This window comes from Pristiophorus japonicus, chromosome 5 (genome assembly GCF_044704955.1).
Source record: "Pristiophorus japonicus isolate sPriJap1 chromosome 5, sPriJap1.hap1, whole genome shotgun sequence".
Taxonomy (NCBI): domain Eukaryota; kingdom Metazoa; phylum Chordata; class Chondrichthyes; family Pristiophoridae; genus Pristiophorus; species Pristiophorus japonicus.
The window spans coordinates 135,967,091-136,111,269 of record NC_091981.1 but is presented as its reverse complement, the minus strand read 5'-3'; the positions used below and the strand labels follow the sequence as shown (position 1 = coordinate 136,111,269).

At 46.4% G+C, this 144,179-nt stretch overlaps 1 protein-coding gene across 6 annotated transcripts; it reads right to left on the bottom strand.

Annotated features, from left to right (window-relative positions):
* Positions 1-62,495: 62,495 nt before the first annotated feature.
* LOC139263894 (transmembrane protein 196) lies at positions 62,496-131,519 on the bottom strand. Of its 6 annotated transcripts, none has more exons than XM_070879963.1 (5): positions 131,191-131,519; positions 128,972-129,028; positions 126,925-127,179; positions 116,825-116,899; positions 62,496-63,044 (listed from the first exon to the last, which is right to left on the bottom strand). In XM_070879963.1, exons 1-5 carry the CDS (start codon positions 131,350-131,352, stop codon positions 62,982-62,984), a joined length of 612 nt encoding a protein of 203 aa, XP_070736064.1. In that variant the 5' UTR covers positions 131,353-131,519; the 3' UTR covers positions 62,496-62,981. The 6 variants fall into 6 exon arrangements, 5 of the variants coding, with proteins under 5 accessions (XP_070736064.1, XP_070736065.1, XP_070736061.1 ...); XR_011593243.1 differs by lacking the exons at positions 62,496-63,044; positions 116,825-116,899 and adding exons at positions 122,779-122,833; positions 123,000-123,160; XM_070879964.1 differs by lacking the exon at positions 116,825-116,899.
* Between the last annotated feature and the right edge of the window lie 12,660 nt (positions 131,520-144,179).

Genomic DNA, 144,179 nt, shown 5'->3' with positions numbered 1-144,179 from the left:
GCGTATCGGTGGACACCGCGTGCTCCATCTCCAAGGACACCCTGGACCGGATGTAAGAGCGGAAGAGAGGCAGGCAGTCAGGTTGAACGACCCCCTCGACCGCCCGCTGCCTGGACCGGCTGATGGCACCCTTGGCCGTGCCCAGGAGCAGTCCTACGAGGAGGCCTTCGGACCTACCCGCTCCCCTCCGCACAGGGTGCCCAAAGATCAGGAGAGTGGGACTGAAGTGCAGCCAGAATTTCAGGAGCAGCCCCTTCAAATAGTGGAACAGGGGCTGCAACCTCGTGCATTCAATAAAAACATGGAACACGGACTCCTCCAGACCGCAGAAATTGCAGGCGGCCTGGGAGTCCGTGAACCGGCTTAAAAATTTGTTGCACGGCACTGCTCCGTGCACCACCCTCCAGGCCAAGTCCCCGATGAATAGTGGGAGGACCCCTGCGTAGAGTGCCCTCCATCGGGGACCCCCGCCTCCTCCGGACGGCAAGATGGTACGCCATGGCGTGTCCGGACGGCCGGCGAGGATGGCAAAGTTGAGGGTGTGCAGGAGCAGCCCGTACAGGAAACCCCTCCGCGCGGAACTGAAAGGCACGGAGGGGATTTCCCCGAGGCGGCTCAAGTTGTGAGGCGCCGGCCCCCGAGGGAGGTTCCGGGGTTTGGCGCCGATGAGGAATTCCGTCCGGACGGGGGTCAGTTCGGACGGGATCTCCCTACGTGCTTGAGCCTCCTCGATGCACCTAACGGAGTCAGGGCCCAGAGCTGTTTTTAGCGACTCGATGGCATCGGCCGCGTGGCGGACGTTGGCAGAATTTAGGCGCCGCGCCAGCGTGTCTGGCGCCATCCAGCCCGCTCCTCCGCCATCGAGCAGGTCCCTGACCCTGGTCACCTCACCAGCCACAGCCCTCTCTTCCGACCGCCACATAAAGCCTCGGCCGTGGAGGTACGGATTCCCGAGCAGCGGTTCCTGCAGGACGGCCGCCACTCCAGCCGGCGGAGAGCTGCGCTTGGTGGAGACTTTGTTCCAGACCCTGATGAGTTCCCTGTAAAAGACAGGCAGCTCCCGGAGGGCGGTCCTGGCACCCCCCAAGTTCACAAACAGGAGCTGCGTGTCATAATTGAGGTCGAGCTGCTGGCGGAAGAAATACCTCGCCAGAGCACACCACCTAGGAGGGGGCTCGACGTAAAGGTATCTCTGCAGGGTCTGAAGACGGAAAGTCGCGAGTTGGGCGCTGACGCACACCAACGACTGACCGCCCTCCTCAAGCGGGAGACTCAAGACCGCAGCAGAGACCCAGTGCTTCCTGTTGTTCCAGAAGAAGTCCACCAGCTTCTTCTGTATCTTGGCGACAAACGCAGGGGGAGGGGTCAAAGTGACCAGCCGGTACCACAACATTGCGGCCACCAGCTGGTTTATGACTAGCGCTCGACCCCTGTAGGACAGCACTCGGAGCAGTCCTGTCCAGCGCCCTAGGCGAGCGGCGACCTTGGCCTCCAGCTCCTGCCAGTTCGCCGGCCAGGCTCCCTCGTCGGGGCTAAGGTAGACTCCCAGATAGAGGAGATGGGTCGTGCTCCAGGCAAAAGGCCTGAGCTCCTCCGGCAGGGAGTCCACCCGCCACTGACCCACCAGGAGTCCGGAACATTTCTCCCAGTTGATCCTGGCGGAGGACGCGGCCGAGTAAATCTCCTGGCACTCACGCATCCTCCGCAGGTCAGCGGGATCCTCTATCGCGAGGAGCACGTCATCGGCGTAAGCCGAGAGGACGACCTCCACGCCCGGCCCTTGCAGAGCCAGTCCCGTCAACCTCGTCCGCAAGAGGCGCAGGAAAGGCTCCACGCAAACGGCGTATAACTGGCCGGACATGGGGCATCCCTGGCGCACCCCTCTCCTAAAGCGAAGGGGCGCCGTCAAGGACCCGTTAACCTTAATCAGACACTCCGCGGCGGCGTACAAAAGTCGGATCCGGGCGACGAAATGCGTCCCGAACCCGAAAGCGCGCAGAGTTCCGAGCAGATAGTCGTGATCCACCCTGTCGAACGCCTTCTCTTGGTCGAGGGATAGGAAGGCGACCGACAGACCAGCCTCCTGGGAACAATGGATGAGGTCCCGGACCAGATGGATGTTATCGTGGATTGTCCGGCCCGGGACCGTGTATGACTGGTCGGGGTGGATCATGTGGTCCAGCACGGCACCAAGGCGAGCAGACATCGCCCTGGCGAAGATTTTGTAGTCCGTGCTGAGGAGGGAGACCGGGCGCCAGTTCTTAAGGAGGCGGAGATCGCCCTTCTTAGGCAGCAGGACGATGACTGCCCTGCGCCAAGAGAGGGGCATCTCCCCGGTCGCCAGACTTTCCCCCAGGACCCGCGCGTAGTCGCCCCCCAGGACGTCCCAGAACGCCCTGTGGAACTCCACGGTCAGCCCGTCCAGCCCCGGGGATTTTCCCCTCGAGAGCCGGGCGAGGGCACCGGTCAGCTCCGCCAGGCTTAGCGGAGCTTCCAGATTTTCGGCGCCCTCCGGGCCGACCTTCGGCAGGTCCTCCCACAAAACTCTACGCGCTTCCTCGCTGGACGGATCCGGAGAGAACAGAGCCCCGTAATATTCACGGACCCTGTTGTTGACGCCCTCCGGATCCGAGACGAGAGAGCCGTCGTCGGCCAGCAGCGTCAAGAGCTGCTTACGGACACTCTGCCTTTTTTCCAGCGAGTAGAAGAAGGGGGAGCCGCGGTCCAGATCCCGCAGGAACCGGATCCGCGACCTCACGAACGCGCCTCGGGACCCAACGAGCTGCAGGTCCTTCAGCGCGGCCTTCTTCGCGTCGTACACCGTCCGCAGGGCCGGGTCCTGGACGACTTGACCGAGACGGGCTTCCAGGTCGAGCACCTCTTTTTCTAGGCGCCCGACTCTGGCCGCCCGCCTCTTGGTCGACCCCCTCGCGTACTCTTGACAGAAGACGCGGACGTGAGCCTTGCCCACGTCCCACCATAGCCTCAAGGAGGGGAAGCCCCCCTGCTTCCTTCTCCAGTCGGACCAGAATCGACGGAACGAGTCCTGGAACCGCACGTCCTCCAGCAGCCGGTTGTTAAAGTGCCAGTACGCGGACCCCGTCCTCGCGCGGAGCGAAGCGAGCTCCGCCCACACCAGGTGGTGGTCCGAACACGGCACCGGCCGCATGGAGGCCGCCGGGACGCAGGAAACGTACGCCCGAGACACGTAAAGGCGGTCGACTCTAGACCATCCAACTCCAGGCCTCACCCAAGTAAAGGCGCTGGAGTCGGGGTGGAGATTTCGCCAGACGTCCACCAAGTCGAAGGACCCGACCAGGTCCCTCAACTTCTCCATCGCCGTCATGCACTGCGGGGCACCGGAGCGGTCCCTCGCCTCGAGGGTGCAGTTAAAATCCCCCCCGAGGACAATGCAGTCGCCGACGTCGACGGAGCCAAGAAGAGCGGACACCTCTTCAAAGAAGCGCGTCTGCTGCGGGCCGGGATGAGGGGCGTACACGTTCACGAGATGGAGCGGCACGTCCCCCAGGCGAACCGTAACGTGCAGCAAGCGGCCTGGCACGGGCTCCTCGACCCCCAAGATCTCCGGCTGAAAATGCGGGCCCAGCAAGATGGCCACCCCACTAGAAATGGCGGTGAGGTGGCTCATGCGGACCTCTCCTTGCCATTCCAGGAGCCACGTGGCTTCGTCTCCCGGAACGGTGTGGGTTTCTTGCAGGAAGCACACCGCATATTTCCCCTCCCGCAGGAGCGAAAAATTGTCAAATCTACGGCGTGCCCCTCTGCCGCCGTTGATGTTGAGGCTGGCTATGGTTATCTTCATGGCAAAAGCATAGTGCAACCTCTACCTTAACCTATTGTGGGGGAGGGAGCGGAGTCTTTTGTTGAACTCCGCTCCCTCCGCAGCCCAGCGAGGAGTCCCTCGAGCTCGCGCAGCTCAAGATGCTGCTCCTTTGTCAAGGGCCCGCCCGCGGCCAAGGTTTTAACGGCGGCGCGGACGGACCCCTTGATCAGCTCCGGCTCGGACCATTTTTCCAGGGCCAGTCGGGCTTGGTCGCGGCGACCCCGGCTCTGGGCCAAAAAGTCCCGGAGTTCCTTTGCAGGAATGAGGAGGGCCTCAGCGGCGGCCGCGAGCAGATCCACCGCCTCACTGGCGGTGGTCCCTAGGTCTTCACCCGCGTCCCCCACCGAGTCCCCGTCCTCCTCCGGGAGGTGGCCGCCAGCAGCCGGCCCATCGACCGCACAAGGTACGGCAAATGAACCGGCCGCTCCAACCGGCCCTGGCACTGCCCCGATCCCACCCCCAGGATCGTCGGCAGAGGAGTCCCCACTGGGCTCTTTTAAAAATGGTGCTGGGTCGGGAAATGACAGCGGAAGGGGTTCCCCCTCCGCCCCAGGAACCGGAGAACAAGGAGAGACCCGGCCATAGGAGATCCCCAGGCTCCCCAAGTGCTCCAGCTCCAAAGTAAGAGGCGAGGGTGGGTGTTCCTCCCCCTCCCCGCTGCCACCCCCCGGCCCAGCATCTACAGTTTCATTAAAAACAGTAAATTGTGTTTCTGCCGGGTCGAGCGTCTCCCGGGGGAAGTTGGGTATTGGCTGGGCGGGCTCAGGTTCGGCCTTTTCGGCCCCGCCCGCCTCAGTCCCCGGGACGCCCGGCCCGGCGGCTACGCATTCCTCCGTGGTCCCCACGCCCCCCACGACAGGCAGATCTTCCACTCCATCCCCAGGAGGCAGCGGCTGGGCAGCCTCGACTACCTCACCTTCCCCGGGGACAGACTCTTCGCGCCTGCAGCGCAATTTGGGAGCGCTGGTGGGGGACGCGGGACACGCGGCGGGCACCGACTCCTCCGCGGAGGGATGTTGTTCCCCCTCCGCCTCATCGGAGCCGCGCCTCCTTTTGTTCCTGGGGGTGCGCGGAGGCAGGGAGACCCCCATGTCTGCCGAGGCCTCCCGCTCCGCCCCCCCCTTTTCCTTTCCTTTCCCGCGCCTGGGCCCCTCTGTGGTGCTTTTCAAGGGCCCGGGCACGGGCTCGGGGCAGCACGCGCTCGCCGGTGACTGGGTTGGGCTGAGCGCGGTGGTCAAATTGTCTGGCGCACCGAGGGGACCCGCCTCTGGATGTTTTGTCTTCTTCCGCGCCTTCCTTCCGGCCGGACGCTCTCCCTCCCCCCCGCCGGAGGCCCTGAAAACAAAGGTCTCCGACGATGCCCGCGCACCCATGGCTCCCGGCACGCGGACGCAGCTAGGGGGAGGGGTGGCGGCGGCGCCAGCCTTGGCCGCCTTCGGTGGTTTGGCGGCCTTGGAGGCGGGGCAGTTCTTGCGAACGTGCCCCACCTCCTTGCAGGCATGGCACCGCACGCCGTCCGACGTCCAGAAGACGCGGTAGGCAGTCCCCTCGTGCACCACATTAAAAGATCCCTCCGTCGTCTCCTCCCGCGCCAGCCGGACAAAGAGCTGGCGGCGGAAGGAGAACACGTGGCGCAGGCTGTTCTCCCTGAGGCCGAGCGGTATGGGGTTGATCCCTGACCTTACCTCCCCCAGTTGTTGTAGGTGAGGGAGGAGGAGCTCAGCGGAAACAAAGGGCGGGACGTTTGAAATGATGACCCTCTGCGCGGTGGCCTCGAGAGGGTCCACCGGCAGGAACGTCCCGCCCACCGTGAGCCCCTTTTCAAGGGCCAGGGACACCGCCCGCTCCGACCCCAGGAAGAACACGGCCTTCCCAGACATCTTGGAGGCTGCGACAATGGCCGAGGGGCCGACTACCCCAGCCATCGCCCGCACGCACTCCTCAATGCTCATTGTGGGGTGAGTGTAGCTCTTGACCCCGTGTTTCCTGGTTATAAGTCTGAATGGTGGCAGGGCAGCGGGTGGCGCAGGAGGTGCCGTGGAAGCGGTTGCCACCTGCGCATACGTCTTCGCTGGCCCTGCCACCGGCGTGGATGGGGTCGCCATCACGGGGTCCCTTTAAGGGCTACACCCACCCCAAAGTCACAGGCCTTAATGGTCTTTAATGGCCTCGTATATTTAACTGAGCAGAGGAGCCCTTAACGAGGCCCCTCTCCCCTCGTTGGCAATTGGGGAGAGGCCTTGCTCCCTCTGCTCAGTTGTCTTAATTGGGTTTTTTTTTGTAAATTTGGAAGGAAGAGGCCTCAGAGAGAGAGGGGAGAAACAGAGTAGCAGAGAAAGAGAGAGGGGGGTGGGAAGGGAGAGAGGGGGTTGGGAAGGGGGGGGGTTGGGAAGGGGGTGGGGGGGACTGCGAGGGCAGGTCTCCCCTCGCAGCTGTGGGTGGGTGCACTCCCCAGATGGCAAAACACAAAAGTCTTTGGGGTGGTCTTCAGGTGGGGGGAGAAGATGTCTTCACCTGGGGTAGCTGGAGCCACCAGGCACTCCTAACGATCTTTAATTGGGTGATTGAGAAAAACAACAATCTTCAGCCTGGTAGCTCCAGCTATCCCAGGCTAGGCAAATGTGGGGGGTGGGGGGGGTTCCAATTGTGGGGGGGGCCGAGTTGTAAGCACGGCCCCCACGCACACTACCACACACACACACACACCCCCCGCGATGTTCCGGCCCTCAGTGGTCTTCTTTCCTCCCCCCACCGATACAACAAAATCTGTTTGGGGAAATGCACCCACACCCACCTGTAGAATGTTGGGTCTCCCTCCTTCCACACTGGATGTTGTTGTGGTTTTTCCCCCTCTCTCCAACTCCTTGCAGAATGGTAAAAAGATGTTTAAAGTTTTCTGTTCTCCTCCTCTCCCTCTGGGTAAAAGTTGATGGTGAAGCCCCTTCCCTCCTTCTCCTCCTGGGCTGGTCTCAGGGCTCTCCAGGCAGGAGCTCAAGTTGCTAGCTCCTTCTCTCACTGCTCACAGCTCCAACTGAGCAGGACACGCCTCTACTGCTCTACGATTGGTTCCTTGTGCATGAATCCCAAAAAGTTAGTTTGCAGGTGCAGCAGGTAATCAGGAAGGCGAATGGAATGTTGGCCTTCATTGCGAGAGGGATGGAGTACAAAAGCAGGGAGGTCCTTCTGCAACTGTATAGGGTATAGGTGAGGCCCCACCTGGAGTACTGCGTGCAGTTTTGGTCACCTTTCTTAAGGAAGGATATACTAGCTTTGGAGGGGGTACAGAGACAATTCACTAGGCTGATTCCGGAGATGAGGGGGTTACCTTATGATGATAGATTGAGTAGACTGGGTCTTTACTCGTTGAAGTTCAGAAGGATGAGGGGTGATCTTATAGAAACATTTAAAATAATGAAAGGGATAGACAAGATAGAGGCAGAGAGGTTGTTTCCACTGGTCGGGGAGACTAGAACTAGGGGGCACAGCCTCAAAATACGGGGGAGCCAATTTAAAACCGAGTTGAGAAGGAATTTCTTCTCCCAGAGGGTTGTGAATCTGTGGAATTCTCTGCCCAAGGAAGCAGTTGAGGCTAGCTCATTGAATGTATTCAAGTCACAGATAGATAGATTTTTAACCAAAAGGGGAATTAAGGGTTACAGGGAGAGGGCGGGTAAGTGGAGCTGAGTCCACGGTCAGATCAGCTATGGTCTTGTTGAATGGCGGAGCAGGCTCGAGGGGTTGGAGGCCTGCTCCTGTTCCTAATTCTTATGTTCTTATGTTCTTATGTACCTTTCTTTAAGTTCAGTCTCTGAATTAACTGTGTCACTCTCCACCTTAATGAATAATTCAACCATATTATGGTCACTCTTCCCCAAGGGGCCTCGCACAACAAAATTGCTAATTAATCCTCTCTCATTAAACAACACCCAGTCTAGGATGGCCAGCTCTCTAGTTGGTTCCTTGACATATTGGTCTATAAAACCATCCCTTATACACTCCAGGAAATCCTCCTCCACCATATTGCTGCCAGTTTGTTTTGCCCAATCTATAGGTAGATTAAAGTCATCCATGATAACTGCTGTACTGTACCTTTATTGTACACATCCCTAATTTCCTGTTTGATGCCATCCCCAACCTCACTTTGGTGGTCTGTACAAAACTCCTTCTAGCGTTTTCTGCCATTTGGTGTTCTGCAGCTCTACCCATAAAGATTCCACCTCATTCACGCTAATGTCCTTCCTTACTATTGCGTTAATCTCCTCTTTAACCAGCAACATTACCCAACCTCCTTTTCCTTTCAGTCTATCTTTCCTGAATATTGAATACCCCTGGATGTTGAGTTCCAAGCCTTGGTCACCATGGAGCCATGTCTCCTTAATCCCAATTATATCATATCCCTTAACAGCTATCTGCGCAATTGATTATTCCACCTTATTACAAATGCTCCTCGCATTGAGACACAGAGACTTCAGGCTTGTTTTTTTAACACTCTTTGTCCTTTTAAAAATTATGCTGTAATGTGGCCTTTTTTTGATTTTTGCCTTTGATTTTTCTGCCCTCCATTCTACTTTTCTCCTTTATACCTTTTGCTTCTGATCCCAATTTACTTACCCTCTGTCCCCCTACATAGGACCACTTGAACGAATACTTTGGTTCTGCCTTCACGAAGAAAGACACAAATAACCTTCCGGAAATACTAGGGGACCGAGGTTCTAGCGAGAAGGAGGAACTGAAGGAAATCCTTATTAGTCAGGAAATTGTGTTAGGGAAATTGATGGGATTGAAGGCCGATAAATCCCCAGGGCCTGATAGTCTGCACCCCACAGTATTAAGGAAGTGGCCCGAGAAATAGTGGATGCATTGGTGATCATTTTCCAACAGTCTATCGACTTTGGATTAGTTCCTATGGACTGGTGGGTAGCTAATGTAACACCACTTTTTAAAAAAGGAGGGAGAGAGAAAACGGGTAATTATAGACCGGTTAGCCTGACATCGGTAGTAGGGAAAATGTTGGAATCAATTATTAAAGATGAAATAGCAGTGCATTTGGAAAGCAGTGGCAGGATCGGTCCAAGTCAGCATGGATTTATGAAAGGGAAATCATGCTTGACAAATCTAGAATTTTTTGAGGTTGTAACTAGTAGAGTGGATAAGGGAGAACCAGTGGATGTGGTGTATTTGGACTTTCAAAAGGCTTTTGACAAGGTCCCACACAAAGATTAGTGAGCAAAATTAAAGCACATGCTATTGGGGGTAATGTATTGATATGGATAGAGAACTGATTGGCAGACAGGAAACAGAGAGTCGGGATAAACGGGTCCTTTTCAGAATGGCAGGCAGTAACTAGTGGGGTGCTGCAGGGCTCAGTGCTGGGACCTCAGCTATTTACAATATACATCATTGATTTAAACAAAGGAATTGAGTGTAATATCTCCAAGTTTGCAGATGACACTAAACTGTGTGGTGGTGTGAGCTGTGAGGATGATGCTAAGAAGCTGCAGCGTGACTTGGACAGGTTAGGTGAGTGGGCAAATGCATGGCAGATGCAGCAAATTTGTGGATAAACGTGAGGTTATCCACTTTGGTGGTAAAAACATGAAGGCAGAATATTATCTGAATGGTGACAGATTAGCAAAAGGGGAGGTGCAACGAGACCTGGGTGTCATGATACATCAGTCATTGAAAGTTGGCATGCAGGTACAGCAGGTGGTGAAGAAGGCCACTGGTATGTTGGCCTTCTTAGCTAGGGGATTTGAGTATAGGAGCAGGGAGGTCTTACTGCAATTGTACAGGGCCTTGGTGAGGCCTCACCTGGAATATTGTGTTCAGTTTTGGTCTCCTAATATGAGGAAGGAAGTTCTTGCTATTGAGGGAGTGCAGTGAAGGTTGACCAGACTGATTCCCGGGACGGCAGGACTGACATATGAGGAGATACTGGATCAACTGGGCCTGTATTCACTGGAGTTTAGAAGAATGAGAGGGGATCTCATAGAAACATATAAAATTCTGATGGGACTGGACAGGTTAGATGCAGGAAGAATGTTCCCGATGTTGGAGAAGTCCAGAACCAGGTGTCACAGTATAAGGATAAGGGTTAAGCCATTTAGGACCAAGATGTGGATAAACTTCTTCACAGAGAGTTGTTAACCTGTGGAATTCCCTACCGCAAAGAGTTGTTGATGCCAGTTCATTAGATATATTCAAAAGGGAGTTAGATATGGCCCTTACGGCTAAGGGGATCAAGCGGTATGGAGAGAAAGCAGGAAAGGGGTACTGAGATGGATGATCAGCCATGATCTTATTGAATGGTGGTGCAGGCTCGAAGGGCTGAATGGCCTACGCCTGCATCTATTTTATATGTTTCTATGTTTCTATGTTTCTATGTTTCCCATCCTCCTGCCCTATTAGTTTAAATCCTCCCCAGCAGCATAGCAAACAGTCCCCCTAGGACATCAGTTCCAGTCCTGCCCAGGTGCAGACCTTCCGATTTGTACTGGTCCCACCTCCCCCAGAACCGGTTCCAATGTCCCAGGAATTTGAATCCCTCCATCTTGGACCATTCCTCAAGCCATATATTCATCCTAACTATCCTGTTATTTCTACATGAGCACAGCAGTCTGCGCGATCCCCGGCCTGCGAGCACCATCGGAGTAGGCCGGGGAACGGAAGGAGCAGCGTGGTGGCATACCACTCCAGGGAGCAGCACATGCTGGAGCAGGGGAGCAACGGCAATGAAAAGGGACATCATCAATTTCCAGGTCGGTGATTGGAGCGTGGGCAGGTACTGAAGGAGCAGCGAGGTCAGGGCGAAGGTGCGGCGAGAGATTGTAGAGGGACATGATCGGGGCCCAGGAGAGGCGTGAGTTTGGGGCCCAGAAGAGGTGAGGGCCCAAGGGCAGCATGGGCCAGCCCACACTGTGATATGTATGTGCACTAGGTCCGTGCAGCAGAGCTGGTCTCCAGTTGTCTTGGTCAATCCTTGCTACTGGACCAAGACCTAGCTCTGTCAAGCCCGTGTGGTGACTGGTGTGCAACGGTCACCACACGTTAAAAAAATCCAAGCACAGGCATCTTCCACCCTTAAAGATTTAGTTCGGACCTGGAATTTTATGTCCATCATTGAATCACCTGTGAACTTTTTGACGGGAAGCAAGTCATCCTCGATTCGTGGGACTGCCTATGATGATGATGATGGTGTACAGATATCATCGACACCTGCCCGAAACTGGGAACCGCAATCCCAATTATGCCTTGTTCCTTTTGCATCATGTAACCTAATGGTTCTGCTGCCAATGTGTACAACAATGGGGATAGGGGACAACCCTGTCTCACTGATCTCTGTATTGGAAAATACTTGGATAAAAAAAACCATTACATTTAACACAGCTAAAAGTGTTTGAATAAAAAATCCTTATCCACTCATTGAAATTTTTCCCAAAACCAAATGCTTCCAACACCATCACTAAAAACTCATGAAAGACTCTATCAAAATCTCTAAAAATTCTTCATAAAATTCTGCACTTAGTCCATGGGTCCCTGGGCTCCCCCCGTACCCCCCGCCGCCCCCCCCACCCCCGACCTTCATTCCACTTATTGCTTCTTTTATTTCCGCTAATCCTATTTCTTTGTCACACATGCTTCTCTTATCCTCCTTTAAACCCTCTTCAATAGAAGCACTAACCTTTTCCATTGCCAATTTGGAAATATCTTCTTTTGTATATAACTCTTGATAAAAGCTACTCGCCGCCTCCATAACCTCCCCACTTTCATTAATAATCTTTTCCCCAACCTTCAACTCTCCAATTAATGATAACCTTTGTCGCAACTTCTCTTGCTCTAGAAAATATTGAGTGCATCTTTCTCCCTCCAATTCATCTTTAGCCTTTGTGTGGAGAATGGCCCCCTTGCATTTTTCAGCTTGTAATAATTCCTACTTTTCGTTTAAAACCTTCCACTTCGTCTGAGCTCCCTTATTCCCTCCGTCAACTGCTTTACAGATATCTGTAAACCTTCTGTTTATATTCTCTTCTTGATGCTGGTTAGCTATTGCTCTTTCTTTCTCATAATGTACCGAAAAAACTTTTACCTCATATTTGAATTTGTCCCACCAAACTCTTTTTTCTTTCAAGAATAACGGTTCGTTCCAAGCATTCTTTATTATATTTAAAATCACTTTTTTAAAAGCAATTTCTTTCAGGTACTGATGTTTAAAATCCACACCCCTGGACCAATCTTAACTCTGCTGATCCTAATTTTAAGAACCCAAGCCGAGTGGTCACTAAAAAATACTTTTTTATAATAAGTCTCTATCACCTCAGAACTTAACCCTTCCCACATTAACACAAAATCTATTCGGCTCTGTTTTAAAACATCACTCACACAACTTCTTCTGGAGAACTCCCTTTATATGGGGTTCCGATCCCTCCATAAGTCTCTCAAATTTAAAATTGCCATCATTTTTACAATCATCTCTCTGGAGTTATCATCATAAAGGTCATCTGGGCTGAAATGTCCATCCGAGATAAAAATTCATTGAAATCCCCCACTCTACAAGGGTTTTCCGCCTCTGCCACTTCTGTGAATAACCACTGAAAAAACTCCCGACACTTGCAATGGTTATTCGGTGTATAGATATTAAAGAGATCACAATTCAATTCATCCATTTGTACCTTGAGCTGTAGCAAGATCCCCTCGGTGTCCTTGTCCACCAATGTAACGTTCTCTTTTATAGACGAACTCACTAAAACAGCCACCCCTCTACAGTTATTATTTGCGCAACTTGCAAACACTTCTCCCTTCCAAACCTTCCGAACGCTTTCTAGGATATCCTCATCCCAAAAGGGTTCTTGCAGACACAACAGGTCAGTGCCTTTAAAACATTGCAACAACTGCTGCAATTTCTTCACCCCCCTCAGTCTGTTCACATTAATCAAGACCAATGTAATCATTGCTCCTAATAAAAGAAGTGTGCCTGATAATCCCCCCATCATCATTTAATCTCTGGCCCTTCCCTCCTCTCATGCTTCTTCCCAACTTTTTGGGCAGCTGTGGCTTTCTCCTGCAGCCTCCGGCTCTTTTTCACCTCCTGCTTGAACTTTCCCTGCAGTTTCAGCCTCTTCTTTACATTAAATTTAGGCCGCGGAACTGCCTCTTCTCCCTCCTTCTGCCCCTCACTAACCATTCTCTTTCCACATGGTGCCCCCCCCACCTCCCAATTCCATGTCTAAATCCTCCTCTGACTCCTCACTCTCGAACTCTTCTATAATCCCTGTTCCCTGTCAGATGCAGAATCTCTGTTCGAGAGTTCTCCTGCTAACATGGTTTCTGCAACAGTGCCACTCCCTTCGGCTTCACCTCCACCACTGACCCTTGCTCCCCGTTTCTTCTCTCTCTGGGACAATAGCGCATCTCCACCCATCTTGCTCCCTTTTGGCGTCTTTGTTTCCCCGCTCCCGTCTTGCTGGCCCTTTAAGGCTCTTGCACCCTCTCCTGGTCTTGCCCCCTCCTGCTCCCCAAGGTGTTCAACTCCCCGTCTCTTTTTGGAGTACTTACACTTACCCCGCACCCCGCACCACGGACATCTGAAGGCGAGACATATTATTGCTCGACTCTGTCACTGATCCATGATGTCCTCCGCTGACTTTGTCCTTTTTCACCATACTTGGTGTGTTTTCCACCATCCCCATCTTAGTTTCTGCTCTGCAATTTTCTCCCTCTTCTTGCGTTCTTTCCTCATTCTGTTCGTCTGCTGTGTCCTCCGCCTGCTCCGCTCTTCTGGCCACTCCACTCACACATCATGCTCCTTCTCCCATCTCCCCGTCGCTCAAGGAACTTCCTTCTGCCTCACACTCACAGTGGGTGGGGCCTTTACGACAAACCGCACAGCTCTCTGCCGTGCAGTTCCGAGCGATGTGTCCAGACTTGCCACAGTTATAACAATACAGGTCTGGACAGCTTCTTACTAAATGGCCGTGTCCAAGACAGTAATAGCAAACCTTCACCTGGTTATCATGCAGAACCCGGAAGTACTGCACTCCTTCCATTGTCTCGAATTTCATGCTGTAGGGTAATGACTTCACCCCCTCTGGGAACCACACTGTTACATAAGGGGTTCTATCGGCTACCCATGTTTCAGGATAGTATCTCCTCTTTATTACTGAGCAAAGTTTAATGTTCCACGACTCCAACTTTTTTATCAGTACAACGTCCTCAACATAAATCGGCAGGTTTAAGAATAAAACTACAAACTCTTCAGAATACAGCAAACATACATGCAAGTACTCCTCACCAACCTTCAGGCTCAGTAAAAGTCTTTCCACCTCCTCTCGGCCACTGACCGTCACTTCGAATCCAACATTGGGCTTTGGTCGGTAAGCAAAGCAACTTCTCTCACCACAGTCCTCATGTACTGCCTGGATGATATCTCAAGCTCGCATCTCCTTATGCAGGCAGTGAACCACCACCATGTTTTCTTTTCCAAACCTCCTGGAGTCCTGGCCCAAATCTTTTGGCCTTTTATTCTCCCTTCTCAAGACATTCTCTCCCCTGGTTAAATTCACAGTGGGAGCATTGACCTCTGAGGGGCCCGGCACTCCAGCCTTCTCAGCAGTCATCTGGCTGATGTTTGTGAGCCAAAAAGGCACTAAAATTTGAAGAAAGACCAACCCAAAAACCCACCACCAACTTTTTACAAATTCACTTCAACTCCTGCAGTAATCAGCAGCACCTGCTCACTAGCCCCTCCCACTTAGAGAATGCTACCCACTGAGCCACAGCTGACAAAGCGGACACATAGGACCAGGAGTTGGCCATTAACCCCTTGAGATCATGGCCATTCAATGAGATCATGGCTGATCTGCGGCCTAACTCCATATACCCGTCTTTGCTCCATATCCTTTAATACCTTTGGTTAACAAAAAGCTATCAATCTCCGATTTAAAATTAACAATTGACCCATGTAGAAGTGTTTCCTAATTTCACCCTTGAAAGCACTGGCTCTAATTTTTAGGCTATGTAATATCTTGGAAACTGCGATCAAATCACCCCTTAATCTTTTAAATTCCAGGGAATATAACCCTAGTTTGTGTAATTTCTCCTCGTAATTTAACCTTCAGATTCCAGGTATCATTCTAGTAAATCTACGCTGCACTCCCTCCAAGGCCAATATATCCCTCCGAAGGTGTTATGCGCAGAACTGCTCACAGTACTCCAGGTGTGGTCTAAACAGGGCTTTGTATAGCTGTAGCATAACTTCTACCCCCTTACATTCTCATCCTCTAGATATAAAGGCCAGCATTCCCTTAGCCTTTTTGCTTAGTTTCTGTACCTGTTCATGACATTTTAATGATCTATATATATGGACCTCTAAGCGTTTTTGGACCTCCACTGCTTCTAGCTTTTCACCATTTAGAAAGTGTTTTGATCCATCCTTTTTAGATCCAAAACTGATAACCTCATATTTGCCTATATTGAAATCCATTTGCTGCAGTTTTGCCCATTCACTTAATCTATTAATATCTCTTTTATGCTTCCATCTACACTTCTTATAATCTTTGTGTCATCGGCAGACTTGAATATGTGGCTCTCTATCCTGTCATCTAAGTCATTAATAAATACAGTGAATAGTTGAGGCACAGATCCTTGTGGTATGCCACGAGTCACAACCTGCCAATTAGAGTAACTGCCCATTATCCCTACTCTCTGTCTCCTGCCGTTCAGCCAATTTCCTAACCAGTTCAATACTTTGCCCTCAATTTCATGTACTTCAACTTTAGCCAGCAGTCTCTTATGAGGAACTTTATCGAATGCCTTTGGGAATCCATGTAAGTAACATCCATAAGCATTCTCCTGCCCATTACTTTAGTCATCACTTCAAAAATTCGTCAGGCATGACCTAACCTTTACAAATCCATGCTGGCTCTCTCTGATCTGCTGAAAATATTCTAGATGTTCAGTCACTCAATTTATAATCTGTTAGAGAGGCTTTTAAAATCAGAACCCAGACACCAAAAAAGCAGTCAGATACAGAAGTGCTGCAGGAATGTTGAAACAGCCAAGAGCCTAAAGAAAGGCTACGTGGGTTTGCTCCAAGAGCGGAGGACAGATCGCAGAGAGGTTATTCCAATTAAGATGGCCCACTGAAGTGGATAGTGACACTTGTTCTTCATTTTTGTAACATTTTGTGAACATAAATTGTGCCAATTAAATTAAGTGACACTGATCATGGCTGTTTACTCTGTAAATGTTACCTTCCTGTGGAATAAAGCAGTTTACAAATTGAATCAAACTTTGCCTCATTTATGGTTAATTGGGTCGTCCTTCAGAGAGATTGAATGAGTACTAATGCATAAGACACAGATCTGATGCCGGGAGAGCAATGAAGTGGGAATGTATTGATTTATCAAAAAGAGATAATTGGATGCAATTATATGAGCTGCAGTAGGCAGCCAATCGAGCCTGCTCCGCCATTCAATTAGATCATGGCTGATCTGCACCTCAACTCCATTTACCCGCCTATGTTCTATATTCCTTCATATCCTTAACTAACAAAAATTTACCAATTTAATTCTTGAAAATTTCACTTGACCGAGCAATCACAGCCTTTTGGGAGATCGAGTTCTAGATTTCCACTACGCTAGAGTAGATTTTGACTTTGACTGATAGTGTAAAATGGGTGATACTGAATTGGAAGCTCGTTTCATATCTCCCAATTTTTATTTCCAGCGATTTCATAAGATTTTATGGGAGTTGTAGCTGCATTTTTATTTGTCGTATGACACTAAGTTGGGTGGCAGTGTGAGCTGCGAGGAGGATGCTATGAGGCTGCAGAGTGACTTGGATAGGATAGGTGAGTGGGCAAATGCATGGCAGATGAAGTATAATGTGGATAAATGTGAGGTTATCCACTTTGGTGGTAAAAACAGAGAGACAGACTATTATCTGAATGGTGACAGATTAGGAAAAGGGGAGGTGCAACGAGACTTGGGTGTCATGGTACATCAGTCACTGAAGGTTGGCATGCAGGTCCAGCAGGCGGTTAAGAAAGCAAATGGCATGTTGGCCTTCATAGCGAGGGGATTTGAGTACAGGGGCAGGGAGGTGTTACTACAGTTGTACAGGGCCTTGGTGAGGTCACACCATGAATATTGTGTACAGTTTTGGTCTCCTAATCTGAGGAAGGACATTCTTGCTATTGAGGGAGTGCAGCGAAGGTTCACCAAACTGATTTCCGGGATGGCGGGACTGACATATTGTTATGTAATGATGTGTGTATCGTCCCAGTACCTTAAATGTAATGTAAGTACTATGCCACACCACAGAGGGCGCTGCGGTGGGAAACCCTGGTAGTACCTGTAACAAGGGCTATATAAGGCTGACCACCACACCTGGGAGGCACTCTGGAGCTGAACAATAAAGGACGAAGGTCACAGCAGTTAGACTTACACCGGACCGTGTGGAGTCAGTGATTGTGTGCTACATACACCACATTGGCAACGATGAAGCGGACGAACTCCACACAACCATGGCTACTCTGGGCTCGCTAAAGGATTTTACCGTGGGCAATGATTGGGAGGCCTTTACGGAAAGGCTCGAGTACTACTTCACAGCAAACAACCTGACGGAGGACACGGACGCAATGAGAGAGAAGCGTAAGGCGATATTGTTCTCCAGTTGTGGAGATGAGGTTTACTGTCTCGTCAGGGATTTGCTGGCACCCGGGAGCGCCAGGGACAAGTCATACGAGGAGCTGACTGAACTCATTCGTGACCAGTTGAAACCGAAGGAGAGCATCCTCACGGCCAGATACAAATTTTACCATCACTGCAGACCCGAGGGCCAGGATATCACCAAATATGCTGCGGACCTCAGGAGACTCGCGGCGCCGTGTGATTTTGGGGCACACCTTGACGAGGCTTTGCGGGACGTTTTCGTTATGGGGATTGGCCACGAGGGCCTCCTTCACAAGCTGCTGGCCACGGAACCCACAGTCACTCTGACAAAGGCCATCACCATCTGCCGGGCACATATGACTTCGACTTGCAGCACCAAGCAAATAATCCACACAGTCTCGAACCCGGAAGGCACTGTCCACAGGATAGTGCCCACCACAGACAAAACTGCAGAACGTGGCTCGGGATCCTGGAACTCAGAGTCCGCTGAGGGGGGTCAATCAAGCAGCACCATGCTGGCGCTGTGGAGGAAGCCATGGGGCTCACCAGTGCAGGTTTGCAGAGTATACATGCAATACCTGCCACGTTAAAGGCCACCTTCAGCGTATGTGTAAAAGAAATCGGACTCACCGTGTGGCTGGGGAGATGGGGGATGATCCACTGTTCAGCGAGGAGCAGGTAGAAGAAGATGAGGTGCTTGGACTATATACGTGCACCGACGATTCGCCCCCAGTGATAAGTGAAGTAAAAATCAACGGAGTCCCAGTGAGTATGGAAGTGGACACGGGCTCGTGTCCATCGTTGATGAGTCGGAGAACTTTTGATAAACTGTGGACTAACCCAACTGCACGACCCAAGCTGGTCCCGGTCACGGCGAAGCTGCGTACCTACACCAGGGAACTGATACCTGTTCTCGGCAGAGCGATGGTGCAGGTATCCCACAGGGACGAGACGCACGCTTTACCTTTGTGGGTCGTTGCAGGCAATGGGCCGACACTCCTCGGCCGGACGTGGATGGGGAAGGTCCGTGGGAGCTGGGAAGACTTCATTCCTCCACAGGCTGCTGCTCCCCGGGGTGCTGCCGTGCCCCGGGTCCCCAGAGAGCAGCGCCGACCGAGCTGGAGCTGCAGCTTCAACCCACCCACAGGCAAGTCCCAGGCCCGGACCGCACACAGAGACCCTGCAGCCTTAATCCCCACAGGCAAGTCCCAGGCCCGAATCTCACACAGAGACCCTGTAGCCCCAGCCCCCACAGGCAAGCAGCCCTGCACAGAGGGGCCTAGTGGGGGTGGGGTTGAGCCGGCGGGGCGCTGCGGGCGGGGTGCTGAGGGATCCAGGGGCCGGCGGTACGGAAGGGCCCCGCAGAGGAAGAGGCCGTTGGGCGGGCCCCGCCGAGGAGCTGGTAGCGTCGGGCGGCGGCAAGAGCTGGAGGTCGGCGGCCATGGCAGCCGCAGGGGAGGCCGCTACGGAGGCCGCGGGGGATGTGGCAAGTGCGGCCGCTGGAGAGGCCACGGCGGCCGCAGGGGAGGCGGCAAGTCAGGTGGCAGCGGAGGGGAGCGGAGGCTGTGACGGCGGAGGGCATTCGGAGCAGTGGAGAAGAAGATGGCGGCGGCATCGTGTCGGAGCTGCAGAGCATCAAAGATGGCGGCGCCCAAGGAGAAGCCTCGTGGAATCCTCCTGCATTAAAGATGGTGCCTTAAAGAGGAAATGCACCCGGGAGTCTTAAAAGGGCCTTACAAAGAGGTGGTCCCCACAAAGGACTTCTGTTTGGCAGAGCGAGTCTAAAATGAGCTATGGTAATGTGAGATAGTGAATTTATAATAAGAATTACTTTTTTTATGCTGAATGGCCACTGTATTTGTGTAAAATAATGGATGAAGCACAATTAATGATAACGGCTAACAAGGAAATCAAGATTCCGCTACCAGTCAATAACCAGTTAATGTACCAGATAATATGTACCATACTAACGCACTGTCTATGCCCACCTGCCTTCCGTTGGACAAGTGTGATGTTATGTAATGATGTGTGTATCGTTGTCCTGCGTCCAGGTGGGGGGGGGGGAAGGTGATGTTATGTAATGATGTGTGTATCGTCCCAGTACCTTAAATGTAATGTAAGTACTATGCCACACCACAGAGGGCGCTGCGGTGGGAAACCCTGGTAGTACTTGTAATAAGGGCTACATAAGGCTGACCACCACACCTGGGAGGCACTCTGGAGCTGAACAATAAAGGACGAAGGTCACAGCAGTTAGACTTATACCGGACCGTGTGGAGTCAGTGATTTGTGTGCTACATGCACCACACATATCAAGAAAGACTGGATCAACTGGGCTTGTATTCACTGGAGTTCAGAAGAATGAGAGGGGATCTCAGAGAAACGTTTAAAATTCTGACGGGTTTAGACAAGTCAGATGCAGGAAGAATGTTCCCAATGTTGGGGAAGTCCAGAACCAGGGGTCACAGTCTAAGGATAAGGAGTATGCCATTTAGGACTGAGATGAGGAGAAACTTCTTCACCCAGAGAGTGGTGAACCTGTGGAATTCTCTACCACAGAAAGTTGTTGAGGCCAATTCACTAAATATATTCAAAAAGGAGCTAGATGTAGTCCTTACTACGAGGGGGATCAAGGGGTATGGTGAGAAAGCAGGAATGGGGTACTAAAGTTGTATTTTCAGCCATGAACTCATTGAATGGCGGTGCAAGCTCGAAGGGCCGAATGGCCTACTCCTGCACCTATTTTCTATGTTTCTACCCATCACTGATCTAACTGTTTCAAAATAGTAATCACATAGAAGCAGGCTCACAATTAACATTTTGAGCACATGTTTGAGTGCCTTACCTACCTTTGCAAGTTAGTTATGACTGGACAGCAGTGTCTCTTAATTTTTCACAATTAACTGTATCGAAGTATTCAAATATGGTCTTGTCTTACACTGCCATCTAGAGTCCATGGTCTGTATAGTACCAAGTCGCACAGAAATAGGAAGCAGCTTTTGAACCCTGAGATTTAGTTGGAAAAAATAATAATATAATTTGGCTATTATTGAACTTTCCACCTTTTTTTATCTCTGATCCTGCTCTCTCCCTCCTCCTGTGTTAGTGTCTGCAGTCCTCACTTCACCCACCCACTAGCCTCTCGTTCTCCTCACTAACACAATGCCTGTGATGTTCTATTTCTATGTACTGATGTCTCTATACTTCCTTTATCCTTTATACTTCTGATGTCCCCAATGATTTTAAGCTGCTCCAAATGTGACTCAAACAATCCCTTTGCCTGATTTTGCGAGGTTTTCCTCCAACCTGATGTGAACTTGAGGGGTTCCCACCCCATTTCATTTGTCTCTATAAAACTGTGTTCTATCATTCTTACAGCAAGAAAGAGAATTAGGAAATGCTCAGGGCCTGTGCAAAACTTTGCTTATAAGATACATGTAATTAATTGTATTAATTCTTTTACATTAAACATTTATTTGCAAAATTAAGTACAATCAAATTAAATCAATTAAGACAAATAGTATTTAATATTCTCAATGCACTTTTGTGCATGCCTTCAGATTAAGCATTAACTAAAAGCAAATCATTTTTATTTCAAGCCCAACTTTTTCCTTTTTGTAGATACAGATACTACAGTGATATCTTTGTTCACACATGTTGAAGTCTGATAAAAAAATCTAATTTTGGTTAACGTCAATTTTAAATTATCTCATTAGAGCTATCATAATATTCTCTTAAGATTAAACCATCGGATTTTGCTGGGCCGACGATGGCGTATGCCGTCGTAAGTCTTGTATAAAGCCCCACAAGTTCCGGTTTGCTTATGCACTGCGCATGCACAAAAACCCAGAACTTACCTTGACCTTGACAACCTTGCCAGACCTACGACACCGACCCAAAAAGCACTTTCGCTGGCATAAAATTGGGCTATTTGCTCAACTACTACCAACAAAAAGCCCACAAAACCCTTATGCATGGTAAAAGCAGGCATAGGGTTTGCTTTCACCAGCATAAGGGTTAATATAAGTGTTAAATTAAAAATTATAGCATTAAAAATCATGCACAAACACTTAAAATTTTGGCCCAGATTTATGACCCCAAGTTTCCACACGATAAAAAACGGGCGCCCCTCTGAGCTGGGCGCCCGTTATTCGCGCCGAAAACGGCACCGGAAAAAAAATGCGCGATTCTGGAGCGCCCTGCAGCTCCATGTCTGCTTGGCGTGGCGCCCAGGGGGGCGGAGCCTACCACTCGCACCGATTCAGAAAGTTGAGGCAGCCGTTTCCCGACGGCCTCCCCCGCCCTGCCATCGGGAAATGGCTGCTGAACTTGTGAGGCTTCCTGCAGCCTTCTCACTGTCTCCTTCCCCCCCCGCCCGCCGTCTGGAACGGCTTCCTCCCCCCCCCCCGCTGCGTTCGGTCGGTCGGTCGGTCGGTCGGGCCCGCACTCCCTCCTCGCCCCCCCCCGCCCGCCGTCGGGAACGGCTTCCTCTTCCCCCCCCCGCGGGAACGAACGGCTGCCTCCTCCCCCCCCCCCCCCCCGCAGGAACGAACGGCTGCCTCAACTTGTGAGGCTTCCTGCAGCATTCTCCCTGGCTGAAGCACTTTCACACAGGTAGGAAGATGGTTTATTTAATCTTTTCTTTGCTTATAAATGTTTATTCAGGTTGGATTTATTTGTATAAGTATAACTAAGGATTTATTAGAGAATTTAATGACTTCCCCTCCCCCCTCCCCCCCCCCACCTCGTTCTGGACGCCTAATTTGTAACCTGCGCCTGATTTTTTAATGTGTAGACAAGGTTTTTTCAGTTCGACAAAAATCTTCACTTGCTCCATTCTAAGTTAGTTTGGAATACGTTTTCACTGTGGAAACTTTCAAATCAGGCGTCAGTGGCCGGACACGCCCTCTTTTGAAGAAAAAATTCTGTTCCAAAGTGAAACTGTTCTAACTGACTAGAACTGCAGAAAAAAAAAATGTGGAGAATTGCGATTTCTAAGATAGTCCGTTCTCCACCAGTTGCTCCTAAAAATCAGGTGCAAATCATGTGGAAACTTGGGCCCAAAATGTTTATAATTATTTTTCAAAAGTTGTAATTTTTATTGTAAATTCTTCATTAAAGGGATTTTTAATTAAATTTGAAAATGGGAACATTAATTTTTATTGCAGTTGTGTGAATCATTTAATTATTTGGGGATTGTTTTCATGCTTATGGGGATTCCCTTCTTAAATGGAATCCCCATAAGCATATGAGAAATCCTCCTTGGGGGACTGGGTCCATGCAATCCTAGGGACAGATCCGAACCACCTGCATCCCTGGGATCCATGGGCCTTTATACAGGCGTATGCATAATTTTTCTTCAGTAATATGGAGTTGATAATTTCATGGCCTACTGATAATTTTATGTTTTACTTCAGTGGTATCATGCTTCTAGTACAATATTATAGAACTACAGTGCTACTTGTATTTTTATCTCTGTTCTCAGTTTACTTATTGTAATGTTGAAAACCAATTTAGATGTAGTCTAGAATTTCTGCGAGGTTCTTCCACCAAAGTTATTGTTGTGTATGCATGCCTGTTTTCTGTGTGATGTCTGTAACACTGTTATGCCACATTGAATGTACCCTTATACTGTACACACCCTACTGGTACACCAGAGGATGCTGCTGCTGGAGACCGAGGGGTTGCCTGCACACAGCAGGTAACCCAGTATAAAAGGGAACTCACAGCTTGTTGTCGTCACTCAGGAGCTGCAAATAAAGGACTACAGGTCTGCACAGTTTAAGTATCTGTGGTGTCATTACTAAAGGTGCCTATATACACTACAACTGGTGACAGGAATACGAGGTCACGAACTACACGCTCAACATGGCCAACCTCAGCAACTTTCAGTAATTTACGGAGGGGGAAGATTGGGACGCTTTTGTGGAAAGATTGGAACACGTCTTTATCACCAACGACCTGGACGGGGACACACCGGCTACACTACCGAACAAACGCAGGGCCATCTTGCTTAGCAGTTGTGGACCCACCATCTACGGTCTCGTCAGGGACTTACTAGCCCCGGAGAAGACAACCACCAAGAGCTATGAGCAACTTGTAACAATCATACAGGAACAACTAAAACCGAAAGAAAGCATCCTGACAGCCAGGCACCGGTTCTACACTTACCAGTGACCTGAGGGCCAAGAAATTGCCAAGTATGCTGCACACTTAAGAAGACTGGCTGCACCGTGTACTTTTGTGACCACCTTAATGAAGCACTAAGGGACATGTTTGTCATCGGAATCGGCCACGAAGGCCTCCTACACAAATTGCTCTCGGCTGACATCACGGTCACCCTGAAGAAAGCAATTCAAGTGAGCCAGGCCTACATGGTTTCGGCCAGCGACTCCAGGCGAATACTGATCCAGGATTCTAAACCGGCGAGCGCAGTGCACCGCATGGATACTTCTAAAGGCAGAAATGCTGCCCTGAGTCCCGCAACACTGAGTCCGCCACATGGGGCAAACCGGATGGCCCCGTGCTGGCGCTGTGGAGGAAACCACAGAGCCCACCAGTGCCACTACAAAGAAGAGGCATGCAAAGGCTGCAAAGAGAAAGGGCACCTTCAGAGAATGAGCAGAAAAGGCTGTACTCATTGTGTCTCTGATGAGTTGGCTGATCACCGGGGCTCCGACAGAGATGAAGATGAAGCTGCTCAAACCCTGGAAGAAGAGTATTGAATCTTTACCTGCTCCATCGGAAGTTCTCCGTGGATGATGGAAGTGGACATCGATGGGGTCTCAGTCTCCATGGAGAGCGACACGGGGCGAGCCAGTCTGTGATGAGCCAAAGGACCTTTGAAAAAATTTGGATGAATCCTGTCACTCGATCAAAACTGTCTCCTGTCCAGACAAAGCAGCTCACCTATACCAAAGGTAAAATCCAAATTGTTGGCAGTGTAGATGTCCAGGTTTCTCAGGGCGGCGTGTTGAACAAACTCCCCCTGTGGATTGTAGCCGGCGGCAGTCCCACGCTGCTGGGCAGGCATTGGATGAACCGGGTCCACATCAGGCGAAGTGGCCCTGTGAAAGAAAAGTCCACCACAGCCTACCTGCAGCAAGACCAGAAAATGGCTGCAGCACCACAAGCAGCAGAACCTCTAATCAAAATGGCCTCTGCCATGCCACGAGTGAACATAGAGGACCATCATGTGACATCGATAGGCAAAGCGGATTTGAAGGCTCCCTTAAAGGAGACCGGTAACCAAAAAAATTTAAAGGGAAAGTTTCAACTATTTGAGTACACAGACTTTAAAGCTAAAGATGCAATTAAAGGATGCAAGTATGAAAATGTATACAATGTAACTATGAATTGTGATGCTGGTTAAACTAATGTGACTAATGAGATGAATGCAGGTGTCAGTAAGGTTAAGAACAAGTTTATTTTGCTTAACAATAATAATAAGGAATGTGAAATGCCTAATATAACCATGTCTGTTGAAACCAGGACACCCAAAAGTGATGTAAATGCTAGAATGTATAATGCAGGCTCGACTGTGTGTGATCAGAGCCAAGTTGTCATGTATACCGGTAAAGGACATTGGGTTTGACAGGGACCATGCTGATGCCAATGGAATCCCCCTGTGGGAGACCTCCAGGTCCAGCAGGCTACCTGATATGTCCTTACAGTATAAATGCACACGAGGCCCATACTTGAGAGAAGGTCACTCTGTGACCAGTTACCTTTATTACCAAGACCTCAAGTGATGAAGGTGGGTGGAGCTTCCCCTTTTATTCCTGAAAGTCCAGGTTAGGAGTGTCTCCCACAAGTTCACCACCAGTGGTCAATGTTCTCAAGGTGTACAACTTAGGTCAGTTTATACATGGGTTACAATGATAGTTGAATACATGACATCACCTCCCCCCCCAAAATCTTATTGGGATCACAGGTTAAGTCTCTCTGGTGGTTTACGCTCCCTTGTAGAGCGCCTGAGTTGGGGCTCCGATTGTTGGGCGCTGGCCTGAGTGTCTGCTGTTTGCGGTGCCTCAGGCCTGTCCGGACTGCCCACAGTGACTGGGCTCTCCTCCACTTGGTTCCGGTGTTTGGTCACCTGTGGTGGAGTAAACTCTACGTCGTGTTCTTCCTCTGCTTCTTCTATGGGATTGCTGAACCACCTTTTAGTTTGATCCACGTGTTTGCGGCAGATTTGTCCATTGGTAAGTTTAACTACCAAAACCCTATTCCCCTCTTTGGCAATCAGTGCCTGCAAGCCATTTTGTCCCTGCAGCATAATTAAGGACAAAAACAGGGTCATTGACATCAATACATCGCGCCCTCGCATTCCTGTCATGGTCTCTGTTTTTTCTCTGTTTTTTTTCTCGTAGCTACATTGTGACTGACGCCTGCTCTCAACACTTTCTTTCATAGTAGGGTGTATAAGGGATAACCTGGTTTTGAGCGTCCTTTTCATTAGCAGCTCTGCGGGTGGAACCCCTGTGAGCGAGTGTGGTCGGGATCTATTGACCAACAGGAGGCGTGATAAGCGGCTTTGTAGGGAACCCCTTTGGATTCTGAGCATCTCCTGTTTGATTATCTGCACTGCTCGTTCTGCCTGCCGTTTGAGGCCGGCTTGAATGGTGCTGTTCTGATATGGTTGATTCCATTGCCTGCCATGAAGTCCTGGAATTCAGTGCTTGTGAAGCATGGGCCATTGTCACTGACCAAGACATCCGGTAGACCATGGGCGGCGAACATTGCCCGTAGACTTTCTACCGTGGCAGAGGATGTGCTTGAATTTAAAATGGCACACAATCTATTTGGAGTAGGTGTTTACTACAACCAAAAACATTTTTCCCATGAAAGGACCTGCGTAGTCCACATGGATGCGTGACCATGGCTTGGCAGGCCAGGACCAGGGGCTAAGGGGGGCTTCCCTGGGTGCATTGCCCAGCTGAGCACACGTGTTGCACCTGCGAACACAAAGTTCCAGGTCTGCATCTATCCCTGGCCACCAAACGTGTGACCTGGCAATTGCCTTCATCATGACAATGCCCGGGTGCTCATTGTGAAGTTCTCTGATAAACAACTCTGGGGCATGACTACTCAGTTTCCCCACAGTAGGCAATCGGCCTTAATCGAGAGTTCATCCTTGCGCCTATGAAACGGTTTAAATTCCGCAGGGCATGTCCCGCACGTGGCTGCCCAGTCCCCATTCAGGACACATTTCTTGACTAAAGACAGTAGCGGGCCTTTATTTGTCCAGGCTTTAATCTGATGGGCTGTCACAGGTGAGCCTTCGCTTTCGAAAGCTTCAATAGCCATGACCATCTCAGCATCATGCTCAGTTGCCCCCTCAGTGGTGGCTAGTGGGAGCCTGCTGAGTGCATCGGCACAGTTTTCAGTGCCCGGTCTGTGCCGAATTGTGTAGTCATAGGCGACTAACGTGAGTGCCCACCTCTGTATGCGGGCCGATGCATTCGCATTTATGGCCTTGTTATCGGCCAAAAGGGACGTTAGGGGTTTGTGATCTGTCTCCAGCTCAAATTTCCTGCCAAACAGGTAGTGGTGCATTTTTTTTACTGCATATACATCTGCTAGCCCTTCCTTTTCTATCATCGCATAGCTCCTTTCTGCCTGGGTCAGACTTCTGGAGGCATAAGCTACCGGCTGTAACTGACCATTGGCATTCACATGCTGCAACACACACCCGACCCCATAGGACGACGCATCGCACGTTAAAACAAGTTTCTTACACAAGTCATATAAAGTTAACAATTTGTTGGAGCATAACAAATTGCGTGCTCTATCAAAAGCCTTTTCCTGGCTGTCCCCCCAGACCCAATCGCGACCTTTGTGTAGGAGCATGTGTAGCGGCTCTAACAGCATGCGCAATTTGGGAAGAAAGTTACCAAAATAGTTCAGGAGCCCCAGGAATGAACGCAGCTCCGTCGTGTTACGGGGTCTGGGTGCTCTCTGGATCGCTTCCATTTTGGATGCAGTAGGTCTGATCCCGTCTGCTGCTACCCTCCTCCCTAGGAATTCTACCTCTTGAGCTAAGAAGACGCACTTTGTACAGTCTGCGTAGCACCTCCTCCAGGTTGTGGAGGTATTCTTCAGTATCACGACCTGTGATGAGGATGTCGTCTTGAAAAACCACTGTCCTTGGAATCGACTTGAGGAGGCTTTCCATATTTCGCTGAAAGATCGCGGCGGCCGAACGAATCCCGAACGGACATCTGTTATACTCAAACAACCCCTTGTGTATCGTGATGGTGGTCAGCTTCTTTGACTCACTTGCCAGCTCCTGGGTCATGTAAGCTGAGGTCAGGTCCAATTTTGAAAAAAGTTTGCCACAGGATAGCGTCGCAAAGAGGTCCTCTGCTCTCGGTAGCGGGTACTGGTCTTGGAGTGACACCCGATTGATGGTGGCCTTGTAATCGCCACATATCCTGACCGACCCATCTGCCTTGAGCACCGGCACAATCGGGCTCGCCCAGTCACTGAATTCGACTGGCGAGATGATGCCTTCCCTCAGCAGGCGGTCCAATTCGCCTTCTATCTTTTCCCGCATCACGTACGGCACCGCTCTGGCCTTGTGGTGTACTAGCCTGGCGTCCGGTTTATGTGAATCACTACCTTGGCCCCCATGAAAGTGCCGATGCCGAGTTGAAATAATGAGTCAAATTTGTCCAGGACCTGTGAGCATGATACTCGCTCCACAGAAGAAATTGCATTGACATCGCCCCATTTCTAGTTCATGATAGCAAGCCAACTCCCCCCCAGTAGTGCGGGACTGTCCCCTGGGACAATCCAGAGTGGCAATCTGTTCTCCGAATCTTTGCGGGTCACGACTACCGTGGCGCTGCCTAGCACCGGAATGATCTCCTTTGTATATGTCCGTAGCTGTGCGTCAATCGGCAATAATTTTGGCCTCCTGGCCTTGGACACCCACAGGCTTTCGAACTGTTTGATACTCATCAGGGACTGGCTGGCCCCAGTGTCCAGCTCCATTAATACTGATTTGCCATTGAGGAGCACTTTCATCATTATCGGAGGTGTCCTGGTATATTAACTGTATATGTGCTCCACATGAACTCGCTGAACTTCAGCTTCCAGCGATTTCCCCCAGTATTCATCTGGCCTCGTGGGTCTTACATCGGGCCCGTCCTCCTCGTACATCAACCTGGCTGAAGGCTTCCTGCACATACGCGCCAAGTGACCGCTGACGTTGCAGTTTCTGCAGGTATATTGCTGATACCTGCAAGCTCTGGCTGGGTGTTTGCCTCCACACCTCCAACATGAGCTGGAGGCCCCGTTGTTGGAAACAAAAGGTCCATTACCAATCAAACGTCTCTGACTGGCTCTGTATGTCCTTAAGCGCACCATTAACAGGTGTTGATGGCCCCATTACTGGCCGCATTGTCCATTGCGATGGCATGAATTGCCGTTCAGCTATCCATTGTCTGTGTTGAATTCCCTCTTTGGGTTCGACTACATGCTGGGGCATGTCCGATTGCCGTTGTCTGCCTAGAGAACTGTGTGCCGCGTTAACAATGTTGACTCCCTGGTCGTTTGCCGCATTTGAGCCAAGATTTTTGTCATACATCATTCTGGTCTCTTCCTCCCCTGAGATAAATGTCTGGGCTATCAGAGCCGCCACTTCCAAGGTCACGTCTTTGGTCTCAATCAGTTTCCTGAAAATCCCAGCGTGCCCAATGCCCTCAATAAAAAAGTCTCGCAGCATCTCCGTTCTGCATGCATCTGTGAACTTACATAGGCTCGCCAGTCGCCGGAGATCTGCCACGAAGTCTGAAACGCTTTGCACTTCTCGCCGCCGGTGCGTGTAAAACCGGTGCCTCGCCATGTGCATGCTGCTCGCCGGTTTAAGGTGTTCCCCAATCAACTTACTGAGCTCTTCGAATGTCTTGTCTGCCGGCTTCTCTGGCGCTAGAAGGTCCTTCATCAGGGGTTATGTTTTGGATCCACTAACCGTCCGGAGATGAGCCCTGCGTTTGTCGGCCGAATCCTGTCCCAACCATTCCTTAGTGACAAAACTTTGCTGTAGTCTCTCAATAAAGTAATCCCAATCATCACCAACACAGTACCTCTCATCTGTGCTGCTAGTGGCCATGCTCGCATGTTTTATATCCCAGTTTCTCGTCGCCAATGATATGTCCTTGCTATACAGTATAAATGCACACGAGGCCCATACTTGAGAGAAGGTCACTCTGTGACCAGTTACCTTTATTGCCAAGACCTCAAGTGATGAAGGTGGGTGGAGCTTCCCCTTTTATAACTGAAAGTCCAGGTTAGGAGTGTCTCCCATAAGTTCACCCCTTGTGGTCAATGTTCTCAAGGTGTACAACTTAGGTCAGCTTATACATGGGTTACAATGATAGTTGAATACATGATAGTACCTGACCATGTAGTCAGGACCTTTGGAACAAATGTGATGCCCCTTGCAGGACACACACAGGCAGTGGGAGCAGACCCACTACAGGGACAGTGGTCAATGGGCAGCCCAGCCACCACCAATGGCAACCTGCACCAGACCAGCCCTACAGCCCCTGGCCACCAGGGCCAACACCAGGAGCATGAGGCCAATACACTCCAATTTCCCTGGCAAACCCTGAGTTGACCTGACCCTCATCCCAATTGGTGGACAAGAAGTCCACCCAGTTTTGTGGCCCTGCCCACCACCCCACAACTACCCACATCACAGTGTATACACACCACCCACTGCTGCCTTGGCTGCCTCCCTGAGGGATCCCACAACAGTGACACCCAAATGGTTTGTGTGTGAGGGAGGGAAAACATACGAGGCCAGCCTCAAGCACAGGGGTCACACCTGGCAACCACACAATCCTCACCACAACCTCCCATAGCCCACCACTGATCACCTCCCCTGGTCATGACAATAAGGATATGAAAATTGCTCAGGGAGGAGTATTGTTGTGTATGCATGCCTGTTTACTGTGTGATGTCTGTAACACTGTTATGTCACATTGAATGTACCCTTATACTGTACACACCCTACCGGTACACCAGTGGGTGCTGCTGCTGGAGACCTAGAGGTTGCCTGCACACAGCTGGTAACCCAGTATAAAAGGGAACTCACAGCTTGTTGTCGTCACTCAGGAGCTGCAAATAAAGGACTACAGGGCTGCACAGTTTAAGTATCATACCCTGTCTCGTGGAGTCATTACTAAAGGTGCCTACATGCACTACAGTTATGGCACGAGGTTGGAAGAAGCCCCAATGGAAATTCCAGGCGTTTGAGTATAAAATTAGCACGTCGCAAGTAAAACTTGAAATTTGATTTTTTTTTTGCTTTGCTTCATATTGGGATTGAGAGTTAAAGTACATGTGCTGATTGATGTTATGTAGGAAAGCAGTTACTTATAAAGTAGCTACATGCATCTTTCACTACACCTTGACTTAGCATTACTGTTTGAGAATACATACCAAGAACCACATGTAATATGGCCATATCGGTGTGGTACTGGCTGGCTTCTGGCTTTGGTGGAACTGTACCCAAGAAAGGAGAAAAAATCTTCAGGAGAGGAGAAAGTTGGCAAGCAAATCTATTTTTTACTAATTCGTCACAAAACTTCCACCGGATGGCAAGATTTAGACATTTACATAGTAAATATTAACAAATAATTTGGAAGGCATGTTAGGTTAATTTTCATTCTTTGTTATATTTAACAATGCATTCTGCTGTCATGAAGTCTTAAAATTATTTGCTCTCAACAAAACAAAATGCTGGTGTAGACATCATTGTTGTGCAATCTACAAAGTGGTGAAGTAAATATAATTCACCATCATTGTTAATATCAAATAATTGCAAAAGAGATCATTTTGTTCTTCATATCCAGTATTTTATAGGCCTGGATTTTCTGGGGCCTTTGACTGTGCATAAGTGTCCCGCAAGTTCCGGATTTCTGCATGAGATGTGCATGCGCGAAAACCCGGAACTTTTAATCTGTCAATATTCTGCTTGACAGATCGTACGCATCTGCAGAAAATGGACATTCGCTGGTACAAATGCCCACAAAACCCTTACACCTGGTAAAAGCAGGCGGAAAGGTTTCAATAAATATTAAAATACATTTTTTTAAGTGTTTTATATATTCAAAAACCTTTAAAATTAGTTTAGATTATTTTTGGCTCCTTTAAAAATGTTTAAATTTATTTTTTGAAAAACTAAATTTTTCTTTTAATGTATTTTAATGAATTTTTAACATGTGATGATTTATTTTTATTTCAGTGCTATGAAAGTGGCTGCAATTTTGCTGACCTCGGCGGGTTCGTGATGGATTCCGACACCACTGCTGTCTCCATCCCGGCCTCTGAAATTAATTTCCCTAGATTGGGCTTTATAAGCCCACCCAGCATGTTTGCCAGCCAATTAGAGTAAGCGGGTCTGGTGACGTCATTTGATGACACGCCATCAGCCAGTTTCTACAGCACTGAGGTGCTGCAAACACTGACAATCACGGCATAGAGGTGCAGGGCTGCACCTAGGTTCCCCATGGCTCCCTCCATATGCTTATGGAGGGAATCACAACACGCAGGGAAGTTGTCTTTCTTTCCCATGGGCGGAAGAGACCTTCTCAGGAGATCAACACAGCCTGGTTGCAAATTGCAGAGAAGGGCGCAAGCAGGGATATGTTTAGGAGGATCTGGTGCAGTGCCGCAAATGTTTCAATGACCTCAGTAGATCACAAAATGTTAGTACAAAGTCACACTCAACCTCATCCTGCTGTGCCACTCATCACATCCCCATCACTCTGCCTTCCCCACCCTACCCCTGCACATCCTTACTCACACCAACTTACTTTACACCTCCACCCATCCCTCTCTATCTACATTATCACATCCCCATCTCACTAGCCACCCCTCACACTCTCCTTCATCCTAGTGCAATCATACCAACTAACTACACACAAGGGTAGGCACTGTTGTACAATGTTCATGTAAAATTTCTGTTAATGTGGAGTCAAACATTGAAACCTTTATTTGCAACATTTGCGTTCTTGGACAGATTTGTGTGCACCTTTGGAAGTGGCTTAATGAGTTGAAGTGAATGATGAGACATAACGCTACCCCACTCAATGGTGGTAAGTGTGAAAGGAATGGCTTGGTCACTTCAGGGATGCTTTATGGTGTTGTTATGGGGTCGTGCCAACCTGACGCATCAGTGGCAGCCAGGGTGTACAGCGTCAAGTGAAGTAAAAATGGCCATGGCGAAGCCATCCCAGGTCTCCGGGGCAGAAATGTGGCCGATGTAAAGTCCTGTCCCCTCAGTACAGATTCACACGAGGCATGTAGTGAAGTCAAGGTCACTCTGGACCTGCACCTTTATTTCACAGCTTTGGAATGCTGCACTTGCCTGAGACCTGTCCTTATATACCTGTCTCTTGCAAGTGCACCCCTGGTGGTAAGGTATGCTGGTGGTTACAGGTCATATCTTATTACAGTCATGTATAGCATGTTAGGTTACAGTTATATATAATAATGTAAGATACATGACAGCCGAGTGCTGATGCCCTCTGTCATATCTTATTACAGTCATGTATAGCATGTTAGGTTACAGTTATATATAATAATGTAAGATACATGACAGCCGAGTGCTGATGCCCTCTGTCCTGTGCAACATCAAGTGTTTGCGGAGAAGGTTGGTGGTGCTGTTGGTGGTGCTGGTGTGCCTGGTGCTGCTGGTGTTGGGGCTGATTGTGGTGGGATTCTGAGGACCAAGGTGAGAAAGTATAATGGGCAACCATGCTGATGTAATAGATGGCAGGTAAAGTAGAGATGACAGAAGCGATCTGTCAATGGTGAGAGAGGTAAAGAGGTCAGACTGGATAGCAACTTGTGTAAAGACTCGCAGCAATCTGAATCTGTAGTGGAAATGCAGTGACGAAGAGTTTGTAGCTGAGGGAAGGTGGGAGCTTTTGCTGTATATTTGAAGCTGTCAACTCATCAGCTGATTCAATGGCAACTGAATTCCTGCCTCAGCTTAACAGACATTATCCACGAGCGTGGCCCCCATGGGTAAGCTGTCAAATGCAGAAGGCGAGTTGAAATTCATTCTTAAATAGCTCTAAACAAGTCACTAAGGACCTAAATTGCGTCCCCATGCTGTGAACCCGCCGCTGCATGTTGGATCTGCTCAATGCTGACAGACCCGACATGGGGGCAAGGCATGTGGTGGTAATTTTTCAAATCACTAAAAGTTAGTGCCCCAAACACTTTAAATTAGTTTATGCAAATATTGGCCCAGATAAAAATGTTGAAAATTATTTATCAAAAATAACACTTTTACGGAGGTTGGTGTAATGAAGGGACTTATGAATAAAACTGAAATTCAGTACATTTATATTTAATACAATTCTGTACATTGCATAATTATTTGGGCATTCCATTGCATTTCATTAGGAGATTCACTTTGTAAATGATTGCAATGGAATTCTCCTTCGTGATTGGAGGACCGGGCCCACATGTTCCCAGAGACACTTCCAAACCACCTGCCTCTTTGGGATCCATGAGCCTTTACGTTGACGTCCGTCTGGTAGCCCGAGACTGGAGCTCTCTGCAGCCTGGACGCCAGGAGGTAGGTATGTAAAGGTTTTGCAGGTCAGCGGCATACTCTGGAGGTAATCTTCTGACAGCATTTTCTAGCCCAGTGTGTTATCACGGTGGTTTCCACTCGATTTCCAGATATGAGTGAAGTGTATTTAGATCACAAGCCTTTTGACATGGGGCATCAAAGACTTACCATCATCCCACCATGCCAGTATTACGCTTGATCAATCCAATTTAATCGATCTTACTTCACCTACGTATACCAGTCATATGAAGGAAATTAAATTTGAAGGCCTTCACAGTTTTGGCTATATTCAAAATGCGTCAATATCTCTGGTATGACAGACTTGGAAAAGCTCCTTCCAAGCTGCTACAAATTTAGGTCTACTGTAAATACCTCCTCAGGTTCATTGTCATCAGTCTCTTCATTAATCCAGCCCAAAATCTACTTATGTGATAGCATAACCAGGGGTGTAACAAAAGTACCCTGTTGTGAACTATGGGCCTGAAATTCGGGTCGGAGGCTTCCTTTGGACGAAAGTACCTGGTAGTCCCGGAGGCACCTGCGATTGCAATGGGAGACCTTCTCTTGTTGCACTTCGGAGCGCGCCCCCATCCTTGAGGTTTGCACGAAGAAGGTGGAGTCACATATGACTGGACAACCAATCAGGTACAGTATTCTCATTGATAGCAATGAGAACTCCGTATGTCTGAGTTCTTATTGCTATTAATGAGAAAAAATCCCAAAACCCATTAAACACAACATAAAAAAATGTAAAAACACACCTCAAATAATTAAAATTAAGTGAAATGAAAGTTAGTTAAAAGTTTTCGGAAAAAAAAATATTTTGGGGATTTTTTAAAAAGTGCTTTAATTGGGTTTAAAATAAACTTACCTTAGTGGTCAGGATTTTTAACATAAAAATGTATATTTATATTTTATTTCTATATGCTTTAAAACTCTTACGCAGGTAAAAGTAGGCTATGTGCCTGCTTTTGCCAGGCACAAGAGTTTTAAGGACATTCGCTGGGCAAGAGTTGGGCAAATAACCAAGATTTTGCAAGTGGATGCCCGGTACCCTGGCAGCACTCACGACTCTTTCATACTGTGCCAGAGCGGTGTGCCATGTATCTTCACTGGTCCCATTGAACATTGCAGCGGGCTCCTGGGTGACAAGGCCTACACGCTGAGCACTTGGCTCATGACACCTCTGCGCAACCCTAGAACTGATGGGAAGGTCACGTACAATGAGAGTCTGATGGCCACCAGGATCATCATCGGACACACTATAGGCATTCTGAAACAGAGGTTCTGTTGCCTCGACCATTCAAGGGGTATGCTGCAGTACTCGCCTGAGCGTGTCTCCAGATTTGTGGTGGTCTGCTGCATACTCCACAAGCTCGCCATCATGAGGGCACAGCCATTAGAGGACGACTCAGCAGTGGCACCTGTGCAGGCGGAGGAGGAGGAGGAGGCCCATGAGGAGGAGGAGGCTCAGAAGGAGGAGCAGGAAGCTGGTGGGCATCCACGCAGGAGGCGGTGTCCCCATCCTAACCCTGCAAAGGAAGCACAATGCCGTCACATAGCTGCCCGGTTCACATAAGTCAATGCTCACTTAAGCTTGCATCTGGCCATGTCCATGGGCCAACCTGTGAGCCCTCTCACACATCATTCCAGCACACTGAAATGAGAGACCTGATCACGAATTCCAAACACTAAATAAAGATTTATTACAACCCAAACAATGGGTCTCAAAAACACTCACATAATCCATTATCACCTTTGTCCAATTCTTTATTACCTTTCTTACGCAGACCTATCCTTACAGTACGCCGCAGTATCTCCCCTGTGGTGGCCTCATGGCTTTGGGAAGGAGGCTGTGTGTGTGTAGAGGAAGCTGCAGATATCCTTCTCGGATGCCCTCGACCAGCTCTGGCTCAGGAAGGGCCGGCTGAAGACTGGGCCGCATCCTCCTGTGCACTTTCAGTCGGAAGTGGCTGGGGAGAAGCCATGGTTGGCAGCAATGACGCATGGGCAGCTCTCGGCTCAGGGCTGATGTGAACCGGAGAGGCAACATCAGTATCCTGGTCCGAGGAGCCAGCACCACTCCCCCGGGACAGCACCCCACCTGCCCCACCAAGCTGTTGGGGTGTGGTGGCACTGTTAGGCTCCCAGTGAACCGTGGTGGACCCAGCCACAATGGCAGAAGTCAGATGTTGTGTAGCCTCCAGCTGAGACCATTTGACAGCAGCCACACTCTGGAAGCCATCAGAGACAAAAGCAGTCCGACGCTCCATGCCCTGTTGCCCAGAGTGCATGAGAGCAATCTGAGCTTCCCGGGCAGCGGCCAAAGAAAGATCAAGGCAAACTCAAGACACAGCTGCAAAACCTGCCCTTTAAGATGGCCAGGGAGCAGCTGCATCGTTAGCATGATGGTTTGCATCAAATGGATAAGATGGGAATTTCACGTACAAACTGCACTCCGTGGGCACACCACTGAAACCAGCCATTACCACCGGGAATTAGCACACCGCTCCGTTTCAGCCACGAAAAAGGGCAATTTTTATCTTATAAACACCGCATCCATATCGGCGGTAATGGATGGTCAAATGCGATGCGTGTGCCCCGTTTCGGGCAGGGGCAATTTTGGCCCCAAGAAGTCTTACTACAATTATACAGGGCATTGGTGAGGCCACACCTGGAGTACTATGTACAATTGTGCTCTCCTTGCCTAAGGAAAGGCATGCTTGCCTTAGCGAAAGTGCATCAAAGGTTCACTGGACTGGTTCCTGGGATCAGGGATTTGCCCTATGAGGAGAGATTGAGTAGACTAGGCCTATTTTTCCTAGAGTTTAGAAGAATGAGAGGTGATCTAATTGAAACATGATGGGCCTGAATTTGTGGCCCTGAAGATGCCCCACAAGTTTCGGGTTTAGGCATGCGAAGGACATGCACCTAAACCCAGAAATTGTGATCTGTCCAGAATCATCTTGACAGATCACACGTTTCTGGATATAAAGGGCCTCTGCGGGCGGAGAGCTGTGCTATTTGCCCAATTTCTGCCCAGCGAATGCCCGTGAAACTCTTATGACTGATAAAAGCAGGTGTAAGGCCTGCTAAAGGACAGAAAAATACATTTTTTTCAATGATTTAAAATCTAAAATCCTTTGAAATAAGTGCCTCAGAATAGGAATAGTGAAAAAGCGTGAAAAGCCATTACAAGTTGTTACTCTAAACCTGCAGTGAACTCAAGAGCAATTCACTCTCAGTTTGCTTTTGCAATGTAACTTCATGCTACGAGAGTCAGAATTACCAGTGGATCTGCACAAAATTGCATGTTCCTTAAAAAAAAGTGCTGACAATTTATGTATCAGAAAAATAATCAGCAAACTAACTAGAACTAATCTGGCAAACATTAACATCAGATCTTGAACTTGGCCACAGCATTAAGTATATTACGCTTAATTTTAATAAAATTCAATGAGTAATATTAGATATAGTGATTGTGGGTTGACATTTTAATGGCTATTATGGTAAAATAAAGCTAATAATATTTTAGTTTTGAAAGCTTTTAAAAATAAATTTATGTGTCAAATTGCCCTGCTGTGTGATGCATGAAAACTAGGATAGTAGTTCAGACAGCAGGGTTCTCTCTATTGATTGCACAGCCATAAGATTATTCAATTCAATTATCTTCAACTTAATTTACTGACCTATGAAATGCAAATATACTGTTTTGCTGATTAAGCTGCATTGATATCTGGGGATGCTGATCATTGGCGTTGTGGCTTTCCAATTTATTTTCTCCTTTTTTAGTACCATTTAAAATACATAAATATACATTTTTTTTTAAATTTACCCCCTGCCTGAGTGCCATCCTCCAATAGTTTAAAGTGCTTTATGGCACGCACCATAGATTTCTTTGAGCCCCTGTCAGTAGATTAATAGGTGCATACTTTATAAGAGACGACAGTCCAGATTTACTGTTCATCGTTATTTTAATGCTGATTGTAACCTATTTATCTTAAATAAGTTACTGCTAAAATAGCGCTGATCAGAAGAATTTTGACTAAATGATCTTCCAATTGATTATTTTTCCTTATAGAAGATGTGTTCAACCACAATGAATCCCGTTTTTTAGTCTGGCTAATAATTGGTGGAGCTTATTGTATGTATATTTTTATTACAGTGAATTACTACTTAACATAGTATTTTTACTTCTAGAAATGACAAGCTATTTGATACAGTGGTTGGTAAACTGGGTGAAAGGGCAATCGCTGATAAACATACGAATGCTGAATGACACTCAGGGATCCTTGCTAGACGTGTGGCTAGAAATTGGATTAGGCCTGAAAACAGGTGGTGTCAAAAGCCAGCACTATTTGCCTGCGCTCGCTGAAAGTAGTCCAGGCAGCATGCAAAATTTGTGCTGACTGCTCATTATTGTCATGTATCTTACATTATTATATATAACTGTATCCTAACATGCTATACATGACTGCAATAAGATATGACCTGTAACTACCAGCATACCTTACCACCGGGGGTACACTTGTAAGAGACAGGTATATAAGCACAGGTCTCAGGCAAGTGCAGCATTCCAGAGCTGTGAAATAAAAGGTGCAGGTCCAAAGTGACCTTGACTTCACTACATGCCTCGTGTGAATCTGTACTGATGGGACAGGACTTTACAGTGGCGACGAGGATGGGATTACAGAATCCACAGAATGGCGAACAACGGATCAGATGAAAAGTACAATGCGGGAGACAATTGGGAGGACTTTATAGAAAGGCTCCAGCAAAGCTTTGTAACCAAAGACTGGTTAGGCGACGATACGGCTGACAAGAGAAGAGCCCATCTCTTGACCAGCTGTGGCTCGAAAACATACGCTTTAATGAAGGATCTGTTGGCACCTGAGAAACCAGCAAGCAAGTCGTTTGAAGAATTTAGCACACTGGTAAGAGACCACCTGAAGCCAGCGAGCAGCCTACACATGGCCAGACACAGGTTCTACAACTACAGATGCCGTGTGGGCCAGAGCATACCCGACTTCGTGGTGGAACTTCGGAGGTTGGCTAGTTTATGTGAGTTCTCCGATGAACTGAGGAGAGAAATGCTGAGAGACTTTTTCATTGAAGGAATAGGCCACGCAGGCATATTCCGTAAGCTCATAGAGATCAAGAACCTGACCTTAGAGGCAGCAGCACTGGTTGCACAGACATTCTTGGCAGGCGAAGAAGAAACGAGGTTGATTTACAATGCAGGTACGACAACTAATGAAATAATGGAACAAGGAGCTCACAGCATTAGAAAAGCTGCTACCCCATACACAGACAAAACCGGCAGAATAGGCTTTCAACAGCAAGCTGTGGCAACAGAAGCCATCAAGGGCCACAGGAACGGCCGTTCACACCTCATCAACCCACAATGCGAGCAATCAACTACAAACTGAGAGAAGCAAAAGAGAGATCAGCCAGACGCAGCTCGTTCTTTGCAAGCAGTCTGTGCTGGAGATGTGGGGGTGGACAGTCATCAAGAGGATGTCGATTTCAGCAGGCTGTTTGCAGGAATGGTGAATATACAGGGCATTTGGCCCGCATGTGCAAAAAAATGGCAACTCGGCTGGTATAAGAATCAGATGGGTCGGAAAGCGGACCAGAAGACAGTGGGGACAGTACCCGGGACACCGATGTACAGTGGGTCAACACGATCAATGGCCGCTGCTCCAACAACAGGACGCCTCCTATAATGATGAGGGTCCTACTCAACGGGATATCTGTCAACATGGAGTGAGTCAATCTCTCATGGGCGCTCAACAATTTGAACAACTGTGGCCACATAAAAGAGACAGACCAAAACTCACAAGGGTCGACACCAAACTAAGGGCCTATACCAAAGAAATCGTACCAGTCCCCGGCAGCGCCATGCTCTCTGTCACAAACAAAGGGACAGTGAACCGACTTCCCCTGTGGATTGTCCCCGGAGACCCCCCCGCACTGCTGGGGTGAAGCTGGCTGGCAAAACTAAACTGGAAATGGGATGATGTCCATGCCATGTCATTAGAGGAACGGACCTCCTGCTCAACAGTTATAAAGCGATTTGAACATCTCTTTCAGCCAGGTGTGGGCACTTTCAAAGGGGCCAAAGTCAAAATTGACATCACACAGGATGCTAGACCGGTCCATCACAAGGCCAGAGGTGTACCCTATGTGATGAGGGAAAAGATTGAACGTGAACTAGACAGGCTTCCGCGGGAAGGCATTATATCACCTGTGGAATTTAGCGACTGGGAAAGTCCCATTGTCCCAGTCATGAAGCCTGATGGATCCGTACGAATCTGTGGGGACTACAAATCTACCATAAACAGAGTCTCCCTACAGGACCAGTACCCGCTGACCAGAGCGGAGGACTTATTTGCCACATTGGCTGGAGGTAAACTTTTCTCAAAATTAGACCTCACATCTGCGTATATGACGCAAGAATTGACTGAGGAATCCAAGCTACTCACCACCATCAACACACATCGAGGCCTTTTCATGTACAATCGATGCCCATTCAGCATCAGGTCGGCAGCTGCCATATTCCAGCGCAACATGGAGAGTCTGCTCAAGTCCATCCCGGGGACGGTTGTATTTCAAGACGACATACTTATCACGGGCAGGGATACCGACTCCCATCTCCATAATTTGGAGGAAGTACTAAAGCGGTTGGATCGGGTAGGCCTATGAGTCAAGAAATCCAAGTGCCTGTTTCTCGCACCCGAGGTTGAATTTTAGGGCTGAAGAATTGCCGCTGATGGAATCCGCCCAACAGAGTCCAAAGCAGAAGCAATTCGCCTGGCACCCAGGCCCCGGAATGTCTCAGAACTGCGCACCTTTCTCGGGCTACTCAATTACTTTGGGAACATTATGCAGAACTTAAGCACGCTGCTGGAGCCTCTCCACATGCTACTCAGGAAGGGGTGCGATTGGTTTTGGGGGGACGCCCAGGAACGCGCCTTCAATAAGGCACGCAACCTTCTGTGTTCCAACAGTATTTTGACTTTCTTTGACCCAGGTCAAAAGCTAGTTCTCACATGCGATGCGTCAGCGTATGGGGTTGGGTGCATTTTGCAACATGTCAATAGTGCGGGCAAATTACAACTCATAGCCTATGCCTCCAGGTCACTTTCGCGGGCGGAGCGCGGGTACGGAATGTTAGAGAAGGAGGTGCTCGCGTGCGTGTACGGTGTCAAAAAGATGCACCAATATCTTTTCGGGGCCAAGTTCGCATTAGAAACCGATCACAAGCCCCTCACCTCCCTCCAATCCGAGAGCAAGGCAATAAACGCCAACGCCTCGGTGCAAATTCAACAGTGGGCACTCATGCTGGCGAGATACCAGCAACCACACCCAAAGAAAAACAGACACCAAGGCAAACAACTGAACCACAACTAAGACGCTCCACGCAAGAGCGTAGATCACCTGAGAGACTGAACTTATAAAGACAATAAGACCTTGGGGGAGGGTGATGTCATGTATCTTACATTATTATATATAACTGTATCCTAACATGCTATACATGACTGCAATAAGATATGACCTGCAACCACCAGCATACCTTACCACCAGGGGTGCACTTGCAAGAGACAGGTATATAAGGACAGGTCTCAGGCAAATGCAGCATTCCAAAGCTGTGAAACATAGAAACATAGAAAATAGGTGCAGGAGCAGGCCATTCAGCCCTTCTAGCCTGCACCACCATTCAATGAGTTCATGGCTGAACATGAAACTTCAGTACCCCCTTCCTGCTTTCTCGCCATACCCCTTGATCCCCCGAATAGTAAGGACTTCATCTAACTCCCTTTTGAATATATTTAGTGAATTGGCCTCAACTACTTTCTGTGGTAGAGAATTCCACAGGTTCACCACTCTCTGGGTGAAGAAGTTTCTCCTCATCTCGGTCCTAAATGGCTTACCCCTTATCCTTAGACTGTGACCCCTGATTCTGGACTTCCCCAACATTGGGAACATTCTTCCTGCATCCAACCTGTCCAAATCCGTCAGAATTTTAAACGTTTCTATGAGGTCCCCTCTCACTCTTCTGAACTCCAGTGAATACAAGCCCAGTTGATCCAGTCTTTCTTGATAGGTCAGTCCCACCATCCCGGGAATCAGTCTGGTGAATCTTCGCTGCACTCCCTCAATAGCAAGAACGTCCTTTAGGGGACCAAAACTGTACACAATACTCCAGGTGTGGCCACACCAAGGCCCTATACAACTGTAACAACACCTCCCTGCCCCTGTACTCAAATCCCCTCGCTATGAAGGCCAACATGCCATTTGCTTTCTTAACCGCCTGCTGTACCTGCATGCCAACCTTCAATGACTGATGTACCATGACACCCAGGTCTCGCTGCACCTTCCCCCTTCCTAATCTGTCACCATTCAGATAATAGTCTGTCTCTCTGTTTTTACCACCAAAGTGGATAACCTCACATTTATCCACATTATACTTCATCTGCCACGCATTTGCCCACTCACCTAACCTATCCAAGTCACTCTGCAGCCTCATAGCATCCTCCTCGCAGCTCACACTGCCACCCAACTTAGTGTCATCCGCAAATTTGGAGAAACTACATTTAATCCCCTCGTCTAAATCATTAATGTACAATGTAAACAGCTGGGGCTCCAGCACAGAACCTTGCGGTACCCCACTAGTCACTGCCTGCCATTCTGAAAAGTACCCATTTACTCCTACTCTTTGCTTCCTGTCTGACAACCAGTTCTCAATTCACGTCAGCACACTACCCCCAATCCCATGTGCTTTAACTTTGCACATTAATCTCCTGTGTGGGACCTTGTCGAAAGCCTTCTGAAAGTCCAAATATACCACATCAACTGGTTCTCCTTTGTCCACTTTACTGGAAACATCCTCAAAAAATTCCAGAAGATTTGTCAAGCATGATCTCCCTTTCACAAATCCATGCTGACTTGGACCTATCATGTCACCATTTTCCAAATGCGCTGCTATGACATCCTTAATAATTGATTCCATCATTTTACCCACTACTGAGGTCAGGCTGACCGGTCTATAATTCCCTGCTTTCTCTCTCCCTCCTTTTTTAAAAAGTGGGGTTACATTGGCTACCCTCCACTCGATAGGAACTGATCCAGAGTCAATGGAATGTTGGAAAATGACTGTCAATGCATCCGCTATTTCCAAGGCCACCTCCTTAAGTACTCTGGGATGCAGTCCATCAGGCCCTGGGGATTTATCGGCCTTCAATCCCATCAATTTCCCCAACACAATTTCCCGACTAATAAAGATTTCCCTCAGTTCCTCCTCCTTACTAGATCCTCTGACCCCTTTTATATTCGGAAGGTTGTTTGTGTCCTCCTTAGTGAATACTGAACCAAAGTACTTGTTCAATTGGTCTGCCATTTCTTTGTTCCCCGTTATGACTTCGCCTGATTCTGACTGCAGGGGACCTACGTTTGTCTTTACTAACCTTTTTCTCTTTACATACCTTTAGAAACTTTTGCAATCCGCCTTAATGTTCCCTGCAAGCTTCTTCTCGTACTCCATTTTCCCTGCCCTAATCAAACCCTTTGTCCTCCTCTGCTGAGTTCTAAATTTCTCCCAGTCCCCAGGTTCGCTGCTATTTCTGGCCAATTTGTATGCCACTTCCTTGGCTTTAATACTATCCCTGATTTCCCTAGATAGCCACAGTTGAGCCACCTTCCCTTTTTTATTTTTACGCCAGACAGGAATGTACAATTGTTGTAATTCATCCATGCGGTCTCTAAATGTCTGCCATTGCCCATCGACAGTCAACCCCTTAAGTATCATTTGCCAATCTATCTGAGCCAATTCACGCCTCATACCTTCAAAGTTACCCTTCTTTAAGTTCTGGACCATGGTCTCTGAATTAAAGGTGCAGGTCCAGAGTGACCTTGACTTCACTACATGCCTCGTGTGAATCTGTACTGAGGGGACAGGACTTTACAATGGCAATGAGTTACGGGATTACAGAATCCACAGAATGGCGAACAACGGATCAGATGAAAAGTACAATGCGAGAGACAATTGGGTGGACTTTATAGAAAGGCTCCAGCAAAGTTTTGTAATCAAAGACTGGTTAGGTGATGATAAGGCAGACAAGAGAAGAGCCCATCTCTTGACCAGCTGTGGCTCGAAAACATACGCTTTAATGAAGGATCTGTTGGCACCCGAGAAACCAGCAAGCAAGTCGTTTGAAGAATTGAGCATACTGCTAAAAAAACACCTGAAGCCAGCGAGCAGCCTACACATGGCCAGACACAGGTTCTACAACTACAGATGCTGTGTGGGCCAGAGCATACCCGACTTTGTGGCGGAACTTCGGAGGTTGGCTAGTTTATGTGAGTTCTCCGATGAACTGAGGAGAGAAATGCTGAGAGACTTTTTCATTGAAGGAAAATGCCACGCAGGCATATTCCGAAAGCTCAAAGAGATCAAGAACCTGACCTTAGAGGCAGCAGCACTGGTTGCACAGACATTCTTGGTAGGGGAAGAAGAAACAAGGTTGATTTACAATGCAGGTATGACAACTAACAAAATATCAGAACAAGAAGTTCACAGCACTAAACAAGCTGCTACCCCCACACACAGACAAAACCGGGAGAACAGGCTCTCGCCAGCAAGCAGAAGCCACCGAGGGCCACAGGAACGGCCGTTCACACCTCATCAACCCACAATGCGAGCAATCAACTACAAACTGAGAGAAGCTCAAGAGAGATCAGCCAGATGCAGCTCATTCTTTGGGAACACTTTGAACAATGGAACAATGGAGGTGTGGGGGTGGGCAGTCATCAAGAGGATGTCGATTTCAGCAGGCTGTTTGCAGAAATTGTGAAAATAAAGGGCATTTGGCCCGCATGTGCAAAAAAACGGCAACTCGGCTGGTATACGAATAGGATGGGTCGGAAAGCGGGCCAGAAGATGGTGGGGACAGTACCCGGGACACCGATGTACAGTGGGTCAACACGATCAATGGCCGCTGCTCCTACAACAGGACGCCTCCGATAATGATGAGGGTCCTAAACAACGGGATATCTGTCAACATGGAGCTGGATACGGGAGCGAGTCAATCTCTTATGGGCGCTCAACAATTTGAACAACTGTGGCCGCATACAAGAGACAGACCAAAACTCACAAGGGTCGACACCAAACTAAGGACCTATACCAAAGAAATCGTACCAGTCCTCAGCAGCGCCATCTCTCTGTCACACACAAAGGGACAGTGAACCGACTTCCCCTGTGGATTATCTACAGAGACCCCCCAGCACTGCTGGGGAGAAGCTGGCTGGCAAAACTAAACTGGAAATGGGATGATGTCCATGCCATGCCATTAGAGGAATGGACCTCCTGCTCAAAAGTTATAAAGCGATTTGAACATCTCTTTCAGCCAGGTGTGGGCACTTTCAAAGGGGCCAATGTCAAAATCTACATCACACAGGATGCTAGACTGGTCCATCACAAGGCTAGAGCTGTGCCCTATGTGATGAGGGAAAAGATTGAACATGAACTAGACAGGCTTCTTCGGAAAGGCATTATATCACCTGTGGAATTTAGCGACTGGGCAAGTCCCATCGTCCCAGTCATGAAGCCTGATGGATCCGTACGAATCTGTGGGGACTACAAATCTACCATAAACAGAGTCTCCCTACAGGACCAGTACCCGCTGACCAGAGCGGAGGACTTATTTGCCACATTGGCTGGAGGTAAACTTTTCTCAAAATTAGACCTCACATCTGCGTATATGACGCACGAATTGACCGAGGATTCCAAGCTACTCACCACCATCAACACACATCGAGGCCTTTTCATGTACAATCGATGCCCATTCGGCATCAGGTCGGCAGCTGCCATATTCCAGCGCAACATGGAGAGTCTGCTCAAGTCCATCCAGGGGACGGTTGTATTTCAAGACGACATACTTATCACGGGCAGGGATACCGACTCCCATCTCCATAATTTGGAGGAAGTACTAAAGCGGTTGGATCAGGTAGGCCGATGAGTCAAGAAATCCAAGTGCCTGTTTCTCGAACCCGAGGTTGAATTTTTGGGCTGAAGAATTGCCGCTGATGGAATCCGCCCAACAGATTCCAAAGCAGAAGCAATTCGCCTGGCACCCAGGCCCCAGAATGTCTCAGAACTGCGCGCCTTTCTCGGGCTACTCAATTACTTTGGGAACTTTATGCAGAACTTAAGCATGCTGCTGGAGCCTCTCCACGTGCGACTCAGGAAGGGGTGCGATTGGTTTTGGGGGGACGCCCAGGAACGCGCCTTCAATAAGGCACACAACCTTCTGTGTTCCAACAGTGTTTTGACTTTCTTTGATCCAGGTAAAAAGCTACTTCTCACATGCGATGCGTCAGCGTATGGGGTCGGGTGCATTTTGCAACATGTCAATAGTGCAGGCAAATTACAACCCATAGCTTATGCCTCCAGGTCACTTTCGCGGGTGGAGCGCGGGTACAGAATGGTAGAGAAGGAGGCGCTCGCGTGCATGTATGGTGTCAAAAAGATGCACCAATCCCTTTTCGGGGCCAAGTTCGCGTTAGAAACCGACCACAAGCCCCTCACGTCCCTCCTATCCGAGAGCAAGGCAATAAACACCAACGCCTCGGCGCGAATTCAACGGTGGGCACTTATGCTGGCGTCCTACGACTATACCATAAGGTACAGACCAGGCACAGACAACTGTGCCGACGTGCTCAGCAGGCTACCCCTGGCGACCACAGAAGGGTCTGACGAATAGGACTGTGAGATAGTCATGGCAATCAATGCCTTTGAGTCCACAGGTTCGCCCATGACGGCTCGCCAAATCAGAGCTTGGACGGCCAGCGACCCTACATTATCCTTCGTAAAAAGATGTGTCCTAACCGGTTACTGGGCAGAGGCTCGCGATGCCTGCCCCGAGGAATTAAAACCCTTTCACAGGCGCATGCATGAGCTATCACTACAAGCAGACTGCCTGATGTGGGGCAGCCGAGTAGTCATGCCTCTGCGAGGCAGAGAGTCATTTGTCTGGGAGCTCCACCGCGAGAACCCGGGGATCATTCTCATGAAGGCCATAGCCAGATCCCATGTCTGGTGGCCTGGTATTGACACGGACTTGGGCTCTGCGTCCGAAGGTGCACCATTTTTGCCCAACTCAGCAATGTCCCCAGGGAGGCTCCACTGAGCCCCTGGCCCTGGCCGACCAAACCGTGGTCACGGGTGCATGTAGACTATGCGGGCCCATTCATGGGCAAAATGTTCCTCGTAGTTGTAGATGAATTTTCAAAGTGGATCGAATGCACCATTTTAAACTCGAGCACAACCTCCACCACTGTGGAGAGCCTTGCAACCATGTTTGCAACGCACGGAATCCCTGACATATTGATCAGTGACAATGGTCCGTGCTTCACCAGCGCAGAATTCCAAGACTTTGTAATTGACCACGGCATAAATCACGTCAAGACGGCACCGTTCAAGCCGGCCTCCAATGGCCAGGTGGAGAGAGCAGTGCAAATCATTAAACAAGGCATGCTTAAAATCCAAGGTCCCACGCTGCAGGGTCGCCTGTTGCGACTGCTGCTGGCATACAGATCTCGTCCGCACTCATTGACTAGGATCCCCCCCCCACGCAACTGTTGATGAAAAGGACTTTAAAAACAAGGCTCTCATTAATCCTCCCAGACATGCACAAAATCATTGAGGCAAAGCGCCGTAAGCTGACTGAGTACCATGACAGAAATTCGAGGGGGAGATGGAATGAGTTAGGGGACAAAGTGTTTGTACTAAACTATGGCAGGGGTCCCAAATGGCTTGCAGGGACAGTAACAGGCAAGGAAGGAAACAGGCTACTGGTCGTACAAATGGACAATGGCAAAACCTGCCGGAGGCATGTAGACTAAGTCAAAAGCAGATTTACCAACAACACTGCGGAACCAGAGGCAGGCTACAATGTGGAACTCGCACCACACCACAGACAGAGGGAACACCCTGAGGAAAGGGCAATCCCAACAGACAGCCCAGGCGAGTCAATAACAATTACACCAATCAAAACAGACAGTCCAGGCGAGATACCAGCAACCACACCCAAAGAAAAACAGACACCAAGGCAAACAACTGAACCACAACTAAGACGCTCCACGCGAGAGTGTAGACCACCTGAGAGACTGAACCTATAAAGACAATAAGACCTTGGGGGAGGGTGATGTCATGTATCTTACATTATTATATATAACTGTATCCTAACATGCTATACATGACTGCAATAAGATATGACCTGCAACCACCAGCATACCTTACCACCAGGGGTGCACTTGCAAGAGACAGGTATATAAGGACAGGTCTCAGGCAAGTGCAGCATTCCAGAGCTGTGAAATAAAGATGCAGGTCCAGAGTGACCTTGACTTCACTACATGCCTCGTGTGAATCTGTACTGAGCGAACATGACTTTACAATTATAATGATTGCAGCGCTGATCTGAGCACTAAACGCGCTGCTGATTGGCTTAGCGCTGAGCAGATGGCCCAATATCGGGTGCAGTCAAACGGCCAGTAATGTTTGGCCTAGGCACTCTGCAGTACTTAAACAGGAGGTGCTTTGCTGCAGCAGCAGCTCATTGTCAGTCAGGCTGAAGACATGGCTCAGCAACCTCGAGAGATCAGAAAGTTTTTCAGATGCTGCACACTGGGCCTTGGTGATGGCAGTTCAAAGAAGGCGGGCTGTCCTGTTCCCGCAGAGTGACAGGAAGCCATACAAGGCCACTTGCAGAACGCTTTGGGAGGAGATGGCTAACTTCGTCATGGCCACCAGTGTGGTTCAAAGGACCTGGATCCAAGGCGAGTGAAGGCTTCAGCAAATGCCATATCCCACCTTCTGCACTACAAGCTTCACACACTGTTCAATGCACCACAACCCCATCACTTCCCACCAACAAACTCTACCTGTCCCAACTCATACCTCACAACTATGGCTTCACTTCATCCTCACAACCTTACCACTGCTGCAACAATCATACCCACCTCTCACACCTTGCACACACTGACAGCTATTCAATGGTAGCAGGCACATCACACAAACAAATTGAACTACTCTCATGACACACTTCCCTTTCTCTTGCAGGCCAAGGTGGCTCACAACTGGAGAGAGCAGCGGTAGACGGGAGGCGGCCAAGCCAATATACAGAACCCCAGCTGTATCTGGAGGAAGACCGTGCTCAACATTATTGGAGGGGCAGTGACCGAGGCTGTGGCAATGAGAGAAGTTCAAGCCTTTGTTGATAATGATGATATGGCAATTGGCAAGGCTGAAAGCATTGCTGATGAAGACGATATGGTCATTCCTAATCCTTCTTCTCACATACCACTTCCCCCTCATCCCACAATCTCTTCTCACTTACAAGCTGCTGATGGTGTAAGCATGCATATCTTGCTTTCCACCCCTCCCCTCACCACAACCCTTGTGTCTTTCATAGAAACATAGAAACATAGAAAATAGGTGCAGGAGTAGGCCATTCGGCCCTTCTAGCCTGCACCGCCATTCAATGAGTTCATGGCTGAACATGCAACTTCAGTACCCCTTTCAGGTTTCTGCTTTCAGATACCCAACAACTACCAGCAGGCCAGCCTGTCTCTCATGAAGAGTGGTCGAGCTTTAGTGGTAGGGAATTCTATTATAAGGGGAATAGATAGGCGTTTCTGCGGCCGCAATCGAGCCTCCAGGATGATATGTTGCCTCTCTGGTGCAAGGGTCAAGGATGTCGGAGCAGCTGCAGGACATTTTGAAGGAGGAGGGTGAACAGCCAGTTGCCATGGTGCATATAGGTACCAATGATATAGGTAAAAAATGGGATGAGGTCCTACAAGCTGAGTTTAGGGAGCTAGGAGTTAAATTAAAAAGCAGGACCTCAAAGGTAATAATCTCAGGATTGTTACCAGTGCCACGTGCTCGTCAGAATAGGAATTGCAGGATAGCTAAGATGAATATGTGGCTTGAGGAGTGGTGCAGGAGGGAGGCATTCAAATTCCTGGGAGATTGGAACCGGTTCTGGGGGAGGTGGGACCAGTACAAACCGGATGGTCTGCACCTGGGCAGGACCAGAACCAATGTCCTAGGGGGAGTGTTTGCTCGTGCTGTTGGGGAGGGGTTAAACTAATATGGCAGGAGGATGGGAACCTATGCAGGGAGACAGAAGGAAGTAAATTGGGGGCAAAAGCAAAAGATAGAAAGAAGAAAAATAAAAGTGGAGGGCAGAGAAACCCAAGGCAAAAATCAAAAAGGGCCGCATTACAGTAAAATTCTAAAGGGGCAAAATGTGTTAGAAAGACGAGCCTGAAGGCTCTGTGCCTCAATGCGAGGAGTATTCGTAATAAGGTGGACGAATTAACTGCGCAGGCAGCTATTAACGAATATGATATAATTGGCATTACGGAGACATGGCTCCAGGGTGACCAAGTTTGGGAACTCAACATACAGGAGTATTCAACATTCAGGAAGGATAGACAGAAAAGAAAAGGAGGTGGGGTAGCGTTGCTGGTTAAAGAGGAAATTAACGCAGTAGTAAGGAAGAACATTAGCTTGGATGATGTGGAATGTGTATGGATAGAGCTGTGGAATACCAAAGTGCAGAAAACGGTAGTGGGAGTTGTGTACAGACCACCAAACAGTAGTAGTGAGGTTGGAGACAGCATCAAACAAAAAATTGGGGATGTGTGCAATAAAGGTACAGCAGTTATCATGGATGACTTTAATCTACATATCGATTGGGCTAACCAAATTGCTAACAGTACGGTGGAGGAGGATTTCCTGGAGTGTATTATGGATGGTTTTCTAGACCAATATGTCAAGGAACCAACTAGAGGGCTGGCCATACTAGACTGGGTGATGTGTAATGAGAAAGGACTAATTAGCAATCTTGTTCTGTGAGGCTCCTTGGGGAAGAGTGACCATAATATGATAGAATTCTTTATTAAGATGGAGAGTGTCACAGTTAATTCAGAGACTAGGGTCCTGAACTTAAGGAAAGGTAACTTCGATGGTGTGAGATGTGAATTGGCTAGAATAGACTGGCGAATGATACTTAAAGGGTTGACAGTGGATAGGCAATGGTAAACATTTAAAGATCACATGGATGCTCTTCAACAATTGTACATCCTTGTCTGGAGTAAAAATAAAATGGGGAAGGTGGCTCAGCCATGGCTAACAAGGGAAGAGGCATATAAATTGGCCAGAAAAAGCAGCAAACCTGAGGACTGGGAGAAAGCTAGAATTCAGCAGAGGAGGATAAAGGGTTTAATTAGGAGGGGGAAAATAGAGTATGAGTGGAAGCTTGCTCGGAATATAAAAACTGACTGCAAAAGTTTCTATAGATATGTGAAGAGAAAAAGATTAGTGAAGACAAACGTAGGTCTCTTGCATTCAGAATCAGGTGAAATTATAATGGGGAACAAAGAAATGGCAGACCAATTGAACAAATACTTTGGTTCTGCCTTCACGAAGGAAGACACAAATAACCTTCCAGAAATACTAGGGGAGCGAGGGTTTAGCGAGAAGGAGGAACTGAAGGACATCCTTATTAGTCAGGAAATTTTGTTAGGGAAATTGATGGGATTGAAGGCAGATAAATCCCTAGGGCTAGATAGTCTGCATTCCAGAGTACTTAAGGAAGTGGCCCTATAAATAGTGGATGCATTGGTGATCATTTTCCAACAGTCTTTCGACTCTGTATCAGTTCCTGTGGGCTTGAGGGTCGCTAATGTAACGTCACTTTTTAAAAAAGGAGGGAGAGAGAAAACGGGTAGTTATAGATGGGTTAGCCTGACATCAGTAGTGGGGAAAATGTTGGAATCAATTCTTAATGATGAAGTAGCAACACATTTGGAAAACAGTGACAGGATCGGTCCAATTCAGCATAGATTTATGAAAGGGAAATCATATGCTTGACAAATCTTCTAGAATTTTTTGAGGAAGTAACTAGTAGAATGGACAAGGGAGAACCAGTGGATGTGGTGTATTTGGACTTACAAGAGGCTTTTGACAAGGTCCCACACAAGAGATTGGTGTGCAAAATTAAAGCACATGGTATTGGTGGTAATGTATTGACGTAGATAGAGAACTGGTTGGCAGACAGGAAGCAGATAGTCGGGATAAACAGATAGTTTTCAGAATGGCAGGCAGTGACTAATGGGATACCGCAGGGCTCAGTGCTGAGACCCCAGCTATTTACAATTTACATCAGTGATTTAGATGAAGGAATTGAGTGTAATATCTCCAAGTTTGCAGATGACACTAAGCTGGGTGGTGGTGTGAGCTGTGAGGAGGATGCTAAGAGGCTGCAGGGTGACTTGGACAAGTTAAGCGATTGGGCAAATGCATGGCAGATGCAGTATAATGTGGATAAATGTGAGGTTATCCACTTTGGTGGCAAAAACATGAAGGCAGAATATTATCTGAATGGCGGCAGATTAGAAAAGGGGAGGTGCAACGAGACCTGGGTGTCATGGTACATCAGTCATTGAAAGTTGGCTTGCAGGTACTGCAGGTGGTGAAGAAGACAAATGGCATGTTGGCCTTCGTATCTAGGGGATTTGAGTATAGGAGCAGGGAGATCTTACTGTAGTTGTACAGGGCCTTGGTGAGGCCTCACCTGGAATATTGTGTTCAGTTTTGGTTTCCTAATCTGAGGAAGGACGTTCTTGCTATTGAGGGAGTGCAGCGAAGGTTCACCAGACTGATTCCCGGGATGGCAGGACTGACATATGAAGAGAGACTGGATTGACTGGGCCTGTATTCAATGGAGTTTAGAATAATGAGAGGTGATCTCATAGAAACATATAAAATTCTGACGGGACTGGACAGATTAGATTCAGGAAGAATGTTCCCGATGTTGGGGAAGTCCAGACCAGGGGTCACAGTCTAAGGATAAGGGGTAAGACATTTAGGATCAAGATGAGGAGAAACTTCTTCACTCAGAGAGTTGTGAACCTGTGGAATTCTCTCCCGTAGAGCGTTGTTGATGCCAGTTCATTAAATATATTCAAAAGGGAGTTAGATATGACCCTTATGGCTAAAGGGATCAAGGGGTATGGAGAGAAAGCAGGAAAGGAGTACTGAGGTGAATGATCAGCCATGATTTTATTGAATGGTGGTGCAGGCTCGAAGTGCCGAATGGCCTACTCCTGCACCTATTTTCTATGTTTCTATGTTTCTATGTTGTGGAGGAGAGTGATTGCGGAGGAAAAGAAGACATACTGCCACTGCATCTGACACTTGCAGACACCAGCTCAGAAAATGGCACTGAGCAGAATTTAGAGGGTATAGAGACACTGGGGATGAGTGGGCTGCAGCAAGGTCAGGGGGAAAGGGTAGCTCGGGTGCCAGCCTCCCAGAAGACATGTTTGTGCAACATTTCTGCTGCACGTGACTTAGATAATGACCTCAATGGGGCAGCCTTCAGAAGAAGGGTGATGAGCATGCACACGGAAATGTTTGGTGTAATGCTTGCCTGCCAGAGACCCTCTTGTCAATGTCATGGAGTATGGAGGAGTTCGACTCCAACATTGGATGCGGCTTTACGCAGAGCTTGGAGCCCATGATTTCCAGGATATAAATGATGGACAAATCCAGGAGAGACCTTTTCGACCCAGCCATGATGCTGTGTGTGATTGGCAGTGTCACGGCTTCCATTGCTGCACAGGCAGAAGTGACCCAAGGTCTCAGCGGAAGTGGAGGTTTCTCTCATGCAGTGTCAGCTTGCGACCTTTGTCGTGGGTTTACAAATGTCGAATAAGGCGTGCAGGGTGTTGTAGCAGTGTAGCAATCTGTCCTCCAACAGATTGCTAGGAATGCTGAGGCGCCACTCTGCGGGAGTGGCAGTGGGTCTGTGGAGCAAGAACCTGTTGTCCTCTCTCAGGGTGACAGCATTCCTATTTCCACCACTGCCACTCCGCCATTCGCTTGCTGCTACCTATCAGTCAGCCAGCCTAGACTGTTGCCCACATGTCAAGGTGGTGCAGTCTACAGTCAGGTCTTCCAGGCCCACAGCTGGTCGAGATCATCCTGCAAGTGAATCTGAAGTCTCCCCACAGAAACTCAGCAACCTTCCACCTGCCATGGTCAAGGCAGCAGAAATATTGCTTAAGCACTATGATTTTCTGCTTGATGACGTTCCTGATGGCAGCTTGGCTGTCATTATATGAGTGCTGGTCAGGAGAGTGCGGTTGCGGAGGGGAGTCATCAGCCAGGTACAGAGAGGATAGCCCTTGTCTCTGAGCAGCAACCCTTGGTTTTTATATAATGGCTGTAAGATTGCTGGCACACAGGTCTGGTGGCAGGATGAAGGCATCATAACTACTACCAGGATAGTGGAAATTCACATCATGATGTGCTGGGCGTGGTAGCACATCAACTGCATATTGAGTGACTGGTAGCCTTTGCAGTTGCAGTACATCTCAGGATTGGTAGGCAGTGCCCGCAAAGTCATGTAGTGCAATTGATGGAAGCCTGCTATCCTGGCAAAGCCACATGCGTGCTTCTCCTGCTTCTCTCTGATCACAAAGAAGACAAAGTAGTCCCTTTCACTGGGAGAGTGTGGTCTGGTTGCAGGGGCTGGCAGTGTTCTATGACCACCTCCCTGGTGAAGCGGAGCCTCCTAATACAGTGCTCCCCGCTTAAGTGGAGGTAAGAGAAGAGCTCTCGGAAGACATTAGAGGGATAAGGCTTCCTGTTGAGCGTCCTTCTGGCCCTTCTCCTCATAACTCTATGCGCATTTTCTCTTCTTTGCTGCGTCCGCTCGCTCGTGAAGATTGTAGAGCACCAAGGGGACTGCAAGTAGAGCCCCCATGAATGTTGCAAGTTGTTGATTATGATCCCTTTAAATAGTGCTGCTGGAGGCTCAGAGGCTCAGAATCAGTTCTGATGAAAGGTCATCGACCTGAAACGTTAACTCTGTTTCCCTCTCCACAGATGCTGCCTGACCTGCTGAATATTTCCAGCATTTTCTGTTTTTATTCTACTTCAACACGTGATCATTTCAATTGTTAATCAGCTCTCGCTATCGTACTTCTTGGTAATTCCAGCAGGTCAGTTCCCTCACACTGATGTTTACAGGTGGTAGTTGTGATGCAGCTCCCTGCTGAGGAACCCAAATCTGGAATTTATTTACTCTTAAAAGGTATGCATTTGTTTACATTTTTTGGATGGAAGGATTGAATTATTGTATGCATCATCGCAAGGAATATCTGTGCAAGCAAACCAAACTCTTCCTCCATTTTGTCACTCAGTGCAAGCACCAAACACTTTGAAAAAATAAGTGCAAAGTAAGCTTGAAGTAAAAACAGAAAATGCTGGAAATACTCAGCAACTGTGGAGAGAGAAACAGAGGTTCAGGTTGATGACCTTTCATCAGAGTATTTTACAAAGTAAAGTTCCCTCTTATCTGCCTCAACAACATGCTTTCACCTTAATATTGGGCTAGATTTTGCTGTGAGCAGTGAACAAACAGTGCCAGTCATTTGTTAGACTTGCATTTGCCCATAAACGTTCCACGAGCTTTTGTAAGTTCCTGTCAGCCAACTATCCAAAATGCGTAGAGTCCTCAACAAGGCATCAGTGACCTATGTGAACATGGCAAGTAACTGTGTATCTCCTTAACCATTCTGATTGAAGAATCATTAATGAGCAACACAGAGCCTGAATCAAGAAGTGTCAGAATAGGGAATTCAATGTGAAGTCAATTACAGAAAGTGAAATAAAAAGCAAGGAAAGACTGGATTAATAGAGAGATAAAAAAGACAAAGAAAACAGTAAAAAATTATTTAAATTTTAAAAAGAATCACCAGCAATAATTAAAAACGGATGGAATGAGACTCCACATGTAAAAGTCAGCACAGAAGCTTCACGGGATTCAATACATTTGAATAGGGAGCCAAATGGTGAGATGCCATTTTCGGGAAGTTTACAGAGGAGCGGCCCATCTCGGACAGCAACTATCAGATTTTCACATTTAACTGTGCATGTGTAGTCACTCAGAAGTCTGATTTGTGCGGGTGCGGAGGAGCGGTGATAGATCGTTACTGAGATTCGGCGAATGATAATGGTGGAGGTGTGGCGAATGTTTGGTGTGGAGGTGCTGTGTGTTATGTACGTAAACATTACCAATGTGTAAGACTTGCCACCAGGGGGCGCACTTGTGGGAGACCCAAGTGTCACCTGCACACCCTGGGCAGGTATAAAAGGCAGTCTACCATGCTGCCTCCTCACTCTGGAGTTACAATAATAAGGTCACAACAGTTTGAGCTTAAGATATACAGTCTTGTGGAGTTATTCTAAATGTAACAATTGGCGACGAGTAATAGATCATGAACTTTCACGCAGTTATGGCAGCCGTTGGTATTCTTGAGAGATTTGTTGAGGGTAATGATTGGGAAGCCTTCATTGAGTGCTTAACCAGTACTTCGTGGCCAACGAGCTGGAAAAGGCAGAAACCGTGATCAAGTGCAGGGCGATTCTCCTCACCATTTGCGGGTCCATGATATATGGCCTCATCAAAAATCTTTTAGCACGACGAAACCAATGGACAAGACATATGAAGAGTTGCGCACGCTGGTTTGGGAAGACCTCAAGCCAAATGAGAACACCTTGATGGCCAGGTATCGCTTTTATACGCACCACCGCTCCAAGGGCCAGGATGTAGCGAGCTATGTCACTGACCTAAGACGCTTTGCGGGACCGTGCGTATTTGCTGGATTTTTGGGGCACGTATTGCGGGACTTTTTCATGCTTGGAATCGGCCATGAGTTCATTCTTCGTAAACTGCTGTCTACCAAATCACTAGATCTGAGCAAGGCCATCACGATAGCCCAGGCTTTTATGTCCATGAACAATAACACTAAACAGATATCATTGCAGCATTGAAACTCACCGGCAATTACTGTGCATAAAATAACGCCCGCAGAGGCCAGACCTAGGATGACTCAGAGTCTGCTGTGGGGCGTGAATGTAAAACCATTAGCACCGTGTTGGCGCTGCGGCAGTAATCATTGAACCCATCAATGTCGATTCAAGCACTATGTATGCAAGGGCTGTAGAACAATGGGGCAATTCCAGTGAATGTGCAGACGTGCTGTGACTTACCACGTGGCAGAGTTGGCAGAAGAAGACTGATCCGGTGCGGATCACGCTGAACAAGTAAGAGAGGCAAATCAACCCGAAGCTGCAGAGAAAATGCATGGGGTACACACCTTCACCATGAAAAGCCCTCTGATAACATTAAAAGTCAAATTAAATGGCATTCCAGTTTCCATGGAATTGGACATGGGGGCGAGTCAGTCAATTATGAGCCAGAAGGCTTTTGAGAAACAGTGGGGCAACAAGGCAGAAAGGCCAAAACTAAGTCCGATCCACACCAAGCTGCGCACTTACACTAAAGGGCATATACCAGTCATTGGCAGTGCGGCATTGAAGGTATCGTACGATGGAGCTGTGCATGATTTACCACTATGAATTGTACCAGGTGATGGCCCAACGCTATTCGGCAGAAACTGGCTAGGAAAGATTTGATGGAACGAGGAAAACACTAAAGCACTGTCTTCGGTGGATGACGCCTCGTGCGCCCAAGTGCTAAACAAATTCCAATCATTATTCGAGCCAGGCATCGGCAACTTCACAGGCACTAAAGTGCAGATCCATCTAATCCCCGATGCACGAGCTGTTCATCACAAGGCCCGAGCGGTTCCATACATGATGCGAGAGAAAGTCGAGATCGAGCTGGTCAGACTTCAACGAGAGGGGATCATATCACCAGTTGAGTTCAACGAGTGGGCCAGTCCAATTGTTCCGGTGTTGAAGAGCAATGGGACGGTCAGAATCTGCGGGGACTACAAGGTAACGCCGAGTCTCGTTACAGGACCAGTACCCACTACCCAAAGCAGATGACCTGTTTGCAACGCTAGCAGAGGGGAAGTCGTTCACCAAGCTGGATCTAACCTCTGCTTACATGACACAAGAGCTGGCTGAACCTTCGAAAAAATTGACGTGCATCAACGCGCACAGAGGACTGTTCACATACCACAGATGCACTTTTGGGATTTGTTCGGCGGCGGCCCTCTTACAGAGGAACATGGAGAGTCTGCTGAATTCAGTTCCGCGCACTGTGGTGTTCCAAGATGACATCTTGATCACTGGCCGCAATACCACTGAATACTTGTACAACCTGGAAGAGGTTCTCAAGGAACTGGTCAGAGTGGGACTCAGGCTGAAACGCTCAGTGTGTTTTCCTGGCACCAGAGGTCGAATTTCTGGGGAGAAAGATTGCGGTGGACGGCATCAGACCCACGGACTCCAAGACGGAGGCCATCAAGAATGCCCCCAGACCACAGAATATGACGGAGCTGCGTTCATTCCTGGGACTCCTCAACTATTTTGGTAACTTTCTACCGGGGTTGAGTACTTTGCTGGAACCATTGCATTTATTGCTACGCAAGGGTGACGACTTGATTTGGAGTAAAGCTGAAGTGACAGCCTTTAACAAGGCCAGAAACCTGCTATGTTCCAACAAGTTACTTGTGTTGTATGACCCGTGTAAACGTTTAGTACTAGCTTGTGGTGCATTTTCGTACGGGGTCAGTTGTGTTGTTACAGCAAGCCAATGGGTCACGCAGATTGCAATTGGTTGCATATGCGGCCAGAAGCTTATCTAAGGCTGAAAGAGCCAATAGAATGGTTGAAAAAAAAGCATTAGCATGAGTATACGGAGTTAAGAAAATGCACCAATACCTATTTGGGCTCCGGTTTGAGCTCGAAACCGATCACAAGTTGATCATACCGTAGTTCTCATAATGCAAAGGTATTAACACCAATGTTTCATCCCGCATCCAAAGATGGCCACTAATGTTATCTGCGAATGATTATGTAATCTGCCACAGACCAGGCTCGGAGAACTGAGCAGATGCCCTCAATCGGCTATCTTTGCCCACTACCGGGGTGGAAATGCCGCAACCCGTAGACTTGCTCCTTGTAATGGATGCTTTTGAGAGAGAGGGGTCACCCATCACGGCTTGCCAGATCAGGACCTGGACTAGCCAGGACCCGGTGCTATCACTAGTAAAAAGCTGTGTCCTTAATGGGAGCTGGTTGACGGTCCCACGGGAAATGCAAGACGAAAGTAAGCCATTCCATCGACGCAAGGACGAAATGTCCATCTATTCTGACTGCCTCCTATGGGGGAATCGTGTCATTTTGCCAAAAAAAGGCAGGGAAATGTTTATACGCGACCTTCACAGTACCCACCCAGGCATAGTCATGATGAAGGCTATCGTCAGGTCACATGATTGGTGGCGCGGCATTGACTCGGAATTAGAGTTATGTGTACACCAATGCAACACTTGCTCACAGTTGAGCAATGCACCAAGGGGGCCCCACTGAGTCTGTGGTCATGGCCCTCCAAACCGTGGTCAAGGGGCCACGTAGATTTTGCTGGCCCCTTTCCAGGAAAGATGCTCCTAGTAGCAGTGGACGCTTACTCTAAATGGATTGAATGTACAATAATGTCATCATGTACATCCACTGCCACCATTGAAAGCCTCTGGGCCATGTTCACCACCCATGGTTTGCCCAACGTCCTTGTTAGTGACAATGAAACTTGATTCCACTAGTTCGGAATTCAATGAGTTCATGACCTGCAATGGCATCAAGCATGTTAGCTCTGCGCCGTTCAAGCCCACATACAACGGTCAAGCGGAACGGGCAGTCCAAACCTGCAAGCAGAGCTTGAAACGCGTTACGGATGGTTCCCTGCAGACCCGGCAATCTCGGATTCTGTTCAGCTACCGCACGCGACCCTACTCGCTTACCGAGGTGTCCCCTGTAGAATTGCTAATAAAGAGAGCACTCAAAAGCAGGCTCTCCTTAGTCCACCCGGATCGCAACGATCATGTAGATACCCGGCGTCGCTGGCATAACATGCACCATGACCGCGCAGCTGTATCACACGACATTGAAATTAATGACCCTGTGTTTGTTCTTAATTATGGTCATGGTCCCAAATGGGTTGCTGGTACTGTGTTAGCCAAGGAAGGGAATAGAGTGTTTGTTGTCAAACTTTTGAATGGACAAACATACAGAAAGCACTTGGATCAGACCAAACTGCGATTCACTGACAACCAAGAACAGTCTGAAGAGGACATTACCATCATTGATCCACCCACACACACTCAACCAGCAAGAGACCTCGTGGTCAATCACGAGGATGAACCCACCATGCCCGACAGTCTGATCAAACCATCCACACCGCAGTGCAGCAATGATCTGACTGACTCACCCATGCCAGGACTTCAACTCAGGTCATCAACCCGGGAACGTAGAGCCCCGGATCTCCTCAACTTGTAAGTAACTTGTAAATAAGACTTTGGGGCGGGGGGGGGGGGGGGGGGCGGGGGGTGCGGAAAAGATGTTTTGTATGTAAACATTACCAATGTGTAAGACTTGCCATCAGGGGGCACACCTGTGGGAGACCCAAGGGTCACTGCACACCCTGGGCAAGCAGGTATAAAAGGCAGTCTACCATGCTGCCTCCTCACTCTGGAGTTACAATAAAGAGACCAAGGTCACAACAGTTTGAGCTTAAGATATACAGTCTTGTGAAGTTTTTCTAAACTTAACACTGTGAGTGATTGTGGAGGAGTTGCGGCGAATGTTTTGTGGTGGAGGAACGGCGAGAGATCATGGTGGAGGAGTGGTGAGAGATTGTGGCAGAGGAGTGGTGAGAGATTGTGATGGAGGTGCAGAGAATGTTTGTGGCAGAGGAGTGGCGAGAGATCATGGTGGAGGTGCGGCAATTGAGAATACGGGCTCAGAAGAGCCGAGGGCCCAGGGGCAGCATGGGCCAGCCCACACTGCAATATGTGTGCACATTGGTCCATGCAGCAGAGCAGGTCTCCAGTCGTCCTGGTTTACCCTTGCCACTGGATAAAGACCGAGCTCTGTCAAGCCCAACGAACACCACACATTAAAAAAAATCGTCGCACAGGCATCTTCCACCCCTGGAGTTCAGGACTGGAATATTGGGTCCTTCATTGAAACATCTGTGAACTCATCCCTTTTGGTGTGGAAGCAAGTCATCCTCGTTCGAGGGACCGCCTATGATGATGATGATAATTTGTGCATAATAACGAGGAACGCTTTTATCCTCATCGTTATTTTTACAGCAAACTCCGGTTCATTTCCTTTGCAGATTCACAGTTGCTGGCAGCCCTCGAGTACTTTGACCAAATGACTACTATTCTATGTTTGAGTGTAGATAGCAAGTGTTGACAGACTAGTTGTCCATATGGAGGATATCACAGCCCACCCTAAATTCACAAATGCACACTATCCAGTTGCAGTCATTGGATAAACAGCAGCAGGAATCATGACTGATTTTTATCCTGTCCTATTCGAGGGATTCAGAGGCCAATTGCAGCACCCATACCTCTGTCCTCGCTGAAATCAGCTGACACAGCTCAGTCCAGGTATGGAACGGGGAAAATTCTTGGTCCAGGAATTTTATCAGAGCTGCTCCCACTCTGCTGCCATACCTTTGCCGGAAGTATGGCAGAAATCTTGTTTACGCGGGATCATCTCCAACAAAATTACCAGCCTTGGTCTGTGTGGTTCAGTAGTACTGCAGGCATTATGTTTACTGTACCACAAGGAGCATACTTTAATACATTTAATAATATTTAGTAATGTTGATCAGAAGGTTAAAGAATGGTATTTAGAATACGGTACCAATATTTGCCATTCTACTTAGCAAACAGTTATTTTTGCAGTAACTTACAGCATTTATAGATCATGACACCACATTTGATGTGGCCTCTCACAGAGACAGAAATCACACTTACTTTTTGTGGATTGTAGAAGGAGAAAAATACTTCATTCTTAGAATAGCACCACTGGTTCACAGTTATTTATTTTACTAATAGTAAATATTTAGTTCTACAAGATTTGTAAAACATCATTCTTGGCCTGAATTTGCTGTAACCTGAAATCATTTCTCAGTATCATCTGCATCAAATGCGCATACCAATAAGCACCAACAGAACAAAGCAACCACACAACAGCAAAATGAGTGCACAATTGGAGATAATATGGCATAACAAACCCTTACTCAAATGAGTATATGAAAAAAAATCCTCATTATCATCTTATTAGTTCTCCACAAACAAGGTAGGAATAATTTTACATTTTAAGAGAGAGAAAAACAAGTTTAATAAACCACACTGTAGGCAGATGGCACCATGTTTATTTACCATGTTATTTGTTCTGAAGATATAATAACATTTATAGAAAAATAGTGATTCATAAATTTTGAATACAGAATTAAACAACAAATAGTTGTATTATTGTCCATCTCTTACTCAGTTTGTACATATTTTTTAGTGCAGTCAGCATAGATAAAGTAACTTGGAAATTGTTTTGTTTTAGTATTGTTAGCATTCCATAAAAATTACTTTTGAATATCAATGATCTTTCAAGTTTAGTGCTTTCTTTGAAAGCTAAGGATAATTGGTTCTTGCATGCTTCTTGGAAAGTCTGTTGAGTGATGTTTCGTGTCTTTGATTTCTCACAAAATATTTCTTAACAGAGACACATCTGGCTCTTTTGAATCTCCTAAACATCTTCCTGAAAATGCAGTGCTTATTATTCCTTAGAAGCTGAGAATGCTGGGCTACTCTGCTGGTTCCAGCAACAGGTAGTGCTCAATGTTCATCAGATGGTCTTGTAAAAACCTGAACTCCAGACTTTGGTATTAATAATTACAGGATATGTAAAAATATCACATTCGTCATGCAGCATTACATTTCTGTAAAAGTCTTTATCTGTGAAGTATTCTTTTCATCATGTTGGTCTTCCATTCTGCATAATTTGTGGCATTCCATTGCTTATGTTATCTGGGATGTCCTGTACATGAAAATAATAATTAAAACAGTTAGTTTGGTGATTCTTTTTGTATTCACAGGAATTGGTGAATGTACAATATTAATAATATGTGATTGGTATTAAACTCAGCTGCAGGAGGGACGTGAAGAGCCATGTTAAGGAAGTGATATAATGGAGAATGAGGTCAGGAGAGCAGGCAGGGATTGGGTTATAGTATGAAGAGGAGATAGGAAAGACAAGAACACTATAGTAACAGAGGAGATAAGGGTATCAACTTGATTTCAGGCACTGCAATGCACTGAAGTAGAGTAAGTGGAAACTTGCATTGATGATTATATTACAAAAGGTTATATTAGGATATTCTGTGGGACAATTTATGAATGGTAACTTTTACTGTAAAAATAAAGTTAATAGGGTGCTGATTTGTCTACCAGGAGCTAAGATTGAAAATACTGAGGAGAAACTAGATAAGTTAGTGCAGAGAGTGGAAGGAGTTTCTTTTAGTGGGGAGGGGTGGGGGAAGGGGCGTGGAATAACTAGTTTGATACACAGGGTTCCAATGAAGGAAAGTGAGATTCTTTGGGATTTTCATGGGGAATGTGGTCGTCATTAATAGATCGCTGTGTAATCATTCATGAGGGCACTCGGGAATCCATATGACCAATCTGACACTGTTGATGCAACTAAACAGTCAGATTTGAGAAATTAGTTATTAATATAGAAGAAATTAAGATTAATTTAAACTATTTATGGAGGGGAGAGGACCCAACACCTGTTTTAGGCAACCACTAGGGACATCTGAAAATGGCCCAACCCAATTTCATGTTGGATGTTTTCAGATGTCCTTGGGCGCAGGATGTTGATCTCCGTACTTGGGCCTCATTGCACCTGTTTTACATCCGTTAAGCTAGCGCAACAAGATTCAATTTCTACCCCATTGTCCTTTGAATGGATCAATAGGGTAATTAAAGTGGGACTAAGAAAGAAAAACAAACTATAAAAAGATTATAAAGAAAAACAAAGTGGAAAATTTGAGAAGGATTATAGGAACTTGCTAAAGCAAGGCAAGAGATTAAAATGAGAGATGCAAAAAATGCCTAAATTAAGCACAATACTGAAACACATTTTCAATATTATAACTAAAAGTAGCTAAGACAGGCTGTTGGTATTCTAAAAGATAAAAAGTAACAATGAAACAGTAAATATAAAACAGTTAGGCCGAGAAAGTTGAACATTTAGCACCAGCTGTTAAGGCCTGTTTTGAAGAAAAAATGGCCACTGCCTCACTTCTGCCCTTTTCTGCCATGGGATGTGACGGCTGCCATGTTGGGCAGGTCAGCAGCGCTGCCATTGCCTGCGCTCTCCGCATGTATTTTAATTACCAGGAGCATGACGTCAATCGGCCGAATTGGTGCATGCTCAGCGATTTTGGATGCTGTCACTCCTCTTACTGTCCTCTCCAAAGTATGCCCATGTGTGCAACCATTGACAGTGCATAGAACCAGGAGAAAGCAGTGGTAAGCTATACAGTAAACAGCTGATGAAATCACTTGTAACCATGGAGAACTCTGACTATGTAATTGGAGTGAAAACTGCTTTTAATGAGATACACCTAAACTCCCCCTGGTCAGTCAAATGCTTTTAAATTAAACTATACTGTACTACAGTTGTAAAAATCTCAGGCAAAAATCAAAGCTGCATTTCCTTAAATATTAAAAATTGGGTTTTCTAAGTTAGGAACTGATAAAAAAATATTCAAAGTTTTAAAATCTGTTTTCAAAAGGCCAAGAAATAAGGAAAATTAAAGAGTTCTTCAAAAGTTTGTTGTTGTTAAAAATGTAATTGAATTCTCTTCTGCACGATTTACACCAGTAAACCTGTGACCAAGAGGTTCATGTTTCCCTTTTCAATTGATTTCTCATGCAACAGTTTGATGACATCTGTGCCCCAGTCTTTCACTGTTAACAGGTGACTGCCTGAGAATGCCAAACCGATCCTTTAGACACGACCTTCGGCCTCCTGCTGATATTACTGTCAAAAAGAGCGCATTTTACAGGAGATTTCGCACTCCGTTCATTTAAATCAGCAGGTAGCAGCAAAATACCGGTGCTGTCTATACTCTTTCTGCAGGCGGTATTAACCTTGGCCCGTGGTGGCACCGCCCGTTTTCGGGCTTAATTGAATTTCTAGGCCTTAGAATCTATCAACTGAATATTTGGTGGAAGTATTCATCAAAGATGGCAACACTACTTTACCATCCCGTTTTATTAATACATGCAATTTCCTAGAAAATGTTCAAGTCAGTTTGACAGAAATGCAGGGTAAGTTAAAAGAGCTATGGCTAACATATTCCTTGGGTCAGATAATGGGGCAGAATTTACCGCCTATATGATGGCATACTCTCAGAGCACGCCGTCGTACCACCTTTGAAATGGACAGAAAATTCTGGATTTCCACGCATGTGCTAAATCCCGAACCTGCGATCTGTCATGTTCCAACGTGACAGATCATCGGCTCTGAATGTATTATCCTCATTACTGGCGCAGAGTTGAGATAATTGCCACCAACTGCCGAGCAATTACGCATGAAAATTTTACGGCTGATGCTGGAGCCTGTTGGGACACCATACTTGTGAATTCTACAAATTTGAGCGATATCCTTATTGGTATTGTCAGAAAATAATACTCTGATAGCTTTAGTTTTAGGTCGGTCCACAAGCTGTGCAGCTTTCTTCTCACTATGTAAATACAGAATAATTGTGAGGAAAAGATCGACACTTTCAAAGTTGTGGTCATCCGCCTGCCAGTTTTTCACAAGCAACTAGTTTTGGGCGACAATAAACCGACAAATATATTTCTGCTAACTTCTGTACATTACCTCTCTGCCATTGCTAAACTGTTTGTAATTTTGAAAAGCTTTTATGATGCAGCGTGGCTGGATGTGGCTGTGATTAAACACTGCAATGTTGATACTTGTAACCCCAATACCTATAAGAGGGTAGAAACCCATCAAGGAGATCAAAGCCTCAGTCTTAAATTGATCCAAATAGACGTCCAACTTTCATTACACTCAAATCGTTCATGAATGAATTAAAGAATGTAAGTGTCATAGAATAATGTGGCAGTCCAAGCACACTGGGTCGAAGGATGTTGTTAAAATGCAATGGTCGTCAATTAATTCTCGTGCTTCCACACAGAGAATATTGAACTACAGCAAACTACTGCTTGTGGGATGTACAGTCAGTAATTTGTACAGTATGCAACCACATAAAACACTGTGAGTGACAACAATATAGACTGGAGGTTGAATTAAACACGATCCCAGTGCATTTTTTAATGTTTATGTTTGATCCTAATTCCATCTTGAAGAGGTGTGCACTTCATTAACATATTTAAATCAGGCCCCACAGTGCAATTGGAAGCCTGATGTAAATCTAACTGCTGCCGGCCAGGTTTCCAGGGCTTGGGAAACCCGGCAGTAAAAGCGAGGCGGGAGCTGCCTGCTCCAGAAGGTAAGTCCTTTTTATAGCAGCGTTTGTGGGCCAGGAGGAGCAGGAATGCCCCCTTTGGCCTCCCTCCTGCTGATTGTGGCTTCTCATTAGCCCTTTCTGCGATTGACAACCTTCTACACACCCAAGCCCCCATCTGCAGCCTTCCCCAGGATCCAATCCAAGCCCCCCCACCCCACTCCAAACCCCCATCTGCAGCCTGCCTTGCAATCCGATTGCTGGGAACCGCCCCCAAGGGCCTCCTGCCGCTCTTTTGCTCATTGGTTCAAAAAAACATAATCATAAGTGCACAACAAATAGAAGTGAATAAACATGAGACTAAGGAAAGAACCTAGAAGTGATTTCAAATCTAGACAATATAACAAAGGAATTAAAAATACTAACAGAATTCTAATATGCAGTGCAGTTTTATACAAGGTTACGCTAATGTCTTACAATGAGCTGGCCAGAACACAGAGTACTGCATACCACAAAAACACACACACATGTATATATATGCAAAGAAGAATAACAAGACTGATCCCAAATGTACAAAGGCTAGATGAGTTAAGTTCCAGCTCTGTAGCCTAGAAACAAAGTGCTGTGGGGCTTGTAGGGGGCGGGGGGTAGTGGAAGGGGGAGGGAAGGGTGTGTGCCTCTCTGAAGTGCGTAAATGATTAAATAGTTTAGATTAGATAAACCCAGAATATTACTCCTAAGTAAGACAGGAAAGAAAGACCAAAGGATGTAAATGTAAGTGAACGAAAATGGCATTTAAAACATATCAGGGATGAACTTTTTATTCAAAGAATGTTAACTTTTGGAATAAGTTGCTGGGTAAGATGGTAGAGACAAAAAGCATTGGGGAAAATCAAAATGCAGCTCGATACTAAAATAGCAGTGCTAGGATACTAAAGAGATGAACATGAGAGGGATCAATGGCCTTTTCTCAATAACCTATAAATTCAACCAAGCGATCGTAAATGTGCATGGATTAAGTAATAATAGATCGTTTACACATTTAGTAATAGCAGTTTCTCATGATTTTATATATAGGGTCTATTTATACCATGGTTTTGTTGCTATTTTGAATTGTGATTTTAAAAATGAGCAATTCTTTCAAAAGGAAGGTGCTAGTCAAATTGGTAACTTTTGGGAAGAGGCAGAAGAGGAGAGAATATATTTCCACAATAAGTCACACCAAAATATCCAATATATAAAAAACCATCATTACTAATACTAAGGAGATAAAGCAAACCTCTGATGGATATAACTTTCAACAAATAGGAACACAGCAGTGACTTTGGACGAGACTTTCCACTATGATTGCTATCGTCTAAAAATGGGCGATATTTACAGCGTTCGTGGATTTTTTATTTTTCAGGATCGATGGAATATCGGCCATTTTTAAAACTGCTAGTTTTGCCTTTTTAATTTGGGCGATAGTCTTAGCAGTGTGAAATGAGCGATAGCAATGTATTCAGTCGTGCAAGGCTGGCGTCCATAGCAACAGTCGTTCTGCGCATGCGCTTTTTTTTTCAGGCAAAGAACTTTTCCCATGATTTTGGAGGTCAGGGGTCATCTGCACATGCTCACAAGGCAAAGGGAGGGAAAGAGAAAGGATTTTTGTTTGAAGGAAGGTTTGTGGAGGGGGGTTTGTGAATTTGAAGGAATTGAGAAAAAAAGTAATCAGATGATAATCGGTAATGGAGATGGAACACAAGGAGTCGGGAGAGAGTGTTGGGGAGGTTGGAGGGAGAAGGAGGGCGAAAGCCTTCTCTGAAGTGGCGAACGAGGCCTTAGTTCATGAGGTGGAGACTCGGTGGGTCCAATTAACCCGGGCTGGGCGTGGGAAACCCTCCCCCAAGAGTATACCAGTGAATATGGGCAGATATCGCCGCGATAGTCTCATCCGTAGCCCACGATAAAAGAGAGGCAGACCAATGCTATGAGCACTGGAACAGTCTTGTTTCATCCACAAGAGTAAGTATTAAATTATTGAATTGATAATTGTAATGATGCACTGACTCATTAATTAGAATATAAGTCTGCCATATTATAATGAAGCTGGGTAATCTTGGGTAGCTTCCCTGCTAAGGTTTGGACTGAGGTTGGAACCTCTGCCCTTTAACTTTAATCTTGCTGAGATGCCTTAAACTTAATCAACAGTATTAATTATTATTTAAATGCTTTGATCAAAAATTGGGGCCAAAGGAATGACTGGAAACAGACAGACCACAAACATTCAGCATTTCTACCACTTTAGTTTAGAAGGAGAATTATTAAATTATATCGCTGCTTGTGTGCTGTGAACAATACTTTAACTTGGGCACCGTCTTGTTTTTAGTTAGGTTGGTGGATGGGGGCACGACTCAGCGCTGAGGGGGCTGCTAAGGTTTGTCCAGAATGTGTCTCTCCAGCTGCTGTCAGTCACACAGTGACTCAGCCTGGACTAGGGGAGAGCTGCCCTGGCTCACTGTCTGCCCTGGGACACTTTGGGATATTAACTCCGGACACACGGAGGTCTCCGAGCACACCCAGGGACATGGTGCCTCCTCCCCTCATGGTCCTGCCATTGCAGAGCTCACCAGCTCAACAGCGGTCCTGATCCCCGCTCCCTCCCCACCCCTCAGGGACCTCCACTGATTTCAAAAACCTGGCTCCCTCCCCTCAGGCGCCGAATGGCATGGCCCGTGGATGGGTCCGTTCCTGGGGATTGTACGTGAGAGAGTTGGTGTCAAGTGTTAGTTCCTAAACACAATCTTATTAAATATTTTCTCTGAACGTAGATATTATAACCATGCATCCATTGGATACAAACCATCTTAGCATATAACGTTAACGATGAATAGCATGTGGGGTGACTAATTCTGGATTACAATATCTGTTGTGTTTTTGTAATAGTACCTAGGCAATTAGCTTATGCCATGCTCTTGTCACGTTTGCTGAGGAAGATATCTAAGAATCAGGCGGAGCGGAGGCGAACGGGAGGAGGGCCTGCTGACCTTTACGCATTGATTGATCTCGAGGAGTGTGCTGCAGCTTTAGTAGGCATGCATAATCGTTCTGCCACCTGTGGTGGTGCAGATCCCGTTCTTGCGCCACGTGAGTAATGTGTAAATTAGTGATAATTTAAAGTAATTTAACGGCATTTGATTTTAATATATGAATGATGTAATGTTATGCATGCAGCTTCTGTACTCTTCTGTACTCTCATGTTAATTATATGTACCGTCTCTTGTTCATATTAAGTGCAGTAGTGTTGTTCCTCGTACATATGCTTGCACAGCGCATGCATTCTCATGTCTCCCCTTCTCTTCTACTAACCTCAGTTATGTTTTCCAGCTCTCCAGGCTCCCCAGTCGCAATGGGCGGACCCTGGAGCATCACCCCAATTGCTGCCAGTCATGCTGACCATGGGGGAAGAAGAAGATACAACCGAGGAGGATGATGATGAGCCTCAAGTGTTGTCTGTAGTACCTGCGGCCACATCATCCCCAACAGATGAAGTAGCGGGGCCAAGCGGCTTGCAGCAGGGCACTCCGAGTTGTCCAGTGCCCACGCCGACCCCGCAGAGGTTGGGTCGGCGAGGTAGACACGTGCAGCTACAGGCAGATGTGAATGAGGACATGGTGTCTCTGTCGAGGGTGAGTGTCGACATTGGGCAAGAGCTCCTCCAAGCAATTGATGGGTTGATAGGCAACATTGCCACACTCACTATCTGCTAGAATCTCGGAGGACATGGAGCAGATGGTTGCGGCAATGCGTCGAACGGCCAACTCTGTCGACGCCATGCAGTAGGCGATAGTTTCGGGATACAGCACTGCACCCCAAGGTGTCGTACCACCAACAATATCAACAGATGTGAGTCAGGAGCAAGCAGTTCCTTCTGACTCGGGAGAAGTTTCTTTGGAAATGTCTTCTCCTCGGCCCCCTGAAGTCAATTTGCCAACGTCAACCCCCCACAGCAGCAGCCCTCGAGGTGCTCTAATGTAAGACGACTTGGCCCCGTTACTAGTGGCGTAAGTGGGAAAGGGGGATTGTGAAGGGGGTTAAAGGTAAAGGAGGGAAGAATGGCCACAGGTGGAGGAGGGCTGGGGGGCGCATAATCTATTTTAATAAAAATCGTTGACTGTTCTTATTGTTACTAAAAATTTGTTGAATGTGTTGGGGGTAGTGGGAGGGTGTTTTTGTAGTGTTATTGTTATTTTTAATTTATTGTTAAGTGAAAAATGTTGTTGACAGTTGAGGCTGGGGGGAGAGTTGGGTGTTGTAGTTTGTTTTATAAATTTTACATCAATTGTTACACTATTAAAATTTTTTATTGAACTTTACAATTGTTGTGCAGTGTCTTCTAATAACTTAAGGTTGAACATTAATACAAGGGTTGCAAATAATGGGCAGGCCAGGCCGGGCTAAGCAAGAATGAAACTTAACGCAACTGTAACTGTCGTCAATGTAACTTCACGCAAAGTGTTCCTTTATGAGCGACTGACGCAAAAGTATTGCAGCTGCGTAACTACCACAGGGCTTTTCCAGTGATGTGGTGGGGGGAGGTGGGGGAGGGGAGGGGGCGGGGGGTGGCATGGATTCATCACCAGGCTGATTGTCCTTCCCGAGGTCCTCGTCCTCCTCCTCCTCCTCCACTTCTGCCTCCCCGCTCTCCTGAGGTGGACCGGCGGTCCCATCTGGCAATTATTGTCCTCTCCTGATAGCTAGGTTATGCAACATGCAGCACACCACAATGAACTCAGCGACCTGCTGTGGGTGGTATTGTAGGTTGCCTCCTGAATGGTCCAGGCACTTCAGAAGTCCAATTGTCTTTTCGACGATATTGCATGTGGCTATATGGCTTTCGTTGTAGTGCTTCTCGGCTTCTGACTGGGGCTTATGCAGAAGGGGCGTGAGCCAGCTGGCAAAGCCATATCCTTTAACCTACAGCATCCAACTGTGACCTTGTGGCTGACTCTTAAGCAGGTCAGAGACAGTGCTCTCACGCAAGATGTGCGCATCATGGTTGCTCCTTGGAAAATTTGCATTTACTGCCATGATCATTTGCTTGTGGTCGACAATGAGCTGCATATTCAGGGAGTGGAATCCCTTTCGGTTCCGAAACACCTCTGCATCCTATAAAGGTGCTCACAGGGCGATGTGCGTACAGTCTATTGCTCACTGCATCTTGGGGAAGTTTGTTATTCTCAAGCACCCCAAAGCCCTCTCACTCTGTGCCTCCCTGGTCAAAGGGAAGTTTATAAAGTCCATCCTGAATGCGTAAAGGGCTTGAGTCACCTGTCGAATGCAGCAATGTATGGCATGCTGAGAGAGGCAGCAAATATCGCCAACTGAGGCCTGAAAGGAGCCAAAAGCATAGAAGGAAAGTGCCGTACTAACCTTAACCTCAACAGGCATTGCGGTCCTGATGGTGTTGGTAGGCTGCAGATCTCCCTTAATTAGCTGGCATATCTCACTGATGACTACCTTTCGGCAACGCAGCCTTCTAATGCACGTGTTATCGAACAAATCCAGGTATGATCGCTTATCCTTGTAAATGCATTGGGTGTAACGTCTCCTCCTCCTCAGCAGTCTGCCATCTCTTTGATTGAACCTTCTCCCATCTCTATTTTGCAGCATGTGATTAGTGATCAATGCTGGTTGAGAAATTACAGGCCCTATCACTATAAATTACTATAAATGCCCTAATATGTCTTCAAAATTCTTAAATTGTCCTCAACAAATAAAATATAAACTCAAAATTAACCACAATGATGATTGGCAAGATTCTAAAACACCCTTAAAATCACTACAAATTACTTCAATGCCCCCATCGATTTGAAGCAGGCTTTTATTAAACATCCTCCATACTGCCGGGTTAAGGTCAGGTGATTGCAGCTTTTCTTGACCGTTTTTTTGGAAGAGCGATCGTTTGGGCGCAATATGGGTGAAATGCGGAAAGTAGCGCTCGGCGATAATCGGGGCAATATTTGGGCGCTATTTTCCATTATAAACAGTATTCTGGGCCTTGCACAAGTGATGACGTCAGATTTTATAATAAAAAATAGGCCAGGCGATTCAGCTCATTCCTGTATGCTGAAAGTTGCGGCGGCGATAAATGGGCGATAATTGGGCACTAGTTTCCATTTATCATCAAATATGGGCGATAAACTGAATCTTGGCGCTTATATGGGCGATTATGTGCCGAAAGTCTAGCCCATAGCTATATATCACTTGCATGTCTACATCAGGCTCTTGAGTTTTAGAAAAACGATTTAAACAGGGATTTATGATTTTTATTGTTTACATTATAATTCTGATTGGGTTTCATTTATAGAAATGTTATTTTTGTCACTTTTTATGTAATTGTAAAATCCACTGGAACCCACTTAAGAATCAGTGCGGAGCAAATCCCTGTCAACAGTATAGAAAATACGATTCCCCATATTCAATACCATTTCCATTCACGACCAAGTCACGTGGCTTTTTGCAGTGTTTCCCTGACATACAGATAGGAGCTAAGTAACACAAACCTGCAGAGGCTGGAATTTGAAATAAAAATAGAAAATGCTGGAAACACTTTGCAGATCAGGCAGCATTAATGGAAAAAGTATGGTAGGGTTAATGTTCCCCGTTTAACCCTAACTTTCTCTCTTTCCACGAACTGGCTGAGTGTTTCTAGTATTTTCCAATTTTATTTTGGAGCTAAGTAAACCAGTCTGCTGATCTCAACACTTTTCCCATAGATTTTGGCTCTGGGAGAGTGGAATACAGGTGCCAATAGCAGAGATCAGCAGTATAAGTAAACAAGCCATTCTATTTTGAAAGGATCTTCCAAATGCACTGTGAAAGCTGGACAGTCTTCACTTTACTTTCTTCATAATGGATGACACTTTAAAGACCTCTCTTTTAAAAAACTGGATTATTTTAATTCCTGCTTGTAATAAGCTAGAACAAATGGGAGCTGTGCCCCAATGCAGCTTTAAGATCAAGTCTAGAACAATAAATCAAATTTGATGTAAATATGCAGAATCTACTTTCAGTCCATGGGTTTTCATATCAACCTCATTCCCTTTCTTTAACTAAAATCCTCTGTTTCTAAAATCATTGCTGCCAAGTGGCTTTTTATGGGTATTGATCAAGGGGCCAAAATTGCTCTCCGCCCCAAATGGGGCAGATAATTCGAATTAAATGAAGATTCTCCGCCAGAATCGATGGGGCAGAGAATCGATTGAAATTGCCCTCTTTAAAAAAAAAACTCATTGGGGTGGCTGAGGGGCAGAAATGCGATGTCATCAGTGCCGCACTGAGAATGACAGCATGACACTGATGACGTCAGCATGATGCAGACATACCGCATCATGCTGACGCGTAGCAACGGCCCTCTCCTTCAGTTAAAGGGGAGGGCGACTGCGAACTCTGTAGCCACTTTACTGGCGCCCACTGGGTCAACAGGGAGGCTTTCAGCCAAATCAGCAGTCTGGCACCCAAGAGGGGATGCCGGGCTAATTGTTGGTGGCCCGGCTGAACCCGTGGTCGCCACTGTCGAGCTGACTTCAGAGTCGGCTGACAATTAAAATAAAATGGCGGCCGCAGTGATGCGCCCTCCCATTTAAGGGCAGACGTGCTGCCCAGCCACTGGCAGCTTCCCGCCAGGAAAAGCTGTCGGGGGCACCGAGTGACGGTCCTTCCGCTCCCACAGGGCAATTTCCCTCAAGGGGCGGAAAGGAGTCGCCACCAGGCGGTGAGGGGTCGGTGCTTGCCCAACGGGGCAGGAACATGGGGTGTGGCAGCGCACACGGCCTGGGGGAATTTTGAATTGGTCAGACCATCAGTCTGCCCCCGGTTGGAAAGGTCTTACCGTCTCATTTGGATCTTAAAGAGCGGGGCAATTTCAGCCCCCAAGTCTTTAATAAGCTGAACACTTATTTTGTGAATGATTCAGTCACTAGAGTTTTTCGAGGCCCATATCAGAATTTTAGGGGGGAAATTTTACTTCCTGATGCACTGGGAACGGTGGGGTCTGGTAGCATGCGTCCTTCATCATTGACAGGTTCCCCACCAGATTAACAGACTTGGCTTCCAGTCGGGTGGGGAATGCTCTGGAGAAGACCAGGTCATTCCAATCCCTGACCCCGGGTGGGAATCCAATCCCAGGGATCCAATCCGGGGTGGGAGGCCGAGTGGTTCTATCAAGAGTCTGATGATAGGGGAGTTGGGGGTCTTGGAGGAAGAACTCCTGCGTCTCCAGGCTCAAAAGGAGTGCTCCCCAAGACAAGGAGTCCTCGCCTTGCAGCAGCTGCTAGTCCCGAGGCCCGGGAAACACGGCTGGCCACAGTTAAATCCGAGGCTTCCAGCCTCATTAACTTATTTAAAATGTCAACCTGCCTCCTGGGAGTGGGTTGGATGCCTGCCCCTTGTTCCGCCTCAATAAAACCCAGAAGTTGGCGGGTTGGGGCTGGCTTTATTGCACTTTTAACCTCCCACCTGCACCCATTCCCACCCACTCACCTATGTTAAAATTCCCCCCTTAAAGTATGCAACATCCTAGGAAGAAATGGTGAAAGGGAAAATAAAAGCAATTGGAAAGAGCAAGTATAGAAGGTAGAAATATATGAGGATAATGTACAAATAAAAAAGTGTTTGACAAAAGGGATAGCATGTAGAAGGGATAAAGGGAGCACATGACTAAAATCTAATTGACCAGTTATAATTAGGGAAAAGGCTAAGTTACAGGGACAGGATGTTAACTTGGAAAAGAAAATCAAGGGAAAAGGAGTAATGTTAAATATATGAACAAGAAAATAGTAAAGTGCATGTATTGCAATGCTCAGAGTGTGGGAAATAAAGTAGGAAATTTGAAGCAATTATGTCAGAAAAAGATATAGATTAGCACTAACAGAAACTTGGCCGGGTAGGTGTGGAAAATAAACATATTGGGCCAGACTTTACTTTCAGTGGTGGATGAACAACGCTAGCCATTTGTTACACTTGCAATAGCCCACAGACTTTCAATTAGATTTTGCATTGAAACTTATTGTAAATTAGAGAACCAAAAAATGCACGCTCTCTACATAGCATCTGGGACATGTGTGAACAGGATAAGCAATTGTGTATCTCCTTATCCAATCAATTTGAAGAATTTTTAATGAAAAGCGCAGAGTCTGAACGAGGAAGTGTCAGTTAGAATATTGAATTCAATGTCAAATCACGTACAGAAAGCAAAATAAGGAGGGAAAAATTATTGGATTAAGAGAGAGAGAAAAGAGACAAAGAAAAAGTAAAAATAAACATTAAAAAAAAATCTCCAACAATAATTCAACTCTGAAGGAATGAAACTCCACATTTGTAAAAGTGAATTTTTAATGCCAGAGAGGTTGTTTGGTAGCAATTAAGACTTAACACAGGGTATTACAGTGGAATGGGCACACCCTAACTTTTTCTGACAAGTTTGGTTCCTATCTCTGAGATAAATATAGGAACTTCATGTGGCTCAATGTATTTGAACAGTTAGTCAGACACCGAGTTACCATTTACCCCTTCCCTCAATGACTATTTGTCCTACCTGTGACAGAGTCTGTGGCTCTCGTATTGGACTGTTCAGCCACCAAACAACTCACTTCAGGAGAGGAAGCAAGTCTTGATTTATGATGATTTATCGCACAGCTTTTGGAGGTGAAATCGGACAGGAATTTCCGGATTTCCATGTTTAACAGTGCATGTCCAGTCATGGAAGTTGCTGTCCAAATTCCACATAAATAATGGTGATTATTGTTTGCCTCACCGTTATCTCCACCACAAGATTCAGCCCATAGGGTTATAATATTTAGTAGCAACGGAACATGTTGGAACAGAGGAGTGACAATATTAGTGTAGAAGACTTATGTACACAAAAGAGAGGTTCAGACAGTCCATATGGCTAGAAGACAAAGATGCAAAAAGTGATGGATACATTAGTGAGGTTGTACTACAGACCTTCTTGGAGGGAAAGGAAGAGGAAATCTATACACAGATCAGGGAGATGAGTCGGATTTAAAAAATATATATATTGTTCTAGGACATTGTAATAATGTATTGACGTGGATAGAGAACTGGTTGGCAGACAGGAAGCAGAGAGTCGGAATAAACGGGTACTTTTCAGAATGGCAGGCAGTGACTAGTGGGGTGCCGCAGGGCTCAGTGCTTGGACCCCAGCTATTTACAATATACATTAATGATTTAGATGAAGGAATTGAGTGTAATATCTCCAAGTTTGCAGATGACACTAAGCTGGGTGGCGGTCTGAGCTGTGAGGAGGACGCTAAGAGGCTGCAGGGTGATTGGACAGGTTAGGTGAGTGGGTAAACGCATGGCCGATACAGTATAATGTGGATAAATATGAGGTTATCCACTTTTTATGCAAAAACACAAAGACAGAATATTATCTGAATGGCGGCAGATTAGGAAAAGGGGGAGGTGCAACGAGATCTGGGTGTCATGGTACATCAGTCATTGAAAGTTGGCATGCAGGTACTGCAGGCGGTGAAGAAGGCAAATGGTAGGTTGGCCTTCATAGCTAGGGGATGTGAGTATAGCAGCAGGGAGGTCTTACTGCAGTTGTACAGGGCCTTAGTGAGGCCTCACCTGGAATATTGTGTTCAGTTTTGGTCTCCTAATCTGAGGAAGGACATAAGAACATAAGAACATAAGAATTAGGAACAGGAGTAGACCATCTAGCCCCTCGAGCCTGCTCCGCCATTCAACAAGATCATGGCTGATCTGGCCGTGGACTCACCTCCACTTACTCGCCCGCTCCCTGTAACCCTTAATTCCCTTATTGGTTAAAAATCTATCTATCTGTGACTTGAATACATTCAATGAGCTACCCTCAACTGCTTCCTTGGGCAGAGAATTCCACAGATTCACAACCCTCTGGGAGAAGAAATTCCTTCTCAACTCGATTTTAAATTGGCTCCCCCGTATTTTGAAGTTGTGCCCCCTAGTTCTAGTCTCCCTGACCAGTGGAAACAACCTCTCTGCCTCTATCTTGTCTATCCCTTTCATTATTTTAAATGTTTCTATAAGATCCCCCCTCATCCTTCTGAACTCCAACGAGTAAAGACCCAGTCTACTCAATCTATCATCATAAAGTAACCCCCTCATCTCCGGAATCAGCCTCGTTAATCGTCTCTGTACCCCCTCCAAAGCTAGTATATCCTTCCTTAAGTAAGGTGACCAAAACTGCACGCAGTACTCCAGGTGCAGCCTCACCAATACCCTATACAGTTGCAGAAGGACCTCCCTGCTTTTGAACTCCATCCCTCTCGCAATGAAGGCCAACATTCCATTCGCCTTCCTGATTACCTGCTGCACCTGCAAACTAACTTTTTGGGATACATGTACAAGGACCTCCAGGTCCCTCTGCACCGCAGCATGTTGTAATTTCTCCCCATTCAAATAATATTCCCTTTTACTGTTTTTTTCCCCAAGGTGGATGACCTCACACTTTCCGACATTGTATTCCATCTGCCAAACCTTAGCCCATTCGCTTAACCTATCTAAATCTCTTTGCAGCCTCTCTGTGTCCTCTACACAACCCGCTTTCCCACTAATCTTTCTGTCATCTGCAAATTTTGTTACACTACACTCTGTCCCCTCTTCCAAGTCATCTATGTATATTGTAAACAGTTGTGGTCCCAGCACCGATCCCTGTGGCACACCACTAACCACCGATTTCCAACCCGAAAAGGACCCATTTATCCCGACTCTCTGCTTTCTGTTCACCAGCCAATTCTCTATCCATGCTAATACATTTCCTCTGACTCCGCGTACCCTTATCTTCTGCAGTAACCTTTTGTGTGGCACCTTATCGAATACCTTTTGGAAATCTAAATACACCACATCCATCGGTACACCTCTATCCACCATGCTCGTTATATTCTCAAAGAATTCCAGAAAATTAGTTAAACATAATTTCCCCTTCATGAATCCATGTTGTGTCTGCTTGATTGCACTATTCCTATCTAGATGTCCCGCTATTTCTTCTTTAATGATAGCTTCAAGCATTTTCCCCGCTACAGATGTTAAACTAACCGGCCTATAGTTACCTGCCTTTTGTCTGCCCCCTTTTTTAAACAGAGGCGTTACATTAGCTGTTTTCCAATCCGCTGGTACCTCCCCAGAGACTTTTGGTAGATTATAACGAATGCATCTGCTATAATTTCTGCCATCTCTTTTAATACTCTGGGATGCATTTCATCAGGACCAGGGGACTTGCTTACCTTGAGTCCCATTAGCCTGTCCAGCACTACCCCCCTAGTGATAGTGATTATCTCAAGGTCCTCCCTTCCCACATTTCTGTGACCAGCAATTTTTGGCATGGTTTTTGTGTCTTCCACTGTGAAGACGGAAGCAAAATAATTGTTTAAGGTCTCAGCCATTTCCACATTTCCCATTATTAAATCCTCTTTCTCATCTTCTAAGGGACCAACATTTACTTTAGTCAATCTTTTCCGTTTTATATATCTGTAAAAGCTTTTACTATCCGTTTTTATGTTTTGCGCAAGTTTACCTTCGTAATCTATCTTTCCTTTCTTTATTGCTTTTTTAGTCATTCTTTGCTGTCGTTTAAAATTTTCCCAATCTTCTATTTTCCCACTAACCTTGGCCACCTTATACGCATTGGTTTTTAATTTGATACTCTCCTTTATTTCCTTGGTTATCCACGGCTGGTTATCCCTTCTCTTACCGCCCTTCTTTTTTACTGGAATATATTTTTGTTGAGCACTATGAAAGAGCTCCTTAAAAGTCCTCCACTGTTCCTCAATTGTGCCACCGTTTAGTCTGTGGTTCCAGTCTACTTTAGCCAACTCTGCCCTCATCCCACTGTAGTCCCCTTTGTTTAAGCATATTACGCTCGTTTGAGACACTACTTCCTCATCCTCAATCTGTATTACAAATTCAACCATACTGTGATCACTCATTCCGAGAAGATCTTTTACTCGGAGATCGTTTATTATTCCTGTCTCATTACACAGGACCAGATCTAAGATAGCTTGCTCTCTTGTAGGTTCTGTAACATACTGTTCTAAGAAATAATCCTGTATGCATTCTATGAATTCCTCCTCCAGGCTACCCCATGCGATTTGATTTGACCAATCGATATGTAGGTTAAAATCCCCCATGATTACTGCCGTTCCTCTTTTCACATGCCTCCATTATTCCCTTGATTATTGCCCTCCCCACCATGAAGTTATTATTTGGGGGCCTATAAACTACATCCACCAGTGACTTTTCCCCCTTACTATCTCTAATCTCCACCCACAATGATTCAACATTTTGTTCATGAGAGCCAATATCATCTCTCACAACTGTCCTGATATCATCCTTTATTAACAGAGCTACCCCACCTCCTTTCCCTTCTTGTCTATCTTTCCGAATCGTCAAATATCCCTGTATATTTAATTTCCAGTCTTGGCCACCCTGCAACCACGTTTCTGTAATGGCCACCAAATCATATCCATTTGTAATGATTTGTGTCATCAATTCATTTACTTTATTTCGAATGCTGCGTACGTTTTGGTGGAGTATTTTAATACTAGTTTTTAAACCATGATTTTTAGTTTTGACCATTCCTGCAGCCCCTTTATATTCAGTGGCCCTTTTTGTTTTTTGCCTTGGGTTTCTCTGCCCTCCACTTTTACTCATCTCCTTTCTGTCTTTTGCTTTTGTCTCCTTTTTGTTTCCCTCTGTCTCCCTGCATTGGTTCCCATCCCCCCGCCATATTAGTTTAAATCCTCCCCAACAGCACTAGCAAACATTCCCCCTAGGACATTGGTTCCGGTCCTGCCCAGGTGCAGACCGTCCGGTTTCTACTGGTCCCACCTCTTCCAGAACCGGTTCCAATGCACCAGGAATTTGAATCCCTCCCTGCTGCACCACTGCTCAAGCCACGTATTCATCTGAGCTATCCTGCGATTCCTACTTTGACTAGCACGTGTTACTGGTAGCAATCCTGAGATTACTACTTTTGAGGTTCTACGTTTTAATTTAGCTCCGAGCTCTTTAAATTCGTCTTGTAGGACCTCATTCCTTTTTTTACCTATATCGTTGGTACCAATGTGCACCACGACAACTGGCTATTCACCCTCCCTTTTCAGAATGTCCTGCACCCACTCCGAGACATCCTTGACCCTTGCACCAGGGAGGCAAAATATCATCCTGGAGTCTCGGTTGCGGCTGCAGAAACGCCTATCTATTCCCCTTACGTTCTTGCTATTGAGGGAGTGCAGCGAAGATTCACCAGATTGATTCCTGGGATGGCAGGACTGACATATGAGGAGAGACTGGATCAACTGGGCCTGTATTCACTGGAGTTTAGAAGGATGATAGGGCATCTCATAGAAGCATATAAAATTCTGACAGGACTGGACAGGTTAGATGCAGGAAGAATGTTCCAGATGTTGGGGAAGTCCAGATTCAGGGGACATAGTCTCAGGATAAGGGATAAGCCATTTAGGACTGAGATGAGGAGAAACTTCTTCACTCAGAGAGTTGTTAACCTGTGGAATTCCCTGCCACAGAGAGTTGTTGATGCCAGTTCATTGGATATATTCCAGAGGGAGTTAGATATGACCCTTACGGCTAAAGGGATCAAGCGGTATGGAGAGAAACCAATAAAGGGGTACTGAGGTGAATGATCAGCCATGATCATATTGAATGGTGGTGCAGGCTCTATGGGCCGAATGGCCTACTCCTGCATCTATTTTCTATCATTTCTATGTTTCTACTCATTGATTAGAACAGGGAGTAACTAAAGAAAAGGGAGTGGAATTATGTGCAGGGCTCCTTCCTCAAGCAATATGTGCATATGCCTACAAGAGGAGTGGTGTTGCTAGATCCTGCTGGAAAGACACATCAGATCAGGCAGGTATTAAATAAAGGTGTGCGCCTTGGGTGTTTTGACAACAAGATAATAAGGTTCAAGATTGAAGTAGAAAGGGTTAGTACAAAACCTCGGGCACCAGACTGGAATAGTGCAAATTTTAGACAGATTAATGATCTAGTTGAGGTGAGGTGGAAAGAGAAATTGTGACATAAGTCTGCAGATCATCGATATGATATTTATATAAAGGTTATTGCAAATATGTAGAATAAATATTTCACATTAAAAAAGGAGACTACTTCATGTTTAAGGATACAGTGCATAAAATGGTTAAAACATAGAAACATAGAAAATAGGTGCAAGAGTAGGCCATTCGGCCCCTTGAGCCTGCACCACCATTCAAAAAGACCATGGCTGATCATTCCCTCAGTTCCCCTTTCCTTCTTTTTCTCCATACCCTTTGATCCCTTTAGCTTTAAGGGCCATATCTAACTCCCTCTTGAATATATCCAATGAACTGGCATCAACAACTCTCTGCGGTAGGGAATTCCATAGGTTAACAACTCTCTGAGTGAAGAAGTTTCTCCTCATCTCAGTCTTAAATGGCCTACCCCTTATCCTAAGACTGTGTCCCTGGTTCTGGACTTCCCCATCATCGGGAACATTCTTCCCGCATCTAACCTGTCCAGTCTCGTCAGAATCTTATAAGTTTCTATGAGATTCCCTTTCATCCTTCTGCACTCCAGTGTATAAAGGCCCAGTTGATCCAGTCTCTCCTCATATGTCAGTCCCACCATCCCGGGAATCAGTCTGGTGAACCTTCGCTGCACTTCCTCAATAGCAAGAATGTCCTTCCTCAGATTGGGAGATCAAAATTGAACACAATATTCTAGGTGAGGCCTCACCAAGGCCCTGTACAACTGCAGTAAGACCTCCCTGCTCTTTTTTACTCAAATCCCCTAGCTTTGAAGGCCAACATACCATTTGCCTTCTTCACCACCTGCTGTACCTGCATGCCAACTTTCAATGACTGATGAACCATGACACCCAAATCTCACTGCACCTCCTACTTTCCTAATCTGCCACCATTCAGATAATATTCTGCCTTCGTGTTTTTGTCTCCAAAGTTAATAACCTCACATTTATCCACATTATACTGCATCTGCCATGCATTTGCCGCTCACCTAACCTGTCCAAATCACCCTGCAGCCTTTTAGCGTACTCCTCACAGCTCACACCGCCAGTTTAGTGTCATCTGCAAACTTGGAGATATTACACTCAATTCCTTCATGTAAATCATTAATGTATATTGTAAAGAGCTGAGGTATCAGCACTGAGAAAATACTAATATTGAAGGAAAGGGTATATGGAATCTATGGATATGATGTAAGTGAAAAAATAAGAGTAAAAATGCAAGTAAATAAGGAAAGAGGTTAAGAGAGGGATAAGGAAAGCAAGGAATGAATATGAGGACAGACTTTTAAAAATGGCAAGTACTCTGCAGCAGAGGAGGAGGCGCTGGAGATCAGCGGAGTTGCGAAGCTGCTGGTGGTGGGAGATGGACAGAGGGGGACCTCCCAGCAACCTGGTGACAGAAATAAATATCATACAGCCACATACATATAACAGTCACTCATGGTGACTTGATGTCAGCAGCCAGTGAAATATGATCATGTGCATAATGGTAACTTAAAACAGTCTTATCATGACAGTTGTAAAATGTATTTACTCTCCCACAGGCCCATTAAGTGCAGCCCCCCACTGTCCAGCCAGAGGAGGAAGACAACTCCTCAAAGGAGGCCATGCCCTCTGAGAGAGCACCGTCACAGGACCCATGCCCATCCAGCACCAGTGCAGCTACGCACTCCTCGGTGGGTCCAATAAGAGAGAGAATAGTGTTGTCACCTGGTGTCTCACATCACATGGGCAAGAGCACAAGGTAGAGACAGGGACAGCAGTGGAGAGTCCTCGACGTTGAGTGCAGGGTGTTCCAGGCAGTGCTCAGCTGGATCCAGATGCTGAACCTCGGGGGCCATGAACAAAGAGGATGAAAAGAGAAGCAACAAAAAATGCAGGCGGCTCTGGCAATGTGCTCGATTGTAGGGAGAATGGAGGAGTCCACCCCCAACATAAGCAGCACGATGTCGCAGGCGATGGCTATGATGTGCTCCTTCATGGAAAGCATGGCCACCTGCATGGAGCATCAAATGCTCCAGTCGAACATGTTCATGCTTGCTGTGAACAACAGCTTGCAGACTCTGATTGCTGCCATAACTAGGAGGGAAAAAAACATAGGGAGAAAAATTTGTGTTTGCCAGCAAAGTTGCTGGTTACGCAGTTAACGGCTGCTGGAAATGGCCGCAATGCTAGCCGAGTGAAATTGGTCTGGTGGCATGGAGATAGGTGGCATAGCGCTCACCGTCGGTGCAACCGTGTCCTGGTGGTGTTGCTGGAGGGATCCGGGATGAAGTTCCTGTCCAAGTGCAGTGCTGCAGCTTCCCATAGCCTCTGTGATTGAAGCTGTGGAGCTAGCAAGGAATTTGAGATAATGAAGAGGTTTGAGAATTAAAGGGGCCATGCAAATAATACAAAATAAAATGCAGTGAATCAATAAATTTTTCAGCTCTTTCTGCCTTTTAAGAAATATTCAATATTTAAAAGAAGTTGAAAATGTGAATATTCGGCTGTCAAAGCTAAATTACCTTCCTAACCTCAACAAATGGGAAAACTGCCTGAGCACTAACACAAATGGCTCAGCAAGCCACGGAAAGGGCACTGAGGGCCTCACACACAGCACTCCAGCTTTGTGCAGGGGGTCAACACTGCAAGAGCTGCCCTCTACCCACAGGGGACAGGAGGTCTTCCAGAAAGAATGATGTGGGAGTATATCACTAAGGCCGTCACTACCAGCAGTGTCACTCCCACCACCTGGCGCCAGTGCCCAAAGAAGCTTCATGACTTCAGACCACTGGTCAAGGTCAGTAAATCAATCTTCAAAAGCTGTCTCCTACCAACTACACCACTAGCCTCACACACTGCTCAATGCAGGACCCCAATCACTCACCTACCAACAATCTGCACCAATGACGAGGCACATCTCCCATTCCTAAGCCTCACCTCAGCCCCTTGAAGGAGATGGTGCAGGTCATTCTTGACAGGGACATGGTTGAGCCCTTGGCCAGCGGCAGGGCTGAAAGCATACAAGATGCGGTATCCTCGTACATTATCCTCCTTCTGGCAAGCATTGCTTGCTTTCCCGCCCTCCCGTCAGCACAATTCCACACTTGTGCCTTCCTCATTTCACACGCCCAAGAAATGTAGCCTGCCCTTTCCAGATATCCCGGTCACAAAGGGGCTATCCGAGATGCATCCTTCCATCTGATTCCTCCTCTTTGGCTTCCTACTCTTCTGCATCTTGCTCTTCCCTCTGCAAGCGGATGGTGCAAATCTGAAATTACAGCATAAAATGCTGGAAATACTCAACTGATCAGGCAGCATGCCGACCTAATACATGAACTCTGTTTTTTCTTTCCACGGATGTTGCCTGACCTGTCAAGTATTCACAGCATTGTCTGTCTACTTAAAGGCTTTCATTTACCATCCGAGCCCTTCAAGCATCCAGCAGCATACCCTACACACTCAAAAATCTTTTCACATCTATTGCAGCAAGCCACCACTTTACTGGTTGCACACTGATTGACGTCACCTTGCCACCATTTGTTTTTTCAGGGCACTGTCAGTTACTGATAGCATAAAGGGGGAGAGGAATATGGCAGCTGCTGAGCGAACCGCCACCAGCTGGCAAAAGAGCGGCCACCACTATTTTATTGCCACTTTGTGGCACTAGGGAGTGGTGGTAACTAGATAAATTTTTAGTCCCTAGAGCTGGCCGTTAATCACTTTACCGATGTGCAGAAAAGTGCTCTCCAGCTTTTTGCTAGCAGGGAAGTACGGATGGGCCATGACACGGATGATAGTGAGAGGGGGCATGGAAGTGGGGCCTCTTCTCAAAGCACTCCCACTGCTCCCCATTGCCGACCTCAGTCAGAGCCCCACATACTGCCACGAATCCTGATGGCCAAGTCTGCCCTGCACAGAGACAGGAGGAGCAATATTTGACCGGGCCCTCACAGGCTCGAAAACCCAGAGGGCTTCTGCCAAAAATGTCTAAGCAGTCAAAGCACAGAAGTGAGTGGCCTGCCTCTACCTCTGATGAAGCCACAGGGGTAACACATCGTAGGAGTTCCAGAAAAAGAAAAACACAGAATTGTAGATGCACAAGGGGATGCACATGAGTGTGTTATAAAATGTTAGAGCGTTAAGTCTCTGTTGAAGTTATGAGCCACGTAAATATATTTCTTTGCATCACTTTCTTGTCTAGTCCATTTTTGCCAGCTACCGGGAAAGTGACCTTGGCAGCTGGAGTGAATGGTAAGACATTACTTGACTTCGAGCAATTGATGTGTTGTCACAGGAATGGTTTGGTCATTTTAGGACTGCTTTGTGGTGCTGTTGGGAGTAGGGGGAGGGTGGTTCAGCATTTGGGTGCCATATGTGTGTACTGGTGCAACTTAACTAAATCATGCCATTATGGGGCTATCTTGGGCTTCCTGGGTAGCAATATGCACTGCTGCTGGTGCCATGTGCACTTCATGTTCCACTTCCTCCTCCTTGTCCTCATGTTCCTCCTCCTCATCCTCCTCCTCCTCCTCTGCAGAGTTGTGCACTCTGCGCCATGCTCCTCCTGCAGCTCCAATCCCTGCTGCAGCGCTTTGTTGTGCAGAGCGCAGCATACGATGATCATTCTGGAGACCTTGGCTGGTGCGTAGTGAAGGAATATGAGCAGCTAGGGGTTAAATTAAAAAGCTGAACCACAAAGGTAATAATCTCTGGATTACTACCTGAACCATGAGTAAATTAGCATAAGGTAAATAAGATCAGAGAGATGAATGCGTGGCTCAAAGATTGGTGTGGGAGAAATGGGTTTCGATTCATGGAGCACTGGCACTAGTACTGGGGAAAGAGGGAGATGTTCCATTGGGATGCGCTTCACTTGAACTGTGCTGGGACCAGTGTCCTGGCAAAACAAATAATTAGGGCTGTAGATAGGGCTTTAAACTAAATAGTGAGGGGGAGGGTGGTGGGGGGGTGGGGGCGGTAAGGGTTTAGGTGAGAGGAAAGTTAAAACGTCAAAGATAAAGATGCAGGCAATAATGCAGGATAGCGATAGGGGTATTGATAACCTCTGTGTGACAGGAAGGAACAGAGCGTATAAAGATAAGAGTGCACCAGAACGTAGAGTCAAAGTAGAGAAAAATGCTAAAAAGACAAAATTAAAAGCTCTTTATCTGAATAATCGCAGCATTCGTAACAAGATAGATGAATTGACGGCACAAATAGAAATAAATGGGTATGATTTGATAGCCATTGCAGAGATGTGGCTGCAATGAGACCAAGGCTGGGAACTGAATATTCAGGGTTATTTGACATTTTGTAAGGATAGGCAGAAAATAAAAGGAGATGGGGATAGCTCTATTATTAAAGGATGGCATCAGTGCAGCAGAATGGACCAGGGTGTCGTGGAGAGAGCAGTCCCTTCAGAATGCTGACAGGGGAGGGGAGGGGAAGATGTGATTGGTCGCCTGACATCAGTAGTGGGGAAAATGTTGGAATCAATCATTAAGGATGAAATAGCAGCGCATTTGGAAAGCAGTGACAGGATCGGACCAAGTCAGCATGGATTTATGGAAGGGAAATCATGCTTGACGAATCTTCTGGAATTTTTTGAGGATATAACTAGCAGAGTGGACAAGGGAGAACTAGTGTATGTGGTGTATTTGGACTTTCAAAAGGCTTTTGACAAGGTCTGGCACAAGAGATTGGTGTGCAAAATTAAAGCACATGGTATTGGGGGTAATATACTGACGTGGATAGAGAACTGGTTGGCAGACAGGAAGCAGAGAGTTGGGATAAACGGGTCCTTTTCAGAATGGCAGGCAGTAACTAGTGGAGTGCCGCAGGGCTCAGTGCTGGGACCCAAGCTCTTTACAATGTACATTAACGATTTAGATGAAGGAACAGAGTGTAATATCTCCAAGTTTGTGGATGACACTAAACTGGGTGGTGGTGTGAGCTGTGAGGAGGATGCTAAGAGGCTGCAGGGTGACTTGGACAGGTTAGGTGAGTGGGAAAATACATGGCAGATGCAGTACAATGTGGATAAATGTGAGGTTATCCATTTTGGGAGCAAAAACACGAAGGCAGAATATTATCTGAATGGCGGCAGACTAGGAAAAGGGGAGGTGCAACGAGACCTGGGTGTCATGGTTCATCAGTCACTTAAAGTGGGCATGCAGGTACAGCAGGTGGTGAAGAAGGCAAATGGTATGTTGGCCTTCATAGCTAGGGGATTTGAATATAGAAGCAGGGAGGCCTTAATGCAGCTGTACAGGGCCTTAGTGAGGCCTCACCTGGAATATTGTGTTCAGTTTTGGTCTCCTAGTCTGAGGAAGGACATTCTTGCTATTGAGGGAGTGCAGTGAAGGTTCACCAGATAGATTCCAGGGATGGCTGGGCTGTCATATGAGGAGAGACTGGATCAACTGGGCTTATATTCACTGGAGTTTAGAAGGATGAGAGGGGATCTCAGAGAAACATATAATATTCTGACGGGACTGGACAGGTTAGATGCGGGTAGAATGTTCCCGATGTTGAGGAAGACCAGAACCAGGGGACATAGTCTTAGGATAAGAGGTAGGACATTTAGGATTGAGATGAGGAGAAACTTCTTCACTCAGAGAGTTGTTAACCTGTGGAATTCCCTGCCGCAGAGAGTTGTTGATGCCAGTTCATTGGATATATTCAAGAGGGAGTTAGATATGGCCTTTACGGTTAAGGGGGTCAAGGTTTATGGAGAGAAAGCAGGAAAGGGGTACTGAAGGAATGATCAGCCATGATCTTATTGAATGGCGGTGCAGGCTCGAAGGGCTGAATGGCCTACTCCTGCGCAACTATTTTCTATGTTTCTATGTTTCTATGGAGTGGGATCACGCTGGAGGTGGCAGAAATGGTGGAGGATGATCTGTTGAATGTGAAGGCTGATGGGGTGAAAGGTGAGGACAAGGGGAACCCTGTCAAGGTTCTGAGAGGGAGGGGAAGGGGTGAGAGCAGAAGTGCGGGAAAGAGAATGGACACAGTCGAGAGCTGTTATGTATGTAAATGTTACCAATGTGTAAGACTTGCCACCAGGGCGCGCACCTGTGGGAGACTCAAGGGTCACCTGCACACCCTGGGCGAGCAGGTATAAAAGGCAGTCTACCATGCTACCTCCTCACTCTGGAGTTACAATAAAGATACCAAGGTCACAACAGTTTGAGCTTAAGATATACAGTCTTGTGGAGTTAATCTAAACATAACAAAGGCTTTGTGTCTTAATGCAAGGAGTATCCGTAATAAGCTAGATGAATTAACTGTGCAAATAGATGTTAACAGATATGATGTGATTGGGATTACAGAGACGTGGCTCCAGGATGATCAGGGCTGGGAACTCAACATCCAAGGGTATTCAACATTCAGGAAGGATAGAATAAAAGGAAAAGGAGGTGTGGTAGCATTGCTGGTTAAAGAGGAAATTAATGCAATAGTTAGGAAGGACATTAGCTTGGATGATGTGGAATCTATATGCGTAGAGCTGCAGAACACCAAAGGGCAAAAAACGTTAGTGGGAGTTGTGTACAGACCTCCAAACAGTAGTAGTGATGTTGGGGAGGGCATCAAACAGGAAATTAGGGGTGCATGCAATAAAGGTGCAGCAGTCATCATGGGTGACTTTAATATACTTTTAGATTGGGCTAACCAAACTGGAAGCAATATGGTAGAGGAGGATTTCCTGGAGTGCATAAGGGATGGTTTTCTAGACCAATATGTCGAGGAACCAACTAGGGGGGAGGCCATCTTCGACTGGGTGTTGTGTAATGAGAGAGGATTAATTAGCAATCTCGTTGTGCGAGGCCCCTTGGGGAAGAGTGAACATAATATGGTGGAATTCTACATTAGGATGGAGAATGAAACAGTTAATTCAGAGACCATGGTCCAGAACTTAAAGAAAGGTAACTTTGAAGGTATGAGGCGTGAATTGGCTCAGATAGATTGGCGAATGATACTTAAGGGGTTGACAGTGGATGGGCAATGGCAGACATTTAGAGACCGCATGGATGTACTACAATAATTGTACATCCCTGTCTGGCGTAAAAATAAAAAAGGGAAGGTGGCTCACCCGTGGCTATCTAGGGAAATCAGGGATAGTATTAATGCCAAGGAAGTGGCATACAAATTGGCCAGAAATAGCAGCGAACTTGGGGACTGGGAGAAATTTAGAACTCAGCAGAGGAGGACAAAGGGTTTGATTAGGGCAGGGAAAATAGAGTACAAGAGGAAGCTTGCAGGGAACAATAAAATGGACTGCAAAAGCTTCTATAGATATGGAAAGAGAAAAAGGTTAGTAAAGACAAATGTAGGCCCCCTGCAGTCATAATGGGGAACAAAGAAATGGCAGACCAATTGAACAAGGACTTTGGTTCGGTATTAACTAAGGAGGACACAAACAACCTTCCGAATATAAAAGTGGTCAGAGGGTCTAGTAAGAAGGAGGAACTGTGGGAAATTCTTATTCGTCGGGAAATTGTGTTGGGGAAATTGATGGGATTGAAGGCCGATAAATCCCGAGGGCCCGATGGTCTGCATCCCAGAGTACTTAAGGAGGTGGCCTTGGAAATAGCGGATGCATTGACAGTCATTTTCCAACGTTCCATAGACTCTGGATCAGTTCCTATGGAGTGGAGGGTAGCCAATGTAACACCACTTTTTAAAAAATGAGGGAGAGAGAAAATAGGGAATTATAGACCGGTTAGCCTGACATCAGTAGTGGGTAAAATGATGGAATCAATTATTAACGATGTCATAGCAGCGCATTTGGAAAGAGGTGACATGATAGGTCCAAGTCAGCATGGATTTGTGAAAGGGAAATTATGCTTGACAAATCTTCTGTAATTTTCTGAGGATGTTTCCAGTAAAGTGGACAAGGGAGAACCAGTTGATGTGGTGTATTTGGACTTTCAGAAGGCTTTCGACAAGGTCCCACACAAGAGATTAATGTGCAAAGTTAAAGCACATGGGATTGGGGGTAGTGTGCTGACGTGGATTGAGAACTGGTTGGCAGACAGGAAGCAAAGAGTAGGAGTAAATGGGTACTTTTCAGAATGGCAGGCAGTGACTAGTGGGGTACCGCAAGGTTCTGTGCTGGGGCCCCAGCTGTTTACATTGTACATTAATGATTTAGATGAGGGGATTAAATGTAGTATCTCCAAATTTGCAGATGACACTAAGTTGGGTGGCAGTGTGAGCTGCGAGGAGGATGCTATGAGGCTGCAGAGTGACTTGGATAGGTTAGGTGAGTGGATAAATGCATGACAGATGAAGTATAATGTGGATAAATATGAGATTATCCATTTTGGTGGTAAAAACAGAGAGACAGACTATTATTGGAATGGTGACAGATGAGGAAAAGGGGAGGTACAATGAGACCTGGGTGTCATGGTACATTAGTCATTGAAGGTTAGCATGCAGGTACAGCAGGCGGTTAAGAAAACAAATGACATGTTGGCCTTCATAGCGAGGGGATTTGAGTACAGGGGCAGGGAGGTGTTACTACAGTTGTACAGGGCCTTGGTAAGGCCACACCTGGAGCATTGTGTACAGTTTTGGTCTCCTAACTTCAGGAAGGACATTCTTGAGATTGAGGGTGTGCAGCGAAGGTTCACCAGACTGATTCCCGGGATGGCGGGACTGACATGTCAAGAAAGACTGGATCAACTGGGCTTGTATTCGCTGGAGTTCAGAAGAATGAGAGGGCATCTGATAGAAACGTTTAAAATTCTGACAGGTTGAGACAGGTTAGATGCAGGAAGAATGTTCCCAATGTTGGGGAAGTCTAGAACCAGGGGTCATAGTCTAAGGATAAGGGGTAAGCCATATAGGACCGAGATGAGGAGAAACTTCTTCATCCAGAGAGTGGTGAACCTGTGGAATTCTCTACCACAGAAAGTTGTTGAGGTCAATTTACTAAATATATTCAAAAAGGAGTTAGATGTAGTCCTTACAACTTGGGGGATCAAGGGGTATGGCGAGAAAGCAGGAATGGGGTACCGAAGTTGCATGTTCAGCCATGAACTCATTGAATGGTGGTGCAGGCTCGAAGGGAAATTGATCTGAATGACCCTGTGTGTGCTAAACTAAGGACATGGTCCGCAGTGGATCATGGGCATGGTGATAGCTAAAGAAGGGACCAGGGTGTTTGTAGTCAAACTAGACAATGGACAAATTTGCAGAAAGCACCTGGACCAAACGAGGCTGCGGTTCACAGACTGCCCTGAACAGCCCACAGCAGACACCAACTTTTTCGAGCCCACAACACACACCCAAAGGATCAACGACACCACGCCGGACCAGGAAATCAAAGCCATCACGCCCAACAGCCCAGCAAGGCCAGGCTCACCTAGCAGCCCTGCAGGGCTAACAACATGCCAGCCCAGTGAGGGCACAGCCAACACACCAGAACAGACATTTGTACCGAGGCGGTCCACCAGGGAAAGAAAGGCTCCCGACCGCCTCACCCTGTAAATAGTTTTCACTTTGACTTTGGGGGGGAGTGATGCTGTGTATCTGTAAAGCATGCACTCCCATGTTCCGCCACCACGGAGTGCATCCATGAAGTCCTGTTCCTCTCTCTGGAGTGTCTTAATAAAGACTGAGGTCACTGTTACATTAACCACCCTGTGTACAGACTCATCTGTGTTGGGAACACAATAGTTATTCGAGCCAGGCATCGGCAACTTCACAGGTGCCAAAGTGCAGATCCATCTTGTTTCTGATGCACAACCCATTCATCACAAGGCCCGAGCGGTTCCATACATGATGCGAGAGAATGTCGAGATCGAGCTGGACAGACTTCAACAAGAGGGGATCATATCGCCAGTCGAGTTCAATGAGTGGGCCAGTCCAATTGGACTGGTGTTGAAGAGCGATGGGACGGTCAGAATCTGCGGGGACTACAAGGTAACGATCAACCGAGTCTCGTTACAGAACCAGGACCCACTACCCAAAGAGGATGACCTGTTTGTAACGCTAGCAGGGGGGGAAGTCGTTCACCAAGTTGGATCTAACCTCTGCTTGCATGACACTGGAGCTGGATGAACCTTCGAAAAAATTAACGTTCATCAACATGCACAGAGGACTGTTCATATACCACAGATGCCCCTTTGGGATTCATTCGGCGGTGGCCATCTTCCAGAGGAACATGGAGAATCTGCTGAAATCGGTTCCGCGCACGGTGTTGTTCCAAGATGACACCTTGATCACTGGCCGCAACACCACCGAACACTTGAACAACCTGGAAGAGGTTCTCAAGCGACTCCAAGTGTGCTTTCCTGGCGCCAGAGGTCGAATTTCTTGGGACAAAGATTGCGGCGGATGGCATCAGACCCACGGACTCCAAGACAGAGGCCATTAAGAATGCACCCAGACCACAGAATGTGATGGAGCTGCGTTCATTCCTGGGACTCCTCAACTATTTTGATAACTTTCTACCAGGGTTAAGCACTTTGCTGGAACCATTGCATTTATTGCTACACAAGGGTGATGATTGGGTTTGGGGTAAAGCTGAAGAGACAGCCTTTAACAAGGCTAGAAACCTGCTACGTTCCAACAAGTTACTTGTATTGTATGACCCATGTAAACATTTAGTACTAGCTTGTGATGCATCTTAGTACACAGTTGGTTGTGTCTTACAGCAAGCCAATGAGTCAGGCAGACTGTAATCGGTTGCATATGCATCCAGAAGCTTATCTAAGGCTGAAAGAGCCTACAGTATGGTTGAAAAAGAAGCATTAGCATGCGTATACGGAGTTAAGAAAATACACCTATACCTATTTGGGCTCCAGTTCAAGCTCGAAACCGACCACAAGCCGCTCATTTCGTTGTTCTCAGAAAGCAAAGGTATTTAACACCAATGTTTCGTCCCGCATCCAATGATGGGCACTAACGTTATCTGCGAATGGTTATGTAATCTGCCACAGACCAGGCACTGAGAACTGTGCGGATGCCCTCAGTCGGCTACCATTGCCCACTACCAGGGTGGAAATGCGCGACCCGCAGACTTGCTCCTTGTAATGGATGCTTTTGAGAGAGAGGGGTCACCCATCATGGCTTGCCAGATCAGGACCTGGAAAAGCCAGGTCTCGGTGGTATCAGTAGTAAAAAGCTGTGTCCTCAATGGGAGCTGGTCGGCGGTCCCAGGGGAAACGCAAGACGAAATTAAGCCATTCCACCGACACAAGGACGAAATGTCGATCCATTCAGGCTGCCTCCTATGAGGGAATCGTGTAATGTTGCCAAAAAAGGGCAGGGAAACATTTATACGCAACCTTCATAGTACCCACCCAGGCATAGTCATGATGAAGGCTATTGCCAGGTCGCACGTTTGTTGGCCCGGCATTGACTCGGAATTGGAGTCATGTGTACACCAATGCAACACTTGCTCACAGTTGAGCAATGCACCAAGGGCGGCCACACTGAGTCTGTAGTCATGGCCCTCCAAACCGTGGTCAAGGATCCACGTCGATTTTGCAGGCCCCTTTCTAGGAAAGATGTTCCTAGTAGCAGTGGACGCTTACTCTAAATGGATTAAATATACAATAATGTCATCATGTACATCCACTGCCACCATTGAAAGCCTCCGGGCCATGTTCACCACCCATGGTTTGTCCAAAGTCCTTGGTAGTGACAATGGACCGTGCTTCACCAGCTCGGAATTCAACGAGTTCATGACCCGCAATGGCATCAAGCATGTCAGGTCTGTGCCGTTTAAGGCCACATCCATGGTCAAGCAGAACGAGCAGTCCAAACTATCAAGCAGAGCTTGAAATGTGTGGCGGACGGTTTCCTGCAGACCCGGCTATCTTGGATTCTGCTCAGCTACCGCACGCGACCCCAGAATTGCTAATGAAGAGAGCACTCAAAACCAGGCTCTCCTTAGTCCACCCGGATCTCAATGATCATGTAGAAATCGGGCGTCACAGGCATAACATGTACCACGATCGCGCGGCTGTATCACGCGACATTGAAGGTAATGACCCTGTGTTTGTTCTTAATTATGGTCATGGTCCCAAATGGGGTACTGGCATTGTGTTAGCCAAGGAGGGGAACAGAGTGTTTGTTGTCAAACTTTTGAACGGACAAACGTGCAGAAAGCATTTGGATCAGACCAAACTGCGGTTCACTGACAACCAAGAACAGTTTGAAGAGGACATTACCATCATTGATCCACCCACACACACCCAACCAGCAATCGACCTCGCAGTCAACCACGAGGATGAACCCATCATGCCCGACAGTCCGATCTGACCAGCCACACCGCAGTGCAGCAATGATCCGACCGACTCACCCATGCCAGGACTTCAACTCAGGCGATCAACCTGGGAATTCTGAGCCCTGGATCGCTTCAACTTGTAAATAACTTATACATAAGACTTTGGGGAGTGGAGGGGGGGGGTGGAAATGATGTTATTTATGTAAACATTACCAATGTGTAAGACTTGTCACCAGCAGGGCACACCTGTGGGAGACCCAAGAGTCACCTGCACACCCTGGACAAGCAGGTACAAAAGGCAGTCTACCATGCTGCCTTCTCACTCTGGAGTTACAGTAAAGAGACCAAGGTCACAACAGTTTGAACTTAAGATACACAGTCTTGTGGAGTTATTCTCAACATAACAAGAGCTATGTTAACCATGGCGGAGCAGAATCCTTTCTTGAGGAAAAAGGAAACGGAAAAAGGAAAAAGGAGGTCCCAGCAGATTGGAAAACTGCAAATCTAACATCCCTATTTAAAAAAAGCAGGCAGACAGAAAGCAGGAAACTATAGACCTAACATCTGTGGTTGGGAAGATGTTGGGAGTCCATTATTAAAGAAAGAGTAGCAGGACATTTGGAAAAGCAAAATTCGGTCAGGCAGAGTCAGCATGGATTTATGTAGGGGAAATCATGTTTAACAAATTTGCTAGAATTCTTTGAGGATGTAACGAACAGAGTGGATAAAGGGGAACCAGTGGATGTGGTGTATTTAGACTTCCAGAAGGCATTTGACAAGGTGTCACATAAAAGTTTACTGCACAAGATAAATGTTCACGGGGTTGGGGGTAATGTATTAGTATGAATAGAGGATTGGCTAAAAAACAGAAAACAGAGAGTAGGGATAAATGGTTCATTCTCTGGTTGGCAATCAGTAACCAGTGGGTGCCACAGGGAGGATGTTTCCACTGATGGGGGAGACTAGAACTAGAGGGCATGATCTTAGAATAAGGGGCCATCCATTTAAAACAGAGATGAGGAGAAATTTCTTCTATCGTAGGGTTGTAAATCTGTGGAATTCGCTGCCTCAGAGAGCTGTGGAAGCTGGGACATTGAATAAATTTAAGACAGAAATAAACAGTTTCTTAAATGGTGAGAGAATAAGGGGTTATGAAGAGCAGGCAGGGAAGTGGACCTGAGTCCATTATTGGATCAGCCATGATCTTATTAAATGGCAGAGCAGGCGCAAGGGACCATATGGCCTACTCCTGCTCCTATTTCTTATGTTCTTATGTCACACCCTATATTAACTAATATTTTTCTAAATCCTGGTATTATCATTTCAATTTGGCCCATCATCCCTTTTGTCTCTCTAATCTCACGTGTCTTCCACCCAATCACGGATCTTCCCGTTTGTTCTTTCTTCCCCTCCCCCTTTCATTGCTTCTTAAGATTGTGTTCTTTCCGAATATGCTCCAATTCTGATGACGGGTCATAGACCCAAAAAAATAACTCTGTTTTCTTTCCACTAATGCTGTTGCTGAGATTTCCAGCATTTTCTGTTTTTATTGCAGATTCCAACATCCGCAGTATTTTGCTTTTGTATTTCACCCCCAGCATCCCCTCCCCTTTCCACGGCACCTTTCCGTGCAAGCACAGGAGATGCAATGCCTGCCCTTTTACCTCCTTCCTTCCCACTATCCAAATACTCCTTCCAGGTGAAACACCAATTTACTTGTACTTCTTTCAATTTAGTATACTGTATTCGCTGCTCACGATGTGGCCTCCTCTATATTGGGGAGACCAAGCGTAGATTGGGTGACCGCTTTGCGGAACACCTCCGTTCAGTCCGCAAGTGTGACCCTGAGCTTCTGGTCACCTGTCACTTTAATTCTCCGCTCCACTCCCACTCTGACCTCTCCAACTTGGTCTCCTACACTGTTCCAACAAAGCTCAATGCAAGCTCGAGGAACAGCACCTCATCTTTCGTTTAGGCAATTTACAGCCTTCTGGACTCAACATCGAGTTCAACAATTTCAGAGCGTAACCGCTATGAAACTTTGGCTCCCTTTCCCCCCCCTCCCCACCTGCTGCCCACCCCCCGAGCCTGTTTCTTTTTTTCTCCTTGTCTCTAATGTCTAATGGTAGCTGGTCATTATTCTGCCATTCATACCCTATCTTGACAAATGTTTTTCTAACTCCTGGCATTACCATTTCAATTCAGCCCATCATCCCTTTTGTCTCTCTAATCTCTCCTGCCTTCCACCCTATCACAGACCTTCCCTTTTGTTTTTTCTTCCCCTTCCCCTTTCAGTACTTGTTAAGAATGCGTTCTTTCCGAACACTCTCTAGTTCTGACAAAGCGTCGTTGACCCGAAACGTTAACTCTGCTTTTTCTCCACAGATGTTACCTGACCCGCTGAGATTTCCAGCATTTTCTGTTTTTCTTCCAGATTTCAGCATCTGCAGTATTTTGCTTTTGTATTAGCTAAAGTAAACGTTGGTCCCTTGGAGGATGAGACTGGGGAATTAATAATGGGAAACAGGGAAATTGCACAAACTTTGAACAAATATTTTGTACCGTTCTTCACGGTAGAAGACACTAAAAGCATCCCAATAATAATAAATAATCAAGGGGGTATAGGGAGGGGGGATCTTAAAACAATCACTATCACCAGAGAAAAAGTACTGGGAAATCTAATGGGACTAAAGGTGGACAAGTCCCCTGGACCTGATGGCCTGCATCTTAAAAGATATGGTTGCAGAGTTAGTGGATGCATTGGTTGTAATATACCAAAATCCTTAGATTCTGGGGAGGTCGCTGCGGATTGGAAAACCGCAAATGTATTCAAGAAAGGAGAGAGACAGATAACAGGAAACTATAGACCCAACTTCTGTCATTGGAAAATGCTGGAGTCCATTATTGAGGAAGTAATAGCAGGACATTTAGAAAACCATAATACAATCAAGCAGAGTCAGCATGGTTTTATGAAAGGGAAATCATGTTTGACAAATTTGCTAGAATTCTTTGAGGATGTAATGAGCATGGTGGATCAAGGGGAACCAGTAGATGTAGTACATTTGGATTTCCAGAAGGCATTCGATAAGGTGCCACATAAAAGGTTACTGCACAAGATAAGAGGTCATGGGATTGGGTTAATATAGTAGCATGGATAGAGGATTGGCTAACTAACAGAAAATAGAGAGTCGGGATAAATGGGTCATTTTCAGGTTGGCAAGCTGTAACTGGTGGGATGCCACAGGGATCAGTGTTGGGGCCGCATTTACAACATATATTAATGACTTGAATGAAGGGACTGAGTGTAATTTAGCCAAATTTGCTACAAAGATAGGTGGGAAAGCAAGTTGTGAAGAGGATACAAAGAATCTGCAAATGGATATAGATAGGTTAAGTGAGTGGGCAAAAAATTGTCAGATAGAGTATAATGTGGGAAAATGCGAGGTTATCCACTTTGGTAGGAAAAATAAAAAAGCAAGTTATTTCTTAAATAGAGACTACAAAATGGTACGGTACAGAGGGATCTGGGGGTCCTTGTACATGGAACACAGAAAGTTAGCATGCAGGTACAGCAAATAATCAAGAAGGCAAACGGAATGTTGGCCTTTATTGCAAGGGGGATAGAGTATAAAAGCAGAGAAGTCCTGCTACAACTGTACAGCATGTTGGTGAGACCACACCTAGAATACTATGTGCAGTTTTGGTCTCCTTATTTAAGGAGGGATATACTTGCATTGGAGGCAGTTCAGAGAAGGTTCATTAGGTTGATTTTGGAGATGAAGGGGTTGACTTATGAAGAAAGGTTGAGCAGGTTGGGCCTATGCTCACTGAAATTTAGAAGAATGATAGGTGATCTTATTGAAACATATAAGATTCTGAGGGGGCTTGATAGGATAGATGCAGAGAGGATGTTTCCCCTCATGGGGCAATCTAGAACTAGGGGGCATAGTTTCAGTATAAGGGGTCGCCCATTTAAAACTGAGATGAGGAGGAATTTCTTCTGTCAGTGGGTCATGAATTTTTGGAATTCTCTACGCATGAGAGCTGTGGAGGCTGGGTCATTGAATATTTTAAGGTGGAGATAGACAGATTTTTGAATGATAGGAAAGTGAAGGGTTATGGGGAGCTGGCAGGAAAGTGGAGTTGAGGCCAAGATCAGATCAGCCCATCATCATCATCATCATAGGCGGTTCTTCGAACGAGGATGACTTGCTTCCACGAATTCACAGATGTTTCAATGAAGGACCTGATGTTCCAGTCCTGAACTCTAATTGAGGGGGTGGAAGATCCCTGTGCGTGGATTTTTTTAACATGTGGTGACCATTGCACAACAGCCACCACATGAGCTTGACAAAGCTAGGCCTTTATCCAGTGGCAAGGGTTAACCAGGATGACTGGAGACCTGCTCTGCTGCACGGACCTAGTGTGCACACATATTGCAGTGTAGGCAGGCCCATGCTGCCCTTGGGCCCTTGGCTCTTCTGGGCCCTGTACCCGCATTCACTGCACTTCCGCCACAATCTCTTGCCACTCCTCCGCCACAAACATTCACCGCACCTCCACCACGTTCCCTCACCACTCTTCCGCCACAAAAACACTCGCCGCACCTCCGCCATGATCTCCCGCTGCACCTCCACACCAAACATTCGCCGAACCTCTGTCACGATCACCCACTAAATCTCAGCCACGATCCCTCATCATTCCACCACCCCGATCACTCGTCACAAGTCCGCCACCACCTTCCTGCTCCTCTGCTGTACCAGGGCCCCGTCAATGCTCCTGCTCATGCTCCAAACGGCGACCAGAGTCCTGATGACATCACCCAGTCGCACCTTGAAACCGTCGCACATTTGTGTCAGCTCATGCTGGGAGCTGCAATGGCATGCTCCAGCTCTTTTTATAGCCCCGGCCTGCAGAGATGTTCTCTCGCAGGTCGGGGTGGCCCATGATGTCCCAGGGCCATTAATACTTGCCACGTTGTTAAAAGGGTACTTAAACTGGAAACATAAAGGGTGTGAGCAACTGCATAGCAATGAGTCCTTTCCACCCTTAGAAATTGCTCAATTTTTATGCATAGATATAGGACCATAATTACACGCTTGTAGACGTGAAAGCAGTATTCTGGATTAACTGTGAGAGAATGTGTCTGTTAATCCAGATAACCAGGGGATGGTGGCACTAACCAAATTAAATACCTTACTGACTGACCAGTTAAAGAAATTATGACATGAGGGTTCAGAAGTCACTCAAGATTCATCTCTACTTTGCCTGTGCCCCTCAAATTTGCATATCTCCTTCACTGTTTATTCACTCTCATCGTGTCAGTCACTTGGTGTTGTTCTCTCGCATTTTTTCTTGCTCTCCAGCAAAACAACCAAATGCCATTAGAAAACAGTTATCCTATAAAAATAGATTTAGAACTATAGGTTCTATAGATTTGTTCCCTCTTGCTAGGAGACAGTGGCTGGTCTCTACTTGGCAACTGCCCAATAGAATGATTGAAGTCAGGACCATATTTTGTAAGAATTCATTGGCATAAACCCAGGTACTACTGCTCTATAGAGCAGCCTTCATGAAAATAGCCCTCAACAAAAGGTTAATAAATCAGTAGCACCACTGAAAGAAGTCTGTGGGCAGAGGCATTGAGGTGTTTTTGTTTATAAATAGACCTCCCCCAGTACACGAGAAAAATTTGAATGCTGAGTGAAAGACATTGGACACCAATTTCTAAACTTATTGGTTTCTACATCCATTAACCATCTCTTGGAAGATAGTCAAACTGGCCTGTAGTGATTCATTGTGTAAGACCCTATCTGCAAATGCACCATAATTCTGAAACTTTGCATCACAAGCATCATTAACTATTAACTAGCCCAGATATTCCCGCAGAGTAACACAAGACACTGACACTCAAACAGTCTACAAACACTCCGAAAAGAAAATAGCAAAATATTTTACAGGCACATCAGTAAAATGAGGAAGGTTGGGATTGGAATAGGGCCATTCAAGGATAGACAAGATAATACCACAGGTAACGATAGAGATGGCAGAAATATTAAAACATAATTTTGCTTCAGTATTTCATCATCATTATCATCATAGGCAGTCCCTCAAAATCGAGGAAGACTTGCTTCCACTCTAAAAGTGAGTTCTCAGGTGACTGTACATTCCAATATGGGAATTACAGTCTCTGTCACAAGTGGGACAGACAGTCGTTGAAGGAAAGGGTGGGTGGGGAGTCTGGTTTGCCGCACGCTCCTTCTACTGTCTGCGCTTGGTTTCTGCATGCTCTCGGCGATGAGACTCGAGGTGCTCAGCGCCCTCCCAGAAGCTCTTCCTCCACTTAGGGTGGTCTTGCCATGATCTTATTAAATGGCGGAGCAGGTTCGAGGGGTCAAATGACCTACTCCTGCTCCTATTTCTTATGTTCTTATAGCCCTTGTCTTCAAGCAGCCAGCCAGTAACTCTGGTCGGAGGTTTTAGGAGCTGAGGGTAGACTAACATAGGATGAATGAGTCATGATAGCTCCCAGGGAATCTGGCACACACATGCATGATGATCTTTTTGTGGTTGCAGACAAGCTATACATTGATGGAGTGGAAACCCTTATGGTTCACAAACACTCCTGGGTGATCTAGGAATGCCTTGATGGCCACATGTGTGCAGTCGATGATGCCCTGCACCTATGGGAAGCCAGACAGAGCCACAAAGCCGAGTGCCCGCTCGGTCTGGCTGGCTTCATCAGGCGCAAAGTGTACATAAGTACCTGACTTGTCAAACATGGCATCGGTCACTTGGGTGATGCATTTGTGGGCATCAGACTGTGAGATCCTGCAAATGCCTGCTGCAGATCCCTGGAAGGAGCCTGAGGTAAAGAAATTCAGAGCGATGGTGACTTTGACAGCCACTGGTAAGGTGTGTCCAATAGGTCCACTTGGCAGCAGGTCTTCTTCCAGCAAGCTGCAAATGTTTGCCACGACCCGATGCGAAAGCCTGAGCCTCGTGGTTTTTTATTCATTCATGGAATCTGGGCATCAATGGCAAGGCCAACATTTATTGCCCTTCCCTACTTGCCCTTGAGAAGGTGGTGATGAGCTGTCTTCTTGAACTGCTGCAGTTCGTGTGGTGAAGGAACTCCCACAGTTATGGAGAGAGTTCCATGATTTTGACCCAGTGACGATGAAGGAACGGTGATATACTTCCAAGTCAGGATGGTGTGTAACTTGAAGGGGAACTTGCAGGTGATGGTGTTCCCATCTATCTGTTGTCTTTTTAGGTGCTGCTGAAGAAGCCTTGGCAAATTGCTGCAGTGCATTTTGTAGATTGTACACAGCCACGGTGCGCTGGTGGTGAGGGAGCGAATGTTTAAGGTGGTGGATGGGGTGCCAATCAAGTGGGCCTCCTTGTCCTGGATTGTGTCAAGCTTCTTGAGTGTTGTTAGAGCTGCACGCTTCCAGGCAAGAGTAGAGTATTCCATCTCACTTGTGCCTTGTAGATGGTGGAAAGTCTTTGGAGAGTCAGGAGGTGAGACACTCGCCACAGAATATCCAGCCTCTGACCTGCTCCTGTTGCCACAGTATTTATGTGGCTGGTCCAGTTAAGTTTCTGGTCAATCGTGACCCTCCAGGATGTTGATAGCAGGGGATTCGGCGATGGTAATTCCATTGAATGTCAAGGGGAGGAAGTTAGAATCTCGCTTATTGGAGATAGTCATTGCCTAGCACATGGGTGGCGCGAATGTTACTTGCCATTTATCAGCCCAAGCCTGAATTTTGTCCAGGTTGTGCTGCATGCAGGCATGGGCTTTTTGTGGAAAGGACGTACTGGGCAGTTCTCCACATTGTCAGGTAGATGCCAGTGTTGCATTTGTACTGTAACAACATCATTAGAGGCATAGCTAGTTCTGCAGCGCATGTCTTCAGCACGTCAGCCGGGATGTTATTAGGGCCCATAGTCTTTGCTGTATCCAGTGCTCTCAGCCATTCCTTTATGTCACATGGAGTGAATCAAATTGGCTGAAGACTGGCTTCTGTGATGGTGTGGACCTCAGGAGCAGGCCGATATGGATCATCCACTCGGCACTTCTGGATGAAGATTGTTGCAAACGCTTCAGCCTTGTCTTTTGCATTTGCGTGCTGGGCTCTGCCATCATTGATGATGGGGATTCATGGACCATCCTCCTCCAGTTAGTTCTTTAATGGTCCACCAACATTCATGACTGGTTGTGGCAGGACTGCAGAGCTTTGATCTGATCCGTTGATTGCGGGATTGTTTAGCCCTGTCTATAGCACATTGTTTCTGCAGTTTAGCATGCATGTAGTCCTGTGTTGCAGCTTCCCCAGGTTGGCACCTCATTTTTAGGTACACCTGGTGCTGCTCCTGGCATGCTCTTCTGCACTGCTCATTGAACCAGAGTTGGTCCCCTGGCTTGATGGTAATGGTAGTGTGAGGGATATGGCGATCCATGAGGTTACAGATTTTGGTGGAATACAATATTGCTGCTGCTGAAGGCCCACAGCTCCTCATGGATGCCCAGTTTTGAGCTTCTAGAGCTATTCTGAATCTCTCTCATTTAGCATGGTGGTAGTGCCACACAACATGATGGAGGGTGTCCTCAGTGTGAAGACGTGACTTTGTCTCCACAATGACTGTGTGGTGGTCAATGCATGCTGTCATGGACAGATGCATCTGCGACAGTTAGATTGGTGAGGATGAGATCAAGTAGGATTTTCCTTCATGTTGCTTCTCTCACCACCTGCCACAGGCCGTTTCTGGCAGCTATGTCCTTCAGGGCTCGGCCAGATCGGTCAGTATTGGTGCTACTGAGCCACTCTTGACGATGGACATTGAACTCCTCCACCCAGAGTACAATCTGTGCCCTTGTTACCCTCAGTGCTTCTTCCAAGTAGTGTTCAACATGGAGGCGTACTGATTTCTCAGCTGAAGGAGGCTGCTAGGTGTTAATCAACACATGGTTTCCTTGTCCATGCTTCACTTGAAGCCATGAGACGTCATGTGGTCCAGAGTCAATGTTGAGGATACTCCCTCCCGACTGTATACCACTTCTTTTTTTGTATGGTAGTTATTGTGTTCCGAACAAAGATGAGGCTGCACACAGAGGGGTTAAAGTAAGAGTAACCTCACTCTTTAATAAGACACTCCAGAGTGAGGAACAGGCCTTAGGGGCCGGCTTATATACAGTGCTCTCAAGGGATGCTGGCATCCCTTGGGACTTCAGGGGATGAACTCCCTGGTGGTGGAACATGGGAGTGCATGCTTTACAGATACACAACAGATACGCCGCGCAAAGTCAAAGTGAAAACTATTTACAAGGTGAGGCGATCGGGAGCCTTTCTTTCCCTGGTGGACCGCCTTGGTACAAATGTCTGTTCTGGTATGTTGGCTGTGCCCTCGCTGGGCTGGCATGTTGTTGGCTCTGCAGGGCTGCTAGGTGAGCCTGGCCTTGCTGGGCTGTTGGGTGTGATGGGTTCGATTTCCTGGTCCGGGGTGGTGTCATTGATCCTTTGGGTGTGTGTTGTGGGCTCGAAAAAGGTGGTGTCTGCTGTGGGTTGCTCAGGGCAGTCTGTGAACTGCAGCCTCGTTTGGTCCAGGTGCTTTCTGCAAATTTGTCAATTATCTCGTTTGACTACAAACACCCTACTCCCTTCTTTAGCTATCACCGTGCCCACGACCCATTTGGGATCATGTCCATAGTTTAGCACATACAAGGGTCATTCTGATCAATTTCCCGTGACACAGTGGCGCAACCATCGTTTACATTTTGTTGCTGCCGCCTGCTCTCTACCTGATCATGCAGGTTGGGGTGAACCAGCGAGAGTCTGGTTTTAAGTGTCCTTTTCATGAGTAGCTCAGCCGGGGGCACCCCTGTGAGTGAGTGGGGTCTTGCGCGGTAGCCGAGCAGTACCCGGGTCAGGCGGGTTTGGAGTGAGCCTTCTGTGACTCATTTAAGGCTCTGTTTGATGGTTTGTACTGCCTGCTCTGCCTGCCCATTGGAGGCTGGTATAAACGGGGCCGAGGTGACATGTTTGATCCCATTGCGGGTCATGAATTCTTCAAATTCGGCACTGGTGAAACATGGCCCGCTTTCACTGACCAGTATGTCAGGCAGGCCGTGGGTGGCAAACATGGGCCTCAGCCTTTCAATGGTGGCGGTGGCGGTGCTTTCCGCCATTATTTCACATTCAATCCATTTTGAAAAAGCATCCACCACCACCAGGAACATTTTACCGAGATACGGGCTCGCATAGTTGACATGGATCCTCGCCCATGGTCTAGAGGGCCAGGACCACAAACTTAGTGGTGCCTCTCTGGGCACGTTGCTCAACTGAGCACATACGCTGCATAGCCATACACAGGACTCTAAGTCAGAGTCGATAGCGAGCCACCACACGTGGGATCTGGCTATCGCTTTCATCATTACTATACCTGGGTGTGTGCTGTGGAGATCCGAGATGAACGCTTCCCTGCCATTTTTTGGCAGCACTACGCGGTTACCCCACAACACGCAACCTGCCTGAATGGACAGCTCGTCCTTTCGCCGCTGGAACAGCTTAATTGGATCTTGCATTTCAATAGGGATGCTGGCCCAGCTCCCATGCAGTACACAGTTTTTTACTAAGGACAGCAGAGGATCTTGGCTGGTCCAATGGGCAGGCAGAGCAGGCAGTACAAACCATCAAACAGAGCCTTAAATGAGTCACAGAAGGCTCACTCCAAACCCGCCTGACCCGGGTACTGCTCGGCTACCGCGCAAGACCCCACTCACTCACAGGGGTGCCCCCGGCTGAGCTACTCATGAAAAGGACACTTAAAACCAGACTCTCGCTGGTTCACCCCAACCTGTATGATCAGGTAGAGAGCAGGCGGCAGCAACAAAATGTAAACGATGGTTGCGCCACTGTGTCACGGGAAATTGATCAGAATGACCCTTGTATGTGCTAAACTATGGACATGATCCCAAATTTATCATTTTCAAATGCTTGCATGACCATCAACAAGCCTGCGGGATGCACCACCATCAACAAGTTTGCAGGCTGCGGGATTTCCACCCGCGTGGTGGGCACTGGTAGCCAACTGAGAGCATCCGCACAGTTCTCGGTGCCTGGCTTGTGGCGGATGGTATAGTTATATGCTGATAGCGCGAGTGCCCACCTTTGCATGCAGGCTGAGGCATTAGTATTTATCCCCTTGTTTTCAGCGAACAGGGATGTGAGGGGCTTGTGAGCGGTTTCCAGCTCAAATTTGAGGCCAAACAGGTACTGATGCATTTTCTTTACACACGCTAATGCCTCTTTTTCAATCATGCTGTAGGCCCTCTCGGCCTTAGACAAGCTCCTGGAGGCATAGGCGACAGGTTGCAACTTCCCCGCAACATTAGCTTGTTGTAATGCACACCCGACTTCGTACGACGACGCGTCACATGCTAGCACGAGTCTTTTACACAAGTGATACAATACAAGCAGCTTGTTGGAGCATAAAATGTTTCTGGCTTTCTCAAAAGCAATTACTTGGTTTTTTTCCCCATACCCAGTTCTCACCTTTACGCAATAACACATGTAGGGGCTCTAAAATGGTGCTTAACCCAGTAGGAAGTTACCAAAATAATTGAGGGTTCCCAGGAACGACCGCAGCTCCGTGACGTTCCGTGATCTGGGCGCGTTCCTGTTAGCCTCTGTCTTGGCGTCTGTGGGCCGAATGCCGTCCGCCGCGATCTTTCTCCCCAAAAACTCCACTTCTGTTGCCATGAAGATGCATTTCGACCTCTTCCGCCGCAGCCCTACGCGATCCAATCACTGGAGGACCTCCTCCAGGTCTTGTAGGTGCTCGGCGGTGTCCCGACCCGTGACCAATATGTCGTCCTGAAAGACCACCGTGTGTGGTACCGACTTGAGTAGGCTCTCCCTGTTTCTCTGGAAAATTGCTGCAGCCGACCGAGTTCCAAACGGGCATCTGTTGTTGATGAACAGTCCCTTGTGCGTGTTGATGCAGGTGAGGCCCTTCGATGACTCCTCCAGCTCCTGCATCAAGTAGGCCAAAGTCAGGTCAAGCTTGGTGAATGCCTTGCCTCGGCCAGCATCGCAAATAGATCGTCTACCTTGGGTAGCGGGTATTGGTCCTGTAGCGAGAAACGATTAATAGTTACTTTATAATCGCCGCAAATCCTGACCGTGCCATCACTTTTGAGTCCTGGAACAATCGGGCTGGCCCACTTGCTGAATTCCACTAGGGAGATGATGCCCTCGCGTTGCAGCCTGTCCAGCTCGATTTCCACTCTCTCCCTCCTTATGTGAGGTACCGCTCGTGCCTTGTGGTGAATGGATCGTGCCTCTGGGACCAAGTGGATCCGCACCTTCGCCCTGGAAAAGTTTCCAATGCCTGGCTCAAAAAGGGAAGGAAATTTGTTAAGAACCTGGGCACATGAGGCCTCATCGACATGTGATAGCGCTCGGATGTCATCCCAGTGCCAGCGGATTTTGCCTAACTAGCTCCTTCCAAGCAGTGTGGGGCCATCACCTGGGACAATCCAGAGTGGCAGTTCGTGCACCATGCTCTCGTAGGTAACCTTAACCATGGCGCTGCCCAGGACAGTGATAAGCTCTTTGGTGTACGTTCTCAGTTTCGTGGGGATGGGGATCAGGGCTGGCCTGAATGCCTTGTTGCACCACAGTCTCTCAAACATCTTTGTACTCATGATGGATTGGCTAGTGTCTAGTTCCATGGCTACGGGTAAGCCATTCAATTTTATGTTTAGCATTATAGGTGGACATTTCATCGAAAATGTGTGCACCCTGTGTACTTCAGCATCTGCCTCCTCTCTCTAAGGCTCGAAATTGCTTTGATCCACCATGGACCGATCTTCCTCTGCCACGTGGTGGTTAGCAGGTTTTGCAAAGCTTGCAGCTCATTTGCAAGCTCGTTGGAGGTGCCCCATTGTTCCACAGCTCTTGCAAACATATCCTTTGAAGCGGCATGAATAAGCTGAATGGAAGCCTCCACAACGCCAACAAGGTGTGAATTGCCTTGCATTCATCCTTTGTTGGGGACTCTGAGTCATCTGGGTCACCTGAGTCCTGCTGGCAGTTGCAGATTCGTGGGCTGTGCCCTGTACATTTCTGCTCGCAAACACAGTTCCAGCTAATTTATGAACATTGCTAGCACTTGTGTGCTGAGAGATTTGTTTGGTGTTATCACTGGTGGATATAAACGCCTGTGCTATCGCAAAGGCCTTATTGAGGATCAGCATCTCTACAGTCAAATGTTTTCGTAGGATGGTCTCGTGGCCAATGCCCAGTACAAAACAGTCTCTGAGCATTTGCTCCAGGTAGCCATCAAACTCACATTGTCCTGCAAGTCACCTTAGCTCAGCGACGTAGCTCGCCACTTCCTGACCTTCAAATCGCTGGCACATGTCGAACCGATACCTCGCCATCAGCACGCTCTCCCTCGGGTTAAGATGCTCCTGAACCAGTGTACACAGCTCCTCATATGACTTATCTGTGGGTTTCACTGGAGCCAGAAGATTCTTCATGAGGTTGTAGGTCGGTGCCCCACAGACCGTGAGGAAGACCGCTCTCCTTTTGGCAGTGCTTCCTTCTCCATCCAGCTCGTTGGCTACAAAGTACTGGTCTAGCCGTTCGACATAGGCTTCCCAGTCCATAACCTTCGTGAACTTCTCCAGGATGCCCACAGTTTGCTGCATCTTTGTGTTGGATTCGTATTCTCGTCGCCAGTTATTGTGTTCCTAACACAGATGAGGCTGCACACAGGGAGGTTAAAGTAACAGTGACCTCAGTCTTTAATAAGACACTCCAGAGTGAGGAACAGACTTTCGGGGCCGTTATATATACAGTGCTCCCAAGCGATGCTGGGATCCCTTGGGACTTCAGGGGATGAGCTCCCTGGTGGTGGAACATGGGAGTGCATGCTTTACAGATACACAACAGTAGTAGCAAAGCAGATCAAATGTCAATAGCTTATTTGGATATCCAGTCCAAAGCTTCCGGTGTAACAGTGTCGATATCTTGCAGGTTGCCTGCGAATTTCCTCTCAGGGCAGTGCTCAATAATGTGCTCCAGGGTTTGCTTAGGAGCTCCACAGTCACATGATGGGAATGCTCTGTCTGCTCGACCATGACATGCAAGCCATGATCAGGACCAATGGATCCACCTCAGACTCAATCCATGTCTGGACCGGGGTCAACAGGGCTGCGTCATCTCATCAATGCTCTTCTCGACCTTCCTTGCTGCAATGCTTCATCTCACTCTCAACAACCTCCCCGCTGCAGTGGAACTAAACTATAGAACCAATGGGAACCTGTTCATCCTTCGCCGCCTCCAAGCTAGATCCAAGGTCATCCCGTCCTCTGTCATCGAACTACAGTACGCGGACGACACTTGCGTTTCCGCACACTCAGAGGCCGAACTCCAAGCCATCGTCAATACCTTCACCAAGGTGTATGAAAGCATGGGTTTTACACTAAACATCCGTAAGACAAAGGTCCTCCACCAACCTGACCCCGCCACACAGCACTGCCCCCCCAGTGATCAAAATCCATGGCGCGGCCTTGGATAACATGGAACATTTTCCATACCTCGGGAGCCTACAATCAGCAAGGGCAGATAACGATGATAAGGTCCAACACTGCCTCCAGGGTGTCAGCACAGCCTTCGGTCACCTGAGGAAGAGAGTGTTTGAAGACCAGGACCTCAATCTGGCACCAAGCTTATAGTCTACAGGGCGGTAGTGAAACCCGCCCTCCTACATAGCTCAGAGACGTGGACTATATACAGCAGACATCTCATAGCACTGGAGAAGTACCACCAGCACTGCCTCTGCAAGATCCTGCAAATCCACTGGGTGGATAGACGTACCAACATCAGTGTTCTCGCAGTCCAGCATTCCCAGCATTGAAGCATTGTCCACGCTCGACCAGTTCCGTTGGGTGGGCCACATCTTCCCATGCCTGACACGAGAGTCCCAAAGCAAGCGTTCTACATGGAGCTCCGACACAGCAAGCGAGCCCAGGTGGGCAGAGGAAACGTTTCAAGGGCACCCTCAAAGCCTCCTTGATAAAATGCAACATCCCCACTGGCACCTGTGAATCCCTGGGCCCAAGACTGCCCAAAGTGGAGGAAGAGCATCCGGGAGGGCACTGAGCACCTCGAGTCTCATCGCCGAGAACATGCAGAAATCAAGCGCAGACAGCGGAAGGAGTATGCGGCAAACCAGGCTCTCCACCCACCCTTACCTTCAACCACTATCTGCCCCAGCTGTGACAGAGATTTCGAGGGTCTGCCGATGATGATAATGATGATGATGGGGATGCTTTAATCTTTTATCAATGGAGAAGGTGGCAGCATCTACCATGACAAGTGCTGAGATGGTTGATGGTTGTCCGCTGTTTGCGAGGAAGGTTTGGTCCTTCAGGTTGTACTGTGGGATCCTCTATAAGGAATCCATTCTGTATATCACAGTTCTTCCAAGCATTTTGCTATCGGTCATCAAGGCTGAATGGAGATCGCTGAAGTGCTTTGGCGACGGTCCAAAATGGCCTTCTAGTTATGAGACGGGTTGGTGTATATCATTGTACTGCCACCTCTGGTGGGTCTGATCGACAAGACATACCCAGGCATGGTAATGAAGGAGTCTGGGACATTGTCTGAAAGGTATGCTTCTGTGAGTATGATTATGTCAAGCTGTTTCTTGACTAGTCTGTGGGACAGCTCTCCCAATTTTGGACAAGACCTAAGATGTTCGTGAGGAGGATTTTGCAGGGTTGACTGGGCTGGTAGTGCCGTCGGTGTGTCCGTAGTCGGTGCCGAGGTCAAAGCCGGGTGGTCCGTCCGGTTTTATTCTTATTATTGTTTTTGTAGCGGTTTGTTTCAACTGAGTGGCTTGCTAGGCCATTTCAGAGGGGAAATGAAGAGTCCAACTGTTGCTGTGGCTCTGGGGTCACATATAGGCCAGACCAGGCAAGGATGATAGATTTCCTTCCCTACAGACATGAGTAAATCAGATGAGCTTTACAACAATCCGAATAAAGTAGTTGAGAGCTTGTTAAGAGGCTATTAACCCGATTGTCTCCGGGATTGCTGTACCTTGGCGAGAGCAGAGCCACCTCTGTGGAATTTGAAAAATAGTCACCATTACCGATACTAGCTTTTTATTACAGATTTATTTAATTAACTAAATTTAAATTCCACAGCTGCGATGGTGGGATTTGAACTTACGTCCCTGGACCATTAGCCCAGGCCTCTGGATTACATAACCACCATGCTACTGTTCCTGAGGTACTGATGTTTAGCCATGTCCAGGAAGCTGATCCTCTGCCTATAGACAAAGGAATTGAATGTAATATCTCCAAGTTTGCAGATGACACTAAGCTGGGTGGCAGTGTGAGCTGTGAGGAGGATGCTAAGAGGCTGCAGGGTGACTTGGACAGGTTAGGTGAGTGGGCAAATGCATGGCAGATGCAGTATAATGTGGATAAGTGTGAGGTTATCCACTTTGGTGGCAAAAACAGGAAGGCAGATTATTATCTGAATAGTGACAGATTAGTAAAAGGGGAAGTGCAACGAGTCCTGGGTGTCATGGTACATCTGTCATTGAAAGTAGGCATGCAGGTACAGCAGAAAGCAAATGGCATGTTGGCCTTCATAGCGAGAGGATTTGAGTATAGGAGCAGGGAGGTCTTGTTGCAGTTGTACAAGGCCTTAGTGAGACCACACCTTGAGTATTGTGTGCAGTTTTGGTCTAATCTGAGGAAGGACATTCTTGCGATTCAGGGAGTGCAGCGAAGGTTCACCAGACTGATTCCCGGGATGGAAAGACTGACATATGAAGAAAGACTGGATCGACTAGGCTTATATTCACTGGAATTTAGAAGAGTGAGAGGGGATCTCATAGAAACATATAAAATTCTGACGGGATTGGACAGGAAGAATGTTACCGATGTTGGGGAAGTCCAGAACCACGGGTCACAGTCTATGGATAAGGGGTAAGCCATCTAGGACCGAGATGAGGAGAAACTTTTTCACCCAGAGAGTGGTGAACCTGTGGAATTCTCTACCACAAAAAGTTGTTGAGTCCAGTTCGTTGGATATATTCAAAAGGGAGTTAGATATGGCTCTTATGGCTAAAAGGATCAGGGGGTGTGGAGAGAAGGCAGGAGTGGGGTACTGAAGTTGTATGATCAGCCATGATCATATTGAATGGTGGTGCAGGCTCGAAGGTCCGAATGTCCTGCTCCTGCACCTATTTTCTATGTTTCTATGTTTTCTTTGTTTCTATATACCCTGTGTTGGGGGTATTGCTTCCTGCAAGGTGCACCCCTGTGCTCATCCCCTCTGTCCTGTGGAGCAGTAGGTTATTGAAGAGAAGGCTGCAGCTGCTGCTGGTGTGACTGGTGTTGTCACTGCTGGGACTCATCTTGGTTCGAATCTGAGGTCCAAATTGAAACATCATAAGCAGCACCCATGCTGGTCTGATGTATGCCAGGTAAAATGGAGATCAGAGGCACAATCCTCCAGTGTAGTGAGAATAACTTCTAAAGTAGTAGAAATCACCTGCAACTCTTGAAAGCAAACTCTCAGCACAAGTGGTGTCAGCAGAGCCTTTCCCTTAGGCAAGGAAGCAGGTGTGAGGTGTGAGTATTTATGTGTATTTTTTTAATGTCAGTTGCTCAAATCCCACAATTGCCATTCTGCTCTCATCTTGCTTTCATTGGCGATATTCAGCAAGCCCGTGAATCCTGTTGACAGCCAGTAAAAACTCCAAAATCAGATTAAAAATGCTGGTAGTAGCCTCTTAATGAGCTCTCAGCTAATTTAATTAGGTGACCCGCCTCTCCCAAGCAGGTTTTTGGCATGCTGACTAACGTTGACCAAGTTAAAGGCAGAAGTCGGCCGGTTGAAGCCGGCTTCCTGACGCGCTATCAATTTCAGTACTTTTAACTGCCAAGCCGCTCGCAAACCCGCACACTCTTCAAAGTTAAAATTCCGGCCCATATTAAAGTAGTTAGTTAATCTAAAGATGGACAAAGTACTGGGATCTGATTCACTAGGATCCTGCCGAGCAACGGGCAAATAAAAGTGCAAAGAAAGACTCAAATGATTGAGACTGTTTCCAGTAGGAAAGATATTATAGATTATTTGATAGATGTGTTTAAAATGATTGAAAGGATGAGATAGGCTAGATAAAAGCAAACTACTTCCACTATAGAATGAAGGGACATAGATATAAGAGTAAATGTAAGAGATTTAGGACCGAGAGCAGAAGAAACGTTTTTACAGAGGGTTGAGGCTATGGAATGCATTGCCGGAGATAGTGAGCGAAGCAAAGATCATGCCAACTTTTAATAGATTAAATAGAGGGTTAAAGGAAAGGGAGATAAAATAATATAGGAATGGGGCAGGCATATGGGTTAGGACTACTGCTCCTGTGGAGAATAAACACCAATATGGACTGGTTAGGTCGAATGACCTGCTTCCATGATATAATTTCTATGTAATTCTGTGTAACACCCATTGATCTGATTGGATTTTATTTGGTGCAGTGCTCTTTAACTGCCAATACATTGCAGCAATTTTTTACTTAAAGTAAGTAGCAGCAAGTGGCAATAATTTATTTCTGCAATTAACTTTTCATAACTTTTGTTGTTCTAGGAAGAACCATTAAAAGAAAGATCCATTAAAAATCAAATCCTGCTTACTATAAAGAAAAATGCAATGAATATTGCAAGATATTCACGGCTTATTGAGCTTTGTAAGATGAAGGTATGCATTATACATCCTATTTTAATAAAAGTTTGCAAACATACCATTTTACAAATTCTTCCTCAAGTCTTGGAGCAGAAAGTACAAGAGTACTCAAAATGTTAAATTTAATATAAGTCTAAAACTAAAAGGGTTAAATTATGAAGACAGGTTGTAGAGACTAAGGTCAGAATTTTTCGAGGTGGTAGCAGGTACGATCGGTGGCGGGTCAGGTGGGGAAGTTGTTATTTTGACAGCGGGTCATCTTGCTCCCATGCGCCTTTCCCCCTGGCGCATCTATCATTGCGGAGCCGGTCTGACCGGCAGTGGCAGGGAACCCAATTGAAATGATTATCAGGTAGTTTACAGGCACTTAAGAGTCTTTTCTCACTTACTTTTTAAATTTCCCTGATGGCCAAGGGATTCACTCAGCTCAGGAATCACATCTGTCAACCTGAGGCGGGAATTCCATGGCCATCGCTCCAGCTGATTACATGACAGCATCAAATGTTCAGTGAAAGTTTCCATTTGACAGATGATAACTTTCGTCGGGCAGAAGCTGTTCGCAGTCCATTTCCAGCACTAATTCTGCAGGCTGCAGCAAAGTCTTCATCCAGTCTCACCTCATTGGAAGAACTCTCTCACCATTGACAGAATGTTTCTGTTATCTGTACTTCACCTGCCACTTATTCCATCAACATGGGTGCCCTTTATACTCCCTCACCTTGGTCCTCAGAATCGGACCATGATGAGCCCCAACACCAGCAGCATCACGCACACCAGCAGCACCAACAGCACCAACCTTCTCCGCAATCACCTGTTGCTTCACAGGACACAGGGCATCAGCACCCGACCACATGGCTGCCCTGGAGGCCTGTATACCCATATGGCTCCCACATGAAGCACCAGGTTGGTACCACCCAACACCATAAAGCATTCCTACAATGACCATTCCTTTCATACTCATCACCATTGTGGGGGATACAGTTATGTCTCACCATTCACTGGAACTCACTAAGCCACTCCAAATGTGCACACAAATGTGTCCAAGACCGGAAAGTATTGAAAATAAAGATTTTAATATTTGACATCACATTAACAGAAACTTTATATAAACATTGGATAAAATACCCAAGTGGCTACCCTTGTGTGTTGTTAGTTGGTATGATTGCACTAGGATGAGGGTGAATGTGAGGGGTGGCTAATGAGATGGAGTTGTGATAATGTAGATAGATAGAGAGGGATGGGTGGACATGCAAGGTATGTTGGTGTGAATAAGGATGTGCAGGAGTAGGGTAAGGAAGGCAGAATGATGGAGATGTGATGAGAGGCACAGCAGGATGCAGTTGAGTGTGGCTTTGTACTATCGTTTCCTGATCTAATTAAATAATTGAAACATTTGCAGCACTGCACCCAAGTCCTCCTGAACACATCTCTGCTTGTGACCTCCTCTGTAATGTGCAACCAGGCTGTCTTGGTCTCCTAGGGAAGTCTCTTCCGCCCATCAGAAGGGAAAAGGACCTCCCTGCGTGCTCTGACTCCCTCCATAAGTATATGGAGGGAATGATTGGAGAGCCTCGGTGCAGCCTTCTGCCTCTGTGCAGTCATTGTCAGTGTTTGCAGCAATCTAATGCTGTAGTACACTGATAGCACTATGTTAGATAAAACTTCAAATGTAATGTGGCCGTGGTCACTTTAAGAACCCCAGCTGAAAACGCGTCATGAATGACATCACCAGACCCGCTCCATCTCATTGGGCTGAGTAATACGCTGGGCGAATTAATAGGCTCTATTACGGTAAGTTCATTTTCAACATCAGGATGGAGCCAGCAGCGGGGTCACGCCATGGACACTGGCTGCACCGGACCCGTCCAGGTAGGCAAAATTCTGGCCTAAGCTTGTATTCACTTGTGTGTAGAAGATTAACGGGTGATATACTTGAGGTGTTTAAGATAATTAGATGAGGTTGATAAAGAGAAACTATTTCCTTTAGTGGGGAAGTCCAGAACAAGGGGACATAACCCTAAAATTAGAGTTCAGCCATTCATGAGTGACGTCAGGAAGCACTTCTTCACACAATGGGTAGTGGAAATCTGGACTCTCTCCCCCAAAAAGCTGTTGAGGCTAGGTCAATTGAAAATTTCAAAACTGAGATTGATAGATTTTTATTAGTCGAGGGTATTAAGGGTTACGGAACCAAGGCGGGTAGTTGAAGTTAAGATACTGATCAGCCATGATCTAATTGAATGGCAGAGCAGGCTCGAGGGGTTGATATCCTTTCCTGTTCATATGTTCCTAATTCCTCAATTCTAGCTTAAATTTCATAGCAATTTTAATAACTACCACAGGAAAATATTTTATTACCTCTATGATTTTCAGCAATAGGTCAGATCCATATTGGACCCTTGTGTAGTAGCATTGAAGATACTACAGCATGCAGCAGCAGTACGGACATAGAAACATGACCTATATTGAGAATTAGTGCTACACAACTGTTCAATTATTCCAAGCACAATTATTCCAAGCACAAAATAAAGATAATTAATGTTCCTTCTACAGTGGAACCTCGGATGTATGTTATTTATAGAATGTCTATTTATGCATTTGCACTGGAAAATCTGTTAGGTGATCAGAACAGAAAATTTGAAAGGTTTAAAATCTCACTGCAGTACAGAACTACAAACCTTGTACTCATGCTCATTTAAAAAAAATCCTGATTAAATACCCACATCAGTTATGAAAATGACCATGGATAGTTATCAATCCAGTTGAGGCCCATTAACTGAATTGATACTCTTCAAACTAAGAAGCCATTAAAAATCAAAATCACCACAAAGGTGACTGTCCTTCCTTCCCTCCATTGACCTATAAGGTAACCTTCCCACAAGTAATCAAAAGCTTCTCTTCAATTGTATTACTTCTCCTTTACACTTTTCTCAATTACTTCTTTTCTAACACTATTTAATTTAGATCTAATAAGCTGCATCAGAACAAAGCTTCTAGTTTTGATGAGTTGCCTTTTATTCTTCCTTTACAACACAAATCTCCTTAAGTACATTTTTGGGGAATTTCATTTTTTCCCAGTGAATCCTTGAGCTCATGAATGTGAATGCTCAAAAATGGAACACTTTTCTATTTTTGGCATTCAGTGTCAACATTAAGCCCTCCTAAGTGACCTGATGGTGAATTAAACTCCATGAACTTCCTGTGATGCCTTAAAACCAACCTCAGAAAATCTGTTTTAACACAACGCAATACTATTACCATTACAGTCCGGATCCATGATCGATTACCATCTATTGCACCAGTGTAATTTTTTCCATCTCCACACCAGTCATCCTGTAAGTGAGATTAGCAATTTAGAGCCAATTTACATTGAATTATGAGCAGGGTGTGATCTTGTCAACAATGATCATGAATTTGGTTAAGACTGTCTAAACCCAGTTCATATAAGACCCTTACATTATTGCCAGCAGAGAGAATTCCATTCCATCATTCTGGGATGAGTTGAAGCTCAAGTACTAGAAGTTAGAGAATAGTCTGCTAACTCACTGCCCCAGATTCTCTTTATGTACCTTTTTAATGTTCACTCGGTTCAGCCCATTTTCCAGCCTTTATCTTCCTTTATCATCTGCTCATTTGCCACAACATGAAGTAAATATAGTTTAATCTTCCCATTTCAGAGCCACTTTTATTCCAGCTCATGCCCTGGACTTGATTATGAAAAAAATTAGAATTATTTTTATTCCCAAACCAATTATGAACTTCAGAGCTTTCCATTTTAAGAACTTGTCCTAGCTCTAGAACAGGAGCTGACAGTCGGGCTGCCTCTTCCTGCCTTCAAATTAAGGTCCAGTGATGACATGGCATCTCTAAGTCAACTTCAATACATTATTTTTCAGCCCAAAATGTTGATATGATTTTGGTTCTATCCTCAACCAGAAACTGCTTAATAGTTTATTCTTGTACCAAACCCAAGACAATTAATGCAATTACTTTCAGAGGGAACTTTAACATCAAATTACAACTAATCAGTGCTGTCATCTATCCAGACTGGTAGATGTTTGTGGGCTTCCATTGTAAATATTATATTCTACAGTGGAAAATTATGATTGTTGTTCTCACAGACACTTCAAAGAACATGCACCTCTTGTATTCTATGCTGTCACTTCTCTGAAATCTGGATATTCATTTTATCAACCCAACAACTATTTCTGAAGACCTTTTCAGTCCTCAAATAGCAATGATTTACTACTTCCAATCAGTTCATGATCAATAAAAATAAATCAGTCATTACCATTGCTTATTCTGTGGAGACTTTTAACATCCTGACAGACAAGAGTTATAAGTTTTATTGTTATCACTTCCTTCTGGAACTCCATCCTCAATACTTGCTGATAGGAATGCCCTTGCCCTGCGCATCTCATTGGCTCCATTCTTCTAGATAGTAAGTTTGCACTATAAGAGTTTAAAATAAAAGACCACCCTAGTTATATGGAGTTAGATTTTTAACTATTGGTGAAAAACAGCCATTGTGGACCAGACACCAGTTATAGAAACTGACGGATTTTCATTTCCATCAACCACTTTTACGCTCAAGCAGCAAGTCGTGAAGCTACCCCCTGTCTCCTTTATCAAGAGATGAACTCCATTGGTGAATCCTAAATCCTCAACTTATTCCTAATCTTCTATTCTTGAAGACAGGCGCTTTTGAGCAAGACTGCACTATCTATCTTTAGGGAATAATCTCCCACATTACAACAGTGACTACACTCTGAAAGTACTTAATTGGCTGTAAAGCGCTTTGAGATGTCCGGTGGTCATGAAAGGCACTATATAAATGCAAGTCTTTCTTTTTACTTCTATCATAATTTGGGTGCTGGAAATAAAATGAAAACGTCCCTGTTGTTGAAATCATTCCTATAAAGTGTTCAGTGCCATTTTAAGAGGAAGCACTAAGAGTTAAAAGGCTCACTTGAAGCCTTAAATTTGGAAAATAATTGTCTAAAAATAAATAACTTAAACAAAGATTTGGGAACAAGGAATACAAGACAATTAAAGATGCATCAGAACTGTTGTACAGAATGTAGGAAGTCAGAAATTGATCTCAACAGGATTTAAATCCCCAAACCACTGAGTGACCACTTAATACAAACATATAATAACAAAAAGTGCTGGAAATCTCAGCGGGTCAGGCAGCATCTGTGGAGAGAAAATCAGAGTTAATGTTTCAGGTCGATGACCCTTCGTCAGAACTGACAAAGTGTCATCGACCTAAAACATTAACTCTGTTTCTGACGAAGGGTCATTGACCTGAAACATTAACTCTGTTTTACTCTCCACAGATGCTGCCTGACCCGCTGAGATATCCAGCATTTTCTGTTTTTATTTCAGATCCCAGAATCCGCAGTATTTTGCTTTGTAATATAAACATATGTTTGGCCAGTTTCCCCTTGTGAGAAATGTTTGCTATTATATCCAGATGAGGTATCTACATATATGAGGATCATTTTACTCCACTTGTATTCAGGCTCCACTTCCATCAGTATGTAATTTCAACCAGCAACCGCCTAATGTAATAGTTGTATCGTGGGATCTAATTTTTTATAATAACCATCGATCTCGTTCTTTACTGAACTCTTTTTGGAACTATCTTTATCACCATTCTGGTGACTTCTTCAAAGAACTCAATTAGACAGAACTACAGAAGTTTACAGGACAGAAGTAGGTTAATCAGCCTCTCAGGTCTGTGCGGGCTCTTTGCTGAAGTAATCCAAAATAAAATCTCTGCCCACTCTCTCCCCATAGCTCTATGTGTTCCCCTGCTTTGAAATTCTCTACCTCAGAGAGAGTCTTTGAATATATTTAAAGATGGAAATAGACAGATTTTTGAATGATAAGGAAGTCAAGAGTTATGGGGAGCAGGTGGAGAAGTGGAGTTGAGGTCAGGATCAGATCGGCCATGATCTTATTGAATGGCAGAGCAGTCTTGAGGGGCCAAATGACCTACTCCTGCTCCTATTTCTTATGTTATGTTCTTATGTTCAAATATTTATCCAATGTTCCTTTAAGAGATGCAATGGTCTTTGCCTCATCCACTTCCTTTGACAAAGAATTCCATGTTCCAACTATTCTTTGTGTAAATAAATGTCTCCCAACCTCTTCTCATTCTCAATGACAATTTTAAATTGATGATTCCTTATCACTGACCCGTCCCAACCAGAGGAAATAGTTTTACCCAAATAACCATATCAAAATCTTTTGTGATTTTAAGAAACGTTATTAAATCTCCTTTGTTCTATCGGAAAAAGGCCCAGTATCCAAGTCTCCTCTCAGATCTATAATTTTCCATCCCTGGTATTATTCTGGTAAATCTGCACTGGATGCTCTCCATGGTCCCAATGTCCTTTCTATAAAGGGATACTGAAAACTGCAAACAGTATTCTAACTCTGGTCTACCTAATATTTTTTTCAAATGAGTGAGGCAGGATATTCATTTCCTAATAACGTCCAAACTCTTCACATGATCCTATCACATTCTGCAAAATGCTTTCCAACAGCTTCCTTACTTCTGAAGTTAAACACATGGGTCAACAATTTCCTTCATCTGCTTTGCTCCTTATCTTAAATAATGGGACCTCATAAGCCATCCTTCAATCCATGGGATTAACCCATCCCTCATTGAGCTAATGAATACCTCAGTCAGTGGCTCACATATCACCTCCCCCACTTACCCCTGGGGTAAAGAACAGTATGTCCTGCGGCATTATCAGTCTTAAACTCATTAAACTTAGCTAAAGCAATTCACCAATTACTCCTAAAGAATATATTTTAGTTACACAACAACCCTGTAATATTAGGACTGTGACTTCATTTTAAGAAGTAAAAATGAATGCAAAATATCTATTAAGCTCACAGCCATATATTTATCTTCATACATATCAAGTCTGTCTCTAAGTCAATAAGGGTTGTGGGTTTAAGTCCCATTCCAGGGACTTGAGCACAAAAACCTAGGCTGGCACTTCAGTGCAATGCTGAGGGAAAGCTACACTGTCGGATATGCCGTCTTTCAGATGAGACATTAAACCGAGGTCTTGTCTGCTCTCTAAAGTGGACATAAAAGATCCCAAGGCACTATTTCGAAGAAGAGCAGGAGAGTTATACCCGATGTCCTGGCCAATATTTATCCCTCAATCAACATAACAAAAACAAATTATCTGCTCATTATCATTTTACTGTTTGTGGGAGCTTGCTGTGCACAAATTGGCTGCTGTATTTCCTACTTTACAAAAGTGACTACACTGCAAAAGTACTTCTTTGGCTGTAAAACACTTTGAGACATCCGGTGGTCATGAAAGACGCTAAAGAAAATGCAAGTCTTTCTTTTACAGAAACTACCCGGCAATTAATGAACAAACTTAGCTTTCTAGATGAGTTTAATCGGCAATTAATATGAAAATTCAGCATGTTCCTATAAATAACGGAGATGCTAAGGGTGAGATGCCGTCTGTGCCAAGCAAATGGTGGAGCAGTATAAATCAACTAGTGAGTTCTGGAGACTCACAACTCATGAAGAATCACTTAATACCCTGAAGTTGATGGTCAATTTGCATATTAATCATAGAGTCATAGAAATTTACAGCATGGAAGGAGGCCATTTTGGCCCATTGTGTCCGTGTCGGCCAACAAAGAACTATCCAGCCTAATCCCACTTTCCAGCTCTTGGTCCATAGCCTTGTAGGTTACGGCACTTCAAGTGTATATCCAAGTGGTTTTTAAATGTGGTGAGGGTTTCTGCCTCCATCACCTTTTCAGGCAGTGAGTTCCAAACCCCCACCACCTTGTGTGAAATAACTTCCCCTCAAATCCACTCTAAACCTCCTACCAATTACTTAAAATCTATGTGTAAATATCAGTGTGTGTCATTAAAATGCTATTATTTTACCAGCAAGATCCAGCCAAATGTAATTGTTTAAACAGTACAGTCATTGTCACATGTGCTATGAACATTTCAATTTTTATTTCTGGGAGATGAGTTTTGTGCATGCAAGCACATTTTCTCACTAGATGTTTTAAGCTGTTGGCTTCTAACTCCAAAGCAATTGTTACAATTTTCTATTAGACACATTTACAAGCTAAGAATTGCTATTTGCTTCAACTGTTTACTTCTTGCAGAGAACAGCATGTGTTCTGTTCAGTTTATTTTTGGACAACTGGTGCTTTATTTTCTGAACAATAAAGGAATAACAGACTCCAAGGTATAGTGAAGGTGAATGATTTTATTAAATGTTGCTGTATGTGTTTCATTTGTTTTGCTGGTGCATTTGTCTCTTGTGCTTCTCCTTGCTTGTCATGTATATGCCTATGTGGTCTCCTAATTAGTAGCACTGGTGATTGATTACATAGCCCACTGTCCTGCTCTAAAGGATACAGAAGGCCCATTTCCTGTCAGTGCAATGAACCTTGATACAACAGCGCTAAGGATCTCTTTTGCGAGAGTTGGATATGGGCTCATTCCTTTTTGACCTGGCAGCTACCATATTGTGCAGAACAATCCATCAGCACAGAATTGCCACTCATGTGAATACTAAGCAGCTACTATTGTGCTATTTCATACATACCACTGCTAGAGGTTACCTCCTCATCATGCCTATTGATCAGTTTTAATATAGAACAGTGGGCATCTATGAGGTCTTGGAATCCATCCCTCATGGTTGCTTATAACTGTTCAGGAGAGTTAAAGCTGGCTATGACAGCTTCTTGGAGTTTGGACCCCAAAACCTCCATAGCAGTGGGGCATTCATGAGAAATGTTTATATAGGGCATATAACCTTCTTAACTAAGACCTCCACTGCAGATGCTCAATGGCAGACAGCAGTACTGCTCTATGACATAATTCATGTGGGAGGTGGTGACATTACTAATGTGAGAGGTGGCATTGTCTATCCAAGTATTAGGCTCTTCCACATTATCCAGACCTCCTTTCACTGTCTTCAAAGCAGGACCAATAAGATCTGTGATCCCATATGACACAGGAGGGACACTCAATATGCTGGACCACTGCTCTGCATCAGTCAGCCCCTCATCAACCACATACACTGCTACACTTCATCACCAGTGCTCGTTGCCATTACTGTATCGACATTTCTCCTTAATCTATACTTACCATGAGGTCTGTGCTGGTAACTGATTCAAATTTAGACAGTAATGCAAAGTGTTCCCATGAGTGTTCCTCTTCTAGATCAGTTTGAGTGCAGTTGGATTCTTCTTATTCTATGAAGGAAGTAAAGTGCTTTATGAATAAATAATCAAACATGTCCATATGTGTACTGCATTGTTATCACATGCTGTATGATATGCTTAGGCACATCCAGTGTGTATGGACATATTCATATAACACTCTGCAAATCACAGAATATTTGAATATTATGAGACGTACCATAATTTCTATGCTGCCTCCAAGCTCCACAAACCCCATGCCTTTCAAGCTCTCTTTCTTGGACAGCTTGACAGTAGTTTCCTCATATAGGGTCAGGTTGTTATGGTCTGAAGTCCATCACCCGTTGCAGTTACTGCCCTCCTATTATGTGCTGAGTTTTCCTTTAAACATAAAAATAATGAGGATTGAGACATGGTGACTTGGCCCATGGAAAGTGCTTTCTGCAGTATATATTCTCTCCTTTAATGGCATGTATAATGTAATTTGTACAACCCTGTAATTTGCAGTTCTAATAATTACTTGCTGATGGACCACAATTTGCTGCAGCAGGGCATCTCATGATGTCAGCCATTATTTAGACTTGTCACTGCACATTTAGGTTTTTAAATGTTTTGTGTGGCAATTTGCTGGAAGTGCACGCTGATAATGTTGCAGTGAGGGAAACCAGGCATCTGGGACCTGAGTGAACAAGTCAAGCAACTGTGTATCTCCATAACCAATCAGAGTGAGGATTGTGAAATTAACTGTGCAAGAACTGAGAAGGAAGTGTAAGTTAGAGTGAGTGAATTCAATGCCAAATCAAGTATAGAAAGCAAAGTAAAGAGACGGAAAGAAAGATTAACTTGACCCAGAGAGAAAAAAGAGGCAGAAAGGAAAAGTAAAAAGAAAAATATTTTAAAATGTTACATTTTTTAAATCACCAACAACAATGAAAACCTAAAGGATTGAGATTCCACACTTGTAATAGTTAATTTTCAGTGCCAGAGATGTAGATTGACAGTAATTAACACTTATGTCGTTTAAAGGGTACTTAGACTGGAATCGACAAAAATTAACATTCTGTGACAAGTTTAGTTCGTATCTACCGAGCAAATACAGCAACTTCACATCATTGAATACATTTCAATGGTGAGGCAAACCACGAGATGCCGTTATCGTGAAGCTCACAGCAAAGCAGAACAACTCGGACAGCAACGTTTTGATATTTGAGTTTAACTGCGCATCTGCCTCTTGCCTGAAGTTGCTGTACCATTTGTGCATTAATTATGAGCTATTAGCCTCACTGATAGTTTAACAGGAATCTCTGGGTCAATATTTCTCTGTCATTACAGCTCTTTTTACATTTATCTTTTATGGCTATAAATTTTCATTATGTGCATATATGTCAAATATAACTATATTGGCTTGGAATTTCTGGTTGTAAAGACGATGAAACTGTCAACATTTACTGTCATTACTCTGTAAAACTGATAGCAACTTCTGGAGTCTGCACATGCACATTTAAGTTGCTGTCAGTGATACCCTACTCCTCCACAGGGTGCTCTGTTGCAGTCCTCGCAGATGGAAATCAAATAAAAATCACTGAATTGACATGAACTTACACATTTTATATACTATTCTCACTGTAAAACCCCTTGAAAAGTTAAGCCTTGTTGAATGAGGTGTAACTGAGTTTTTAAACGATGTACTAAGTATAATTACTGCTGAACAACCTCTCTGGCCACGAAAAACTAATTTTAGATTTGTGGAGTGTCATTTTCACCATTCCATGATAAAAAATGTCATAGATATTTAAAATAATAACAATTCATTTTTATTTTTTTTTAAGTTTGTTTATGGTATTTCAGCTTCTACCTTAATCTCATGTTTATGTCCAATCTTTATTTTGCTTTCTGTAAAATTATTTAAAAAATGCTTGTTACTTGCTTGTTTGCTGTCTGTGAGAATTCTTCAATGTAATTGGCTGCTTAGCCTGCTTGATGTTATCACTGTTGCTGGACACTGAAGATACCCTATAGATAGCGCCATAATGAAATTAATGTTGGAAAAGGTGAAATTGACACCACAGATCTCGCTAAAGGTTTGTAAGCAGATTTCTTTGAGGTCAATGGTGAGCGTCATCACTTAGCCACTGACTACAAAATCCAGGCCAATATAGTTATAGTCACACCTTACATTTGTGCTTTTCCAGTAGTTGAGGAATACCTCACACCTCCCATGTATATTTGGTGGCTGTCCTTCCCCACCAGAAATAGCTAACAACATTCCATTGCAGAGTACAAGAGTGCTTGCAGAACAACATCATTAAACCAAGATTTCCTTTGTTGAGGCTAAGCCATACTCTAGTACAACTGTTATGAATTTAGTTGGAGTACTCTTCACAGCTGAATGAACAAACTGTCAATATTTACACCAGTTAATTGACTTATTAGCTGCCTGCAAAGTATTAAAGTATTATTACTGCAGGTGCGTCATAACTGGCTGTTTATTTGTACTTGCTGCTAACAATCACTTTCAGGACCCAAATGTATCAAAACTGTGCATTCCTGTGATTTTGTTGAGGATTAGTTAGTTCTAACCTAATACAGCCACTGTAATCTTCTAATGTTTGGTACAATCCCACTATATCTAAATCTAAGCAACTCTAATTAACCATTTAATATATATATATATATCACTTCCAACAAAAAAATAAAACATTTGTTTATACTTTAAACAAAAAGTTAAGCTAAGATTAAAGTTAATCAATCTTGACATACTAGTTCATACAAGTTTCTCTAGATTTTCCTCATAACTCAAGTCTCCTAATGATGGGAATTAATCCTGTGGGCCTTCTTTACACAACTTCCAGGATTTGATTGTTTTGCCTGGAACTGGGCTAGAACTGGGCAGGGAAGTCAATGTAATGTGTGTCAGCTTGCAAATAAAATGAAAGGCAATTAGTCTCAAAGCATGATGACAGCCTTGTGACTCAGAAAGTCTGTATCATGTTCAGTATCTTTAATAGTTAGATTATCAACTGATTGTGTAGTTCTTTGGATGAACAAAGGAAGTCAAGCAATGTGCCATGCCATGCAGTGGTGGGATTAGGAGTCTCACCTGCGATTCCTCACATGGTGAATTACCAATCTCACCCGGACTGTCAGTAGGAGGCACTGAACAAAATGTGGTGAGTCTGCACAAGGAAAGAGGAAACAATCAGGGGGCAAGCCAACCTGTGTGACACTCTTACAAAATACTGAGTTTTTTAAAAATTGAGAAATCTAGGTCAAAGACCAAGATCTGTAGTGCAGAACACCACATGGTTGCAAAGAGTAGGAGAGAAGGAAAGTAGGAGAGAAGACAACATAAATCAAAACAAAATAATGGTTATGTGACACCAAGCTTGGGTGTTAAGAGCCTATTAATTTTGAGAGCAAAGGAAGGCTATGGGAGACCAGGAATACCACAGTTTTGAAATCCTGGTAGTGAGTTTGAGTAGAGGGTAGGAATGAGTCATAATGGTGAAGAAAGTGGCACAAGCTAATAAGTAAGTTCTCCTGTTGGCACTCAGTAAATGAGTAAATGCTGAAGGGAACCTAAAAAACTGAGGAGGAATAAAAATCTAAAAGAATGGTAACAACAGGAACAAAAATGATTCATATACATTAACTGTTATTTGATTTGATTTAATTATCATACACTTGCAACAAAAGGACAGGAAATGGCATTAAGTGACTGGCACAAGTGTGATGAGTCAAATGGCCTTCTTCTATGCTGTAAAATTCTATGACTCTATGACTGGTTTCCTATAATGTTAGTGATTTTCTGTAACCACAATATGCACAGACTTCAGCTGGATTCAATGGATTTTTTATGGCAAGTCATTAGACATGCAATTTCTGGATTCAAAGATTAGCCAACTTCTACCATTACTATAGTAATCTAAAGTGGAATTTGTAAAATAACCTAAATATCCTATAAACATGATTGAACAGAAATTTCTAGGGAACTAAGTTTCCAAATTCAACTATAAAGTTCTAAATACTAAAGTACTTCTTACTTTGTTGTGAACCTACCACCTTACTGCAGTGTTGAGACAACAAAATTAAAGTTTATAAAATCCATGAATATCAAATATTCTCAGTTGCAAAACATTACATACTTTGTCTGTCATTTCATGGGAATGATGCAGTGAGTGGTCTCTTTCCAGGAACATCCTTTGCTGCTCGTTGCTGGCCAGGCGACAGGTGAGCCAGGCAGAGAGAGTGCAGCCTACGATGCCCAGACATGCCATTGACATGGAAGCGACATGTATGGGGTAAGTGAATGCTGTCCTTTTTGCTACTGCCCGCAGAAACTGAAAATTTAATATTCCTCCGATCAGTCCACAGATACAACAGGCAGAAAATAATATCATCTGGCAGGAGACAGGAAGGATTAAAATCAGTCTCCACATCACCAAACTAGAAATAAAATTAGAAGGCAAAATAGATATTCTGCTATTTGATATAATAAAGCAATATTTAAAGCAGGTTTATAAATGAAACAGAATGATCCTATTATTTAAAAAATCGATGCTTCAGTCCAGTTTTTATTTTATTAAAAATCCACTTGCTTTATATGAATCTTTCCAGGGGACCGAAATTGCCCACCAGCTGAAACGAGGTGCCCTGATTGGTGACGATGTGTTCTGGCCACCCCATGCATTGGGACGGCCTAACCGTCGAAATTCAGCACTTCGGGTATTATTTTGGAGCGGAACGGAAGTGGCCTCATCATGTTGGTGAAAGTGGAGGCGGGGCAGAGTGGCTGTCACTAGCAGGGTGGAAGTGGGGGCAGGGTGGAGTAGCCGAGGCGGTCAGTCATCAGAGCTGCGCTCATGACGTCATCGCGCTTGCGCGTCACAACTTCTCTCCTCTTCAATTAAAGGGGAGGGCTGCTGCAAACTCTGCAGCCACTTTAGTGGCAAACACTGAGCCACCAGGGAGAGTTTCAGCTGGGCTGTCTGTTGATGGCCCAGCTGTACCCGCAGCCATAATTGTCGGACCGACCTGGCAGGCGGCCGACAAAAATAAATAGCATGCTGGCTGTGGCAGTGCACCCTCCCCTTTAAGGGCGGGCATGCCGCCATACCACAAAGAGTATACCGACAGCTTTTGGGCACTGACCAGTGGCAGGGCCGCACCCGCAGGGTAATACTGGGAAAGGGGCAGTTTCCCAAGGGGCAATTTCATGAGGGGGTCCCCGCCAGTCAGTAAGGGGTCGGCGGGTGACTGCAGCAGTGGGAAAACAGGCAAAGCGGTCCCGGACACTGCTGCAAACCTGAGGAAGGGCAATTTCCAAAATGGCGGCCGCTCCGCGGTGACTCGCCGGCCAGTCCGCGCCGACCCATGGCCACCACTTTCAGGCGGCCAGAGGCCTTAACGGAAGTGACAATTTCAGCCCCATCAGTTATGTCAGGTAAGCATACTATGATTCTAATAAGTTTAATCATTAACTGTCCCCCACGACCTAGCATTTAACATTCTGTTAATTCAGTCAAAGATATATACTCCGAGCAAGCAATTACTTTAGAAAATTAATAAATAAAATACCAAGTATTTGTAGTATAATAATGTTTCAAAAGTGTACAACTACTACAGTGTTATATAGCAGGAATGTGACACCACTTAGATAAAATAATATTATTTGGCTCCTATATTGCTATCTAGGAATGACAGTATTATTAAAATAATAATTCAGTATCAAAGGTCTATGCTTATATAATCGGTATTTACTAAAATCTTGATATATTACAAATCCACTTATTAAATGGTTTGTATCGGCTGCAAACATCGCTTTGTCGCAGTGTTAAGCAAGCATAAACATGAATCAGAATGCGGCAGAAACATTGTAATATCGGTTTTGCCTTCTATTCACTTTTTAGTGAAACAAGTGACGATGCCACAGCAGAACTTTTGTTCCATTAGAAAATCTAAATTCCATGCCAAAGGTGAAACTAGACCATTTCTACAACTATAGAATGCAGAAGCATTTTCCCACAGAATAATTCAATTTGTGGAAAGCGAGTGAAGAAAACAATGGACCTTTATTAGTCATTTCGTATTTACTTTGGAAAAATCAAGCAGTGTTGATGGCGAAATAAGGCTATGATTGCTGTTGACATTTGTAGTACTGGTACTGAAAGTTTGAAAAATAAAATCACTCACTATGAGACCAGATTTCTTTCTGGCGCAGACAATTCCACATATTCCACAGATTAAAAACTGCAAAGGAAAAGACATATTAGATTTTTTTTAACTTGATACCATAAAATAGGAATCGCGTTTGTACTGCCGCTGTTAATTAAACTTTATTGTGATTGGGAGAATACATCGCAGTAATTAATGCCCATTGAACATGTAACCGCAGTAGGATTCGTCCTTCCCTAATGTAAGTTTTGTTTTATTAATAGAAATACTATTTCACTGAAATAAATTATACCTGCCCGAACTAATCCGCGAGTGAAAAAGATCTTCCGCACAAAAATATAGTGAATCGTAAATGCGATTACTACGGTAAATTATAAAGTAACATATTCAATAGGGATTCATTACTGCGATGTATTCTTACAAGCGCAACAGGAATACATATCTGGTAAAAAAAGATAATCTAACAAGTGTAGTGGAGGTTTGTGTTTTCAATATGGTGTGATCGGCATAACTGTTGATACACCAAATCTGCGCTTGATAAACACAACTGTTCATCTCCGTCACTTATCATCTGTCAGGTGGCTGTTTTAGGGCGCAGTTTCCAAGGGTGCAATAACTCAAGAATCGGTCTCAACCTGGAGCGCAGGGCTAGGAGAGGACCTTGGGAAAACCTTGAACTTGACACATGAAAGATGCCAGGTTTAAAAACTGGCGGGGGAGTTTGCTGGAATTCCTGGGTACTTTATAAACTTTACCAGAATATCAGAGAAACCAGATGCTGTGGTTTGGTCTAACAACGTTAAAAATATATATATTTTGGCTGTCTGTGGAGTTTTCAGGTGTATAAGCACAGGGGAGAGTACGTTTCCAAGCAGGTATTGCTCGCTGCCAATTCTTACTAATCCCAGCGAGGCGGCACAGTAAAATTGTAGCACTTCATAGCAGCCAGGTACTGAGAATACACATTATAAGCCCGTCAAATAACCTTTAAACATATCAGCCTTGTGTCTTGAAATTATTCTTCCCCAAATATTATCTAATAGGAGGTTACAACCCTGCAAAATAGATTGAAGAATCCCCCCTCACCAATGGATAACTCAGTCTCCAAAAAGATTGTTTGGTAGCACTTAATAATTAAACGTCAAGTGAAACGAAATTGTTCCAAAAATAATTGACCAGATACATGAAATAATTTACATTCTGCTCAATAGATATAAATGAATAATACAGCACAGACCGTATAACACGCGTGTGTGTAGTACAGAGTAGAGAATAATGCAATGATCGGTCATGCTCGCTGGCTGTTAGAATACCAGTTTGCTCGGCAATTCACTGAAGATGTAAGGTCTCTGTTGAGCACAGAGGAAATATCACTTCCCCAGCCCGCTGCAACCCGGCTTAGACCAATAGCGATGTTGTTTCTGTTCTGATCGAACAATTTGTTAGAAGTTTAAAAAAACAATTACAATGTTCGTATTTGGGCTGTTTCGTTATTATCTCTACTTTTTACAGAAGTTTAAGACTTAAAAAAACGTGGTAATTCATGTCAATCAAATTAGGCTCGGGGCAAAAGTTCACAAGACGCGAATTTTATCTCCACACAGCAGTATTCAAATCAAACATTTAATCCCAGATATTCCCAGCAAAGTTATTCTGGTTAGATGGATGGGGGTGGGTTGACGTTCAGGGCTGGTTTAGATGGGTTTCAGGTGCTGTCCCAGGCAGGACCTATGTTTGCTGTTTTTTTCTTTGCAGTATTAGTCAAACAATGCAAATAAAATCCTTATTTTGGTGTGTACCAATTTCTACCCATACTTACTAGGTTTGCTCTGTGAGAGATTGCTGGAGATAATCGCCCGTTTTAACTTTGAATTAAACAGTGCATGAGACTTGTAGTATCCACTTTTTAAATTATGCAATGCCACCTATTCAAAAAAGATGCAACCCCCCCAAATTGTCTGAATTTAACATATTGTAATATAATTTAAACGCATGGTTGACAATACTTGTTCCTTCCGCAGACTCGGTTAGATCATTTCCCTTTCCAAATTAATAATAATTATTTTTAATTTTGTTATAAGCGGCAGTTAAAACAGAACAAACCCAAACGGATGTTAAATGTCCCCCTGGTCTACCTGCCTGCCCTAGTGCAAGCCCGTGGACCGTAAAAAAATACAAGACATTCACCGAGACTAAACGCAGTGCAAGAAATCCAGGAGAAACAGTTTGCAACGTACACAAGCACCGCTCCATACCGGTGAAGAGTCCCCGAGCTGTGGTTGGAGAGCCCGGCTCCTCCCGATGCTGACAGCTCCCAAAGCCACGCTGGTGATACCGAAGCCTACTTCCATAGCAGAAAGCACGAAAAGACTGGCAATGATCTGACTCCTGGTGCACATGGTGCTCCCACCAGCATTCTCTCGAGAATTACTAACCAACACGCCTGACACACAATCAAATCTTAAAAAATTAAATATATGTATCTTTAAAAAAAAACTCCATTGGTTTCAGTCAACCTTCCTCATCTGATGGAAAGAAAGCACGTACAGCCAGATCAATTAATACCCTCTCATTGCGAAGTGCAAGGAGTCTTATTACTGTGGAGGCTGTCCAATGTGTTATTTACTGTGCGCGGGCAAATCAGATGTCACCTTTCTCCCGGGAGTAACGTACGGCGCAAGTCTTTCGCTTTGTGTCTGTGACCTCATAGCTGCTTAAAGACAGCCAGCCTTTCCATCGGGGCAGCTAGTTAATAACAATCGCAGCCGCTGCTTCCTTCCCTCAGCAACTTTCACCGAAGCCCGCTCACAAGCCATCGGCTTCACAGAACGCGAACTGACAGCTTAATTGGTTGGATAGATGCAAAGGTTATGAGCCGCAATAGCAGAACTCCGCTAAAATATTAACATCCATCTTATTCAAATCAATGAACACATTTCCACGGTAAACCTTTCTGGAGTTGAATAAGACTGTTCGCAACCTCCTATTCCACCCGAGCTGAACTTCTGACCCCATGTCCTCTCCATCACAAAGACTGTCAACGTCCATCTCTTTAACGTCGCCTGCATCAAAAACAACACGCCACCATCCCCGACCCTCATCCCCTCACTCACTCCACCCCACCTCAAACCATTTGCTGCTGAAACTCTCACCCATGCCTTTGTCACCTCCAAATTCCACGATTTCAATGCTCTGCTGGCTGGCCTCCTATCATTCACCTTGTAGAATTTATCTAATCCAAAACGGTGCTGTCCATATCCTAACCCGCACCAAGTCCTGCTCACGAATCACCACGTCCTTTCTGGCCTATGTTGGCTTCTGTTTGCCCCAAATCCTCAGATTTAAAATTCTGATCTTGGTGCTTAAATTCCTTTGTGGGCTTGTCCCTCCCTATCTCCGTAACACCCTCCAACCCGACAGCCCTTTCACCCCAAACACTCCGTTTCTCCAACTGTGGTCTCTTGTGCATCAACCCTCGCTTCATCTCATCATTAGTAGTCATATCTTCAGCCGTCTCAACCCCAGACTCTGTAATTCCCTCCCGAAACCTCAGTGCCTCGTGGTCTCTCTTCTTTAAGGCCTATTTAAAAACTCTTACTAGTCGAAATTCGGTTGCTAACGCCTGCTGATAACGCAGGTGTTAAATGTTAACTAGGAGTTAAGCGTCTGGGAGTGGTGCTCAGTGTTGTTCACACCTAACGTGAAATTCGGTGGTAATTTTTTAAGGGCGTTAAAACGTAGCGTACCACTGGTTAACGCCATGGCTATCATGATGTTAGTACGCGTGCAATGCCTCCTTGGCGCCCTTCTCGCCACATTTCCTTTTGCCGCCTCACTTAACAGCTAACGTCTAGAACGCCTGAAAAAGTTAGACTGCACAAGGCGGAAAAACTAATCCGGGGCGTTATTTAAATGGAGTTGCAGCCGGGGCTTGAAGGTCTCAGTCAGTGCTACGTTTGATGCTCGCACAGACAGTAGGGTGTTGGCGTCATACTGGTGTTGACTCGTCAGGTTGACTATTAGTATCTGGGACACATTGATTTCCATATCAGATAAATTTGAAATCTCCATTTTGCTGTGACCTGTGCCAAGTGATGGGGCAATCATGTCGTCCTGCATTGCTGATTTGAAAGGCGCCGGCTGCAGAGACAATGTAGGACAAATGTGAATCCTCCCCAGAGGAGACATCCCAGATGGCAGGGCAGGAGGCCATACAGATGCAGGGTTTACCGCGCGCATTACTCTTATCTTGAGATGTCTGAGGAGTAATGCTGAAGAAGGATGAGGTTCCACAAGGAGGTGGTCACGGAGCTTTGCAACTTTCTGTGGACATATCTGGCAGCTGACATCGGCACTTGGACCTCCCTGTCAGTGGCAGTGAAAATGACAGTAGCACTGAACTTCTATGCTACCGGCACCTTCCAATCTCCTGCTGGCGATATATGCAACATCTTGCAGTTTGCAGTAAATTGCTGTATTTGCCAGGTTACCGTCACTCTCTACAGCAAACAATTGGACAACATCCATTTCAGCATGGCTTTGCCAGAATAGCAGGCTTCCCCATGGTTCAAGGAACCATTGATTGTACGAGTATGGCATTGAGGGCCCCGCCCCACAATGGAGAGATCTTTTGGAATCGCAAGGGATTCCACTCCCTCAACGTACAACTGGTCTGCGATCACAGGCAGATGATCCTCACTGTCAATGTCCGATATCCTGGCAACTGCCACAATGTCTTCATCCTGCCGGAGATCACTGTGCCACGACTCTTCAAGCCACCGTAAGAAAGTCATGGCAAGCTCCTGGGCAACAACGGATATGATGTGGCCCCCTTGCTAATGACTCCCCTCCGCAATTCCACCACCCTGCCGAGCAGCACTACAACACCAGTGTTATGTCTTTAGATGCTCTGATAATGACTCCACAAGGCAACGTGTTGCACTTGAACTGTAGTGACCTTAGTCCATTTAATATAACTCCAGAGTGAGGATACCACATGGTGGAATCCCTTTTATACCTGGGTACCTGTGGTGTACAGGTGACCCCTGGACCTCCAGCAGTTGCACCCTCTGGTGGTGCCAGCATAGTGTATACAGTGTGAACCTTATTGATGGTACCTCCGGTAAAAAAGTCTCCATCTTATGCAACTATACAGTGACTACACAGAGAGTATATCTATAGTGTAAATATATAAAAACCAGCCCCACCACAACCCGGGCTATTATCGAGCAAACTATCAGGGTTAATAAGCAGCGTTTCCGCTGCCTTGACAGCTCTGGAGTACTTACCTGATAGAGTGTCCATCTTCACCATTGTCTGCTGCATGCTGCACAATCTGGCCATTATGAGGGGTCAGCCATTACCACCAGGGATGGATGATCCACCTCAGGAGGAGAACGACGATGATGAGGAAGATGAAGATCCTCACCGAAGGAAGACACAGCATGACATTGCTGCAGCTAGAAGGGCTGTTCATCAGAGACTCATCGCTCATCGATTCCAATGAATTAATCTTGACATGGTGAATGGCCATTATCAGAGCATCTAAAGACATAACAATTGGCGATGAGATGACAGACTTTCACCTGAAAATGGCTAACTTTGGTACGTTGCAGCAGTTCGCCGTGTCCTAGAACATCGTGGGTCACCCCGACCTGTGTGAGAACACCACTGCAGATCGGGGCTATGAATAGAGCTGGAGCGCCCCGACCTGTGTGAGAACACCACTGCAGGTCGGGGCTATGAATAGAGTTGGAGCGCTCCGACCTGTGTGAGAACACCACTGCAGGTCGGGGCTATAAATAGAGTTGGAGCGCCCCGACCTGTGTGAGAACACCACTGCAGGTCGGGGCTATGAATAGAGTTGGAGCGCTCCGACCTGTGTGAGAACACCACTGCAGGTCGGGGCTATAAATAGAGTTGGAGCGCCCCGACCTGTGTGAGAACACCACTGCAGGTCGGGGCTATAAATAGAGTTGGAGCGCCCCGACCTGTGTGAGAACACCACTGCAGGTCGGGGCTATGAATAGAGTTGGAGCGCTCCGACCTGTGTGAGAACACCACTGCAGATCGGGGCTATGAATAGAGCTGGAGCGCTCCGACCTGTGTGAGAACACCACTGCAGATCGGGGCTATAAATAGAGTTGGAGCGCCCCGACCTGTGTGAGAACACCACCGCAAGTCGGGGCTATAAATAGAGCTGGAGCGCCGGGCACTGGAACATCATGGGCAATGGTGCAGCAAATAAGGGTACGGGGCCCAGAAGAGCTGAGGGCCCAGGGGCAGCAAGGGCCAGCCTGCATTTCGATATGTGTGCGCACTCGATCCGTGCTGCAGAGCAGGTCTCCAGTCGTCCTGTTTAACCCTTGCCACTGGATAAAGGCCTAGCTCTGTCGAGCCCGTGTGGTGACTGATGTGCAATGGTCACCGCACGTTAAAAAAATCCACGCACAGGCATCTTCCACCCTCTCAATTGGCGTTCAGGATGGGAACATCGGGTCTTTCATTGAAACATCTGTGAACTCTTGTGGAAGCAAGTCATTCTCGTTCGAGGGACCGCCTATGATGACACATGTGCATCAACTCAACACATCGCAACACATCCTGCAACCCTCCATCTTAAATAATCAATGCCTCATCATGTGAACTGTTGTGTATGGAGAAAGAGTCAGACTGAACACTGAGCTCAAAGTAAAGTGTGACCTCAGTCTTTTATTGCAGGTCTCCAGAGTGCCTCTCCAACCTGTGAAGCCTCTTTAAATACCTGTGCTCCCAAGGGATTGTGGGATCCCTTGGGACCCCAGGGGAAGAGCCCTCTGGTGGCTGTACAGAGTAAATACAAGTCCACATATATAACAACACTCCGCACCCCCCCCCCCAAAGTCAATAGTGTAATTATTTACAACGTGAGTCGATCTGGGGCCCTTCTTGCCCTGGTTGATCGTCTCGGTGTGAAAGCTGGTGTTGTTGAATCATTTGTTGGGCCCTCGCTGGGCTGCTGTGCAGCTGGCCTTGCTGGGCTGCCTGGTGTGTTGGGCCCTGTTGGGCTGCTGTGGATGATGGGTTCTGCTTCGTGGTCAACCGTGGTGCCAGTTGCCACTGGTGTGTATGTTGGGCGATCAAAAAAAGTAGGGTCCAAGGTGGGTTGTTCAGGATAGTCTGTGAATCTGAGTTTGATTTGGTCCAAGTGTTTCCGGTGAATGAATCCATTTGAAAGTTTGACCTGAAACAGCCTGCTTCCCTCTTTGGCCACGACAGTGCCAGGAAGCCAATTGGGACCTTCTCCATAATGTAATACAAATACAGGATCATTGATTTCAATCTTGCATGACATATTTGCGCTATCATGGTATGCACTTTGTTGAAGCCGCCTGTTCTCTACCTGTTCATGTAGATCAGGGTGAACTAACGAGAGCCTTGTCTTAAGTACTCTTTTCATGAGCAGTTCAGCAGATGGGATTCCAGTGAGTGAGTGTGGTCTCGTGCGGTAGCTAAGCAGGACTTGGGACAGGCGAGTCTGCAGTGAGCCTTCAGTTACCCTCTTCAAGCCTTGCTTGAAGGTTTGCACTGCTCTCTCTGCCTGACCATTGGACGCTGGTTTAAACGGGGCAGATGTGACATGTTTGATCCCGTTACGGGTCATGAATTCTTTGAACTCAGCACTGGTAAAACATGGCCCGTTGTCGCTCACAAGACATCGGGTAAGCCGTGTGTGGCAAACATGGCCCGCAGGCTTTCAGTAATGGCAGCGGACGTGCTCGCCGACATTATCTCACATTCAATCCACTTGGAGTACACGTCGACAACCACAAGGAATATTTTACCCAAGAATGGACCTTTTTAGTCGACGTGTACCCTAGACCATGGTTTGGAGGGCCAAGACCATAAACTTAGCGACACCTCCCTGGGTACATTGCTTAACTGTGAGCATGTATTACATCTGTGAATGCAGGACTCGAAGTCCGCATTGATACCGGGCCACCACACATGGGATCTGGCTATTGCTTTCATCATTATGATGCCTGGGTGGGTACTGTGGAGGTCATTGATGAAGGTGTATCTGCACTTCTTGGGGACCACGACTCTATTGCCCCACAGAAGGCAGTCTGCCTGTATAGACATTTCATCTTTGCACCACTGGAACGGCTTTATCTCTTCCTGCATTTCAACTGGGACACTGGACCAGCTCCAGTGAAGCACACAGCTTTTGACTAGAGATAATAAGGTGTCCTGGTTCATCCAGGTTTTGATCTGCCGGGCAGTGACGGGTGATTGCTCACTCTCAAATGCTTCGATAACCATGGCTAGATCTGCTGGCTGTGCCTTTTCCTTTCCCCTGGTGGGCAATGACAGCCTACTGAAAGCATCGGCGCAGTTTTCTGTGCCTGGCCTGTGGCGGATGGCGTAATTGTATGTGGACAATGTGAGTGCCCATCTCTGGATGTGGGCCGATGCATTGGTATTTATCCCTTTACTCTTGGAAAACAGGGATATAAGTGGCATATAGTCAGTTTCCAATTCAAAATTTAGCCCAAACAGGTATTGATGCATTTTCTTTATCCCATAGACACACACTAATGCTTCTTTTTCAATCATGCTGTAGGCTCTCTCCGCCTTAGACAGACTCCTGGATGCATAAACAACTGGTTGCAGTTTTCCAAAATCATTAGCTTGTGCAATACACACCCGACTCCATATGATGACGCATCACATGCTAGTACCAAATGCTTACATGGATCATACAACACAAGCAATTTGTTTGAGCAGAACAATTTTCTCGCTTTTACAAAGGCATTTTCTTGGCTTTTGCCCCAAACCCATTCTCCCACTTTTCATAGTAAGACATGTAGTGGTTCTAGTAGTGGGCTGAGACCTGGTAAGAAGTTACCAAAGTAGTTCAAGAGCCCAGAAATGACCGCAGCTCCATCGCATTCTGTGGCCTCGGTGCGTTCTCGATTGCCTCCGTCTTCGCGTTGGTGGACCTGATGTCGTCCGCCGCAATCCTCCTTCCCAATAACTCCACTTCAGGCGCCAGGAAAATGCATTTCCAGCATTTTAACCTGAGCCCCACATGGTTAAGTCGACTAAGAACCTCCTCCATGTTCTGCAGATGCTTGACTGTGTTTCCGACCTGTGACCAAGATTTCGCCCTGGAAGACTATGGTGTGCGGGACCAACTTCAGTAAACTTTCCATGTTTCTCTGGAATATCGCCGCCACTAATCGGATTCTAAACGGGCATCTGTTATAATCAAAAAGACCTTTGTGTGTGTTGTATCAGGTGAGGGCCTTCATTGATTCCTCCAGTTCCTGCATCATGTAGGCTGAAGTCAGATCCAGCTATATGAACGTCTTTCCTCCTGCCAGCGTTGCAAAGAGGTCATCGGCCTTTGGTAGTGGGTATTGGTGTTGCAGGGAGAAACGATTGATAGTTACTTTGTAATCGCCACAGATTCTGACGGTGCCTTCTCCCTTGAAGATTGGGACAATAGGACTGGCCTATTCGCTGAACTCAATTGGTGAGATGATGCCCTCTCTTTGCAGCAGGTCTAGCTCGATCTCTACCCTTTCTCTCATCATGTACGGTACTGCTCTTGCCTTGTGATGGACGGGTAGTGCCCCTGGAATTAGTTGGATCTGCACTTTTACTCCTTGGAATTTCCTGATGCCTGGTTCGAACAGCAAAGGAAATTTTTTTAAGACCTGGGCACACGAAGTGTCGTCAGCGGGTTGTATCTTTCCCAGCCAGCTACCACCGAGCAGAGTGGGACCATTGCCCGGTACCACCCAGAGTGGTAGCTTGCACACTGCTCCATTATAGGAGACCTTTACGGTAGCACTGCCGATTACAGGAATCAGTTCTTTTGTGTAAGTTCTTAGTTTCGTGCGAACTGGAGTTAAGACTGGCCTTGAGGCCTTGTTGTACCACAACTTTCGAAAGTCTTTTTGCCCATGATGGACTGGCTCGCACCCATGTCCAGCTCCATTGACACTGGGAGTCCCTTTAGTTTAACATTCAGCATTATCGGGGAATAATTCATAGTGAATGTCTGCACCCCATGTACCTCTGCCTCCTCGATCCGAGGCTCTGGTTTGCCGTGATCTTCCATGGATCTGTCCTCCTCTGCAACATAGTGGTTTGCAGGTTTAACAGGCTTTGCAGCTCGCCTGCACACTCGGTCGAGGTGTCCCATTGTTCCACAGTACTGTTTGAATCGGCATGAATGGAAATGATGATCACCCCCGCAGCGCCAACAAGGTGTTAATGGCCTTGCATTCATCACCCTTGATGGTGGACTCTGAGACATCTGCGGATGTGCAGCTGCAGGTATGTGTGACCTGCCCTATATGTTCTGATTCGAAAACAACGTCACTTTGTTTACACTACTTGTAGCAGCACTTGTATGCTGAGAGATTTGTTTCGTATTGCCACTGGTGGTGATGAATGCTGGGCTATCTCTATGGCCTTACTCAAGGTTGGAGTCTCTACAGTCAAAAGTTTGCGAAGTATGGTTTTGTGACCAATGCCAAGTATGAAAAAGTCTCTGAGCATGTGCTCCAAATGTCCTTCAAATTCACAATGTCCTGCAAGGCGTCTTAGCTCGGCGACATAACTCGCCACTTCCTGGCCTTCAGTTCTTTTGTAGGTGTAGAACCGGTACCTCGCCATCAGAACGCTTTCCTTTAGGTTCAGATGCTCTCGGACCAGTGTGCACAAAGCGTCGTACGATTTCTCCGTGGGTTTCACTGGAGTGAGCAGATTCTTCATGAGGCCATACGTTGGTGCCCCACAGACGATGAGGAGGATCGCCCTTTGTTTGGCAGTGCTCTCTTCCCCATCTAGCTCATTGGCTACAAACTCGCTCCACAAAAGTTTCCGAATCATCTCCCTCCGAAAATTTCTCCAGGATGCCCACTGTTCTCTGCATCTTTGGGTTCGCTATCTGTAGCTCATCGCCAGTTGTTGCGTATGGAGAAAGAGTCAGACTGAACACTGTGAGCTCAAAGTAAAGTGTGACCTTAGTCTTTTATTGCAGGTCTCCAGAGTGCCTCTCCAACCTGTGAAGCCTCGTAAATACCTGTGCTCCCAAGGGATTGTGGGATCCCTTGGGACTCCAGGGGAAGAGCCCTCTGGTGGCTGTACACAGTAAATACAAGTCCACATATATAACATGAACAATCGAAGCTTGCTTTATTGCAAACATGAATCATGTGTGCTGAAAACAAGCACAAGACAACAACTTCATCCCAACACAAAAACATCAACAAAACATTCTCACAGATGTCCAAGTGCACCTATTGACATCAGCTCATTTTGCAACAAGGTAGCCATCTCTAGCGAGTACCAAGCAATTGTTGCATCATTTATCCAAGTGCAACAATTTACATGAGCTCACACTGCAACAACCTAGCCATCTCTGTTGATTATCAAGCAAGTATTTGATGTGTCATACAAGTGCAACTAATTTTAAAAGCTCATATCTTCACAAGGCCAGCATGTGTGACCACCTTTCCACACGTCTTTACTTTGTTTTAAAAAGGGCTTTACCTCCCCTTACCCTCTCCCCCCATCCCACACCTTCTGCTCCTCCTCAATGGGGTCTCAGGGCCGTCAGCAAGGATGGTAGTCGGTTGCTGACTTGGATCCGCAGCCACACATGATGGCCAAGCAGGATGTCCCTGACCAGCTCGGGCCCTGGAAGATCCGGCTGCAGACTGCATAATCTCAGCATGGGTGGAAGCACTCTTGTGGATGGGGTTCAGAGAATAATGGGGCTGCGTAGGCAGAATGATGTCGTCCTGAGAAATGACATCATGGTCCAATTGGTCGAACAGGCTGATACTCTCCTGGGGCAGAGCATCATCATCTGCAGAAATCTGGGTGAGGTCAGATTCCTGTTTTGGTTCGGCAAGGTTATTTCCCCGTTCAACAGATGGGGCCCAGACTGGATAGCAGCGGTCAGTGTGTCCATTGAATCTATTTGCCTCTGCATCAGTAGTGTCTGCGACTGCAGTACAACAGAGAGTTGACTCAGGACACCACGCACTGATGAGATATGAGTATGGAGGTCTACAATAGTATCGGCCTAATGCTCAATGGCCACTGCAATGTCACCCATAGCCCGTACCACCCTGTCTGGACTCCATGGTTACTGTTTGCATCCAGAATCCGTTGGTATCTACGAAGGATGGGCTCGGTGGGCTGCTGAGAGGCACGAAAAAGTTGAGGTGGACTCCTCCACCCTCACAGCCAGTGCCTAAAGATTCTGTGGCACTCTTGCTGTGTAACTGCAGGGATTGTCTTGTGACAACCTCTAGGTCGGGTAAATCATCTGAGTGCTGCTGAGCATCACTCAGGCACGCACTTACCCTCCGGGGAGCTGGCCCCTGACTTCCCCTACCCCGTGGTGTTGCTGGAAGCCACTGGGTCCCAGAGCATCACCCACTTCCGCCTCTCCCACAACCCTTTCGTCAGCAGTATTGCTGGCCCCGCCCTCAGATGACACAGCCTCCTGCGTGAGATTGAAGGAGGTGTCGTCTTCTTGCTCCTCCTGGTCCTCGTGGTCGTCACGACCATTTGCACGTGTGGTAGGCACCCGAGAAGGCCCCGGTGGATCTGGCTGGTCAGCTGAAAGCACAAACGCAAACTGCAGGAGAGAAGGCCAGGAGCGGGAAAAGCATTTGTGAATGCCCGTCTCATGGAAATAGCTGCACATTGATGGTGTGAGGGCCAAGTGGCCTGCAAGTCACAGCAAAGGAATTCAACAGACCGTCACTGTCCCGAGGAGAGTCGGCCGCACCCACCGCCATCGCATCAACTTGCACATCCATCTGGGCAGTCATCCGTTCCTCCAATGGACTGAGCACTTGGAGGCTGGCTCCCCTCTACCAGTCAGTGATTACACCCTTCGGTTGTGTGCGAGCTTCGACTGTAATATTAAATAGAAAGTCAGAGTTAGAGGCCTTCCATCAGTGTGTCCCAAGTGCCTTACATACTTTACTACATTTTACTCGATGAGAGTCTTCACAGCTCGATGTAACTACCACTCGCAGTGAGGACTGCTGTGGCAATGCTTCAATTAGGGTGCTAGGAACGGAGTTATGGTCTCCTCCCAACCTCTGCCCTCAGCACCTGTCGACACCTCTCCAGGGCATCAAGGAATGCATCCACTGCGGCGTCCGTGAACCGATGGGCATGCTGACGAGCTGCTGCTAATATGTCTGCCATGCTCACCATCTGACTGAGTGTGTACAAAGCGAATATAGTCATGAGGCGGTGAGGTGCCTAATAAATGCCTAAATTCAATCCAGGTGGCACCACAAATACTGCCTATGTCCTGGACGTTGATCCTGTTGTGTTCCTAACACAGATGAGACTGCACACAGGGAGGTTAAAGTAACAGTGACCTGAGTCTTTATTAAGACACTCCCGAGTGAGAAACAGGCCTTGGGGCCGGCTTATATACAGTGCTTGGATCCCTTGGGACTTCAGGGGATGCGCCCCCTGGTGGTGGAACATGGGAGTGCATGCTTTACAGATACATAACATCACTCCCTCGCAAAGTCAAAGCGAAAACTATTTACAAGGGAGCCTTTCTTTCCATGGTGGACCACCTCGGTACAAATGCCTGTTCTGGTGTGTTGGCTGTGCCCTCGCTGGGCTGGCATGTTGTTGGCCCTGCAGGGCTGCTGGGTGAGCCTAGCCTTGCTGGGCTTTTGGGCATGATGGGTTCGATTTCCTGGTCTGGCGTGGTGTCGTTGATCCTTTGGGTGTGTGTTTTGGGCTCGAAAAAGGTGATGTCTGCTGTGGGTTGTTCAGGGCAGTCTGTGAACCACAGCCTCGTTTGGTCCAGGTGCTTTCTGCAAATTTGTCCATTATCTAGTTTGACTACAAACACCCTGGTCCCTTCTTTAGCTATCACCATGCCCGCGATCCACTGCGGACCATGTCCTTAGTTTAGCACACACACAGGGTCATTCAGATCAATTTCCCGTGACACAGTGGCGCGACCATCGTTTACATTTTGTTGCTGCCGCCTGCTCTCTACCTGGTCATGCAGGTTGAGGTGAACCAGCGAGAGTCTGTTTTTCATGAGTAGCTCAGCCGGGGGTACCACTGTGAGTGAGCGGGGTCTCTTGCGATCGCTGAGCAGTATTCGGGACAGGCCGGTTTGGAGTGAGCCTTCCGTGACTCGTTTAAGGCTCTGTTTCATTGTTTGTACTGCCCGCTTTGCCTGCCCATTGGAGGCTGGTTTAAACAGGGCCGAAGTTGCATGTTTGATCCCATTGCGGATCATGAATTCTTTAAATTCGGCACTGGTGAAACATGGCCCGTTGTCACTGACCAATATGTCAGGCAGGCCGTGGGTGGCAAACATGGCCCTCAGGCTTTCAATGGTGGCGGTGGCGGTGCTTGCCGACATTATTTCACATTCAATCCATTTTGAAAGAGCATCCACCACCACCAGGAACATTTTACCGAGAAACGGGCCCGCATAGTTGACATGGATCCTCGCCCATGGTCTGGAGGGCCAGGACCACAAACTTAGTGGTGCCTCTCTGGGCGCATTTCTCAACTGCGCCGTATACAGGACTCTAAGTCAGAGTCGATACCGCGCCATCACACGTGGGATCTGGCTATCGCTTTCATCATTACTATACCCGGGTGTGTGCTGTGGAGATCGGAGATGTACGTCTCCCTGCCCTTTTTGGGTAGCACTACGCGGTTACCCCACAACAGGCAGTCTGCCTGAATGGACAGCTCGTCCTTTCGCCGCTGGAATGGCTTGATTAGCTGTTGCATTTCAACAGGGATACTGGCCCAGCTCCCATGCAGTACACAGTTTTTTACTAGGAAAGCAGAGGATCTTGGCTAGTCCAAGTCCTAATCTGGCGGGCCGTGACAGGTGATTTATCATTTTCAAATGCTTCCATGACCATCAACAAGTCTGCGGGCTGCGCCACCATCAACAAGTTTGCAGGCTGCGCCATTTCCACCCCCGTGGTGGGCAATGGTAGCCAACTGAGAGCATCCGCACAGTTCTCGGTGCCTGGCCTGTGGTGGATGGTATAGTTATATGCTGATAGCGTGAGTGCCCACCTTTCTATGCGTCTGAGGCATTAGTATTTATCCCCTTGTTTTCAGTGAACAGGGATATGAGGGGCTTGTGATCGGTTTTCAGCTCAAATTTGAGGCCAAACAGGTACTGATGCATTTTCTTTACCCC

Excerpts from the sequence above, each read along its gene's own strand:
- LOC139263894 (XM_070879960.1), bottom strand. The coding sequence starts at position 131,352 with ATGTGCACCAGGAGTCAGATCATTGCCAGTCTTTTCGTGCTTTCTGCT. Across the intron at positions 129,029-131,190 it reads CGGTATGGAGCGGTGCTTGT|TTTTTAATCTGTGGAATATG; the intron begins GTACGTTGCAAA and ends TTTCCTTTGCAG. Across the intron at positions 127,180-128,971 it reads GAAAGAAATCTGGTCTCATA|ATGATATTATTTTCTGCCTG; the intron begins GTGAGTGATTTT and ends GTCTCCTGCCAG.